General features: G+C 38.8%; 3 protein-coding genes and 2 long non-coding RNA genes across 9 annotated transcripts in view; 3 read left to right on the top strand and 2 right to left on the bottom strand.

Annotated features, from left to right (window-relative positions):
- The first annotated feature begins 40,655 nt into the window (after positions 1 to 40,655).
- LOC140630872 (caspase-1) lies at positions 40,656 to 57,436 on the top strand. 2 transcript variants are annotated; one of them, XM_072821780.1, is made up of 11 exons: positions 40,656 to 40,837; positions 41,427 to 41,693; positions 43,365 to 43,427; positions 45,124 to 45,378; positions 48,874 to 48,989; positions 49,827 to 50,000; positions 51,124 to 51,358; positions 52,164 to 52,307; positions 53,506 to 53,615; positions 55,506 to 55,633; positions 57,329 to 57,436. In XM_072821780.1, the coding sequence occupies exons 1-10, from the start codon at positions 40,831 to 40,833 to the stop codon at positions 55,602 to 55,604; spliced, it is 1,470 nt and encodes a 489-aa protein (XP_072677881.1). In that variant the 5' UTR covers positions 40,656 to 40,830; the 3' UTR covers positions 55,605 to 55,633; positions 57,329 to 57,436. The 2 variants fall into 2 exon arrangements, with proteins under 2 accessions (XP_072677881.1, XP_072677882.1); XM_072821781.1 differs by lacking the exon at positions 45,124 to 45,378 and having other exon boundaries at positions 40,659 to 40,837.
- LOC140630873 (uncharacterized) lies at positions 51,621 to 53,604 on the bottom strand. The gene is made up of 3 exons (XR_012028562.1): positions 53,488 to 53,604; positions 52,718 to 52,770; positions 51,621 to 52,366 (listed from the first exon to the last, which is right to left on the bottom strand). It is a non-coding gene; the product is annotated as an uncharacterized lncRNA (long non-coding RNA).
- A 10,537-nt stretch (positions 57,437 to 67,973) lies between the features above and the next one.
- Positions 67,974 to 124,243, bottom strand: LOC140630871 (uncharacterized). 4 transcript variants are annotated; one of them, XR_012028560.1, is made up of 4 exons: positions 124,083 to 124,243; positions 123,769 to 123,880; positions 110,934 to 111,032; positions 67,974 to 68,325 (listed from the first exon to the last, which is right to left on the bottom strand). It is a non-coding gene; the product is annotated as an uncharacterized lncRNA (long non-coding RNA). The 4 variants fall into 4 exon arrangements; XR_012028558.1 differs by lacking the exon at positions 67,974 to 68,325 and adding an exon at positions 83,997 to 84,167 and having other exon boundaries at positions 124,083 to 124,241; XR_012028559.1 differs by lacking the exon at positions 67,974 to 68,325 and adding an exon at positions 96,859 to 97,207 and having other exon boundaries at positions 124,083 to 124,242.
- LOC140630870 (caspase-12) lies at positions 68,843 to 85,329 on the top strand. Its single transcript, XM_072821779.1, has 12 exons — positions 68,843 to 69,149; positions 70,283 to 70,531; positions 71,838 to 71,885; positions 74,309 to 74,557; positions 75,865 to 75,912; positions 78,676 to 78,767; positions 79,043 to 79,216; positions 80,444 to 80,678; positions 81,094 to 81,240; positions 84,025 to 84,134; positions 84,509 to 84,628; positions 85,162 to 85,329. The coding sequence occupies exons 1-11, from the start codon at positions 69,143 to 69,145 to the stop codon at positions 84,605 to 84,607; spliced, it is 1,458 nt and encodes a 485-aa protein (XP_072677880.1). The 5' UTR covers positions 68,843 to 69,142; the 3' UTR covers positions 84,608 to 84,628; positions 85,162 to 85,329.
- Positions 124,244 to 143,124: 18,881 nt separating the features above from the next.
- The window catches only part of LOC140630869 (14-3-3 protein theta-like), a 1,654-nt gene continuing 599 nt past the window's right edge, over positions 143,125 to 144,179 (top strand). The window contains exons 1-2 of the mRNA XM_072821778.1: positions 143,125 to 143,499; positions 143,716 to 144,179. The exon at positions 143,716 to 144,179 is cut by the window's right edge and continues 599 nt beyond it. Of these exons, the coding sequence (XP_072677879.1) occupies positions 143,155 to 143,499; positions 143,716 to 144,105 (735 nt within the window). The 5' untranslated portion in view covers positions 143,125 to 143,154 and the 3' untranslated portion in view covers positions 144,106 to 144,179. The remainder of the gene's footprint in view (positions 143,500 to 143,715) is intronic.

Below are 144,179 nucleotides of genomic sequence, written 5' to 3'. Positions count from 1 at the left end.
TAAATAAGAGAAATTATGAAATGGAGCCAAAAGGAAATTCTGAAGCTGAAACATATGATAACTAATAGGATAAGAAAATAAGAGAGAATATAAATGAAACCAAAATTGGGTTCTTTGAAAAGATCAACAAAATTGACACTTCATCAAATGGACAAAGAAAGGAAAAAAGGAGTTTCAAATAACTAAAATCATAAGTCACAGTGGGGGCATTTCTTCTACCCTTACAGAGATAAAAAGGATTATAAGAGGGTACCATGATCAGTTGTACACCAACAAACAGAATAATACATAAAATAGACAAATTCTCAGAAACACACATCTGGTAAGACTGAATCATGAAGATAGATTCAGAATAAACCTACATTAGTAAGGAGAATGAATTAGCAATAAAAAAGCTGCACAACAAAGAAAAATCCTGGGCCAGAGGTCATCACAGGTGAATTCCACCAAACATTTAGAGAAGTAGTAACACCAATCCTTTTCAAACTCTTTAAAAAACGTAGAAGAGTAGGGGGCTAGAATTAAAAAGCTAGATAAAGATATTGTAACAAAAGAAATTTTAAACCAATATCACTTGTGAATACAGGTGCAAATATCTCTAACAAAATACTACTAAATCATGTCTAACAGCATATTAAAATGATTATTCACTTCAATCAGTGGGATTTATCACAAGAATATAAGGCTGTTTCAACATAAAAAAATCAATCAATGTAATATATCACTTTAAAAGAATAGAGAAAAAAACATATGATAATCTCATTTGATACAGAAAAGAACATATGATAAAAACCCAACACCCTTTCATAATAAAAACTCTCAGAAAAGTAAGAACAGAGGAAAAATTTCTCAATGCAATAAAGGGTATTCATAACAAACCCACAGCTAACATTTCAATGGCAAAAGACAGAAAATCTTTGCTCCGAGATAAGGGACAATAAAAGTATCCTTTCATTAATGCTATCCAACTTTATACCAGAAATTGTAGCCAGAGCTGTTAGATAAGAAAATTAAATAGAAGACATCGAAATTGTAAATAAAGAGTAAAATTATTTCCATTCACAGATGAAATCCCAAAAATTCACAAGAAATCTAATACATGTATTCAGCAACATTGCACGGTATGAGACTAATGCGCACACACATACATACAAACCAGTTTTGTTTTTGCACATCAGCAATGAACATCTGAAAAGAAAATTAAGAAAGCAAGTTCATTTATAATAGTATCCAAAAAAATTAGAAATTTAGGAATAAATCTATCCAAGGATATGAAAGACTTATATGCTGAAAACTATAAAACATCGCTAATGAAATTAAGGAAGATCTAGATAAACAGAACTATAGTTCATTTCCATGAATAGGAAGACAATATTGTTAAGTTGCTGATACTACACAGAGTCATCCACAGCTGTAACGCAACTGCTATCAGAATTCCAAGAGTCTTTTGTATTTATTTATTTTGCAGAAATGGAAAAGCTGATTCTCAAAATTATATGAAATTACAGGAGTCCCTGCATAAACAAAGCAATCTTGAGGGGAAAAAAATAAAAAGAATAAGTTAGAGGACTCATACTTCCCAACTTTGAAGTGTACTGCCAAGCTACAGAAATTAAAACAATATGCTTGTTTGGCACAAGGACAGATGTATAGATCAATGGACTAGAATAAAGCACCCAGAAATAAACCTCTGTATGTATTATTAATGGATTTTCAATATAAGTACTGAGATTATTTAAATGAAGGACAATTTTTTGGTAAGTGGTACTAAGAAAACTGGATATCCACATGCAAATGAATAAAGTTGCATCCTTACCGTATACCATATACAAAACTAACTCCAAATGAATCAAAGATATAAATTTGAGAGCTGAAACTATAAAACTCTTGGAAAAGAAAACATTAGAGAAATCTCCATGACATTGGGTTTGAAAACAAACCATATGTCTGGATATGTCACCAAGACAACAGGCAATAAAAGAAAGAAAAACAAACTGGACTTTGTTAAACTTACAAATGTTTGTGCCTCACACAGACTACAATCAAGAAATGAAAGGTAATCTACAGAATGAGAGAAGATATTTACAAACCTTATACCTCATGAGGGAATAATATCCAGAATACATAAGGAACTTCTAAAACTCAATAACAACAACAAAATAAACAATCCAATTTAAAAGTGGGTAAAGAATTTGGATAGTCATTTCTCCAAAGAAGATATACAAATGGTGAATAAGCCCATGAAAAGATGCTCAGCATCATTAGTCCATAAGGAAGTGCAGATTAGAAGAATGAGATGCCATATCATACCATTTAGGGGGCTTTTAAAACACACATAAAGACACACAAACACACACTCAAAATAAGATATTGGTGAAAACATGGAGAAACTGGAAATCTGAGCACTCCTGATGGGAATGTAAAATTATGCAGCCACTGTGTAGAATAGTTTTGTGGTTTCTCAGATGTTATACTACCATGTGATTCCTGACTTCCACCCATAAGTGTATACCCAAAAGAACTAAAAGCAGTGATATCTGTACACCAATATTCATAGCAGCATTATTCCCAGTAGCTAAAAGTAGAAATAATCTAAATGTCCCAAACTGAGTGAATTGTATAAGGAAACTCTAGTATATATATAAAATGGAATATTCTTCAGCCACAAAAAGGAATGAAATTTTGATATATGCTATATAGGATGAATGAATCTTGAAAACACACTTAATGAAATAGGCCAGGCACAAAAGGATGAGTACTATGTGATTCTAATCACAGCATGTACCTAGAATAAACAGGTTCCTAGAGCAAGAAAGTAAAACAGAGGTCACCAGGGGCCAGGAGAACAGGATAAGCAGTTACTGTTTAGCGGGTACAGAGTTTTTGTTGGGAATAATGAAAGTTCGGGATATAGATAGTTATGATGGCTATACAACTCTGAGAATGTATTTAATGCTGCCGAATTGTACACTTATAAGCAGTTAATGTGACAAATACTGTGCCAGGCGCTTTACATTTATTCTTTCTATTGCTCAAAGCACAGCTGGTAGAAAGGGTAGGTACTATGATCTGATGTTTAAAGATTTACTTTCAGGTGATTGGTTTGGTGCTAAGGACAAGAGCACAAGTCCTCACATAGCACATTCTTGGTGGTCATACTTCATTGAGTCCTAGTTAGAGTCTAGAGGACTAGGCAGAGTAATAAAAAACCGGATGTGCTACTTTATGACACCATCTTCCATATTTTCAACAATCACAACTGTTCCCACTGAAGGATAAACTCAAGGTCACCATCACCCAGGTCTGCAGAGGTTGCCAGTTCAGATGGAGTCTGGAGCTCAGGGAGATATGTGTTATGCAGGCTGAGGGCAGTATTATGGTTTACATCTAGTGAAAATGACCCTACAGCTCACTTTAGTGCAATTGTACCAAATAGATGTCTTTGGAAAGGGTATTCAGAGGGTGAAAAAACAGAAACTTGTATCCATCTTAAACACAGACGTCATCCACTTTCAATAAACCATGATGATGATAGCGTTAACTGTTAATTATTTTTATGTAGAAAAATTAAAATTGTGGCATGAAATGGCTTTAATTTCAACCATTTCTTTTTTTAAAAAAATATTTTATTTATTTATTCATGAGAGACACAGAGAGGGGCAGAGACATTGGCAGAAGGAGAGGCATGCTCCCCAGTGAGCAGGGAGCCCAATTTAAGATTCTCTCCCTGGACCCCGGGATCACAACCTGAGCCAAAGGCAGACATTCAACCCCCGAGCCACCCAGGTGCTCCTAATTTCAACAATTCCTAATTAAAATGTGATGATCCCTGACCTGAGAAGTATTTCACATGATAATCAGAGATAAACATCTAATTCAAAGTTAAGTAAGTAAAAAAAATCCAGACCCAAAAGTCTACATATCATAGGACTCCATTTATATGGCATTAGAAAAATGGCAAGAGTAAAGGGACAAAACCAGGTCCATGATGGTCCAAGGATGGAGGATGGAAGGGTCATTGTACACCTTGATTGCAGTGGTGGTTATATGACTCTATGTAGATATTTTTCAAAAAGTAAACTGCATGTACAGAGGGTGAATTTTACTGCATGTACCTTACACTTCAGTAAACCAAATCGTTATGACCTTGCTTTCTCCCACAAATATTTTACTTCAAACTGTAATTGTATGGTTTCAGAATCTTGTGCCTCCTGTTGAATGAAGCACATACTCCCTTCCCTGGCTTTGCACTGTTGTTAGTTTACTATCATTAAACTGGAAATTGTTTCCTTTACGTAGGAATAGCCCATGGTAGTTTTTGGCATCATTACTGCCCCTGACAGATGGGTGCCTTCCAGGTACAGTGGCTGCTGTTCAGTGATAGCCTGTTAGATGTGAGGAAAGCTGCATTAGGGTTTTACTGTGTGTGTGTGTGTGTGTGTATGTGTGTGTGTGTGTGTGTATCCAATGAATTAGAACACTTTCATGAAGGGGCATCGGATTTCTTCAATTGTCGGAGATTACTAAGGTGGCTTTAGCAGTGAGTAGCAGGATCCCTCAGCACACAATGGAGAGCTGTGGGTCAGTGAACACCCAGCAGCCAAAGCACACCACTCTGCACAGTCTCCAGAGGACTTGAGGGATGACGGAGTCCACAGATTTACGTGGAAAAAGATTTCGCTGCTTTCTGCTCCTCTTTCATCTGTAGGCAAGGATTTGTGGGACTGAGCCCTGCTTGCCTATGTGATTTGGCTCATTATCCCAGGAAAGCACATAGGCTGAGTGTCGTGGAAGGGCACTTTTAAAGGAAGGGAGGGCCCTTCCAGATTCCTGTAGCCTTCTTTTCTAGCTCCTCTCTGGATGCCCACTGGGCCCTGCTGCTCTGTCCCCCACACCCACACACCAGCCTGCCACATCCTCTGAGTACAGGATCACTGAACAGAGGAGTATGGGCTTAGTGGGGTACTCTGCACAACGACATTGCTTCTGCTGCTCCAGAGAGATCTTTTTTTTTTTAAGAGGAAATGACTTCATTTTCAGAAAGTGCATTTTCTGGTTTGGAAAATAAATCTAGCTATGAAATATTGGTAAAAAAATGTTATCAAATAATTAGTAGCATCCGGCAAATTGAGATTACAAACTAGAAGGAGGAAAGAGTTTTAGGGGACTAATTCTAAAAAAAAAAAACTATCATAAAGAGACCTAATTTTTTTCAAAGATAGTATAATATTCTTCGGGTGAATACACAGTAGCATGATTACTGAATCATACGGTAGCTCTATTTTTAATTTGTTAAGGAAACTTTATACTGTTTTCTACAGTGACTGCGCCAGTTTGCATTCCCACTAACCACAAAAAAAAAGAGTGTAATCTTGACATTTGTAATGACTTGGATGGAGCTAGAGTATAATGCCATGTGAAATAACTGAAGGAAAGACAAACACCACATGATTTCACTCATCTGTGGAATTTAAGAAACAAATAAGCAAAGAAAAAAGAGACAAAACAAGAAATAGGCTCTTAATTACAGAGGATACGATGATGTTACCAGAGGGGAAGTTAATGGGGGATAGGTGGAGTAAGTGATGGGAGTTAAGGAGCACACTTGTGATGAGCAGTGAGTGGTGTATGGAAGTGCTGAATCACTGTATTGTACACCTGAAACTAATATAATACTGTACACTAACTATATTGGAATTAAAATAAAACTAAAAAATAAATAAAAACAACTATTAGTTGAGCCCTCAAAAAAAAAAAAAAAAAAAAAAGATAGTATAATAGAGAGAACTCCCAAGCCTGGAAAAAGGCAGGCAGAATTTCTAAAATGTTTATTCTTACCTAATACATGTCATTTTATTTTATGCCCATACATATATATGTATGCATGCATTTGTATATATGGATATAAATAAATGTTACACACGTAAGTAAACATTATATACATAAATATATATAAGTGAATCTCTACCACATCTCTATTAGATAAACACTGTTATCTCACTCATGCATAAAAAGGAATGAAAGCTCATAGAAGTCATAAATTGGTGGAATATACACTGGTGATATTTGGCTAGATATTAATTCAAGTCTGTTTGACTCCGAAGTTTAGGCTATTTTACCTAACCCAACACAAGCAGTAGACAGGCTATATACTTAGAACATTGGACTTTCCAAAGTCAGAAACATGCAGGCTTTGTTCCCAGGAATGGGCTACTAAACACCCAGGACATAACAGCCTTAGCAAAAGCAATGTCTGTCCTTGACTGATGTAGGAAATGGACCAAATCATGACAACGCAGAAAGAGTGCTTTGAAGGTTGCAGGATGGCTGGCCTGGTGTCTGCAGAGGGCGTTAGTGGTGTGATATTACAGCGTCCTCTGAGACAGACAGATGTGGCTTCCATAACCAATCCATCAGTCTGTAGCTATTCCACCCCTAGAAAATTTTCAAGACTGAGAAAATATTTGCTAGAAAATATTATCTATAGTATCAATGGAAATATATCAGTTTTAGAAGCACCTGGATGGCTCAGTCAGTTGAGCAGCTGATTATTGATTTTGGTTTAGGTTGTGATCTCAGGGTAATGAGATAGAGCACTGTGTGGGATTCTCTCTCTCTCCCTCTGTGCCTCCTCCACCCCTCTCTCTCCTCTCCCCCTCCAAAAAAAAAAAAAAAATACATATCAGTTTTATACTTTGAACCTCTGAATTATGATTCTAGAAGCATATCCCTTCATTTGTGATGCTATAAACCCTTATGCGATACATTTTATGGTTCAATCTAAGTTCATCATGTTACTTTGCATATAAAGCCAGGCATAGAAATCTAAGTCTTTATTTTTCCTATCTGTATAAGTCTGTCTAGAGAGAAATACAATATATGATTTTTTTAAAGGAAGAAGGCTGTAACTCAAAATGTATCATTTCCTTTACACACAGAAAACTTTTCTTGGAGAAGTGCAAGTGGCTCCATCATCATCATCATCACACAACCCATAAATTATGTTCAAAAGTATTCTTGGTGTCACCTGACAGAAATATTTGTGATGGTAAATTTTTACCTATTACACTGTTTATTCCTATAAGTCAAAGTCAATTTATATGATAACCCACTTGTATATTTTACACAAATGATAGGGAATTATTCACACTGTCACATCTTGCTTTTTAATTATGTGCAAAGTACTAAGTTCTGGTAGGCAAAGACAGTTAACACATGCTAAACTTTTGTATTCAAAATATTTTAAAACTTGAGACATAAGAAAGAATAATATAGAATACAGAGTATTATCAAGAAAATTAAATCTATGAAGGTCACATGTGGTATAGAATAATATTTCCTTAACTATTCAGATTGTCAAAAAAATTTTGGTATAAAACTGCATTTTTTGATAAATATTTATTTCCTTTACAAACAAGAATGAGGGCTACCTGATACAGACAGAATAATAAAAGAGATCAGACACAGCCTTTTCTTGCTCAGCTACTATTCTAGTAGGAGATATAAATAGCTTTAAAAGACTTTATTAAAAATATGCCATTTCTGATTTCTATGGAAAACAATAAGAGGCTTCTCTGAGGGGGAATACAAGAAAAGTTTCATATTAAATATGGCCATCTGTAAAGTAGAAGTTGGGTGAAATAACCCATCAATATGTTAATATTTCTAGAAAAGGGCAAAAAACAGTTACTGTAGCAGTATGCCATATGTTCAAACAGTTAAGCAGAGTCACAGAAGATATTAAAAGACCTAAATTATAGTTCGAGATATGAAAGCTAGAATATGTGAGGTGGAAAATACCCTTCATGGCATGAAGAGCTGATCTGATGTTTTAGAAGAAAAATGAGTGAACTTAGGGAAACTACCCAAGGTAAAACACCGAGAAACAACAACAAAGAAAGAAAGAAAGAAAGAAAGAAAGAAAGAAAGAAAGAAAGAAAGAAAGAAAGAAAGAAAGAAAGAAATAGAAATGCAGTGTCACTGAGCTCCAGGGCACACTTGAAAGGCCCCAGATATGTGGAAATGGTGTCATGAAGAGGAAGGAGCAAAATAATATTTGAGGAAATATTGGCCAAAATATTTTCAAATGTAATAAAACTATAAACATAAGTTTAAAAAGGGTGATAAGCCTGAAATATTAAAAAAAAAAAAAGAAAAGAAAAAAATACAGCAAGGCCAAACATCAAATTTCAATAAACCACCAGTAAAAAGATAGTCCTAAAAGAGAAGGGGGGAAAAAACATAAATAGAAAAGGAATCATGCTATGTACAGAGAAACAGAGTTAAGGAACAGAAGCAGATTAATTATCGAAAGAATCCACACTAGAAAACAGTAGTGAAAGACCAAAAAAAAAAAAAAAAAAAGTCATCCAAAAATTTTAAATTCAGAAAAGTGTAAAAATATTCTTCAAAATCAAAGCTGAAATAAAAACTTTCATCTATACCAAAGCTGAAATATTCCATCATGGGAAGACTCGAATTATTAGAAATGTTAATGTCAGTCATTCAGACAAAAAGGAATGATGCAACATGGAAAGATAGGTTTGTAAAAATGAATGAAAGTACCAGAAATGATGACTACATGGGAAAAATATGCATATATAAGATTCAAATTATAAAAAGATATATATAAATATACTAAATATTTATTAAATATATGTCATATATTTAATTACATTATTAATAGAATAAATATGACATTTAATACTATATGTTATTTTAAAACATTCTTTAAAGTAAAATTGATGGCTAAACTAAAATAACATTTGTGAAACTATAAGTTAAATTTGTACTTTATAACCACAGAGTTAACCCCTAAAAGAACAAAATAAAAAAATTATACATAATAGGCAACAAAAGACAGAAAATAAATCATAAAAACACTCAATCCAAGAGAAAGTAGAAAAACTATAAAGAAGAAAAAAAGAATACATAATACAAGTTTTACGAAGTAGTAAAATAGGGGCCCCTGGCTGGCTCAGTTGGTAGAGCATGTGACCCTTGATCTAGGGGTCATAAGTTTGAGGCCCATGTTGGGTGTAGAGTCTCCTTAAAAAATAAACAAATAGATAAAAATAAAAAGTAGCAAGATAGATTTAAACCTTAACATTATAAATAATTCCATTTATTGTAAGTAGTATAAACACACCAATTAAATGTTAGATGTTATGAGATTGCATTAAAATATATATATATATATATAATGAAACAAATAGGTTAAAAATAAAATGATAGAAAAAGTATATCATGGTAACACTAGTAAACAAAATAGATTAGATTTAGATAAAGTAAATTTCTTATCAGAGAATATTACCAGGAATAAAAATGTGTATGCCAGAAGGATGATAGGATAAATCCAAAGGGAAAACATAAAAATTCTAAACATTCAGACAGTTAACAGCAGTTTTAATATATAAGAACTCAAAATGGATAGAACTGCAAAAAGAAATAGACAAATATACACAGCTAAAGTCAGCAATTTCATTGACCTTCCTTCAATAATCGATCAAAAAAGGGCACAAACAAATCAAAGGAGACAGACAAAATATAAACAACATAATTAAACAACTTGATCCAATTGGCATATAAAGCAGCCTGGTCAAAACATGTCTATATAGTTTTAAAGTAATTCCAATCATACAGAATATGTTCTCTAGCCAAAATGGAATAAAATTAGAAGTCAATAATAGGAAGGTCTGTAGAAAATATCCAAATATTTGATATTAAATAGTATACTCTAAAGAGCACATGGATCAAAAGAGAAAATAAAATGGAAATTATAAATCAATTTTAATTGAATGTAAAAATTAAAACACAAGATACTAAAACACTAGCTGTGGGATGCTAGTGAAGATGCATTTATGAAGAATGTTAAGCCCTGTACGATCAAATGAGTAAACAAGCAATCTCTCCAAACAATGACTTCATCTTCCACCTTAAGAACTAGTTAACTCTTTGAGGAACCTCCACACAGTTTTCCAGAGTGGCTGCACCAGTTCACATTCCCACCAACAGTGTAAGAGGGTTCCCTTTTCTCCGCATCCTCTCCAACATTTGTGGTTTCCTGCCTTGTTAATTTTCCCCATTCTCACTGGTGTGAGGTGGTATCTCATTGTGGTTTTGATTTGTATTTCCCTGATGGCAAGTGATGCAGAGCATTTTCTCATGTGCGTGTTGGCCATGTCTATGTCTTCCTCTGTGAGATTTCTCTTCATGTCTTTTGCCCATTTCATGATTGGATTGTTTGTTTCTTTGCTGTTGAGTTTAATAAGTTCTTTATAGATCTTGGAAACTAGCCCTTTATCTGATACGTCATTTGCAAATATCTTCTCCCATTCTGTAGGTTGTCTTTGAGTTTTGTTGACTGTATCCTTTGCTGTGCAAAAGCTTCTTATCTTGATGAAGTCCCAATAGTTCATTTTTGCTTTTGTTTCTTTTGCCTTCATGGATGTATCTTGCGAGAAGTTACTGTGGCCGAGTTCAAAAAGGGTGTTGCCTGTGTTCTCCTCTAGGATTTTGATGGAATCTTGTCTCACATTTAGATCTTTCATCCATTTTGAGTTTATCTTTGTGTCTGGTGCAAGAGAGTGGTCTAGTTTCATTCTTCTGCATGTGGATGTCCAATTTTCCCAGCACCATTTATTGAAGAGACTGTCTTTCTTCCAGTGGATAGTCCTTCCTCCTTTATCGAATATTAGTTGACCATAAAGTTGAGGGTCCACTTCTGGATTCTCTATTCTGTTCCATTGATCTATGTGTCTGTTTTTGTGCCAGTACCAAGAGTTAAAAATATACCTGCCCTACCACCCAGCAATTGCACTCTTGGGGATTTACCCAAAGATACAGATGCAATGAAACACCGGGACACCTGCACCCCAATGTTTCTAGCAGCAATGTCCACAATAGCCAAACTGTGGAAGGAGCCTCCGTGTCCATCAAAAGATGAATGGATGAAGAAGATGTGGTTTGTGTATACAATGGAATATTACTTAGCCATTAGAAATGACAAATACCCACCATTTGCTTCAAAGTGGATGGAACTGGAGGGTATTATGCTGAGTGAAATTAGTCAATCGGGGAAGGACAAACATTATATCTTCTCATTTATTTGGGGAATATAAATAATAGTGAAAGGGAATAGAAGGGAAGGGAGAAGAAATGGGTAGGAAATATCAGAAAGGGAGACAGAACATAAAGACTCCTAACTCTGGGAAATGAACTAGGGGTGGTGGAAGGGGAGGAGGGCGGGGGGTGAGGGTGAAAGGGTGATGGGCACTGAGGGGGGCACTTGACGGGATGAGCACTGGGTGTTATTCTGTATGTGGGCAAATTGAACACCAATAAAAAATAAATTCATTGTTAAAAAAATAAAAATAAAAGCAATTACATAAAAAAAAGAACTGAAGAAGAGTAAATGAAAAGAAAATTTAGAACAAGAGGAGATACCAGAGATTGGGTTGGAGATTCATCAACTGGAAAACAGAAAAGGAACAGAGAAAGCACATGGAATCAAAAGATGGTTCCCTTGGAAGATTAACAAACCAGATAAAACTCCAAGCAGACTGAATAGGAAAACAGAGAGACACAAAAAATATTATCAGGAAGGAAAAGCTGACATGGCTATGATTCTACAGATGGTAAAAGGATAACAAGGGACTATAATTAACAAGACTATGCAAATGATTACTACAACTTCTATGAAATGGATAAATTCCTCGAAATACTCAGGCCATTAAAACTCAATGAAGAGGAAATAAATAACCAAAAGAGCCCGATATAAATTGCACAAATTAACTTTGTGCTTAAAAAGATTTCCACAAAGAAAACTCCAGGCCCAAATGGCTTCAGTTTTGAATTATACCAAACATTTCAGAAAGATGTAATAGAAATTTTGTCTACACTTGTCCAGATCATTAAAAACTAAGAAATACATCAGAATGCATTTTATGGGACCAGCATTTCATGCTAACAATACTGGATAATGATATTATAAGAATGGCAAAATACAGACAAATATTCCTCATGAATGTAGATGTGAAATTCCCAACCAAAATTTAGCAAGCAGCTCCAACAGTATTTTAAAAAAGCAAATATCTCATGACCCTGGAGGGTTTATCCCCAGAATGCAAGGAAGGATGGAAACCTATGTGGCCATTTCAAGACACAGAGCAACCATTTGACAAAATCCAACAACCCTTTCTTATAAAAGACCCTCAGCAACCTAGGAAGAGAACTTTCTTACAGTGAGGGAGAAGGCCTATGAAAACTCTGCAACTAATATATCTAATGGCAAAAGACGGAGTACTTATCTCTGAGATCAGAAATGAGACATCTGGACACTTGAGTCTCTTCTGTAAAAATGGAAATAACAACAGCACCCATCTGGTGGGCTTGAGGCATGAATTTGATGAGAAGTTCCATACAAATCCCCCTGCACAGGTCCTGGCATAAAGCAAGTGTTCATGGAATGAAGGCTGTTGTCAGCTGGCACAATGGTGAGGAGAATAAGTTACACACACATGTATACACGCTCACAGTCCTTGGAGAAAGAAACATAAATAAAGCAAATACAGAAAAGTGTTAACAACTGGAGGTGAACATAATGTTTATTTTAATTTTTTTCTTTGTCTTTCAAATTTTCTGTATGATTGAAGTAAACCTCATAATAAATGTTTTGGGGGAAAATATTGGAATCCAGACTTAAACATATAAGGGCAACTGGTTTTTGGCAACATTAGGAATGTAAACCAGTATAGAAGAGAGTGCTTTCCACGAGTAGTGCAAGGAAAATTGGATGTCCATATGTAAATAATAAACTCCTGTTCTCTGTGGGACCATACATAAAAATTAATCCCAAATGTAACTGAGACCTAAATATAAAACCTATAATTATAAACATTCTGAAGGAAAAGTGAGGAGAGAATTCTTTGTGACCTTTGTTTATGCAATTATTAGCCATGACATCAAAAGCACAATCTCTTAAAAATGATATATTTAACTTTATCAAACATAAGGTTATTTCCTCATCTAAAGACATATGTAGGAGAAGAGACAACTCTAGATTGGGAGAAAAGTTTTAATTTTTTCATAATATAAAAAGAACTTCTATTTATAACATGTAAAACTTTTATTCGCAATATATGAAAATCAAAGAACACTCAATATTTAAAAAAAAAAAACAAAACCCTAAACTAAACAAAAACAACCACAAAACTTTGAACAGACAGTTCATTGACACAGAGTGCAAACCAAAAAAGCTTGTGGCAAATCAGTATGTGTAAAGGTTTACAAAAGTCATAAGGAAAAAGCAAATTAAAACTGAAATGAGGGACAGCAGGGTGGCTCAGCAGTTGGGCGGCTGCCTTCAGCTCAGGTCGAAATCCTGGGATCTGGATCGTGTCCCACATCAGGCTCCTGTGAAGAGCCTGCTTCTCCCTCTGCCTATGTCTTTGCCTCTTTCTCTCTCTGTGTCTCTCATGAATAAATAAATAAATCTTTAACAAAAACTGAAATGATTAATAATGAACACCTTTTAGAATGGAAAAGATATGGACACTTGGCACTCAGTCAACCAAACAACTGGTTTCACCACTGTTAATCCTCTCTTCTGAATGAAGGTCATCTCTAGGAACCGATGCCCTATGCATGTGTTTGCCTGGGTTGGTACCTGTGAGTTAATTCCTATTTGAAATTTGGTATACTATTTATATCCTTGCCTCAGTTTATTTTGAATTAACTTTATTTTTTTTATGAATTTTTTTTATTGGTGTTCAATTTACTAACATACAGAATTAACTTTACTGTGGTATAATTTCACATAATAAAATGCATCCTATTTTAGTTGTAAAGCTCAGGGTACTTTGCTGAAAGTACACACTATCAAAGTGTAGTTGCATAATTTCCTTTATCTTAACAAGTCCAATTGCAGTCAATTGCATCAACCTGAGTTCCAGGAAACTCCTGATCTCATTTCTGTAACCATACATCAGCTTTGCTAGTTCCTTCTTTTCATGTAAATGGAATCAGATGGCATTACTGTAAGCGTGTTGATCAACAAAATATTTTTAAGAGTTTTCTACTTCGATGCATATAGAAGTAGGTAGTTCATGTTTTTAGGATATGAACATTATTCAACATTATGCTGTATCAACATGGATCAGTTTATCCATTCACATGGTGGTGGATATTTGGCAACTTGCAGATTTTAACTACTGTAATATTGTATCGTGGCTTCAATTTATATATTCCCAATAATTTAAATTGTGGAACATCATGTACATGGCCGTCTGTGTATCTTTGCTAGTGTCCACATCATCCCCCCACTTTTTTTACTGAGTAGTTTTCCTTACTGAGTTGTAAATATTCCTTAAATATTCTTGCTACAAAATCATAGCCAGATAGATGTACTATAAATACTTTCTTTCAAGCTATTGCTTGCTTTTTAATTTTCTGAATGGTATCTTGAGGAGCAAAGGTTTATAAAGTTATGATGAGTAAATCTTTTTTTTTTTTTTTTACATTCTTATGTGGGCTGTGATTTTGGTGTCCTGTGCCATGAGGTTGAGCTGTGTCTCACTTTCTGCTCTTAGACTGTATCATACTATAATCTTACATCTACAGTGTGTTTACTGTGTTTACTTTAAGCACCAAAGAATTGTGCTTTATTTTTTATAAAACCAGTCTAACAGTCTGTGTCTTTTATTCAGAAAGTACAGGTAAATTATAATTAATCATTTAAGTTACAAATTTAAATTATATTTAATATGGTTCAGTTCAAAACTGACATCTTGCTGGTTGTTTTCTACACGTCTTCTCTGTTCTTATTCTTTTTTTTAAGATTTTATTTATTTATTCATGAGAGACAGAGAGAGAGAGAAGCAGAGACACAGGCAGAGGGAGAAGCAGGCTCCATGCAGGGAGCCCAACGTGGGACTCAATCCCGGGTCTCCAGGACCACACCCTGGGCCGAAGCAGGTGCTAAACTGCTGAGCCACCCAGGGATCCCCTCTGTTCTTATTCTTGCTTCCTTTTGATTGTTTCTGTTTAGTATCTATTTTGCTTCTTACCAGCTATACCAGTATTTTTTAGAAATTGCTATAGACTTCACAATATGCACCTTTAGTTTATTACATTTTACTTTCAAATATTACTCTTATGTACATACAGTTTAAGTAGCTTACAAAGATATATTTATATAAGCACAAGCTTGGGGACCAGAAACCAGTATAAACACCTTGTACTCCTTACCTTTCCTGGACTAATACAGACATATCTGGAACTAACAGAGACATATTTGGGACATGACAATGCCAAAGCTATTCTTCATTATGGGAATTATGCCTGAGCAGCTAGGGCCACACCTAGCCACCTCTCCACTCTGCAGAAAATCACAGCAGAGTAGTCCTCATGTATCTATATCCTGGAGGGAATGTACCTGTCTAGCGTGATTCTTAAAATCATTTTGTATTCCAATAATTCTTGTTATTAAATTAACTGAGTATCTACTGCGTTATTTATTGTGAAAACCAGTTTCCCATAGGACTAGGATTAGGGTGGTCTGGAGAGCACAGGGGAAAAAGAGGAGCTGATGAATCTAGTTGAATAAACTGCAGTGCACTTATGCCACTATAGAGGTTCATCTGCTCCAAAGTCAGTAGCCTGGAGTTCTTCTAAGACATGCTACCATAGGTGTCATTCATTTCCTCCTCTAAACTCTAGATTCCCATTAGTTGCTTTCTTGTGGCTTTAATCTCAAGTAGCAGTCATGGCATGACTCATCTATAGGATAGTCCTGATCTAGTAGCCTTACCACATGCCCAACATTGAACAGTTTTTGAGAAACTACCCCCATTTTTAAGAATAAGCTTACAATTATCATTATGCAGCCCAGAGAATGGAATGAATAGTTTGTGTTATCTTAGTATAGAAAGTGTAAAATAATTTGCAAGTTAATCTTTGTGTAGTGATTTGTAATGACCTGGTCCCTTTGCCCTGGAGGATATCTCTTGGGACTCGCCCTTTGTGTTATACTCTCTTTTGTTCCAGGGAACATTCAACATGGAGAATTTGTTCCCATATTTTATTGCTCCCATATTGCTATACATATAGCAATAAAATATATCTATAGCAATAAAATATTTTATTGCTCTCTCTTTCTCTCTCTTTCTCTATATATATATATGTAGTTCCTTTTCTCAAAACCTATTATGCTAAATCAGCATTCTGTTTAGAATTGGAGAAAACATCTTTAGATATTTGTAGGAAAAAAAGAAGAAAAGGTGTTGCTAATGGTGTGTGTGTGTGTGTGTGTGTGTGTGTATAAGAGAGAGAAAGAGCAAAAATACAAAAACAAGATAAAATTAAGGAAATAAGGGGGTAAAGAAAAGAGGAATGACAAAATTAATAAGAAAGGACATAAAGGCTTATTTCCTATGGTTATAATCATCTGTGAGAAAACATATATGTATGAAGAACTCACAGTCACTAACTTCCTAACTCAGCAGTCTCTGGCTGTAGCCTTCCTAATCAGTCTAGATCCTGCTCATAAGCTCTAACACTAATTTTTGTCTGCCACTCACTATATTATGTAGTAATTATGCACCATTGTGTAACAAATTGCCCCCAAAATGCAGTGGCTAGACATAACGAGGAATTGTTATCTCACTATTTACATGTGATAGGAATCCGGGCAATATGTAGCAAATAAGATGTCACCCAAGGCTTTTATCTCATCTGAAGTTCAATAAGAGGGTCAGACCTGCTTCCAGACTCATGTGCATGGTGAGCTGAATCTTGCTCACCAACTGGCAGGGTTCAGTTCAGCACTGGTTGTTGGCCAGAAGCTCTGCTCAGTTCCATAGCATGTGAGTTTCTCCACAGGGCAGCTCACAATACGGCAGCCAGCTTCCATCACAGTGATTTAAGTGAGAATGAAGAGAAACGGGCACGATGGAAACCAGTCTTTTGGTCGCCTAATTTTGCAAAACACACCTCATCACATTTACTTTGCTCTGTTTATTAGACTCAAAATACTAGGTTCCGCCTACCCTCAAGGAGAAGGTATTACACAAGGGCACAACGCTGGGAAGTGTGCCATATTAGTGGCGGCCAGCTACATACAGCAATAAATCATTTCCTAGTTAAACCAGCTAAAGTAAAAAATAAATAAATAAATAAATGAAATAAACCAGCTAAAGTGGTTTCTGTTGTATGCAAATGAGCCATAACGAGAGCACTCACAAGCATCCTGAGGTTATATTCTGCACACTCCGTGACACCATAGAAGCCAGTTCCAGAATTCTTCATTCACAATTTCATGAGAAGAGAGGCACAAATGGACTTCTTACCATCCTATTCATAATCTGGATTAGACCAGCCTGGAAGATTTTTGAAAAATAGATCTCTGTCCTTTTCTTTTCTTTTTTCTTTTTTTAATCCTCTTCAAAGTGGGAACAATAATGTGCATCTCACAGGGGTGTTGTAAAGCATTGGCCTTCTTTGTGTTCATCACGCTTGAAGAAAGTTGCCTTCTCTAGCTGTGGGTCTGTATATTTCAGAACTCCAATATTCTGCACTCTGACATGATGCAGGAAACTTCTCTTTAGAAATCATCTCTTCCGGGCAGCCCAGGTGGCTCAGTGGTTTAGTGCTGCCTTCAGCCCAGGGTGTGGTCCTGGAGACCTGGGATCAAGTCCCACATCAGGCTCCTGTACGGAATGGAGCCTGCTTCTCCCTCTGCCTGTGTCTTTGCCTCTCTCTCTCTCTCTCTCTCTCTCTCTCTTTCTGTCTCTAATGAATAAATAAATTAAATCCTTTAAAAAAATCATCTCTTCTGGATGAGAGGTGATGAATTTTGGCCTCTACGATTTTTCACACCTTTGCATAACAATTGTGCATAAGTAATGTTACATAGCTATGAGTCTCAGTGGCTATAGTAACAGTGACTTAATAGTGACTGATGAATTGACTATAGGAAGACCATCCTGGATTATCTGACTGGGCCTAATGTAATCATATGAGTCCTTGACAGCAGAGAATTCTCTCTGGCTGGAAGCATAAGAGATATAGCAGAAGAAGCCAGAAAGATTCCAAGTTTCATAAGGTTTTGAAACACTATTGCTGTTTTTAGGCAGAGGACCATGCATGTGGGCCAGCGAGAGATCACAGGGAGCTAGGAGTATCTCCTAACCAACAGCCAGAAAGGACACACAATCTCAGTCCTACAACACAAGGAACTGCATTTACTAACAACCTGAATGAGCTTGGTGGTAGATTATTTCCATATATTGCAGTAAGAAACCCAGCCCTGCTGACAGCCTCGTTTTAGGCTAGTAAAACTTGTGTTAGAAATTTAAACCTATAGAACTGTGAAATAAATGTGTGTGTGTATGTGTATGTGTGTGTTAAAGATTTATTTATTCATGAGAGACACAGAGAGGCAGAGACATAGGCAGAGGGAGAAGCAGGCTCCCTGTGGGGAGCCAAATATGGGACTCAACCTCAGGACCTCGGGATCATGACCTGAGCCAAAAGTAGATACTCAACCACTGAGCCACTCAAGTGCCCTAAATGTGTGTTGTTTTAAGCCACTATGTCTGTAGTGATTTGTCATGGCAGCAACAGGCTACTGACATTGCTAATATACTAGGCTTTGTTATTCTAACCTACCTATCTCTTACTCTCTCCAGGAGTTTCCACCTCCTCATTTCTATTGCTGGATTCTGCAGAGCTTATATGCATTTATCTCACTGTTCAACAATCCATCATCAACTGTGTGTGTGTTTATGGATCTCACTCTTTCACCATTCTCTACATTAGTCATCTGTAGTTTTTATCTGAATATCCCAACATCTGGACTCCTTCTGACTCTAAATTCCTGATTTCTTGTTTCAGCTGACTTCCATTCATAGGACTTCTTTTCTAGAGTTGTTTCCCACCCTACTCCCCTGGTTCTCTGACTCTATGTTCTTAGACAAGAAGCTTTCGTTTCCCCATTGACAAAGCTGCCTGCACATGTCATGTTCCTGGTAGTGCTGGGCAGGTAAGAACAGAACAAATCCTTAGACCTACTTCTCCACCCTCCCTCAGTAATATTTAGATACCTACCTGCCTACAGGTTCTGGCAGCATGTCCTACCACCTATGTGAAAGCTTCCTGTCTGCTCCAGACTACATTCAATGCCACCTTCTCTGAGATCTTATTGCACTCTCAGCCTGCGTTCTTCTGTATTGCCATACAACAGTTCCCTGTGCTTATGCCTATCATCCTCAAATTATTTTGAGCTCCTTAAGAGTGTAGTCTGAGTTCTATGCTACCTGCAGATGTTTTCCATGTTTCCTACCAAGTGCTAGGCTGGGGAGCAAGTCACACATCACATAGGGGGCCCCTTCTGCTGAGCAAGTCTCTGAACCACTGAAACTTAGAATTCTTCCTCATAAAACAGAGATAGATTTATTTAACATAGAGAGGCATGTTAAAAAGAAAACATGGGAAGCCTGGGTGGCTCAGCAGTTGAGTGTCTGCCGTCGGTTCAGGCTGTGATACTGGGATCCGGGATTGAGTCCCATATTGGGCTCCTTGCGGGAAGCCTGCTTCTCCCTCTGCCTGTGTCTCTGCCTCTCTCTCTGTGTCTCTCATGAATAAATAAAATAAATAAAATAAAATAAAATAAAATAAAATAAAATAAAATAAAATAAAATAAAATAAAATAAAAAAGATTAAAAAGAAAGAAAGCATAATAAGGGATATGAGGACTTGTTAAGTACTTTATATGAATAAATACCTTCTTGCAAGACTATCACCGGTCTGATAGCAATCTCTTTCATTTGTAGCCAGCCAATGATTTTATAGATATTCTACTGAACTCCCAAACACAGATAAAGGAAATGATACAGATGAGGTAACTATATAGATAAGGCAACCGAGTCTTTGATGACTTACCTAACTCATTCAGTATCATACAACTGTAAAGTGTACTTGAAACAAGGATGATTTGACTCCAAATCTGGGGAAAGGGGACAAATTCTAGAAAAGAAAAAGTCTTATATTTGATTGATGCTCTGACTAAGATGTGTTCACTAGATCTAGCCTAGAAGGTCAATACCTAAGAATAGACAGAGGAATGACGGATGAAAGACTGGGTCTCTCCAAGAGTTATGGATGATTCAGATAGGTCTAGGGACCTTCTGTCTGCCCTAGAACAGCCGTTCCCTGCTCCCATACAAATCTGATCACAAATCTGAACTGTCAGCAGCAAATCAAACCCCAGAAATAGGATGTGGGCCTAGATTTAAATTTTCAGGTCATTCATTACCTGTCATTTAAAACACTGCTTATTGTTTACTCCATCATTCACTTATTGTATGATCATTACATCTGAATCCAAATTATACTCTGAATCCAAGTCTGTATCTAAACAGCGGTGGGTAATTCCAGTATCAGCCATTTACAGGAGCCCTGTCCTCTTCTTGTATAGTCTCACTGGACTTATTTATACATTCTTGAGTGGTCTCCAGAAAAATGAGGAAAAAAGATTCAAACATTATCATCATGGACATTTTTACTTGTAAAGCCAGGAATGGACTTTCATATCTAGTAGCACCCTACTAAGCTTTCAAAAAACTGAGAACCATGCCTGACTTTGGCAATCCTGGTGCCTATGGTTTTGCTTCCTGTTTAAGTACGATCTGACCACTGCGATGTAAGGACATCACCTGTGCTTCCAGTGTGGTGTGTTTTCCCAGCTGGATGGGACAAACTCATACACCTCTGACTCTTCTCCCAGTCTATGAGAAACTCTATTATTATGACAATATTATTCTTTTATGTTTTCCACAGTGCCATTCCGAGTATGCACATGCTCCTGTACCTTATCTTTCTCTGGATGCCAGTGTCTTCCTGGACATTACTAAATTCTGCTTTGCCACAGTATTCCCTATGACAAGAAGACACAGAGACTCCTACAAGTTTAGTTGAGGAAGTGGGAAGGGAAGAAAAAAATACTTTAAGAAAACCATCCATTAAAGGTCCCCAATTTTCTACTACACATTGCTGAGACAGAAGATCCTATTCCCAAAGAAAGCAAATGCCATTCTTTGCCAAGAGCACAAAAGACAAATGTGAACCACACACAAGCTTTTTTTCATCTGCATAGTGTTTTAAAACAACAGCAAACCAGCTGGATTTTTTAAATAACATATAGAATACACACAAATGTAAGATATAGTAAACTGGATTTTAATTCTCCTGGGAAAAATCAGTTGGGTCTAAGGAGTCTGGGCTCTTCAGAGAGGACAAGCCTCCTTAGGTGGACACAGACCTCCCCTCACCAATCTTTCCCACGTCAGGTGAGTACACTCCTCAGCTCACAGGCTGTGATCTGTGGCCCCTGGTACAGATTATAAGTACACATCAAATTATGTCATACATATAAGCTATTAGTGAAAAATGTAATTCCTTAAATCTTCTGAGATTCTTTTCCCTTTAACTGTTAAAACATCTATTAAGTGTTGGGAACTATCTGTATTAGCATCTAGATTGCACTCCAGCTTTCAACAAATATATTGATGAAACATATGACCACCCTGTGTTTATTTTTGAGATTCTTAATTAAAAGTGTAATAAAGGGATCCCTGGATGGCTCAGCAGTTTAGCGCCTGCCTTCAGCCCAGGGCGTGATCCTGGAGACCGGGGATCGAGTCCCACATCGGGCTCCCTGCATGGAGCCTGCTTCTCCCTCTGCCTGTGTCTCTGCCTCTCTCTGTCTCTCTCTCTGTCTCTCATGAATAAATAAATAAAATCTTAAAAATAAATAAATAAACGTGTAATAAAGATCACTGACTTTCTCCTTGCCACTTTCTCTGGTCTCTCAATACATCACCCAATCTCCCCAACATTCCCTACCTCCGTTTATTTTCTCCTCCTTACATGTAGCACTCTTAACACAGAGTATTTTGTGTGTGCTCAATGAGTATATTTGTCTCTCTCGTTAAAATGTACATTCTGTTGCAGCAGGATTTTTTGTCTGTTTTGGTCACTACTCTATCCTTAGCATTTATGATAGTGTCTGGCACATAAATTTGTCCTCAGTATATATGTCGGATTAATTAGTGAGATGAATAAGGGCTGTTACATGGACACACACAATATTTATCCAATGCTTCCTCTAAGCTAGGTACTATGTTAGTGACTTTTAAAATACTCATTAAATACAGAAACACTACAATATAGGAATTATCATGAAACCCATCTGTCAGATGGGGAAAGCAAACCACAGTTAAGTTCCTTGCCTATGATGAGCAGTGAAAATGTTATTTCAACCATTCTGGCTTCAGAACCCATGTTCTCAGTCTCTGCTATACAGTGTCCCTTAAAATGGAGCCCATCTGAAGAGCAAGAGCCTTAGATAAAAAGAAAAACCCATTTTCATTCCTAGAAGCCAAACAGCTTCTGAGGGACACACAGCCGGAGGTGGCCCTGAGCTTGAGTGAAGCACAGTACAAAGGAGTCATGATGTCTCTTCCACTTCACACAGGTTAATATGGGTGCAATCAAAACAAACAAAACCCCAGAAAACAGCGGGCCCTAGTGACAATGTGAGAAATAGGCAGGTGCTCTGCATCATTGGCAGAAATCTAAATGGTACAGCCACTATGGAAAATGGCAGTACAGTTCCTCAAAAAACTAAAAATACAATTACCCTATGATCTATGCAGCCACATGACACCAAAGCAGAATTTTCTTTTTTTTTTTTTTTTTTTCAAAGCAGAATTTTCAAGAGAAATTTGCACACCTGTGTTCATGGCAGCTTATTCACAATAGCGAAAGGTAGAAACAGCCCAAGTGCCCACTGATGGATACACGGATGAGCAAAATGCATTTGCGTACACACAGTATTACTCAAACTTAAAAGGGAAGGAGCTTCTACAACATGGGTGAGCCTGAACGGCATTATCCTGGGTGAAATGTCACTCACTAAAGGACAAATACTGTATTATTCCACTTAGCCGAGCTAGCTAGAGAGGTGGAATTCAGAGACAGAAGGGAAGCAGCTGCGAGTTGCCAGCAGCTGGTAGAAGGCAGACATGGGGAGTTGGTGTTTAGTGGCAGCTAACTTCAATTTTCTAGGATAGAAAGAATTCAAGAGGTGTGGTGGGGATGGTTACACAACACGTGGATGCACACACTCAATGCCACTGAAATTAACTGAGCATCCGGAGACGGTTAAGATGGAAAATTTTATGATTTAGTGTATTTTACCACAATTAAAGAGAGAGAGAGAGAGAAGTCCTAGTACTGGATTTAAGTGACAAAAATTCCAGACACTTTAGTTAACTGTCTAGTTAAACCTCAGTGACATGAAGATCCTTTAGTGCATATATTTAAGTGTGTGTGTGCCTTCTTATTTTTGTTCTCATTTCCTTGCAATGGTGAAGCAAATGTCTATGGGAACAATTCCTGCTACAATATAAAAGGTTCAGTGACCTGAAAACATCTTGGGAAGTGAGAATAATTTAAAACTTCTTAGTACATAATAATCATTAACACAGATATGTAGGTGTCATAGTTATTTCTCAGTCTGTGCTCATGCCCCACCTGAAAACATAGTGCCACCTTGATGCCATTTCAACCCCATGCCCAAGATGAGGGTGAGATGTCATGGCTGGCGAGTCTTGTTCAGCTTGGGAATGGGCTGCTGTCCTCATCAAGCTTGGTGAAGACTTATATAGGTGACCTTGGAGTGGAGGGGGAATAGAAGGAGGAAGGAAAAGAGCTCAGAGGGCCTTTTACAGTGTTTTTGAGATACACAGTATAGATCAAGAAGATTCTGAAGCTCCAGTGGTGTCCTGCTATTATTTTTCTAGTCCTACTTGAACTTGAAGCTATAAATCACCTGCAGATGAGAATAGGCACAGGAGGGTACCAGCAGCTTTGTTCCCAAAGGAAGCAGCCTGTCCAACCCTCCAGAATCCAGGAGACTGGGGTGTGTCAAAGAAGAGAAGAGTGGCCTGTGACCTTCAGGAGGCTATCGGAAAAATCAGGACGTGCAGCCTCCCGGTTCACCCAGTGAGCATACGCAGGTGATGCAAAGACCAGGAAGAATTATGGGCAGATGATGCCTCCACACCTTGCCTGCCAGAGTCCAAAGTAGTAGACCATTCCTCAAGACTGCTGACCCCACGGACATGAAAGTTTGGCTAAAAATGGTTAGAATGACTGCTCCCCTGTTGGCGAAATGAGAGGGAAGCTGAGCTGTGTTTAGTACTTGAAGTGTCTTCGTGCTTCCAACAGACAAGGTCCTGAGTAAGAGGGGGAGGTGAGAGCCCAGGAAATGCCCTGCTGCCCTGATGACCTAGTAGTGGATGGATGGATTTGCCAGGAAGAGGTGGATCAAGGGAGAGAGGAAAATGCCAGAGTCATGTCATGGATAAGGCTTGAGACTCCAGTGGTGCTGTGAGAGGAAAAGCATGCCATCTCTGCCGGAAACTCACCACACATGTCTGTGAAGCCCCTGATCATGCACAGGCCATGTGGCTGCCCTCAGGGAAGGTCCAAAGGCTTAGATCAGGGTTCTGGTCATCTCACCTTCAGACTCCATTATTTTATTATTACTTTTTAAAGATTTATGTATTTATATGTGTGTATGTGTGTGTGTGGTGAGAGAGAGAGAGAGAGAGAGAGAGAGAGAGAGAGAGAATAAGCAGAAGGTGCCACAACAGAGGGAGAAGGAGAGAGAATCTCAAGCAGACTCTGTGCTGAGTGCAGAGCCCAACCTGGGGCTTGAACCCATGACCCTGAGGTCACAACCTGAGCTGCAACCAAGAACTGGATGCTTAACTAACTGTGCCACCCAGGCACCCTTCACCCCATTCTTCTATGTGTGGCCCTAGTGTGTTCTCTTATCTCTACACTTCTGTGCCCTTATGCCTTTTCAGGGCTCCCAGGGCTGATCACAATTCACCAAGATAGCAGCTTGTCTCCTATAGTTCATTCACACAGTCTAGATGTCTTCATCCAGAAGCATTGATGCAGTGTATGACAACTGTCCTCCCTGAGCTCTAGGAACTCATGCATTTCCTAGAAGGGAAGATTTTGTACTCTTCTTCTGCCCACCTCCTGGCCTATAGCCGGTCTCCCTATTCATGTGCTTTTCAGAATATATAGTGACAGTGGAATTGTCAAAGAACAAGCCAAGTATGTACATAAAACTAAATATGAATAAACTAATTACATGTGCATTAAATCACACATGGTTTCTGTTTTCTAATCAACTCTTGCTTTTTATTTTGTGAAACATTGCCCACCAGCATAGAGCCAGTCTGTGGGTAGTTCTCTGAGGCCTACCACCTTTCCCTCTGATCCTCCTAAGAGCCCCAGTCTAGGTTCTGGTGTTTGAGCTGGCCCACATTGGTGGACTTTCTGCAGTTTTCCAAACCACTTCAAAGAAAGAAGGCATTAATGTAGGAGAAAAACAATCTGCTTCTGTGAAGCTGACAAATGTTTCCAGTGGTCATCTGCTTTGAATAAATCTCTCACTCTGGTAAGATGCTTGCTTCTCATCCTCCTGTCCCCCATCTAACTCCAACAACAACAGCGATGGCTCTGGATGACTGCATTCTCATTGAGAAAACTGCTCCCCCTTCTCTTTGCTCATTGTTCTGTTCTCTTTTAATCCAGCAGACATGCAAACAGCCTACTTTGTTGCTTTTAGCTCCTGTTTTAATGGGAAACAAAGTCTTCAGTCGGCCTTCAACAGCATCATCTCTTGGTAATACACTCACCTGTTTTGCTAGTTTTTCAGAGCCAAGTTTATGACAATTACCCAAGGTAATAAATATCACTTCCTTGCTAGGAGAGGACCAGAGAAAACCCATGGACAGGTACTCCATTGCCAGAAAGAAAGCTTCCTCAAACATGTTCATCAAAGTACTGATAATAAATATGTCTCTCAGGACCAAATGTGCAGGGTGGAACAAGATGTGGCTTGCTGCCTGAGGAATGAAGATTTGTAGAATCACCCCAGTGTGATGGCACGTCATGGCTCTGCACGCTTCAGAGCAGGGAAATGGTCACTAATTCCAAGCACGCAGCATTTTCCTTGTGCATATAGTAATAAATAATGAAGTATGGTCTTCCAGAAACCTTGGGAGGGTTTCTATTTTGTTATCTCATGCCACTAACTAAAATTTCTGACAAAGATTGTAGCAAAGGATGAAAGACCAGGAATTAGGACAAAAACATTTATTGAATTTTCCAGGTTTGTACACTTTTGAACTTTTGATGAGTTTCTTATAAAGCTAAACTAAAACTTCATGTGGTTCTTTTACTTCTAGAATTTGTTGGTCATAATTGCTGGGGAAAAAATATACTCTGGGTGGATGCCACATACAGCAGGTGAAGATTTAAATTGTCTCCTTCCCCTGAGGAGTATATGCCACTGATGGAAAGTGTGTATTTGTGAGACACCAGAGAGTGGGGTTAGGGTTCGTAAGTCCTATTTTCATATGTAATCAGAACCCATACCTTAATAAGTCCAAAAATGAAAGGAGTAGGAGGAGGCTTAACAATACACAGACCTTAGTGAAGACATTTAGGTAGCTGAAATGAGTGTATTGGTTTTTCCAGTGATTTTTGCATGTGTTTTATGTATTCCTCTTTCTACCATCTCAGCTACCACAGAACTTATCCATAGCAACCAAACCCGTGTATCCCTGCCACGTGCAGTTTACCTACCATTGATTGATCTCTGCAAAGAGCAGTGGAAAAATCAGAGAGAAAAATGTAGAGATTCCCTAGACAAACACAAAAGGAAACTCAAGCAACAAAAAGCTTGTAGTCTGCCTAGGAGAACAAGACAAAGACTTCAGGGATTATTCAGCAGCATGGTTTGCCTAAAGTTAGTGAATGAATATTGCAGACAGCTGTTGGGAGTAAGTGTGATAGGATGTATTAGTAACATAGTTCCAAGCTTTAAAAGCCAAAGCAAGAAGTTTGTACTAACCTAATCTGGATATGTATTCAAACCCACCTTTGTTTTCAAATGTGTGACTGCATAGTCCATTAATCTTGGCTATAAATTTTCACTGCTAATCCCACAGTGCAGTCGGGTTCCATGAGATGATTTACTAGGAAATGAAGCACAGCCCTTCCACACAGTAAATGCTCCACAAAGATGAGGATGAGGAGATTGACAACTGGGATGGGGACCCCAACGGTCTCAACTAAGATGCTCCTGAAAGCAGAGGTGGAGTCTGGGACTTGCATGCACACCTGGCTTATTTAGAAGAGGTTCCCAGGAAGCAGTAGGGGAGAAGGAAAATGCAAGGGAGAAAATTACCCAAGAAAAGTCTCATTAATGAATTTATTCTTATTCTGAGTAACCAGATTTCAATCCTCTTGAATTGCATAGAATCTACCTTAGCAGAAGGTGGGAAATTGGGAGACACTTATCAATAGCACCCAAATATCTGGGTACATGTACTCACAGCTGAGCAGCCCTTACCTTTCTGCTAACAGTCTCTAGGAAGCAGAGCAGAAAGAACCAGAGGCATGGAAACTTGCGGTGGGACACTGACTAGGTGCCAGGCTCTGCATTTCAGAGGTGCTCTGGCCACATGGGCTCCAGTTCTGAGTGTGTGATAGTGATTTTCTCAGATTCATTGCCCAAATCTGCTCCGCATACCACACTGCTTATGAGGCCTGTATTGTATTATGGATATCTTAAATTTCTTTTCTTTCTTAATCAACATAACCTCCATGCCACCTTCCCTCCACCCTTGAAGTGGCTATAATTGCTCAATCTTTGGAACTCCTTGCGGAAATACACTGTTTCTCTCTTATGAGAACTTTTCTCTTAAGACACTTGATATTCTACTAGCCTTCTAGATACTTGAAGAGTTATATGAAAGTAATAATTAACATTACTGGACACTTGCTGTTCAATAGGTGATATTGATTTTCACAAATTAAATTTAATACAACAACTTCTCCAAGGCAGGTAGTTTTCATGAAGGGAAATTGACACTTGAGTTGGATAATTATCCTGTCAATTGTGGCACCAGTTAAGAATGGCTCAGTCCAAAGTATGGCCTTTAATCTCCTCAGCAGAGGCCATAAATGCAAACACCCCACAGGCTTGGCAAGAGATATAAACTACATTCATCAAGTTATGTGGGGACAGACAAACTGAGAGAACATCTGAATATGAGAATGTAGCATATGGACTCAGTTCCAGGTACTTACTGTGCTGTGGAAATTCAGGCAAGGGAAGCCTGTAATCCAAGATTTTATTTAAAATCTCGTAATTTTTAACTTCTGATAAATAATCAACACCAAAAGAAACCAAATCTGTGAGGATCACAGAAAACACATTCATACTCACGATGGGAGTCTGGGGGTCACCGACATTTACCTTCTGTTCTAACTTGCAGTCTCAGCTCTGCTATTAAAGTACAGACCCTGGGGGCTGTGCCTGCTTCTCATCCACTCTCCCAAGGAGCGCATTGCTCTGAGGCTGTTTGCATAAACTTCATCTGTCAGTACAGTTCTTCTTTAGGTAGAAGATCTGGAGGCTGAACCTGGAAAAGAATTCCTTCTGCTTCTGCTTGAACACACCAGATGGAAGACCTTATTCATCCCTCCTCAAGGACTTGGCCACAAAGTTATTTTAAGGTCAGCCTTTCTACCTTATGGAGGTCCCATGTCAATATTTTAATAATGCTGTTGGTATACAGATCTGAAACATGGAGGACACACCTCTCCTGACTGTCTGCCAGCCCAGACAAGCTCATTGCTGCTCCACTCTGACTCACAACCTCTGCAGCTTCTTTTCTCAACCAATCCCAACTCCCATGTACTTCCATTTCATCTCTGGATGTCAAAGCCTTGGCCACTCAGGGGCTTGCTCCTGGTTCTTATGGGACCAGCAATGCCTCTAAGGACATGCCCTACTGAATCCCCATTGTTATGGTATGTGGGAGTCTCAGACAGCTTCTGCTTCCTCCTGACACTTTTTCGGACAGTCAGTAGGATCTTTAATAGAGAATATACATCACAAACACTTGGGATTATCTTTATGTATGTATAAACCTAAGCCTCGCCTTTGGAGATTCTCATTCAATAATCTGGAGTAAGCATAAATATCAATATTTTCAAAAGTTTCCACTAGCAGAACCAATGTAGATCAAGTGCAGTCATATCTCAGAGATATTGTAGGTTCAGCTCCAGACCACCACAATTAAGTGAACATCACAGTAAAGTGAGTTGAATGAATTTTCTGATTTCCTAGTGAATGTAAAAGAAGGGAGGGTAGGGTGAAGAAATTATTAGCAGAAGAAAAGAAAGGATTGTTCTAGGTTAGGTCATCTTCCCTCAGGGAGAAGGGAAGGGAGTCTAGGTAGATTACCTCAACTTCCTTTGGAGGAAGGAGAGGGAGTTTGTGACAGATTGCCTCATTGATGCTGATCAGAATATTCCTGACTGACCTGTTAAGAGAACATTTCTGGGGAAGGCTAGAACTGCAATCCAGTTAAGTATTAAACTCCAGTTTGGTGACTTGTCCTAAGTAATGCCATTGTGGGCTGGTAGTTTTTCTTTGTAACAATTTCCCCCCTTTTTTGAACATTTCATTTATTTGAGAGAGAGAGAACATAGCAGTGGCAGAAGCGGGTTCCCCACTGAGCAGGGAGCCTGATGTGGAGCTCAATCCCAGGACCTGGGATCATGAGCCAAAGGCAGATGCTTCACTGACTGAGCCACCCACAGCACCCCAAATCTCCCACTTTTGGTCAGATTCTCTGTTTAACTGAGGAGGGTGATTAACAATTTAAGGCATTAGCACCACTTTCAGCTACTGCTCTGAAATTCTTGAAATGTTTGCTGTTCCTTCAGGGTGGCATCTATAGGTCATTCCATTTTTGCTTAACCCCTGTAATATAGGGATGTCTAGGTGGCTCATCGGTTGGGCGTCTGCCTTTGGCTCAAGGCGTGATCTTGGGATCCAGGATCAAGTCCCACATTGGGCTCCCTGTATGGAGCCTACTTCTCGCTCTGCCTGTGTCTCTGCCTCTCTCTGTGTGTGTCTCTGATGAATAAATAAATAAAATCTTAAAAAAAAAAAAAACCTGTGATATATACAGGTCACAGTAGTCAGTCATTCTCTTTGCTTCTCCTCCAATATTCCAGTCTTAAGGAGATCATTGGTTTGGTAGTTAGTGGCCATAAACATGTACTAGAAGCTTTTAAGAGGACACAATGCAACAAGGAGAGCTTTATGATAACTATAAGCGGATATTTCCCAATGTTTATTGTACACTTCAGAGACATGGTCCCTAGGAGCCAAACCAGTTAAAGAAAGAGCCCATTGAAAGAGTCACTCTTTTAAGCCAAGTGATTTGCTCAGTGATCTTATATAAGAGAATTTCAATTTCGCCAGAAGTATTGATCTTAGTATAGAAGGTAGTGTTGGTCAAGCACAGATACCTCTTTGCTTATCTAAAGGATATCCTATTTTCAAGAACTTGGCCAGAGATATGAAGGATTTTTAATGGGCAACTATTGCTTTAGCAGTGGATTCTGAAATCACAGGAATTTAGAAGATCCTGATCATTGATTGACTCATTTACATCCATCCCTAATCAGGGAAGTAGGGACCTACCAAAAGAGTGAATCCTGGATCATGAGAGCCTCTTTGGTAGGTCTTCTCTAACTGGACAAGGCAAGGTCAGAGGAGTTGACCAATAAGATGTCTTACTTTGCTTTTGAAAGATGGGGGGACACAGATTGTTCCCTAGCCTGAAATCTAAATTCCAAGTGCCACTTCCTTAGCAGTAGTTTGAGATATAGATGAAGGTGTTATCTTTCCAGAACAATGCCAGAGTAAAGGAGATAAAAAGGAGAAGGGTTTAATGATCAGTTAAAGTATGAAGTCTTGAGCAGAGGCAGTTTACCTGGTTATCAGCTACTTCCCTTCCTCCACAATTTGATTCTGATGTCTGCAGCATCTTGTAGTTTTTAGCAGCATCAGTGGCCAGGAGCACTTGGTAAGGTCCTTTCTAATGGGACTTGAGAGCTGTCTTCCTCTCTCATCATCTCATTCCTGACATTTCCAGAATACTCAGTTCACCCGGCTCTAGACTGGGACCAACAAGGTCCTTTGAATTGAGATCTGGGAAAACTTCTTTAGCCTGTTGATGAAACACTTGAGTGTAAGGCATTAGAGATTTACAGGAGCTGGTCATTATCGCAAAAGACAACAGGGATCAGCAGAAAGTTGTATACCATTAGATACTGGTCTACAGGTGCCTATCTCATTGTGGAATGAGTTTGTGTTTCCCAATAGGGGACTGTGAACAGTCAGCAAGATCAAAGGCAATGCCCTAGACCAGGGAAGCCCAGTAGTTTTGGCAAGTTTAAAAATTTTAAGTTGGAAGATCCCATAAGTCCTCTCAACCTTGTCTGATGATGGAAGTGATTGGTATCGTGGTAATTCTAAGAAGCTGGTGGGGTTTTCATCATATTCATATCATTTGCCCAGTGAAGTGGGTACTTCGATCATTGGAGATGATGGAAAACAAGCCCGAAGTGGGAAACAGATTTTCTAACAGTTTCTCTGCCACATAAGCACAGCAGCCTCACAGAAGGGGAAAGCTTCAGTCTGTCCAGAAAACACATACACAATGAGAACATACTGAAAACTCATCCTGAGTGGCAGCCAGATGAAGTCTAGTGGCAGGTGTTCAAAGGGTCCAGAGAGGTAGGAGATGTGAATGACAGACAAAACAGATCAGATATTGCTGGTTATCAGTTTTCACAACTTTACAGAAGTCTCCTCACCCACATTTGTACACAATATGAGTCATCTTAAATGTACTACACATTTAATGCGAAGGATTACAAAAAAAAAAAAAAAAAAAAGGAGGTCTGCCAAAAAGCCAGGAAGAATCAAGTGGCCATCCCAGTTTTCCCACAGCCCTGTCTGTTTAATTTATAGGCCTTTCTGTCCACTTTAATTTCTCTGGTGCAGAAGCAGACTGTTACCATGTTGCAAGAATATCAGAATAGCAAAAGCCTGGTACTTAGGGACTGCTTTTTGCAGAAGCAGAATGGATTTCATCCACATATGCCACAATCTTTATAAACTCTGCACAAAAGTCAGCAGGAGCATTCCTTAAGACTCAGGTTCAGTCCTTTCACTGTGAGCCTCAATTTTGATGACAGCAGTTTGAGAAGGTAAGGGCATAATTACAAATCATTACACTATACCAGGACATATCAAATTTCCAGGAATTTCACAGAATTTCTAGAACACTTATAGACCTGTGCAAATACAACATAAAGAGGATCTACTATCAGTTCTTATTTTTCAAAACCTCCCATGTAATTTAACATATCCAAGAAGCCTAGTTAGTTTAACAAATCCTTTGAAATGTCCCAAGGACACTCTGGAAAAAAATCAGGTCAAATGATGTAATTTAGATTTTGGTTTGATAAGTGCATCAAAAATACCAAAAAATTAAAAAAAAAAAAGAAAGAAAGAAAGAACGAACACTTAGTCAAAAACGATCATAGGTCACTGAAACAATAAGTTATCTACTTAACCATAGTGACAGTTAAAGATTTTTCAGGCAAATACAGGAAGTTAAATAGGTGAAAAAGCAAACAAAAAACATAAAACCTGCACTTTTCTTAACAGATTTCAACTTTCTTAAAGAGCCAAAGACCTGGTAAAAACATGAAAAATCAACTTGACAAAATCCAGAAATTTTGTTTTCAAGGCATATTATTAAAAAGAAAACAACAAACAAAAAATGTTTGCAATCTCTTATCAAAAGCAGGCCAAGAGTCCAAGAAAACTTTGTCCTCCTGGAAAGGAAACCAAGTATTAATTTTGTAGCAACCTACATTTGATATTTAAATTTATTTTAATCTTAGCTTGCTTGACTACACATTAAAATTCCTTTTCAAAAAATCCTTTCCCACCAACCTTCTACAGCTTTCACTTTGCACTCAGATTTTCCCCTTTAATACAGTAACTACTATTTCATTATTTTATCTTATTTGGAAGTGATCTAAATATTCAATAAATTTCCATCTTTAATTCACAAGGCTCTAAAGTTCTTTACCAAAAGTTTTGGAAAGCCGTATATAAGCACATGTATGAAAAAATTAAATTGTTGCTAAAAAGTTTATCTTTATACTTTTACTCCACTCATAGCCAAATCATTTGCTCTCAGAAATATGTTTAGATTACCCAGGAAAACTTCACGAGACATCAGACAAAATCAGCCATTGTTCTAGTATTTTTGCTGGTAAATTATAACAGGAAACATGAATGTAACTAGTAAATTCAGGTAGAATAAAACTTGTTTAACTGCAATATATTCAATGTTGATAACTCTAAAGACATGACTATTTTAATTAAACCAACAAATGAAATTGACTTTAATTTACCTAAGATTATCCCAGGACGTGTGAACTTGGAAAACATTTGGGTTAGTTTCTGTGATATCTTTGAGAAAATTTATAAATACTGATTTATATAAGTGCCTTTGTGTTTAAGACCATTAAAGAGAGCCCTTTTACAAGATGTTGGCAATACTGTCTGGAGGTAGAAAACACCACACATCTATAACACATATTTATAGGAACATATGAACATACAGATAAATAGAAATCGAGATCTCATAGCTTCTGTTTTAAAGTCACTGCCATGAACAAAACTCACTCATTATAAAATTTGGATCTAAATGTGTTTTTCCAGTAGATAGAAAAAGTTATAATTACCTGCCTAGATGGCTAAACTTTTTTCTACTAATATTTGTGGAGAAGACACAAGATCTGCTAAAACCAGATAGATCATTTACATTTCAAAGGCACAGGAGAAAAATAGGAGCCCTTCCTAGAAGGACCTGTGTTCCAGTAAGGCCAGAGTTTTTACAAGGCTTGCAAGCCTTGTGAGATTGCATAGGGAAGCTTGGGATTGGTAAAAAATTATTGGTGGACTTTGAATTGTTTCTGGGGCCACACCCCTGGTGCTGCAAAGATGGGAATTGTAAAATAGCAGTCTTACGGTATTTGTATTTTTTCTCTCTTAAGTTTTTCATTAGACTTTTGCAATAAATATTTCAATGAAAGTATTTTGGAATTATGAAGCCTTTGGAGCCATCTACGTGCCAATTTAAATAAGTATCCCATTCTACCTGCTTGGGAACCCTTGTTTTCAAGGGCATTTCTTAAAGGACCTTATTTAATTTGAGTGTTCTCCGCAACTGGCCTTTGTAATTCTAGGTTACCTTTGGTAAAATTTTTCCATCTTGCTGGATGTTGGCAACTTTCTAGACGATAGTTCTTATGCATAAATAAGCAGGTGTGCGACAAGGATATAAATCACTGCATTATCTTCTCATTGGGGCTTTGGGTTTCTCAGAGCCAAACTAAGACCTAAGAGGGCCATGTCATTAGGGCTGGGGACAGGGTATTTTACAGGGTACCTCTTTGGTCTCAAGAAAACCGAGGTTTTCTTGATTGGCAGGTAACTTAGTGCTGGTCTAACCCGTTCCATGACCAACTCGTCCTATCACAATACTCTTGAGATGGCGAGTGCTCTAACCGCCTTTAAATGCTGACCTGGTCCAATCAGTGTTTGTGGCTTTATTTTTGGCTTCCAGGATTCCCTTTAGCAGCAAGTGGCCTTTATATAAAATAATACCAGAGGCCTCGCACCGGCCCCAGTCTGGCTAAAATCAAACCCAGTCTGATCCCAGGCCACAGAGAGTTCTGAGGTAAGACCCAGACCAGTTCTTACTTCTGACCCCATCCAGTCTTCTGGTAACTATGAGCAATTCTCAGTGTGGACTAAACCAGCAGACTTCAGGAAATGCAGACCACAGACTAAGACTGAGGACAGGACCAAGCCAGGAAACCCTTGTTCAAGGAGACAGAATACAAGTGCAGAAGGTTCCAAGGCGGCACCATGGACCGAACTAAGGGCTGAGGGCTGGCGCTCCGCTAGAGCCTCCTGCTACTCTACCCTGCCCTGGTAACCCTGGGCTACAAAGCCAATTCAAGCTGGAGCTCAGGTACAAAAAGACTAGAGCTCAAACTGACAGGAACTCAGCAATGGCCCTTGGAAATGGCAAAAAAGACCGTGAACTTGAAACTTGTTTGTAGGCCACCGTGTCTGTTTCTCACTGTACCCAAAAGCTGACAGGGGTTGGCTTTGGATCCTAACACCGCCACCAAATCTGTTAAAGAAAAAAGTTCAATTGAGTGAATCTGAGGATCTAACTACCTTTATTAAGCAATTCATGAAGCAGATAGTATCCCATCTGGCCAGTGGAGGGGAGCTCTGAGGAGGTGCACAAAATGGAAGGTATTTATGGGAGGAAGCTCAAGACAGTCATCAGCAAAAGAAAAGAAAGAATTGCTCAAGGCAAGGTCACCTTCCCTAAAGGGGAAGGCCAGGGATCTTCTCAGGTGGACTACCTCAGCTCCCTTTGCGGGGATGGAGAGGGTCCATGTGACAGATCACATCATTGAAGCAGCAAGTTCTTTGCTGACCAGTTAAGACAATATTTCTGAACTTGGTTTAAACTGCAATTAGGTTAGGGGTGAAACCTTAGTTTATTGGCATGTCCTACATGACACTATGTTGGGCCTGTGATTTTCTTTTTAGCAGTTCACAATTTGGCTAACTATGTGGTCAAGAGGCTTAGCTCTCAACCTGTCTTGGCTTTTGACAGGCTTCTTCTCTGAGCTTAATCATCTCTAGCTTCTAGTTGAAAGTGAGAGAACTGTCACTTGAACTGTCAGAGGTCACTGAGGGTTATGCTGATTGGTTATGAGGTTGGGCTGATTTCAATATTGCTATCTCTCAGAGAAGAGGCTGGGGGCCAGAGAGACAGGGGCATAGCTGGCTGTTGGAGCAGTGAAAACACACACAGCATTTACTGATTCACATTGTGGTCTGTTATGAGCATAGTTTGTGGTGCCCAAAACTATTATAATAGTAACATTAAAAATCACTCATTACAGATCACCATGACAAATATAATGAATAATAATAAAAAAAATCTGAAATATTGTGAGAATTAACAAAATGTGACAGAGACACAAAGTGAAAATGGGGAAAATGGTGCCCATGGACTTGCTTGATGCAGGGTTGCCACAGACCCTCAGTCTGCAGAAAACATAGTATCTGTAAAGGTAACCAGACAAGATATGCCTCTACTCATCCCAGGGCCTAGTTCTTGTTAAGCACTCAACAAAAAAATAGCTATTTTGGAGCCATGTTCATATGACTCTTCTACTCAGGAAACCACATTGGTTCCCCATTACCTGTCACATCAATTTATATTTTAAATTCTTCACTGAGGCTCACTGTTGTACATCCCCACAATCTAGACCTAATCGGTGCCTCAAAACTCACCTCCTCCTGATCCCAAACACCCTTTAATTCAGGCAATTGTGTTTTTCCCTCCTTCTTATGATTCTGGCCTCAGCATTTTGTTTATATTATTCTCCTCATTGGGTGGTTATGGTTGCACATTTTTACTTTTTGTAGATGATAGATAGATAGATAGATAGATAGATAGATAGATAGATAGATGATAGATGACAGACAGTAGACTTTAGAGTAAAGCAATCCACTGACACCATGGACTCATGGGCTCTGCGATTGAGAAGACTTGTCCACTCTGAGCCTCACTGTTTTGATCTTTAAAATTAAGCTACTAGTAATAATTTAGCATTCTGAGTGGGTGAAAGAACCTAGTTCAGTACCTAGAACACAGAACTGTGTCTTCTCCTTCCTCCATTGCCAATCCCCAAACCATCCCTCCTGTAGCTATAGGGTATGTCCTGTCAGCCTCTGCAGACTTCTTTAATTATTCCAGGTCATATTTAATTGCCTTTCTCCTGCTGGCTTGCAGCACTTCTATCTATGCGTTCAATTATTGCTATTTTAGTTCTTCTCAATGCTTACGATTTATCTCTTCAAATGATCTACAGAGACCAATCCTTCTACTCCCCAGAGCAGAGAGGCTGGGAGTAACATGCCACCTGAGCAGGTAAAATGGGAGGAGATCTGTCTTCCCATTCAAGCTCCATGGTGCTTGCTGAGTCTCTGAACCAACTGTTTACTTTGGTCTTATCATTCATAAAATGGAATCCATGCTTATGGAACTTGTCTACTGTACACAATTGCTGTGACAGGCCATGAGATTAAAAAAATAATAGAAGCATTTTCCAAAACAGTTATTTTGACATGACCTACCTTCTGGGATATAGTTCATGATTACTGTTAGATGGGAGGCACTGGGGTCTGATCTGTACTCATGCCATTCCCTCCTGGAAAGTAAGAAAAAAAGCCTTCTCTCCCCATGCAGGTAAGAAAACGGAAGCTTAGAGATGTTAAATAAGTTTTCCAAGGTCTACAGCTGGAAGTTAATCCCAGGGCTATTGGACCTCAAAGTCCATGATGATAGGATGCAGAAAAGGAAAGGTTTTAGATAAAGAGAAAATAACATTTTATATTTGTTCCGCACTCTTACTGAGATGTATTAATCCTGATGTCCCAACAGCTCTAAAAATATAAAGAACACATGATGGATAAACTGAGGGAGAAGTGGCTAGTGTTGAAAATGGCATGGACGGTATATAAGCACAGGGATCCTCTGCCTTCTGTGTAGGAGCTTTCCACATGTACTATTCTTAGAAATGGTAGTGTTATGGTCTGTACATATCTAATGGTAGGTACATATCTGTACATATCTGTACATATCTAATGGTAGGTACATATCTTGGTCTTCAAACTAATCATCTCTATAAATTATCTCCATTCTGTCTACAAACCCACATTCAACTGTGGGTGACTCTGCTTTGGTCACTAATGGAACCTCTTTTCTTACCACTTTTGATGACTTTGTGAAGGCTTGAGTGCATCCAGATAAAAGGGAAGAAAATCCTTTCCAAACCAAGCTATTGTCATAGCCACTGATTTTAGTTTTTAAAAATCAATGCTGTCATGGTATAATTTACAGGAAATAGAATGTATCCCTTTTAAAGGTACAATTTAGTCATTAATGATAAAGGTGTGTTGTAGTATAAAATCATCCCACTCGGGATGCAGAACACTTCTGTCATGCCAGAAGGTACCCTTGTGCCCTTGACGTCCTCTTCGGGCCATTAATAATCTGATTTCCAACTCACTAGATTAGGTTTTCCTATTCTATGACTTTATATAAGTGAAATTGTAAGGTAATCATTCTACCACACATGGCTTCTTTGAAATGCAATGGAAACATAATGTTTTCATCTGTGTTACTGGGTGTGTCAGTAATTTGCTCCTTGTTTACTGCTGAATAGTATTCCAGTGTATGCATGTAGCATGCTTTGTTTACTCATGCATGCATCTATAATGGATATTTGGGATGTTTCCAGTGTTTGATCTCTTCATTTCTGAGGAAACAATGGGCCCTTGCTGTGGAATGGCTCTCTACTCAGGTTCTGGGGATGGATGATTCCAGTTCTACATCCCTAGGTGTATCGCTGAGCCTCCTTCCTGTGGTCTGGATACCACCCTAGCAGGCTTACACTCAGTGGTATGTAGCACTGGCTGGTGGAGAGACTCTTACACAAAATCCTCAAGGTGTTTCAAAATTAAATAAATATAAAAGTAGAAGGGAAGCAAGGCACATTTCTGCTTTCTTCCCTGCAATGTCTCTCTGTGTGGCAAGGAGCAAAAGATGATGCTGCAAAATGTGTGGGGTAAGTAGCTGTGTAAAATCAAATCACCCTGAGAAAAATCTCAGGTTGGAATCTACAGAGTGCATTTTATTCTAATTAATAGAAATTTAACACTTATCCTAGAAAACAAGAAGCTAAACTGCCTGACTCACATGTCAAAAGGCAAGTTTGTTTTTTATTGTACGGGGTTTTAGAACAACAGTAGTACAGCTATGAATAGTTAACATATGTGCACATAGCCACACACCCACACATGCACAGGATACTTTAATAGCTCTGGGTCCTTATTCTCTTAAGAGAATAAGGCAATAATCCCAGGAGTGTTTTTAGGATATAAAGAAGTATGAAGGATTAATATCTGCATTTTTTGTTAGTCTCATTATTAGCCCACCTTCCACCAACTATAGCTATAAGATAAATTGGCTAGATTGAGTTTGTTTCTGGGACAAGCAATTGAATATGTGCTTATAAAAAGCAGTGGCATCTCTGGGTCTTCTTCCCAGGCTCCTTATTTTGAAGAGTCCTCCATTATTTTACAATCCACTTCTCCAATAAACTTTTGCTGGCACTCCCCACACTCTGACATTCTGAATATCCTGGTTACAGGTTGTTTTTCACATTTGTTTCCTTCTCTAGGATCTGAGACCATGGGAGCGAGGGACCATCCTCTGGTTCACCTGAAGCCCTGGCATCTAGAAACAGTGTCAGATGGAGTAGGTCATCCATGTATATTTTGTAAATGAGTGGAGGAGATGCAAGAGGAGTCCCACCAAAAGTACATGTAGCTCAACAGGAGGAATAGGCACTGCATGGGGAATATGGTCAGTGGTGCTGAGGTAGCGCTGTGTGGGGATAGACAGCAGGACACTTGTCGACAGCACAGAGTGATGTGTAGAGACATGGAGTCACTGTATTGTGCACCTGAAACTAACAATGGTGTCATCTATATGCAGATAAAAAAAGTTAAAAAGATAAGCTCAACTGGCTAAGCTGACAATAATTAACCTTCTCTATTTTTCTAGTGTCAAACATCTCTATTTAAAACAATAATACTGCTTATTGTATGCTTACAACATGCCAGGCAGTGTTCTCCACAGTGTCTACATTTTCACTGACTTAATGCTCAGAACTCTTATGGAATTATTTTACAGGTAGAAGGACTAAAGCTTGAGAAAGTTCAATGTCTTGCCTGAGAATCAATGGTTAAAATGCCATATCAGATATTCTGAATCTGAGCCTGCCTTTTAGTCTTTATGGGGTCCCTAAAAACAGAGCCACCTGACATGGGAGAGCAATAGAAAACTTTTGATGCAGGTGCAAAATGTTCCCATTCCTAAAAGCAACACAGCTTCACAAGAGCTCAGAGCTGTGGCATGGGATACAGGACGCAGGCCTTCAGCTTCTGAAATGCTGTAGACCTACATCTGTTTCCCCCCAGAATCTGGGTGCCAGAAACCTGTTGCCCAAGGGGAAAGCAGTAGGGGGTGAGGTCTTTGGAAGCTGATTAGATCCAAGGGCAGAACCGAATGAGAGTCTCACCCTTAGAAAAGAGGCTCCAGGCAGACTCTTTGCCTTCTCCACGATGTGAGGACACAATGGACACAGTGATCTGTCAGCAGCCTGCAATCCAGGGAGGGGCCCACACCACAGCCCCACCAGAGCTGTGATGAGTAGGCCCCTCTCCTTCACAAGCATCGGTCTGGGGTATTTTGTTTTAATGGCCAGAACAAAGATGCCAAAGCAGGAGTGACTTTTCCAGATGACACTTCCTAATTGCTCATGAACGGGAGAGTCAACATGGTGTAAGTTGGACCCTATGTGGACATTCCCACTTCTCACATATTCTCCAATCTTTCCTCACTTCCTACTCTGATGTCACTCAAGTGCCAATAAAGGCAACTTTGGAAAATACATTCCCAGCGCAGACTAGGCTTCAGAGAACTGAGTATTTCTTGGTTGGTGTTGGGGAACAGGATGTGTAGGCACCAACTGTGGGTATTTCTCAATCAGTGTACACGCCCTGCTGAAAAGGAAGGTGGAATATGCTTTCGGTTTCATAGCACACATCAAGGCTGACAGAGACAAATCATGGCCGGTGAGTTCTTGCTGACTATAAGGGAATGTCTTGGGGAAAAGCTGGTTCTGGTTGGCCTTGAGTTATGTGACTGTTCAGGGGAGCAGACATGAGGGCTAGGGCTGAGGAACAGGCAGGGGGGCAGGGGAAAGGAGAGGGCTTGGGAGATTTCCACAGCCTGCAGAAAGATGAGGCTGGACCAGGAGGGAATGGGCTTTGCTTGTCAATGTTTTGCAATCCTAATTCAATTTGAAAGGCCCTGGTCTGACAGGGGATGCCTAACTGGCACAGGACAGGTACCAACAGTTCATGTCCCCAAAGGAAATTGGACATAACTGCACAACTCTCTGATGCAGAATTGAACACCCGTGGGGCTGTAGGGCTGGTCGGCGTGACCCCTGGTTTCCACATGCAAATGGCAGGAGTGCACATGGTCCTCAGGCTGCGGGGCCAGAGCTGCAGGAACAGAGTGACAGTAGGGTCTCAGGACTCCTGTGCCACCTGCAGAGGGTTGGCCTCCTGACTGCATGTAAAGCAGGTGACTCCTTGTTGCTGACCTGAGAGGGAAAGAGGCTGTTTTCATGACTTGAGGAATCCTTATCTTCACCAGACAAGGTCCTGAAGGACAAGAGAAGGCTGTTTGTCCGGTCAGTAGACATGGGGACCATCAATGGTTTGCTGGATGAACTCTTTGAGAAAAGAGTGCTGAACCACGAGGAGATGGAGCGAGTGCGGTATGCACACTCTACAGTTATGGATCAGGCCCGAGTTCTGATTGACTCCGTCCTTCGGAAAGGGCCAAATGCATGCCAGATTTTTATTTCTAATATTTGCAATGAGGACATTCACCTGGCACAGACGCTGGGGCTCTCCTCAGGTAAGGATCAGGGGGTCTAACTGCAGTCCAGGGAGAACCATGTCCTTGTGCCCAATGCTGGATTTCCTCCTTGGTTGGTTTAGTTTGCAGACACCTACCTTGTTCCTGGCTCCAGGGCCCCATTTCTGTACCCCAGCTCTACTGAATGGTTCCTGTTTCTTTCTTCTACTTTCTGGTCCTTTGGCCTCAGGAGCCTCTTTTGATTAAAGTTCATTCTCCATCCTGAATATGTGGTGGCTCCTTTGTAGAAGTTCATGAGGACAGTCTGAAAATCTTCATACTATGCTCTCCACTCATCCTAGCAAAGCCCTCACTCAGTGTCTCTCTTTTTTCATTTATCATATCCCCCCCCCAAATTAAAGACAATCAATAGCCAAAGACCACATCTTTGCCCCATTCCTCTCCAAGCACAATCCTGGAGCTCTGGAGGCACTTGTACAACCCACTGAGAAACCCTCAAGCTGTCACATGATGCTCTTTGTCAGGGCTGTCATGGCTTTGTCTCTCCCTCTTCCATCTGCCAATTTTTATATGTCCATAGATTATGACAATGAGATGTAGTATCTGGATGCACTTGAAGGGGAGAGACCTTCCTAAAAGAAAGTTCTTGGTCAGAAGAAGACCTATTGCAGATGCCATAGATAGGTCTCCTCCAGAAAATGTTCTTGAATTCACTGCTGGTTAATTTATTGCAGCAGTCTTGATGGAAATGATGGGCCAAACAGTGGTATGCTGCCTTTGGCTTGAAGCTTTGACTCCCCTCCATGTAGAAAAGGGAAATGGACCATATTTTGTCTATGGATATCCTGTCTTCAATAAGTACTGTGAAATGAAGATTCGGGAGTATTTCTCATTTGTTAGCTTATGCCAATTCCAGAGGCTTCCAGAATAAGCTTCTTGGGTTTTGTCATACTGAGATCCTCATAAAACAAGAAACAAATTGATTCCATTTTTGTCTTTAAAACTGACAATCATAAAAGTGAGCCAGGAGGATCTATTAAAAGGTTTGAGTAACTCTATGCAACTAAACACTGTAACTGTGGCTTCCCATTGTTTTTCTCTTCTGTGTGAGGCTTCTTCCACCTAGTAGGGCAAGAGTGATGGTCAGGGGTCTTGGCACATGTGTAATGAGACCAGGCCGTTTGTAGGATGGAGGCGTAACATACTGATTAGGAGCCCATGGATGATTGTGGGGACAGTTTGCATTTGTATCTTGGCTTGACCACCTTCCTGTCCCATGACACTTGGGAAACTGACTTATCACTGCTGAGGGTGGACCAGGTGGGCCACCTCACCCTCATTCTCTGCTGTCATAAGTCTTAGCAGAGCTTAAGTGCACATGTGGCACACACCTGTTAGGCAGTAGTGTTCATCCCAGGAGCCACCTTGAAACATGAGAATTAAGAGGCTTTTTGGTTCCATGTCTGATGCTGTCTCAATTCCCCTTCATCATAGAAAGCAGAAATAAGGAGACTTCCAGATACTCCTTTGCTTTGCCTCCAGTGTGAAAGTTCAATTACTCAGGCATAGTCACTTTGGCTTCCCTGTGATGGCTGTAATGCTAAGCCTTGAACAGGCCTGCAGGTGTGTTCAGGAGGGTTGTCCAATACAGCAGGTGAGAGTCTTCAGAGATGATAAGTGACTATTTTAATGTCCTGAATCTTTCCTCAGGTTCACCATCTGGAAATGATCATACCAAACTAGACTCTCAAGTAGAAGTTCCTTCTTTACCAGGTAATGGTATTTTCCAAATAAGAACATTTTTTTGAACTTCATCTTTTTTGACATTAATTCTAGGTTCATGGGATGACCCCAGGGTGAGAGGGCAATGGGTTATTCTCATGGATTGATCCTGTCTTTTTCTGTTAATCTATGTGTTATAGCAGAGGCCATCCCTGCAGCTTTACTACCATGTTCATACTCACAAATCTAAATGTGCCCCAAACCTGACTACCCACTTTAACACCACACTTCACTATTCTAGTGCCTTCTAAACATATGCACTCATGTCTCCTTTAGAGAGTTTTATCTCTATGTACCAGAGAGCTGAGCTTGTCATCCTTCCCCTACCTTGCTTCTTCTCCATTTTTCCCCGTCCTCGTTAATGTCCACTATTACCCAGTTATTCAAACCAGAAATCTGGATTATCTTGGGGTTTCTTTTCCTTACTTCCAACATTCAAGCAGTGGCCAAGTTTACTGATTGATTCCTCTTTCAGATCCAGATCCTTCTTTCCACTTCTATTTTTTGCTACCATATTTCAGAATCCCTACTCTTACAGTGGCCTATGATTCTTCCAGCCATAACTCTTACTATACTTTTCTTGTCATTAAAAAAATAAATAAATCTATCCTTTTCCCCCACTGGACTTTAATCTTTATGGGGAAATGAGACATGTCTGAATTATTCATAGGTAAGTTCCCATCACAGTGGTTGTTGACTCAGTATGCATGCAATAAATGTTTGTTAAAATACTATTTAACTGAATAATTTCATTAAAATTGCTAATATCTAGGCCATGTGAAAAATATTTGACACATACCAATTGTGTTATAGATCTTGCTCTATGGACTGTTCAGAGATTAATGGACAAACAAGGTTCCTGCCTTTATTCATCTTATAAAGATACACAAATATGAAAGATTAGGTATTTAAGAATTTCCACCATCAAATTAAAGCTAGCCAAAAATTTGGGGGTAGAAATGACACTTATATAACCATATCTGCTAAGATGATATGGAATGCTATCCCAGATAGTAGTAAATTAACCAAGTGTCAAGTTAATCTACCTTACTGAAAGAACTCTAGATGTACTAATTCATGTATTCATTAGTTTATGCATTCAACAAATATGTAAGTGTTTGTAAGTATTTTAAGCACAAAGATATGGGAATGAGATGTGGGTACAAAGATATGAATTCAAAGACATCATGCTTTTACCAAGAAAATTAAATACAGGCAAAAGAAAAGATCCTCACAGTCTAGTGGGAAAAATGTACAGTTCTAGGCAACAGCATGGACTTTCTTTGGAACATATATTAAAAATAGGACCATCATCATCACTATGAGAAAGAGAAATAGGGAAGCAGTAGGTGGCCAGGAAGTTAGCATTAGGCCTAGTGTCACAGAAAGAAAGATGAGAAGCTCCTCCCAAAAATTGTAAGTGGGGATGAATCATTAAACACAGCCAAAAAAACAAAACAAAAAAAAAAAAAAACAAAAAAACAAACAAACAAACAAAAAAAAACACAGCCCAGTATGAACAGGATGGGCCAAGAGAACTCCATGAGTACGAGAGAGGACATATTTTACAGGGCAGATGATGAAAGAGAAGGTGTTTTTAGGGGTATTTCCCATAATGAGGAAATTGCTAGAGACGGCAAAACTTACGTAGTACCCATAGTTGAAGGAGTCTTTGTATTTCTGACAGAAGACAAACACGACAAAAATCCATTTAAGATTTTGGAAACTGTGGGCAAAGAACTCATTACTGGTGTTTTGCATGGCTTGTTGGAAAAAGATATCCTGAAATTGGAGGATGCAGAAAAGAAAACATTTTATGATGCCAAACCTGAAGACAAGCCCTGGGTCATTCTGAACTCTGTGCGACAGAAACGCCAGGAGGCAGGTCAAGCCCTTGTCCATACTTTCATTAATACGGACAAATATTCCACCAGTGTAGAAGGTAAACTGAAAGGACTTACAATGGGTGTCTCAAATTTTCCAGAAATTACTTAACTCCAAGGTCCCTCTAGGATCCTCCATAATCCCACCATCCTTCCAGTACTAAAGTGTAATTTTCACTAACTCTGTCATCATCGTTTGAGAGTCCACCTTGTCTTTTATAGAAGGAGATCCAATTTCCAATTAGCTAAGAAGCTGAGTCCTCGTGCTTAGATTGCTCACAGAAAGAGCTGACTGTGTGAACTGTGCAGTAAGGCATACGCACATGTGAGTCCAGGTTCTATCACTGTGGATGCTCTATGATTTCATTCTAGCTTCCTAACCTCCCTGAGCATCAGTTTCAGCATCTGTGATATGGTCACAATTTTGGTAACTTCTTCACAGGGTAGGTACATCGTGGCAGGCACAGGCTAACAACCTCTAAGACAGTAGGAGCTCTTACCCAGAATTCTCCTCTGGGCTCCAGATACACTTAGCACCAGAGGCACATTCAACATTTTTGCCCCAATACTCCACTGACATCACAAAACTACATCTACAGAGTTAAACGCTTAATTCCTCCCATCAGATTTGTTCCGCTTCTAATCTCTTTCTATCATATTAGGCAGGACTACATGCCACCAAGCTTCTTCATCCAGAGCACAAGTGTTCTCTTCATGAGTGAATAGTAGCTCTCAGCACAGTGCCCGCCACCACAGGCATGTAATAAATATAGGATAAATACGACAGTGGAAGGACAGGCATGCAGTAAATATTAGTTATCATAATTATTATGATAAACCTTTCTAGGGCTTATGTATTTCTGTAAGTTACGAAATATGGTCAGGGGCACACCTGTAAAGTGTCCAATCTATTGAAACATTTTAAAACTTCTGACCTAGATTAAATTCTAAGTATTACTAAGGCATAAATATATACACTCTTGCCCAAGTTCATCAGTGACAGACTTAATTCATCGTAGAAGTTAACCTCAAAACCCAGCCCTGAGATCTCAGGGTTTATTAATAAGAACAATGGCAATAATAAACAAAAGGCAACTGTAGGGACCTCACTATAGCATATATGCTTTTTCAAAAAGTTCTGCATGGAGAAGGGACACTCTGCCCAGCCGGGCATACATACTAATCTGATGGGTGTTCAGTACCGTGGCCTAAGCTGTGTTCTCCTTAATATTTAAGTTTGTCCTTAAGCAGTTTTATTACTTTCTCTTAAATCTGAGGTAGAATGGAAACAATTTGGATTAAAAAATTTTCAGAGATAATTCAGCAAATGGGAATCAAAACTGAAGTCATGGGAGCTTCAAAATAATTTCAGCAACCCCAGGAATCACGATGAGCATCAAACTGAGATAACAGCGGGCCATTGACAGAGTCTCGCAGTCAGAAGGCAGGTGGAGGTCCTCTCATCATGTGTCCAGTGGCTCCCTGGGCTCTCTCTGCACACAAGACCTCTGGGGGAATCCCAGGGCACCCGCAGGCAGGGAAGCTGGGTGAGCTGGGCTACTGGTGAACGTAAAGACCTGGCCTTCTGGACATGGATATGATTCTGATTTATTTCATTTAACAAACTCCTATATGTGCATGCTATGTGACAGTCACTTAGTCTGAGGAGTAACTACTCAGATTCCTACCTGCCAAGGAAGACGGCTTGGTCTTACCATGTACAAGTCTCTTCCTTTTCGTGTCAGTTTAAGGGGCTTCCTGCGTATTTCATTAAGTAACAGATAAGACAAACGTTAACATTTCTATCTAAACTCCTAATTCTCTCATTTATTTCTGTGTGCTGCCAGATGAACAGAACCCTCTTTGGGCAGCAAGCTGCCCTGTAATATTTATTATGTTGTAATGAAAGGATTCATTTTCATGCTTACTATTAAATGTGAGATAGAAATCCTATCTAACCCCCAATTTTATCTGCAAACATGGTATCTGTACACAGATAGAAAATGGTCATTAGGAGCTGATGTTTATTAAGTTGGAGGGTTCACCAAACCTGGACACAACCTGGAAACAGAGACTTTTGAAGCGAAAACATATCTTCTGATCAGAGACTAGCCCAGGACCCTGGATGTCCTCACATTGGTAAAATGTTCTGGAATAAAAAGAAAGAGCATGGGTCTCTTTTTAAGAAATGTCTGGAAAACTTGGTTTCCTTCATCTCCAGAAGTCAGGTTTTTAGCATTCAGTTTAGAAAGACATTTTAAAAAAATGTTATTTAAAAATGAATGGTAACAAATGAGTAAAATAGGGAAAAAATATAAAATACAAAAACTGAAAAGTTTATACAGGATAACATTGCTTTTCTCACTTAGATAAAAGAAAACCAGAGCAGTCTTGGTTGGTTTGTGTCACTGAACACAAAGGTTAATTCCTTTCATGAACAAAATCCTTGTTATATTAGCTCTTGGCAAACTGCTAAATTCTGTTTATGAATTCCTCTTCCTCATTTCTCCAAGGGCAGGCTCAGAGCTTTCCAAGCTTCTTACGCAATCTCAGTTAAGTGAGAGCATGAAGGGTCGGAGAGTTCTCCATTTCTCTAGGGATTAGGTCAGGGTGAGTTAGACAAACTTCTCCAAGTTGGGAGAGGTATTTCTTCATATTTGAAAACGTGGGTTGAAAACTTAGTACCAATTGTTTCACACTTTGGGGAAAGGAGACCCGGGGCATGTGAAAATCCCTGACAGACAACTGTCCCTTTGACCTTGGACGCAGGATATCATTTCTCCTTTAAGTTGCAACTCTGTTAGGAGCCACTGCGGCCTATCTCCTCTGCAAAGGTCAAGTGTACCAGCTGAGAAATACCTGGATGGTACACAATTCAAATTTTTGTGATGTGTCTGGTATGTGCGTGTGTGTCTATATGCACTATATGAAATAGGAGTGGACTCAGGATTGTACAATGTCCTACAGGGTAGCTGTTGGCCACACCGGGCTACTCAGAGCTTGAGTTGTGATTAGAATACATGTTGAGAGGATGCGATTTCAGATATATCATGCAAAAATATATTAGTAATATTAACTAATTTCACCTGCTTCCTTTTAGTTTTTTAACAAGGACATTTTGAATTGCATATGTGGATCAATTATATTTCTAAGGGATAGCAATTCAATAACATTAACCTAGGATGTTCGTGCTCAGAGACAATGGAAAGTCCACATGGATGAGTGAGGACTCAAGAGTAAAACCATTGGAAAAATCTAACTTTTTGCTGAAAATGTAAAAGCTAAATTTGACCCCAAATCATCAAGGTGTTTTCCTAAAAATTATCAGAAATCTACTCTTGCATTTTCGGGTATATCTGCTTTGTCTACTAACGGTCTCCCCCTTCTTTCCTACTCAAAATACATTTCCTCACATTACAGGTTAAATACAATTATAACCCCTACATGTTGAAAAATCTTCTTCCCATGACTTCCCTTTTCTGTCAATATTCTTAAGAGATAATTGGGTCACAAAGGCAGATATCCTAATTTCTATACCACAATATATCCCACAGCCTTCGTGGAAAACATGCCTGGGCCAACCATTCCTGACTCAGAAGAATCTACAGATACTCTCAAGCTTTGTCCTCCTGAAACATTTGTGAAAATGTATAAAGAGAAGGCTGAAGAGGTGCTGTGCTCCATCCATGAAATTGAGAATAAGAGAGAAACAACTGCTTTCACTATCTACATGATTTCCTAAAGCACTAATTGCAGAGTTGGGGAGCAAAGACAGTGGTAACCTTGCCCTGAGCAAGGAAGAAATCATGTGGCCTCACACAGACTTTGATTCTCTTTCAACCCCATGATAAATACAGATCTCTCATTTTGATTTATTTGTTGTTGAATCTATTTGTGATTTATGGCAATTTTAGTTGTAGTCCTAGAAGAAAAATATTTATAAGAGACTATGACTGAGTAATAATTGTTTGCATTCTAGTTGAAAAGCCTAGATGTAAAGTGTATTTTTAAAATACAATTAAAGCCTGCATAGCATTGTATGTTGATATGTTTTCAAAAAAAAAAAAAAAAAAACAGTGCCAAAATAATAATGTCACCAAAGAAAAAGGATCATTGATGTATTTATTTTTGGCTGGAGCCAGTGGCAAGTGTCTTCTGGCTTTTACGAAATTGGATTTGAATCTTGAATGCTAAGAAAGATTTGACCAGGTAGAGAAGAGAGAGGAGGAGACAGTAGGAAACATTCTAGTCTCCTTAAGATTCTTAAGTAACCATTCCAGTGACATACTGGGTCCTGTTCTAGGCTCTTAAGAGATAACTTACTTCCAATTTGTACTTCTTGCTACTGCCAACTCAATCCATCATCAAGAGTTAGAGGGGGCAATGTCTTCTGGTACAGGACAGGGCAGCTAAACGAGTCCTTAGCACAGTAACAATGACTGGTAGATGAGGGTTTAAAAGGAGATTTAGGTAAATCCAACTCACTGTCTATATCCATTTCCTGTAGATCTACCCAATAAAGGAGAGAAAGGATCGTACTCGTCTGGCTCTCATCATATGCAATATAGAGTTTGATCATCTTTCTACCAGGGATGGAGCTGAACTTGACATTGCAGGAATGGAGAGTCTGCTGGAGGGCCTGGGCTACAGTGTAGTTGTGAAACGGAAACTCACTGCTAAGGTAGGAGACCCTCATGTGCCCCAAACATGTATATATGCAACACGCATCCTACTACTAACATGTTAGCTTTAGCATATTAGGCAAATACTTTGATATTTGGCCGTGTGTGTGTGTGTGTGTGTGTGTGTGTGTATGTGTGTTTAAGAAATGAAAGTAAGAGACAGGGAAAATCTGTGTCTCTTTTGAGCCTTAATATCCTCAGTTCCATAACTAGACAAAGTGATTGGCATGTGTATTTAGATAATCCTTAGTTCCAAAGTGGGATGATAAGAACTCAGCCCCAACATTCTCCAGAAAACTCTAGAGTAATGTTTATTTAGTAGGAGTGTACTCATCACGTAAGGACTGAGTCCCCGCTTTGTCCCAGGCCTCTTCCTAGTGTTGGGCATAGGTCTGTACACACAATGGGAAGCACCCAGTTGCAGTGCCATAGGCTTGTTTGGTGCAGGATAATTGTACCATACGCCAAGCAGAAAATTTCACAGACTCGGTGTGTCTCTGTAAGAGTAGAAAGAACATTTAAAGTAAGTGAAAAGAGAAAGGAAAAATGAAATATGAGAGTGAACTAGTGAGTGGGGAGCAATGATGTTAGATGGGATGGTCAAAAGAGACTTGTTTTGGGAGTTAACACAGGAGCAGGCACATGACTATAGGGAGCAAGACAGCTCTGGAAAGTTGTGGATGAACTACATTCCAGGCAGGAGGACCAGAAGGGGGAAATCTGAATGGAATGGGAAACCTGAGCAGGGTGACCAGAGCCCAGGGGAGGATGAGACAGGGTGAGAGAGAAATATTCGTACATCAGAAGTTTAACTTTATTCTAAGCACACTGGGAAGAATTTTACAAGGCTAGTGGCAGGAAGTATTTATGACCCAAGGCTTTTGTCAAGAAATGAAAGGAAAGACAGAAATGAAGAGGAAAAATGGACAGTTTATATACTGTCACCTAGAGCAGAAAGTTCAACCCACTGCTCCATTATAGAAAGAAAAATCAAAAGACATTAGGGAGCAAACACTGCATGAAGGCATAGCAAGTGCAATCTTAAACTGCTGGTGATAAGCAGGAGGTGAGACCAACTGAAATGCTTGTCATATCAAACTAAGACCTGGTGGTCTTTTGCAGGGTATGGAATCAGTGTTACGGGAATTTGCCGCCCGCCCAGAGCATAAGTCCTCAGACAGCACATTCTTGGTGTTAATGTCTCACGGCATCCTGAATGGAATCTGTGGGACCGCACACAGCGTGGAAAATCCAGATGTACTAGCTTATGACACCATCTTCCAGATTTTCAACAACCGTCACTGCCTCAACCTCAAGGACAAACCGAAGGTCATCATCATCCAGGCCTGCAGAGGTGGTGAGTTCTGAGATAGAAACCCCAAAGGCCATGAAGGTGTCTGCAGAGAACTGCGCTGAGTGCTTTGTTTCTAGAGATGATCTTAGAGTCCATTCAGTGCAAATAAACTGGACTGAATTCAGGAAACACTAGTGCCTAGCGGGCTGGTATCACAAGCATTTGTCCTGTCAGCTAACACATTTCTGTTCAACTTAATCCAGGGTAAGTGGTGAAGAAGACTACCAGAATCCCTAAATCAAAGTGAAACACAAATATTCAGATCTTAGAGCAAAATGACTTTAATGATGGTTTTCCTTATTCATGCTTTACAGTCATTTTGACAATCTCTGGCTTGAGAATAATTTTCTTTGAAAGTGAGCATATTATGTAAGAGCACCATGCTTTTCTCTCAGGCATGTTGAATGGGAAATGAGTAGGAAAGTGAGGGAACTTGGGATGGCAGTCAAAAACAATTCTTTTATCCTGACTTTCAATTGTCCTTGAGCTTTGTTGGAGCAATGTTTGGGGGAGAAGGAAACAAAAACAATTTAGCTAAAAAATTTAAGTGTGCTCCCTGAGATGAAGCTAATAAGCCTTTAACTTCTATGCTCTTCCTAGCAAATGGCTTCTTCTTGTTTTATGATGTTATCATTGTTAATCAACACATGGCTGTAGGGACCCCAGAGAAAGGCAGAGTGCTGTGTGTGTGTGTGTGTGTGTGTGTGTGTGTGAAACTGGTGAGAATAAATTCTTAAAAACAAAGAAGGGGGCAATTCTACTAGTCATACTGAGAGATACAGTGTATAGAAAATTGATATCTCCATAGAAAATCCTGGGGAACTGTGGGTCAGCGACTCTCCAAAAGCCTCGACAGACAGCTGGACACATCAACCTCTGATGCTCAAGAGCGATGCCATTCACAAGGTCCACGTGGAGAAGGACTTCATTGCTTTCTGCTCCTCAACCCCACGTATGTGTCTCTCCATTGCATACAGGGATTTGTGGGCCTGGGGACACCGCTGAATGATTCTAGAAAATCAAGATAGCCTCTGTGCAGCCAGGATCCTAAGTGAATTTTAAGTGTTGTCAATCTATTTTAAATCTTATCTAGTCTGTTCTGTGGAGACAAATATTCTTTTTTTCCCTTAATTTCTAAAACTGTGCTTTTATTATAAGTGTTGTGCTTTACAGTAAAAGGTACACCAAACATGAAAACAATCTAATGCAAGGAACCCCCTTTACAATATACCATTTTAAAACAGGTGATTGATTCTTTTCTATTAAATCATTCAACATTTTGAGAAGAGTTCTTACGGATCCTGGGACTGGCTGCCCTCTCTCAAATGATCAAGTGCAAGCTTTTTGCTCCATACTACCCACCTGATGTTGTCTGGAGTGTTGCCATTGGATGCCTTAGCAGGAAGTAGACGCCCCTTTAACAGAAGTAGAAAAGGATCCTAAGGGGCTTATTAAAACTACTAAGAGTATAGCAGTGTTTAGTTCTTGATTTCCATATAATCATCTGAAGAAGTCTTACATTTGGGTATTTATAATTTGCGAATTTTTATCTTTAGTCTTTTTAAACCACTCTATGCAATTAGGATTGACTTACAAAATGCTATGCATATTTACCGTGTATGAATTGATGAGTTTGGAGATGAGTATATATCTGTGGAACTATCACCACAATCCATGCCATAAACATATCCATCTCCCCCAAAAGTTTTCTTTGGGTCTGTTCATCTATTTTGTTTATTATATCATGAAAGACAGCACCGCACACAATTTGTAAATGGCCACCTGTGTAAACATGGGGACATTCTTGAATCCTTCTGAACTTCTAGTTTTTCCTCTGTAAAACGGGATAATTCCAGTTATCTCTCAGCCTCTTTGAAAGCCAAGAAGATGAACATAGGGCACAGAGTAAAAAGTCAGTCAGTGCTAAGTAGACAGTGCAATTGCTATGCCATCTTCTGAAGCTTTGATGAGCTGCCCCGTTACTTGGACCTCTGTTACTTTCTTTGTTTCCTCTCTGTGGAAAATGAGTTAATGTAAGGTTATAAGTGCGTTTCCTAAACACATTCAGATAATTACTAAGCTATGCTTTAGAAAAAAATGTAAATAAAATAAGGCCACAGCCCCAAGCTTACCACTTCCTGTCTTCACAGATAATGTGTCCTGGAGACATATCACAAAGGGATCTCTTTTCATTGCACAACTCATCACATGCTTCCAAAAATATTCCTGGTGCTGTCACCTAGAAGGAGTATTCCGGAAGGTAAGCTTGTCTTTCCTTTTCTAATCATTTGTTTGTTCAGGAAGGCTTTGCCAGGTGACAATGGCAGACTGTGTAAGGCAAACACAAGTAGAGTGGGACCTGGTTTCTGTCATCTAGGTATTTAAAACCTGATGTAGAAAAAAAATGTCAATGCACTGTAGCAGGAGATAAAAATATTATCAAAAAATATATAAAATATAAGCTGTGTGTCATGGGGTGTAAGTTCTTAAATTTCAAAGAGTGGGAGGTTTTTGCATTAGTTTTCGTTGTTTGCTTTATTAAGTAAATATAGACGAGGTGGTAAGTTGTGGGCTCTCTCCCGGTGACAAAGGGGTGAATGAGATACATAAGACTACATAGCACATACATGTTTATGAGACAGATGGTCACTGAACAAGTAGGCCAACAAACAATGTGTGATTACAGATTATGATAGGGTCTGTAAAGAAAGAGACTGACCACATGTGGAAGTGAAGACAGGAGAAGACATTCTGTGTCCAGCTCTGAACACTCCTTAGTCCCTCCTCCTTCCTAGTTTTCTTTCCTCTGCGGATCTCTCCTCCATGCACTAAGTATATGTATTTATATGTTCATTTTTCATCTGTATTTACTCACTCAAATATGAATTTACGAAGGCAGGAATTTGCTAAATATCTCAACGTTCAAGCACATAGGAATTATTATTCATTGAATAAATACATAGATATGCCCCCTTTTTTCATGGAGCAAGGGATTGGTATTAAGAATGTGAAAAAAAAAAAAGAATGTGGAAAAATATGGTTGTGTTTTTATTCAAAAACACAGAGAGAGGCAGCCCGGGTGGCTCAGAGGTTTAGCACCGCCTTCAGCCCAGGGCCTGATCCTGGAGCCCCAGGATCGAGTCCCACATTGGGCTCCCTGCATGGAGCCTGCTTCTCCTTCTGCCTGTGTCTCTGCCTCTGTGTGTGTGTGTCTCTCATGAATAAATAAATAAAATCTTAAAAAAAAAAAACACACAGAGAACAGTTGCACTTTTCTGGAAAAAGAAGGCTATACCACTAGTAAATTAGAGAAGACAGCAGAGTGACATGTGTTGGGGTCTCTGTGAATAGGAACTCAGGAAGATAAGTCCTGTTGAATGAATAGGATTTTGACATTGCACTTGGAAAGGATTTCCAGGAAAGGCTAGAAATAATTGATCTAGGTTAAGTAGGATCTCATTGATCAGTCTGTGGCAAAAGACTTCAGGTAAGCTGGTGGTGGGGACGTGAAAGTTGGTCAGTGTTATGTATTTAAGAACAAAATCCCAGAATTTGAGTCTCTTTGAATTGGAGACTTAGCACTGGTGGACATAGAAAGTTGAGAATTCTCAAGATCCAGTTCTCATGAACAGACCTGTTCATGGAACAGGGGAACATGGAACAAGGGAAAATTGATCATCAAATCTATAGATCAGAAACAAAACAGGAAATGGAGTTTGAAAGGGTTTGGATTAGACATAAAGGGTTTGAGATAAAGAGCATATTCTGACATGGGCATCACTTTTTTTAAAGATTTTTTTTTATTTATTCATGAGAGACACACAGAGAGAGAGAGAGAGAGAGGCAGAGACACAGGCAGAGAGAGAAGCAGGCTCCATGCAGGGAGCCCAACGTGGGACTCGATCCCAGATTTCCAGGATTACACCCTAGGCCAAAGTCAGCACTAAACCGCTGAGCCACCAGGGCTGCCCATGGGGCATCACTTTTAAGAAATAGGACAGCAGTGGCAGAGAGTTTGAGTGTCCATTGGGCTGGCTCCATCAACCTTAGAAGCACTCTGCATTCCCAGAATTTTCTGGCTCATAGTGGAAAATATTTTCTGAGAATTCATAAGAGGCATGTCTCATCTAGCCCATCTTTTTGTTTTTAGGTACAACAATCATTTGAAAAACCAGATGTGAAAGCCCAGATGCCGACCATTGAACGAGTATCCATGACAAGATATTTCTATCTCTTCCCTGGCAATTGAAAAGAATAAGTATCAAGAGCTGTTAGCAGGTGAAGTAAACGGGAAAGTAACATTGGTGGTGAGGCCCAATGACCAAATGGCAGCTGACAGCTTAGGTGGTCACATTAGTGTTTCTTGTTGATATAGTTTAGCAATTAGCTGCTATTTTCACTCTGCTTATGTGCATCCGGATCCTATATTCGCCTCCACAATCAACCCTTCAGTGAGGTAAATGAAACCAAGAGAGAAGTAATAAAGTGTGAAGGACACAGGGTAACAATTATTAAAACAGAAATGTCCTCATCCCTCCATTATTACTTATATTCACCTCTCGCATTCTCTCCCGGCCTGCTCTCCCACATGCCAAGTTACCACATATTACCTCTGATCCCCAAAACACAGAAAACAGAGGGGTTGATCATGGAGAAGGAAGGACATTGGTCCTCTAAGTACATGCACTACATCATGTCTGTGAGCTACCATCACCAGACAGCATAAAACCTACCTTGTACAGGGGCAGACTCTGGTTCTGCACTGTTCTCACAGTGTGGATCTCAGAACACTCAGAGTGTGTGTTCACATTTGCACATACTGCTCAGAAACTCCTTTAGTATCCATCTTAACACTTATTATTGTTATTATTATTTTTGGTCAAAATATTTTAGAATGAGTATATCAAGGTTAGATCCCACAACTATTTTACTCACTCAGAGCAGCTTTATATCATTCTAAATCACTCATAAGCAATTATGAATCTCCCTCTTAGAAACATAATTTAAATTCTATTTAATAGTGAGGTTTATCTCAGTATTTTAAATATGTGCCCATGCCATCTCCTACCCTGGGTTTCTAACACATAGATTGCATAATTGCTCAGATATTTCAGTATAACAGCTTTTAAGGCCAAATTAGTCCAATAGAACAACACTTGGGGATTGAATCACTTATGGGACAAGCACATCAAGCACATACTATGTTCTAGGTTCTTTTCTAGGTACCGGTACCAGGGAACAAAATAAGTGGAGTCCTTGCTCTGAGAAAGCCCACACACGAGTGAGGGGAGATAGACACTAACCACACAAGGAAATCTATCCTGGGTCAGAAAGGGACAAGAGCTGCAAAAAATAAAGGAGAAAAAGAATAAAAAATAAGAGGCTAAAGAGACACACAAAGTGGATATTGTTGTGCCACAGATAGATTATTCAGGCAAAATTTCCTCCAAGTGATAAAATGGTGAAGTCAAAACAAAGAGTGGACATACTGGTGGGGGGCGGGAGTGAATCTTGTGGTACCTGTGAGGGGAAAGGTGTCCCAGCTCAGGGAATAGTAAATACAATCACCCTGAGGCAGAGACATGTCTCATGTGTTTACAGAAGTGCAAAAAGGGTGTAGCCTGGAGGAGAATGAAATTGGGAAAAATGGCAGACAAAATCAGAAAAGTGGTAGGAAACCTGATCACATGGACCTTAGTGGTCACATGGTAAAGACTTTAAATTTTTTATCCCCAGTGAGACAGAATCTTTTAAGTGCTTTTGCACAGAGAAATGATATAATCTAGTAACTGAAGTTTTGCAAAGATCCCCTGGAGTATTTTTCGGCAAACAGACTATAAAGGTCACAAATATAAACCAAAGGAAATGGCAAAATGCACCTGGAGAAGGATGGCAAAGGAATCATGACAAGGGATGGACTGAAGGCTTCCAGGGATTACTATCTTGACATTCTGCTCTCTTTCTCTCCGTCAGGCAATCATGGGCAGTCCAGCTCTTCTTGACCAACTTCAAAAAATACCTTTGCTACCATAGCACACTCATGTAACCTTTCGTATTTCAATAAAAACAAAAGCAAATGAACTGTGTCCTTTACGTCCTTTAACAGAGAATATTATTTCAGCTAAAATGTGACAGAATGGAAATGGCATGGAAGAAGCTAGCCGGACTTTCCAGCTTTGTGACTCATACAGCGTCAGCACTTCTGGCTGAACATAACAGGCCATGACTTGCCCTCAGCAAAGGGTGACAGGAGAATGTCCCTATCTGGAGACAAGAACTGTAAACTGGTTAGATCCTCATTTATATACTTATCAAACCCTGGACCTATAGGATGATCTAGAGAAGTCTTCTAATTGATTATTTAACCAACATTATAGGTTGACCTCATTTTTTTCCTTCAGTAAACTATGATTTCAGCAAATTAATATACCTGTCCAAACACAGTTAGCAGGTGATTGCTCTGGACTTGCTCTGGATTATGAGCTATTAACCACTGTGCTGTGTTACCTCTTCAAAGCAAGAAAGGACTAAAATTGTAGGGATTCTGAATTGTAGGAATTAACAGAATTTTTAACTGCTAGGGTTAACTCACACTACAAAGATTCATGACAGTTTTATTTCTGGACTTTGCCTTCCCATGTAGACATATAAGTCACATCACAAAGATCCAAAAATACATAGCACAGATGCCTTATTCTCTGACTACTGAGTGGTAATATTAGAAAGCCAATAACAGAAAGACTACCTTGCAACTGCATGTAGTTCAAAATGGGGATACAGGGGCAGCCTGGGTGGCTCGGCGGTTTGGCACTGCCTTCAGTCTAGGGCAGGATCCTGGAGAGCCGGCATCGAATCCCACATCGGGCTCCCTGAATGGAGACTGCTTCTCCCTCTGCCTGTGTCTCTGCCTCTCTCTCTCTCTCTCCCTCTCTCTCTCTTTCTCTTTCTCTTTCATAAATAAATAAAATATTTTTTACAAAATGGAGATACACACATACAAGCACATACATATTCTATATACACATGTACATATACACACATACAAAAACAAGAAAGAAAAAAACAAATGAACTAAGCATTCAACTTAAGGAGTCAGAAATATACTAAACCAATACATAAAGAGAAGTAAGTAGATAATACAAATGAATAAGAATGCATGAATGAAATGGTAATGAAACAAAGGACTGAGCAGGTTACTGAAGCAAATGCTGGCCCTTTAAAAGAACTAATGAAATCGCAGGCATTCAGCAAGACAGAATGTGAGAAAACAGAATTAGCACAAAAACAATATCTGAGATTAAAAGGTACAGTGAATATAGTTAAGAATAAATACAGGGGAGAAAAGTTAGAGAATATCATACATAATACAGAGGAAATATACAGAAAATTTTCTAGAAAAGGCAAATTAATAAAATTTAAACACGATAAAATAAAAAGCTGAATGGATCCATAGACATTAAACAAATTAATTTTTCTTTTCATATTTATCTGCAAAAAAATTCGTAGACCCAAATGGTTGGAAAGGCATGTATTTCAAAACTTCTAAGAAACTGATGAGCTCTACTTTCAATAAACACTTCCCCATAAAAAAGAGAAGCAGGCTTTTTAAATTCTTTAACAGGGCTTATACAAAACTGAAACAAAATTAGAGAAGGAAGAGTTAGAAAAATACTGGCTGATTTCTCACAAACACTCATGTAAAGATTCTAAAAAACATGTTAGCAAAGCAAATCTAGCCATATCTGAAATAATATATTTATTAATTAGTATGTAAAGATACTAGTGTTTAAAAATGTGGTTACGGTTGATTAACTGACATGTTTATGACAGCTTTCTTCAAAATAAAAGATTAAAAAGTAGGAGTGCTTGAACACAATTCAATAGGAGTGCATTGAACACAATCTAAAGTTTATCAGTCTGTTAAGCATCTGCTTTGGGCTCAGTTCATGATGCCAGGGTAGTGGGATGGAGTCCCATATCCAGCTCCCTGCTCAAGGGAAGTGTGCCTCTCCTACTCCTCCTAGCTGATGCTCACTGTCACTATCTCTGTCTCCCTCTTTCTCAAATAAATAAATAAAATCTTTAAACAGAAAAGATTAAAAAGTAGATGTAAAAATTTAAGAGGTTTATAAAGGCATTCAATAGTATTGAGGGTTCATTTACAGTTAAAAATAATTAAAACCCTAGAAAATCAAGGTGAAAAGCAATTCCTTAATCTAATGCATGTATTTAATTTTTTTTAAAATTTATTTATGATAGTCACAGAGAGAGAGAGAGGCAGAGACATAGGCAGAGGGAGAAGCAGGCTCCATGCACCGGGAGCCCGACGTGGGACTCGATTCTGGGTCTCCACGATCACACCCTGGGCCAAAGGGAGGCGCTAAACCGCTGCACCACCCAGGCATCCCTAATGCATGTATTTAATAAAGAGCATATCAACAAAATAGAAATAGCGGGGAAACACTTAACATGAGAAAATCTATAGCCTTCTTATGCAGAAATATTTGCATATTGCCTTTAAATAATATATAAGTAAAAATATTTCTATTTAATTTTGCAATGGATTTCCAATAAAGCCAAAAGTAAAAAGTATGGAACACAAGAAATAAAATCATCACTGTTCTTGAAAAATGGGATTTTACTCACTAAAAATCTCTTCAAATTAATAAGTTTCCTGGATTTGCAAGAATTCAGATCAATATACAAAATTTAACAGCATTCTTATATTTAAAAGATGATAGGAAGTGTTTGCTTTTTAAAGCCTCTTCTTGCAATAGCAAAGAACATCATAAGATATTTGAAGGTAATTGCAAACCAATTTTGCAAGTTATATATGGAAAAATATTTTTAAAAAAATCATTGAGTAACATAAAGGAAAGATTTAACTACTGTGAAGGATATCACCATCATTGACCAAAAGTCAAATGTAAACGTTTCAGTTTCCCACCCAAATTAATATATACCTAACAGAATAACAAAGAAAACAAAGAAAACCTAACATGGTATTTTCTTGACCTTAATAGCTTGTTTATACACTTTGTTTAGAAGGAAAAGTACTAAGAATAGCTAAGAAAACAGCCTATGGAATGGGAGAAGATATTTTCAAATGACATATTTGATAAAGGGTTAGTATCCAAAATCTATAAAGAACTTTTCAAACTCAACACCAAAAAAACAAATAATCTAGTTAAGAAATGGGCAGAAGACATGAATAGATACTTTTCCAAAGAAGACATACAGATGGCCAACAGATGCATAAAAATATGCTATCACTTATTATCAGGAAAATACAAATCATAACCACAATGAGAGATGCCTGGGTGGCTCAGCATTTGAGAGTCTGCCTTCTGCTCAGGGAGTGATCCTGGGGTCCCAGGGTTGAGTCCCACATCGGGCTCCCTGCATGGAGCCTGCTTCTCCCTCTGCCTATGTCTCTGTCTCTCTATCTCTCTGTGTCTCTCATGAATAAATAAATTTAAAAAAACACAATGAGATAGCACCTCACACCTGTCAGAATGGCTAAAATTAACAAGTCAGTAAACAACAGATGTTGGCAAAGAAGCAGAGAAGAGAGGGAGCTCTCTTACACTGTAGGTGGGAATGCAAGCTGACACTGCCATTCTGGAAAACAGTATGGAGGTTCCTCAAAAAATTGAAATAGACTTATCCTATGGTTCAGCATTTACACTATGAGGTATTTACCTAAAAGATACAAAAACACTTATTTGAAGGGGCATATGAACCCCAATGTTTATAGCAGCATTATCAACAATAGCTAAATTATGGAAAGAGCACAAATGTCCATGGACTGATGAATGGATAAAGAAGATGTGACAATGGAACATCATTCAGCCATAAAAAAGAATGAAATCTTGCCATTTGCATTGATGTGGAGGGAGCTAAAGTGTATTTTGCCAAGTGAAATAAGTCAGTCAGAGAAAGATATACCATATGATTTTACTCATATGTGGAATTTAAGGACAAAAACAGACTAACATACAAAAAAAAGGGGAAAAAAGAGAGGCAAACCACAAGAGACTCTTAACTATGGAGAACAATCTGAGAGTTGATGAAGGGAGGTGGATGGGGATGAGCTAATTGTGTGATGCATATTAAGAAGGGTACTTGTTATGATGAACACTGGGTGTTATTTGTAAGTGATAAATCGCTAAATTCTACTCCCGAAAGCAATATTACACCATATGTTAAGTAGAATTTAATAAATTTTAGAATAGAATTTAAGTAGAATTTAAGTAGAATTTAATAAAAATTCTAAGTAGAATTTAATAAGTAGAATTTAATAAAAATTAGGGAAAAAAGCTCTATCAGTTGGCATATGTAACAAAACAGAGACATAGAAGAGAATATAAAGGATAAAAATGAGCAATATAGGCTATGTCATGTTGCAGAGGTAAAATAAAAATAAGACAAGAAATCAGTTTGCAGAAAAGTACATAATCTCACATACATAATTATTCTACCTCAAGCCTACACAAAAGAGTACATACCTCAGGAAGTAAAGATCTCAATATGAAAACCAAAACTTTTAAGTTATTAGGAGGAGAAAAATAGAGGATAATATCTTCATGAAATTTAAATATTAGGAAATTTCCAAGATTCAGAAAGTATGTCACATAAAGGAAAAGAGTAATAAATTAATACAATAAAATTTAAGAACACTATATACAATGCTACACCTTCATTGTAGTGGTGGTATCCTGGTGGATATGTGTGTCTAAACTCATCAAAATGTCTACGTTAAACAAATGCAGTGTTTTGTATATAAATTATATTTCAACAGAGCTGAAAAAAAAATGAAAATAAAAGTGAATTACAGATGATAAAAAGGTGTAGAAACCATAAGAAATACTTTTTAAAATGCACAAAATCCATAAAATATCCATTCACTCAGTAAACCTATAAATAATGAATAATGACTATGTCAAGCATTAGGCATTAAATAGAAAATCCTCATGGATCTTGCAATTTATTTTTTTTAATATTTTATTTATTTCTTCATGAGAATACACAGAGTGGAGAGAGAGAGAGAGAGAGAGAGAGAGAGGCAGAGGTAGAAGCAGGCTCCATGCAGGGAGCCAGATGCAGGACTCAATCCTGGGTCTCCAGGATCACAACCCAGGCTGAAGGCAGCGCTAAACCTCTGAGCCACCCGGGATGCCCGGATCTTGCAATTTAGTGAGGAAAAGAGAGAAATAGAAGCTAAATAAATACATAATTTATCAGCAGAATAAGACCTGATAAAAGAGAGGAAGCCAGATGTGAGAAAGAAGGAAGAGCATTCCAGACAGAGGGAAAAGCAAAGAGAAATGGCCGAGACAGGAATGTAGTTGGTGTGTTTGAGGAGGAGCAAGGAGGTTTGTGTGGCTGGAATCCACAGACAAAGAGACTAGGACATGAGATCATGGAATTGCCCAAGGTCCAGATAGTATAGGTGTCATGGCTATAAAAGACCTTATAGTTTACTGTGAGATAGTAAACTATTAGAGAATTTGGAGCAGATAAATGAATCGAGTTACCCGAATTACATTTTATCAAGATCACTCTAGCTACTGGGTGGAGATGACAATGAGAAGGATGGGGCCAAGGAAGACCCAGAAAGAGGGTTCAGAAGACTACTGCAGAAATTCAGAGTTGATGGTAGTCTGGATCTGTATGAAATATGTAAAGACAGGGAGCAATCTTCACGTTTGGAGGGTAAAGCCAACAGAAGTGGAGAAAATTATATAAAGGACATAATAATTAAGTGTTCTACTCTGAAAAACCAGAGAATAACATGGAAAACACCCTAACACGTGGTAGATTTGGGGGGACTGAAATGTCTACCAGGCATTCAAATAGATGTCCATTTGATACGGGCTATATGAGTGTGACATTCAGGGGACGGGCATAGGCTGGAGGATAAAATTTTGTGCTGCCTTCCTATATATCAACAGTTTTTGAAACCAAGATACTGACTGGATCACACTGCCAACTAAGTGAGGACACATGGAACAGTGGCCTTGTGATATGAATTAACCAGCAAAGCTCACCAAGAGAAGCAGCCAGTGAAGTAACAGGAGACATAAGACAAGGTTGTGATATGGAAGGCAGATGAATGAAGTGTTTCCAGAAGAGGTGCAAATATCACTATGAAATGCTTCTAACTGGTCAAAACAGTGATTGAGGATTAATAATTTAATTTGTCAATGTGAATGACACTAATTACATTAATAAGAATTGTTTTGATACAAGGATACAGACAAAAGAGTGATTGGAACTGGTTTGAGAGAGTAAAAGGAGCTTGGAGAGCTTTTGAGGAGTTGTGGGGAAGAGAGAGGTCTACGTGTGTGTGTTTAATAGGTTCATTATAATGTGTTTTATGGTTATAGCAATGATATCATTCAGTGGGAAAATGATACAGGAGAGCAATGGGACTATTATCAAACACTGTCCTCAAAAGGTGAGAGTGAAGGAGTCAAGTGTGAAGGCATGCCTTAGACTTGAGCAAGAGACAAGTCTAAGGCATCTCTTAGCAAGTACAACCAGGTAATAACAAAGTGATAGATCTTGAGGCTGGAAATATTCTTTGAATGTACAATTACAGGAGGCATCAGCTCCAAAGAGAAGGAAATGTAGTTCCAACACAGCACTTGGCCAGAGAGTATATACATAACCAGTATATTTATAACCAGTATGAATGATTTTCATTGTTTTTTAACATTTACAGTTATTGTATTAACAAAGCATGGAACATTTGGTTATGGATGCAGAAGTCAATGAAAATCTTTGGATATTTACACAATGAAAATAAAAATACAGGTTAAAAATAATAGTTTAGGGGCACCTGAGTTGCTCAGTGGCTAAGCATCTGCCTTCAACTCAGGTCATGATCCTGGAATCCTGGGATCAAGCCCCAGGTTGTGTGTGTGTGTGTGTGGGGGGGGCGGGGCTGGTCAGTGGAGAGTCTGCTTCTCCCTCTTTCTTGCTCACTTTCTCTCTCTCAAATAAATAAAATATTTAAAAAATAAAAATAAACATTAAAATAATAGTTTAATTGTGGATGGAGGAGATTGTACAGGCATGACTATTATCAACTTCTATACAGAGAATTACATAGGGAGAATTAAGTACTGAGCAACATTTATGATAGGGATTGCATTAAATGTGTCAATTGCTTTGGATGGTATAGAAAGTTTAACAATGTTTGTTCTTCCAATCCATTAACATTAAATACTTTTCCATTTCTCTGTGTCCTCTTTAATATCTTTCATACGTGTTCTATAGTTTTCAAAGTACAGATCCTTTACTTCTTTGATTAGATTTATTTCCAGGTATCTAATGATTTTTGGTGCAATTTTAAGTGGGATAAATTCCTTGATTTCTCTTTCTGCTGCTCCATTATTGGTATATAGAAATGCAACAGATTTATGCATGTTGATGTTATAGCCTGTGACTTTGTTGAATTCTTGTATCAGTTTTATTAATTTTTCAATGCAATATTTATATTTTCTACAGAGTATCTTGTCTGTGAAGAGTGAAAGTTTGACTCCTTGCCAATTTGGAAGACTTTCATTTCTTTTTTTAACTAATTTCTGAGACTAGGACTTCTTCCAGCACCATGTTAAATAAGAGTTATGAGACTGGACTTCCCTGTCTTGCTCCTGACCATGGAAGAAAAGCTCTCAGTTTTTCCCCACTGAAGATGATATTACCTATAGGTTTTTCGTAAATGGACTTTATCATGTTGAGCTATGTTCTTACTAACCCTACTTTGTTGAGGGTATTTATTAAGAATGGATTCTGTACTTCGTATAACGCTTTTTCTGCATCTATTGATAGAATCATATGATTCTTATCCTTTCTTATATTAATATAGTGTATTATATTGATTGATTTGTGACTACCAATCCACCCCTGCAGACCAGGAATAAATCCCACATGATCATGGTGAAATAATTATTTTAATGCTATGTTGGATTTGATTTTCAAGTATCTTCTTGAGAACTTTTGCATCCATGTTCATCAGGAACATCGGTCTGTAATTCTCCATTTTAGTGAGGTCTTTGTCTGCTTTGTCATCAAGGTAATTCTGGCCTTGTAGAATGAATTTGGAAGTTTTCCTTCCATTTCTATATTTTGTAACAGTTTCAGAAGAATAGGCATTCTCTCCTACTTAAAAGTCTGGTAGAATTCCCCTGAGAGTTCATTTGGGAAGGCATTTATTTGGCCCTGGACTTTTATTTGCTGGGAGATTTTAGATTAGTAATTCAGTTTCTTTGCTACTTATGGGTATGTTCAAATTTTCTATTTCTTCCTGATTCAGTTTTGGTAGTTTATGTTTCTAGGAATATATCTATTTCTTCTAGATTGCCCAAATTGTTGGCATATTAATTTTCATAATATTCTCTTATAATCGTTCACATTTCTGGTGTTGGCTATGCTCTCTCCTCTTTCATTTCTGATTTTATTTATTTGTATTTCTCTCTCTCTGTCTTTTTTTTTTAATAATCCTGGCTATAGGTTTATCAATTTTGTTATTCTTTCAAAGACTTAGCTCTTAGTTTTGTTGATCTGTTCTATCTTTTTCATTTGTTTTTATATCATATATTTCTCTGTTCTTAATTATTCTTCTTCTGCTGCTGGTCTTAGGCTTTATTTGATGTTCTTTTTCCAGCTCTTTTAGGTGTAAGGTCAGGTTGTATATGTGAGACTTTTCTGGTTTCTTGAGGAAGGCTATATTGCTATACACTTCCATCTTATGGCTGCCTTTGCTGCATCCCAAAAATTTTGGACCATCATGTTTTCATTTTCATCAACTTACATGTATATATTTTATTTCTTCTTTAATTTACTGATTAACCCATTCATTCTTTAGTAATATGTTCTTTAACTTCCATGCATTTGTGTCCTTTCCTTTATTTTTTTTCTTGTGCTTGATAATAAGTTTCATAGCATTGTTCTTTGAAAGTATGCATGGTACGATCTCTCTTTTTGTACTTGTTGAAACCTGATTTGTGAGAGTATTGAATCTTTTCTGGACAATGTTCCATGTGTACTTGAAAAGAATATACATTCTGCTGCTTTAGGATGAGATGTTCTGTATATGTCAGTTAGGTCCACATGGTCCAGTGTGTCATTCAAAGTCATTGTTTCTTTGTGGCTTTTCTGCTTAGTTGTTCTGTCTATTGCTGTAAGTGTAGTGTTGAAGTCCCCTACTACTATTGTATTATTATCAATGAGTTACTTTATGTTTGCTATTAATTGACTTCAATATTTGGCTCCTCCCAAACAGTAGCATAAATATTTACAATTGTTAGATTTCCTTGTTAGATAGACCCCTTATTGATTATATAGTGCCCTTCTTCATCTCTTATTACAGTTTTTCATTTAAAATCTAGTTTGTCTGATAAAAGTATGGGTACTCCAGCTTTCTTTTGACATCCATTAGCATGATAGATGGTTCTCCATTCTCTCACTTTCAATCTGCAGGTCTTTAGATCTAAAATGAGTCTCTTATAGGCAGCATATAGATGGGTCTTGTCTTTTTTATCCATTCTGATACCCCATGGCTTTTAATTGGAGTATTTAGTCCATTTACATTCAGAGTGCTTTTTTAAAAAAAATATATATTTGAGAGAGAGAGAGAGAGAGAGGAGAAACAGAGAGAGAGGGAGAGCCTCAAGTAGACCCCATGCTAAGCATGGAGTCCCACACAGGGCTCAATCTCACGACCTCAAGATCATGACCTGAGCCAAAACCAAGAGTCAGATGCTTAAGTACTGAACTACCCAGGTACCCCCATTCAGAGTGATTACTGAGAGATATGATTTCAATATCATTGTATTACTTGTAAAGTTGGTGTTTCTGGAGAATTTCTCTGATCCCTTCTAGTCTTCACTGCTTTTGGTTTTCTTTCCCACTCAAAGAAATGCCTGTAATATTTCTCTCAGGGCTATTTAAGTTGCCTTTAGTTTTTGTTTGTCTAGGAAACTCTATATCTCCTATTCTGAATGACATCCTTGAAGAATAAAGTATTCTTGGCTGCAGATTTTCCCATTCAGCACATTGAATATATCATGGCACTTTCTTCTGCCCTGCCAAATTTCTGCAGAGAGATCTACTGTCAGCCTTATTTGTCTTCCTTTGTAGGTAAGGATTTTTTTTCCCCCTTTGCTGCTTTCAGGATTATTTCTTTATTTGTGCATTTTGCAAATTTTTAAATATATTACTTAATACTTTAAAATTAATCAAGAAAAGAATTGAAAATCATGATGTCTTTAAATATTAGGTAGCACAGGGAGCAGAGCAGTGTTAGTGAACTAGATCTTATTTTTCATATGAAGTAGCCAATAGTATTGTTTGTATTTGGTTTATCAAAAAATCAAAGGATAAAATAGGGATATTATTGAGAGTTCTGAAAATTAGCACAAGAAAATAAAAAAATAATAATTTAGGGAAATTGTATGTAGAATGTTGGACTGAATATAGGAGAGCTGTATTGGAGAATATGGTTTTTATTAACCTCTTTTCTGTACAACTGGATCAGATACCTTCTGCATTAATTGGTACAACATTTAAAAATTATAATTTATCAACATTGCTAATACTAAATGGTCATCAAAAAATGAGATAGTTCCTAATGTTTTTACTCTTATAAATGTCTGCCATACATTGCAAAGTTATGCAAAGCAAATTGTAGGTGTTTCTTGGTGAGTAACAAACTATCCCCAAAACACAATGGTTTAAAACAATAAGCCTTCACTAATGATCACAAATTGATCAGTCAACTGTGTGGTTCTTCTTATCTCCATGTGTCTGAGTTCACCTGCACACAGGGTAGCCATCTCCACATATCTCTTATCCTCCAGCAATCTAGCTCAGGCTTGTTCACATGGAAGGTCAGGGGTCCAAGAGGGAGAAGTAGACCATGCATCTGCATAGCTGGCACAGTACTGCATAGGATCCATTTCCTGCATCATGATGGCAAAACCAAGTCAGAAGTGAAGTGAGTTTATAGTCAGAGCAAAGGATACAAAGAGACTCTTGATGGTGGCCAGCAGTAACAGTATTGTTCTCAGTTCTTTTTAAAAACATAAGACAGAAATTCTCAATGGTGAGCATATAACTCTGGTTAGTTTGTAATATGAGATTAAAGAAGTAAATGATCTTACTTCATCTCATAACATTTTATTATGTATTGATTATTTAATTTGATAGAAAACATCTGTTGTTTAAAAAAAATAATTTTAAGTAAGAGAGTCAACAAACAGAAATATATACATTTTCCCAGAACTGACAAGTACACAGATGAGGAAAGAGAGAAGAAAAGAGATCACGTATTTGGGTTTTTAAAAACAGTGACAGAAGTATCAGTTTGTCTGGTTCCAGTTGACTTCCTGCTCCCCTTAAGCCTTGCAAGATCATGCCTCGCTTCATGGGTGGAGTAGGCATCCCTGTAGTGAGGTGTCCCTTCTATTTTGCGGCTTAGGGGTGGCACAGAAACAAATGAGGGTCAATTTGACTTATTAACGGTGTCAAAATAGACTGCAAAACAGAACACAGAAACTGTGTGGCAGTAAAGAGAAAAGACAGATTTTACTTCTTGTTACCAAAGGAACTAAGGTACATATCAGAAGAAGAGTCAAATTCTGTCTCTGCAAAGACAAGAGAATTTGAAAGGCTATGGTTTCCCATTTAGGCAATACTAGCATGCCAATCCTCTGAGAGCAAAGGAAGAAGGTTGCTTTCATTTTCACTACTATTCCTGCCCAGAGAGCCCAAGCAGTGATGGCTGGTGAGTGCCTCCGGTTTTCTGTCCTTCATGCCTGTGTTTTGAGGGAGTTACAGCTCAGGAGGAAGGAGTCGGGGACTTGAGGAGCCACAAAGGGGGCTCTAACAAGACAGAACTGTTTTACTGTGAGAATGGGAGGGCTGGGAGCTCAGGGCAAGTAGCAAGTGTGCTAACAGACAAAGTATTTCAGTTGAGAAGTTACAGCTTCTTGGGGGGAAAAAGGGAAATGTAAAAATCTGGACCTACATTCTTAGAACCTTCTGGTGATTTTGATCTTTTCTTTGAATTCATACTGACTGAGAATTCTAACCATTTTTAAGCATTCTTATCAGGGTGAGGGGCCATCAGTTGAGTATATTTCATTTCCTCCATATTTCAGCTCTCTATATGACCTTCGTTTACAGCAGTGAGCAAGCCAGCTACAATGTGTGCTCTCAATCTCTGAATACAGAGCCACCATGGCACCTCTGCCCAGGGAACAAACATGCATTCTTTCCTAAGTGGCAATACTTACTTATGCTTTACTGCTACACATCTTAACTATAGTATATTTTTAAATAAGGTATGATGAAAATGACAGGAAGTGAAGAGATAACAGGTGATACCAAGCTGAATGTGGTCATCACTAAGGTACTTAAGAAGCTGCTATCCTTCCCTGAGTGTCAATTTCTCTACCTGTAAAAATAGCATAGGATTGGGGAAGACTGGTGCTACTCTAGTGTGGTCCTCAGAATACTAGCTTTGACATAACGTGAGATATTGGTAGAACTAAAGATTCATTCACTCCACCCTAACCTACTTCTCAGATTTCTGGGAATGGGTTATACCTGGGTGCTTCAGGGATTGAGCGTTTGCCTTTGGTTTAGGTCATGATCCTGGGATCCTGAGGTCCCGGGAACAAATCCCGCATGAAGCTCCCCACATGGAGCCTGCTTGCCCTTCCACCTTTATCTCTGCCTCTTTCTGTCCGTCATGAATAAATAAATAAAATCTTAAAAAAAATTTTTGGGGAATGGGTACAGGAAGTTCTGCTTGCCAAATTCTCTGATACTTTTCTATGTTAAATATGAGAACCATGGGCCTAGAATCAGAGATCTCAAGTCCTGTCCATCCCTCAAATCCTATCGTTCTCACAGGCAAGAGACAATCACAAGATCCTGTCAACGCAATAAAGGTGGTTGCCAGCACCATGCTTAATAGCTTTTTGGAAGACTTGAAGGAAAAGAATGTGTTAAATAAGCAAGAGTTACAAACAATGGGGCAAACAGTGAATGTCATCACAAAGAAGACTGAAAACCTGGTTGGTGATCTCACTGAGAAAACTCAGGTAGTAGGCAAAATATTTAAGGACCATTTCCTCAATTCCGGGAGCCTGCTGAGTTTAAGTGAGTATCTCTGGCCAAAGGACTAGTGATTTATTCTTTATCTGTTCTGCTTATGCAATCTCTGTCTTCTTATTTCTATTTGCAAGTGGAGAATAAACCATCCACATCTCCAGTACCTCCTTGCCTGAAGGCCCCGGACCTCCAAGGCCCTGGGTCAGCATCTGTAATCACTTTATACTACTGCACATCTTCTTTATTCATCAGCAACTGTCATCTTCCATCATCCCATAACACTCTTTATTCACTGTGTTATATCTCCCCCTTGCTAAAATGGAAATTCCATGAGGTATGGAGCTGTGTCTACTGTGTTCATTAATATAGCCCCAAATCATGGAAATAACACCTGATATATAATAGGTGCTGAGTAAATACTTGTGAAATGCATAAATGGTGCTGGAGCTCTACTAAACTCAGGGACAGTCTTAGCTAATCTGTGCTATTCTGGCCACATGCTATAGACAAAAGAGTCATTCCCACGTGTACAAAGCACTATGGAAAAAAAATCCACTATCTTCTGCTTTGCTGTGGCTTGGCCCAAGAGATAAATCCCTGAGAACCTGATTGTCTTTGTTAAGGGAGTACCTAGGGAATTTGAGGGTTACCGGAACTAAGTATGCCTTTCTCTCTGAAGCATGGGCTGGCACACTCTCTTTGAAGGGTCAAGATAGTCAATGGTTTAAGTTGTTTTTTTTTTTTTTTAATTTTTAATTTCTTAAAATTTTTTAAGTTTTTTTTTGACTAAACGTTCTCTGTCCCAGTGACTCAAATCTGATGTTGTGGCATAAAATTAGTAATAAGTACAAAATGATTGTGGATGTGTTCCCAATAAAACTTTACTGACAAATAGTGGTATTGAACTGACCTTGACCTGTAGGCCAAATTTGCTGACTCCTACTGTCAAGTACCATATATACATGAGTATAATACCACTTCCTGGAACATCCTTCTGGGATTATTTTGTTGTTGCTGAAAGACTACCTAACCTTATAGAGATGTGTACTTTCTTTCCTCAGAATGAAAAATGCTATCGCAGAGAAGCCTTGATTAAATATTTTGATTACTCCTTGAATCATATAAACAAGAACATAACAAGTTCTTTGTTCCATGGAAACTCTGCCTCCTCCTTCACTTGGCAGAAAGTCATTGTCCTTTAAGACAAACCTGGAGCTTAGAAAATGGGCCAAACTTCCAGCCTTTATAGGGTAACCCCATGCCAAACATAGTCACTTCCTTGTGAGTGTAAGGGAGTTTTAGATGTGGAGGTTCTGGAAACTTAACAGCAAATCTCCTTTTCCTATTCTTTCAGAATCCCATGCTGAAAATGAGGATGAGTGTAGTGAGTCATCTTCTGCAGGTGAGTGCCTTCAAATCCCACATCACAAATGAAAACTCTCAGACTTCTAGTGTTGTCAGAATGCACTGTAGTAAAGACCTAGTAAAGACTAAAAGTGTGTTTTTAGTCCATTTCCCATCTCTGGAAATAATCTTCAGAGTAGAATATTGATCCTAAACCTTTGTTCATTCCACCTCAGAATCTGAAGATGAAAGTGAAGAAATTGAAGAAGATGAAAAATGTTGAGTCATCCCAGGCACTGGCTCTTCCTCTAGCAAGTGCCACCAAACCCAGTGGCTCATGTAGGCCCTCGTACCTCACTCAGGGTAAGGCCCTAATAGCAGGGGCCCTAAGTTACAGTAGAAAGACCACTGACATGGGTTCAGAAACCCTGGGTTATTTCTTCCTTTCTACACCTAACCAAGTCAAAGTAAGGTCAATATTTATGCTCCTACTTTCCCATCTTCTAAGAATCTGGAAGTGAAAGTGAAGATCACTAAATTGGGGAGAAGGCTGGAGGCCACAGGCATGGCTTCTCTCTATGAGAGGCAGTGTCATGGACCCCTGGTGACATTCTGTGAGCTAAGGTAGACAGAGGCTTATGGTATAGTGGAAAGAAAACTGGCATAAAACCCAAGCAATCTCTATACTGAGCTCATCACTGCCACTGTGTGATCATGCTCTCTGGTATAAATAACCCAACCTTTCTGAGACTCATAGCTCTCAATGAGATTAACAACATCTTTAAAAGATTCATAAAACATCAGAGTTAAGCAACTGTAGAAACAGAACAAGGATGTGGTTAAGGAGAGTACCTCAAAAAATAAAACACAACAGGATGAGTCACACATACTGTTGATCACTAAAGAAACGGATGACTTATTGAACCACATTAAAGAATCACAGTGTCTAGAAAGGATTAGTGGTAGTGCTGTGTTCTGAATACCATATTTTCAAAAGTTCTGGACAAGCTTACAAAGGCATAAACACTTTGTAATCTTTACTCACTGTTACATCCATTCATATATATTTATGAATATACATGAAGTGATATATATATGTATATATATATACATATATATATAAATTGAAAACCTATTATAAAGATCCTGCTTTCATAGAGTTAACAGAGTAGTGAAGATACATATATGATAAACATGAAGGAAATAACCAGTACAACTCAGGCAACAGATAAAAGGAAAGAGGTGAGTCACATGGGCCAGGGTGAACAATTATGAGAAGTGAGTTGGGGTCATATTTCAGTACATATCTGACCAACAGAGAGGGGGTTGTGCCACACTCTGAAGTGAAAGCAACCCATGGAGGAGAACCAAGCCCAAGGGCACTGAGTAAGAAATGGACTTGCCACAACACAAGGCCAATCTGATGGGAAACTAGGAAATTAGGAGGGACATAGTGAGACGAGATGTTATGGACTCAGGCTGGAGCTACCATACTGTTTGCAGCCTTTTAGAAATTGAGAAAGACTTTGAATTTTATTTGCAATCTAAAGTCTGGGATTTTGTGCAGCCCTGGTGGCCCAGAGGTTTAGCGCCGCCTTCAGCCCAGGGTGTGATCCTGGAGGCCCCGGTTCAAGTCCCACATCGGACTCCCTGCATGGAGCCTGCTTCTCCCTATGCCTGTTCTCTCTCTCTCTCTCTCTCTCTCTCTCTCTCTCCCCCCTTCTCTCTCTCATGAATAAATTTAAAAAGTCTTTTTTTATAAATTTATTTTTTATTGGTGTTCAATTAGCCAACATATGGAATAACACCCAGTGCTCATCCCATCAAGTGCCCCCCTCAGTGCTCGTCACCCAGTCACCCCCACCCCGCACCCACCTCCCTTTCTACCACCCCTAGTTCGTTTCCTGGAGTTAGGAGTCTCTCATGTTCTGTCTCCCTTTCTGATAATTCCCACTCATTTTTTCTCCTTTCATATTTATTCCCTTTCACTATTTTTTATATTTCCCAAATGAATGAGGCCATATAATGTTTGTCCTTCTCGCAAGATACATCCATGAAGGCAAGAGAAACAAAAGCAAAAATGAACTATTGGGACTTCATCAAGATAAAAAATCTTTAAATTAAAAAAAAAAAAAAAAGCCTGGAAGTTTTAAGTGGAACAATGATAAAAGTGCATGGCACCAGAAAGTCCAAGGGTGTTCAAATATTTCATTTAAGAGATTATTGCTTTTAGGTTTGAGGTGTAGTAATGGAGACAATTGATTATATCTGGACCTCTTTTGGAGGTAGAGTCAACAAAAGTTATTAAAAATAAAAATAATACACTACATCCAAACCTATCAAATCAGATTTCTCGAATGGGTGCGGGAAGTTCTGCTTGCCAAATTCTCTGATACTTTTCTATGTTAAATATGAGAACCATGGGCCTAGAATCAGAGATCTCAAGTCCTGTCCATCCCTCAAATCCTATCGTTCTCACAGGCAAGAGACAATCACAAGATCCTGTCAACGCAATAAAGGTGGTTGCCAGCACCATGCTTAATAGCTTTTTGGAAGACTTGAAGGAAAAGAATGTGTTAAATAAGCAAGAGTTACAAACAATGGGGCAAACAGTGAATGTCATCACAAAGAAGACTGAAAACCTGGTTGGTGATCTCACTGAGAAAACTCAGGTAGTAGGCAAAATATTTAAGGACCATTTCCTCAATTCCGGGAGCCTGCTGAGTTTAAGTGAGTATCTCTGGCCAAAGGACTAGTGATTTATTCTTTATCTGTTCTGCTTATGCAATCTCTGTCTTCTTATTTCTATTTGCAAGTGGAGAATAAACCATCCACATCTCCAGTACCTCCTTGCCTGAAGGCTCCGGACCTCCAAGGCCCTGGGTTAGCATCTGTAATCACTTTATACTACTGCACATCTTCTTTATTCATCAGCAACTGTCATCTTCCATCATCCCATAACACTCTTTATTCACTGTGTTATATCTCCCCCTTGCTAAAATGGAAATTCCATGAGGCACGGAGCTGTGTCTACTGTGTTCATTAATATAGCCCCAAATCATGGAAATAACACCTGATATATAATAGGTGCTGAGTAAATACTTGTGAAATGCATAAATGGTGCTGGAGCTCTAGTAAACTCAGGGACAGTCTTAGCTAATCCGTGCTATTCTGGCCACATGCTACAGACAAAAGAGTCATTCCCACGTGTACAAAGCACTATAGAAAAAAAAATCCACTATCTTCTGCTTTGCTGTGGCTTGGCCCAAGAGATAAATCCCTGAGAACCTGATTGTCTTTGTTAAGGGAGTACCTAGGGAGTTTGAGGGTTACCGGAACTAAGTATGCCTTTCTCTCTGAAGCATGGGCTGGCACACTCTCTTTGAAGGGTCAAGATAGTCAATGGTTTAAGTTGTTTTTTTTTTTTTTTAATTTTTAATTTCTTAAAATTTTTTAAGTTTTTTTTTGACTAAACGTTCTCTGTCCCAGTGACTCAAATCTGATGTTGTGGCATAAAATTAGTAATAAGTACAAAATGATTGTGGATGTGTTCCCAATAAAACTTTACTGACAAATAGTGGTATTGAACTGACCTTGACCTGTAGGCCAAATTTGCTGACTCCTACTGTCAAGTACCATATATACATGAGTATAATACCACTTCCTGGAACATCCTTCTGGGATTATTTTGTTGTTGCTGAAAGACTACCTAACCTTATAGAGATGTGTACTTTCTTTCCTCAGAATGAAAAATGCTATCGCAGAGAAGCCTTGATTAAATATTTTGATTACTCCTTGAATCATATAAACAAGAACATAACAAGTTCTTTGTTCCATGGAAACTCTGCCTCCTCCTTCACTTGGCAGAAAGTCATTGTCCTTTAAGACAAACCTGGAGCTTAGAAAATGGGCCAAACTTCCAGCCTTTATAGGGTAACCCCATGCCAAACATAGTCACTTCCTTGTGAGTGTAAGGGAGTTTTAGATGTGGAGGTTCTGGAAACTTAACAGCAAATCTCCTTTTCCTATTCTTTCAGAATCCCATGCTGAAAATGAGGATGAGTGTAGTGAGTCATCTTCTGCAGGTGAGTGCCTTCAAATCCCACATCACAAATGAAAACTCTCAGACTTCTAGTGTTGTCAGAATGCACTGTAGTAAAGACCTAGTAAAGACTAAAAGTGTGTTTTTAGTCCATTTCCCATCTCTGGAAATAATCTTCAGAGTAGAATATTGATCCTAAACCTTTGTTCATTCCACCTCAGAATCTGAAGATGAAAGTGAAGAAATTGAAGAAGATGAAAAATGTTGAGTCATCCCAGGCACTGGCTCTTCCTCTAGCAAGTGCCACCAAACCCAGTGGCTCATGTAGACCCTCGTACCTCACTCAGGGTAAGGCCCTAATAGCAGGGGCCCTAAGTTACAGTAGAAAGACCACTGACATGGGTTCAGAAACCCTGGGTTATTTCTTCCTTTCTACACCTAACCAAGTCAAAGTAAGGTCAATATTTATGCTCCTACTTTCCCATCTTCTAAGAATCTGGAAGTGAAAGTGAAGATCACTAAATTGGGGAGAAGGCTGGAGGCCACAGGCATGGCTTCTCTCTATGAGAGGCAGTGTCATGGACCCCTGGTGACATTCTGTGAGCTAAGGTAGACAGAGGCTTATGGTATAGTGGAAAGAAAACTGGCATAAAACCCAAGCAATCTCTATACTGAGCTCATCACTGCCACTGTGTGATCATGCTCTCTGGTATAAATAACCCAACCTTTCTGAGACTCATAGCTCTCAATGAGATTAACAACATCTTTAAAAGATTCATAAAACATCAGAGTTAAGCAACTGTAGAAACAGAACAAGGATGTGGTTAAGGAGAGTACCTCAAAAAATAAAACACAACAGGATGAGTCACACATACTGTTGATCACTAAAGAAACGGATGACTTATTGAACCACATTAAAGAATCACAGTGTCTAGAAAGGATTAGTGGTAGTGCTGTGTTCTGAATGCCATATTTTCAAAAGTTCTGGACAAGCTTACAAAGGCATAAACACTTTGTAATCTTTACTCACTGTTACATCCATTCATATATATTTATGAATATACATGAAGTTTTATATATATATATATGTATATATAGAAAACCTATTATAAAGATCCTGCTTTCATAGAGTTAATAGAGTAGTGAAGATACGTATATGATCAACATGAAGGAAATAACCAGTACAACTCATGAGTTTGAGGTGTAGTAATGGAGAGGGTGATAAGTGATTATATCTGGACCTCTTTTGGAGGTAGAGTCAACAAACCTATGAATGGATAGATGGCTGTGGGTTAATGTAGGAGGAAGAGGAATCAGGTTTAATCTAGGTTTTCGTTGGCAACTAGGTAAGATTCCACTAACTAAGGTAGAAGAAAACTTCTAGTTGAGGGAAAACTTAGAAGAAACAGATGTATGGGAGTGGACAAATATTAAGTCCTTCTCTGTGCCTGTTTACTTTGGTATATGTATCGTATCCTAAGAATGTTGAATACACAGGTGGATCTGAGTTGTTTTTGGAAGAACTAGGCATGAGGAAGCAGTCTCAGGATGCAGGAACACATCGATGGTGTGTAAGATGATGTGCTTAGAGAGGCAGCCTGGGGAGAGAGGCTCACAGAGGATAGCAGAGGGTCTGATATAGAAAGATGAAACTTTTACAGGTGTGGCAGGAAAGCAAGATCCAGCAAAGGGCAACCAGCCTGGGGAAGAAGCATAGAGAACACTGTTCAAGGAAGAGGGAGACACATATGAGACAGGGCCAAATCAAGGTCTGAGCCAGGTTCTTTTTGGCCAGAGGAAGTGGAGCTCAGGGCACAGGGACAGTCAGTGCCCTTCGACAGGAGGAAGAGTATTTCTTCTTTTGATTAGGAGAGGAAGGACAGTAAGATGGGGAAAGAGACATGCAAATTAACAGATTGGTGGGTTAAAAAGATGTAATCATTCTTACGCAAAAGTTTTGGATGGAGCAGAAGGCATGATTCCCTATGGGAATACAAAAGGTGGCGGAGGGAGGATACTTGATAGCTGTTTTCAAGTATTTGAGGTAATGATTCACCAACAAGCAGTGATAGACTTTTCATCTGTGCCAGATGATCATTCCAGATGCTGGAAATACAAAAATTAAACATACCTTCCCTGTCCCAATTAAGTTTACCATACAGTAAATACAATTAGGATAAAATATAATCATTGTTTTTATAAGGCATTTACATAAAATAATTGAAACACCAGGTAATTACATATTGAAGCCATAGAAGTATTCATGAACTTTCACAGGAAAGGAATTAGATATTTTTCTGGATGGTCCCAATAGAGGAAATACATACCAATGCTTACGAGGTTTGGACTTTGTGATCCTCAGAACTGTTCAGAACACTGTAGAACGCTGAAAGTTCTCCGTTAGTGGAGACGTTTCACTAGTGATAATAACACAGTAGGGATGTTGGGAGTGGAGTTCAGGTATCGGAATAATGATTTGCCCCAGCCAGAGGAGCATGAGGCCTCCTTCCAAATCTTAGGTACTGTGTTTATGTGAGTCTAACTGGTTGGGTCTGAAAGATTAGTCAGTGTCTTGACCACTGATAAAAACAGAAAGACAGTGAGGTCAGCAAGAAGCAGAAAGAAAGAGGAGGTACCCAAGATTTTAGTTTTTGTCATTTTTTTATATAAAATGGTTTTCTTATTACAGTAAGCTTTTTGAAGGAATGGCAGTAAGTGTCCCCGAAAAGTGAGATTCCACTGAAAAGATCTCCATGGCCACAAGGCAGGGGGTGCTACTCCCTAAGGGTTATTTTTTCTCTCATAGTTCTTCAGGAAATCCAGGCCTCCCAAGTCAAAGTGCGGAAGCTTTGTCCCTGTGACCATTCTCATGAACCAAAGATAACAAACGTGCACGAGGTAACTAACATGCCTTGGAATAGGAGCACAGGAGACTGGCCACTCTGATGACACACTGGGAGCTCACTGGGAACTTTTGTTCTTGTTGGGGAAGCCTTGGATCAGCTCGAAAGATGTGGGATGATATTTAGCCATGTCATCTAATTAAGTGGCCCCCACATCAGGTTTTCTATCTGTTTCAGCCCATCCCTCCCACACACATGCAACTCCTCCCCACCCCTGCCAGGCAAACATGGGGAACCGGGTGCAACTCGCTCTGTGTCTGTTATTTGCAGATATATCCAGTGATGGAGAAGGAGGGCCGAACACGCCTGGCCCTCATAATTTGCAACAGTGAATTTGATTATCTTTCTAAGCGACAAGGCTCTGAAATTGACATTTTGGGGATGCAAGACCTGCTGGAAAACCTGGGATATTCAGTGGTTGTAAAGGAAAATCTCTCAGCTCTGGTAATAGCCCAGGATAGTGAGACAAGCTTCTTTTCTTCTCTTTCCTTCCTGGATTTCTTCTTTCACAGTGGGAAGAACATAATGTAGGTTTCTCCAGAATACGCATTCCTGGATTTCAGCCTCTTCCAACAATGCACATTTTTATAGCAAAGATTTATAGATTAGTGTTTCACTAAAAATGTTGGATATTTCTACTGCTTTCAAGTTGGGAGGCACTAATGATTTGAATGTCTAAGCGTGACACAACTGCAAGGACTTTATAATTTCAATATTATGTGTCTAAATGTAAAGCCAAGAATGTACTTAAAAAAAAAAGTTGTGCACACACACACATAGAAAATGTTGTGATCCTGGCTCTGCCAAAAAATACTGCAGATGACTTTGGATAAGCCATCTTAAACTTATAAAGGAATTTCTTAAATGTCTTACTTCATGTCACTAGAAAACAGTCCGTCAGTCTCTGTCTCACTTTTTTTTTAAGATTTTATTTATTATTCATGAGAGACTCAGAGAGAGAGACAGACAGACAGACACAGGCAAAGGGAGAAGCAGGATCTTCACAGGGAGCTCCATGTGGGACTTGATCCTGGGTCCCCAGGATCACGCCCTGGGCTGAAGGTGGCACTAAACCGCTGAGCCACCTGGGCTGCCCTCAATGTCTCACTGTTTTTTAATGAAAACTTAGGGGAACTTCAACATGTAGCACATATGAAAGCAGAGCCTTCAGGTGGGAGACCTGTCACCTCACATGTCCCTCCTTATCCTCCACCTCCCAACACCTCCTGCAACCTAAGGTTCTACTGAAAACCACCTGGCTACACAGTATATGAAAAATCCACTAGGTGCAGTGAGTTGACCATACAACTCTTGCTTTCAGTTCAGGTCATGATCTTAGCATCCTGAAAACGAGCCCAGTGTTGGGCTCTGTGCTAAGTGGGGAATCTGCTTGAGATTCCCTCTTCCTCCCCTTCTGTCCCTCCCCCTCACACACACACTCTCTCTCTTTCTCTCTGTCTCTCAAATAAAGAAATATATCTTTAAAAAAAAAACCTCTGCTAACCTTTACATTTTATATGTCTAATTTTCTGGTTTTATGTCAAAATGAAATTTCTCTTACAATTCTCTTCTGTCCAAATCATCTGATTTCTTAATGCCTACCCCATCTATTACTTGAGTACAAACTATATATGAAGAGATCGTAGGTAGTAACTCTGGAGACTCTTTCAGGAAATGAAAACAGAGTTGAAGAACTTTGCAGCCCGCCAAGAGCATAAATTCTCAGACAGCACGTTTCTGGTGTTCATGTCACATGGCACCCTGGATGGAATCTGTGGCACAAAGCACAGAAATGAAGAGCCAGATATTCTTCATGATGACACCATCTTCCAGATTTTCAACAACCGTAACTGCCGGAGTCTTAAAGACAAACCCAAGGTCATCATCATGCAGGCCTGCAGAGGCAGTGAGTCAGGGTTGGGGGACCCAGGGAGGGGCCATACACCTTTTTCTATTCTTCTGGCATCTACCCTTCATTTTTCCGGGGATGAGTAAGAGAGACATTTTAGAACTGCATTCAGGTCCAATCCAGAAAGAAATTAAGTCTGTATCATCTTTTAAGAAGTGTGAAGAACTAGGATAATCACAAATGTCCCAATCCTTTGAGACTAGGTCATTCTAAATATAAGTGGGCTTTGTATGATTCCTAGTCAGTGAGGCAGTTGCTCTAGTAGGGAGGTAGTTTCTCTAGTTGTAAGGTACTTGCATTTTTAATAAATTCCATATTGAAATGTACTGAAGTAAGGGTATAATGGTAAAGAGATTTTGTATGTGTGTCTGTGTGTGAAACATCTTTCATAAGACAAGGGTGTCTCTCCAAGGAGGTGACGGGGCCGTCTGGGTGACTGATGTGGGAGAAGCGTCTGCATGGACATGTGACCAGCCCTTGCAGTGCTACATCTTCAACGATGCTATAGAAAAGACCCATGTGGAGAAAGATTTCATTGCTTTCAAATCTTCGACTCCACGTAAGTGACTTCAGAGAGAATTCTCTCAATCTCCTATCAGTTTCCAGATTACAGGCTTGGCTATGAGTCTACATCATCACTAATATAAAAACATTTCTTCTCTACTGATATATTTTATGTAGAGAAGAGGTTTAAAATATTGAGTTTTTTATATCTAGAAATATATAATTCTTGATTTTGGAGGAAACCCTCAAAATAAAGCAGATTTTCATGAAGATCCCAATATAAATAAGTGAAGAATTGTTTTTGTTAGTTAAATTTGTTTAATGTAGCAATGGCATAGAAGTGTATTTTAGTCTTATGGTTTGGTCCATCCAATGATCTACTAGCAATTGAACTAGACAATCAGTAACACTATAACACTTGTGTCACACATTTTAGAACCTCTTGGTTGGTTATTTGAATTTAGTCTTTAAAAAATTAGTTAACATTAAAATGCCTGACTTCAGTATAATGTAGCCAACGACTGATTATCCTTCTTTGGCAGGAAAGACATAGCAGAAAATAGAAAGAGAAGATATGCTGAGTCACTCACAGTCAAACCCACAGGAAATCTATTTAGCAGTCGTCCATGATGTTGTTTTATTAGTAATTTACAGAACTAGGGCAATTTCCAGAATCTAGTTGACACAAATCACTGTTCTAAGTGCTCTGGTGTAGTGATTACAAACATTGATGTGCACAGAATGTCACCATGTAGAGTTCTGATTCCTAGGTCTGGGGGGTGGGCCTGAGATTCTGCTGGCTCGTGGCCACATGCAAGGAGCAAGGGACTGAAGGATACTCTGAATCTAGTGTGGGGAAACAGGGAACAGGCTGTGCAGGGAACACCCATTCCATACCTGCAACAGTGCTGAGACGGAGCTGGCGTACCAAGGGGGAAGTGGGAGGGGTAGGTAGGGGCCGTATAATTTGAGGGCTCATTTGAGGAAGGATTTGGCCTTTTATGCTAACATACTTTATTACTAATATTACTTTATACTAATAGTAATAGGAGATTTTGGTGAAACACAAGCCATGAAATGGTAAGATTGACCTTTTTAGATAACCGCTCTGGGGATTTTGTGGGGAATGGATTATGATACAGCAAGACATACAGGAAGGCAGGTTGAAATGTTACTGCAGTATTATAGGCTACAGGTGATAATGACAGTCTCAGGAAGACATAGCTGTTGAATCCAGAAATAAGTACCCTATAATATTTGTGTGACCTGATATTTAGTGGATATGGCAAGTGAATAAGAAGGAATGACACAGGTGACTCGACGTTGCAAGGGATGATTATGATGCCTTCATTAAGATGTGAATCCTGCAAGATAGCGTGAGGTGCCTTCAGCATATTTCAAGAGGAAAGGAAGAGAGTTACAAAGCTGTATTTTTCAGAAGAGATTGGCATTAGGATTTGAGGAGATGCTTGCCTAAGAATTATCTTTAATGTTCTAAAAATGGATGAAATTATCTGGGAACAGAGAACAGGCTGAGAAGGCATCCCAAAGTGGAGGCTTGGAGAACTGTAGAGACAGAAGCTTTAGTCAGCAAAGTGGACACAGAAAGTATGGTTGGAGGATAAGAAAGACAAGTAGGAGTATGTGTTGTCAGAGTTACCAGGAAAGCATCAGACCAGTGTCTGATTTAAATGGGTGATCAGGGGATCCCTGGGTGGCGCAGCGGTTTAGCGCCTGCCTTTGGCTCAGGACGCGATCCTGGAGACCCGGGATCGAATCCCACGTCAGGCTCCCGGTGTATGGAGCCTGCTTCTCCCTCTGCCTATGTCTCTGCCTCTCTCGCTCTCTCTGTGTGTGACTACCATAAATAAATAAAAATTAAAAATAAATAAATAAATAAATGGGTGATCAGGGGATCCCTGGGTGGCACAGCGGTTTGGCGCCTGCCTTTGGCCCAGGGCGTGATCCTGGAGACCCGGGATCGAATCCCACATCGGGCTCCGGGTGCATGGAGCCTGCTTCTCCCTCTGCCTGTGTCTCTGCCTCTCTCTCTCTCTCTCTCTCTCTGTGACTATCATAAATAAAAAAAAAAAAGTAAAAAAAAATAAAAAATAAATAAATAAATGGGTGATCAGGTAAAGGTAAGGCCCAGTAAAGTAAGTGTGAGATCTCATGTCAGGGATGACAGCGGGAGAGCCCATTGGTGAAGTTGGTGTGGTAGGGACACACCACACCAGATGGGCAAGCTAGGAGAATGGGAACATGGTGAGGAAGACAAGCCTGAGAGACATAACTACAAAAAGGAAGATGAAAGAGGAAGTAGCTGCAAGTAAAGGGACAGGTAGGAGACTGTTGACTTTGTGATGATGGGACAGATCTGATCTCATTGCAACAGTAATAAGAGGCAGTCGCTCAAAAGATGTTTGCAATAAAAAAGTAAGGGTAAGATATTACAGTAGGAAACAGTACAGATGAAGAGGAGGTCCAGACTCAAGGATTGTCAAGATCTAGATTTTTTTTTTGGGGGGGGGGGGGATTATGTAGTAAGTAGCTAAAGGAATTATGTTAGTGGAAAAAGAACATAATTCCCCCAGAGCCATGGGGAACAACTGTGGGTCTGCCTACGAACATGCAGGGGCGCTTATGATTGACAGCCCAGGACAGTTTTCTCCAGGCTTGCTATGGAAACCCGAGGTCCCAGCTTTATCCAAATTTGCCTTTCTCTCTCCTCCAAAGCATCAAAATCAAACCACGTCCAAGAGATATGGCTCTAAGAGTCTTCCACACTTACACAAAGGCCACATCTCCCAATATTTTAATATCTCCCTTTTATTTGCAGATAATGTTTCTTGGAGGTTGAACACAGATGGCTCTCTCTTCATTTCCCACCTTATCCACTATTTCAGAGAGTTTTCTTGTTGTCATCATTTGGAGGAGATTTTCCGAAAGGTAGGGGTCTTCTTGTCTTTTCACTGTTCTGTCCTGGAAAACCATGCAACCATTTTCAAACCTTTATTTGAGAACCCTGAAATCTGGTGACACTCTTCCCCACACTGCAGGTTTACTTAAAGAGGAGGGTTTTTTGAAGTGCTGCAGAAACCAGTGTGAGTTTTTCTGATTCTGATAGCCTTGCTTATTCAGAAAATGCTTTCGAGGATGCTATTTTATTCATGTATTCACTATAGCCAAAGGAAAAACGAAAAATTTCTTGTGTTTACTACCTGGCCACAGCCTTAATAGACTCCATAAATTTTCTTACTTCTAAGGGAGAAGTCCAGATTTCCCTCTTAGGAAATCTCTAAAGATTTTCTTTACTACCTTAGGTTCAAAATTCATTTGAGACGCCGAATACAATGATCCAGATGCCCACGATTGAAAGAGTATCCATGACACGCTATTTCTACCTCTTCCCTGGGAATTAAAACTCGTATGAAGCATCTCAGGTAAATGTCTCCAAGAAACAGACTTGGGTGCTCCCGGCTCATAGTCTTACATAGGGTGGAAAGCAGGGATGGAGAACAGATGTCCACTAGTCAGAGCCTCCTCTGCATTTTCTTAACGGCCCTGGTTTCATTTGAAATTGTAAAGAATTATAAGTCTAATGGTAGCCAGCTAGAAAATCCTTCAGTCTTCATTTCTCTCAAGGACCTAAGGGGATGGAAAATATTTAGTTCTGATGCATGCACAAAACAAAATAATTGGCCATGCATAGACAGCTGCATGTGGCTTCCTCCTCAAGAAGTCACTTTAGCTGAGTTTCATTCCTTCTCTGTTTGTGATGTTTGTGCCTGGACCACAGTCATCTGATGGCTGCTGGGTCCATGCTGAGGCAAAGAGGCCCCGTGCAGATCCTCCCATTTAGGGATGATAGGCCCATAGGCCTTACGTGAAGGCCCACCTCATAGCAGAGATTAATTCTATTTGTATCTTACCTTCAATAACACCTTAACTCGTTTTTTCTCTCTAATTTTTCCAGGAAAATTGAGCCATTTTGTTCTCTGTGAACCTACTATTTTAAAAGGTGAATGTTTGGTCATGAATATTTTTATACTAAACTTCCCAGTTGCCCACCCTCAACCAACACCAAGCTAAAATCTGTGTCATATTGCTGCTGAGTTAGTGCTGAATAAATTTTTTAATTACATTTGTTTTCTCATTTTATCTTAAAAGTAAATCATTTTCACTACAAAACAAAGTTTAAGTATAGAAAAACAAAAAACTGCTTAATGAATAAATAATATTATTACATTAATAGGTGTCCTGATATTAAGCAATGATTATATTCTTGGGATGAAATCTTTGTCATAGAGGATCATTCATTTCTTCTCCATTTGAAATAATATTCCTAATATCTGACTTAGAACTCCCAATTTATATTTATAGATTGAGTTATCATTTATTTTGATTTATTTCTAACTTGGCCATCAGGTATTTTTAATGAACTAAAAGTAGTATTTTTTGTGAACCCTAGAAAGTCAAAAATCTTTTATCCCCGAGTTCACTTATAACCTAAAAACACATATAAAGATCAGTGTGAATTTATTCCTTAGTAGTAATTTTTAAAAACTATCAAAATGTTGATTTTTAAAAAAAAATTACCAATATATATCTGCATCTGTATGTTCATTATTTTAACATTCAAACTGCAAATGAAGGCCAATTTGTAAAGCACACACAAAAAAGCTTTACTTTGTTTTAATCTTGAGAACAAAAGATTATGTAAAAATATCCCTTTAGAATTGAAAGTTATAAAGAGGGAAGTGAAAATCCTTTGTTTAGCGAAATGATTTGTGTTCTCTCTCCTCCATCCTGTTGTCTTTCTCTCCGTATATACAAACTCACAGATGCATTTAGAAACATAACTGTATAAAATACTCTATGACCTGCACTTTCCTTTTTTCAAAATAACTGCTGAGGATCATGGTGAGTAACACAAACAGCCAGCCTGTGGAGTAAACCATCTAGGGCTGAGTTGGGGGTGGGGAGTCTCTGAGGTGTCCTCAGACTGTCCCTTCTGTCCTCTTCACTGAGCACTTTAGATCCTGGAGGTCAGGTCTTGGTTAGAGATTGGCTGTGGGAGCCGCAGCTCTTACTGGCACCAGGAACACAGCCCTCCAGCCACCAAGAAAGAGGAAGAGACAAGACACAGGCCCCTCCCTTTCAGGGAGCCTTCTCTTCCATCATGAGTCACAAAGTAACTCAAGGCAGCCCAGGAGCTAAGTGAAGCCTTTGTTCCATGTGGCCAAATGTCTAGCTAAAAACACTGGTGTTCCTATTAGGAAAGGGAGAAAAAACAGATTCTCAAGTCTCTTCCATGGTCTCTGCAAGAGACGACCTCCACATTTGATGGCTGCCTGGTATTCTGTTTAATGGCTGTATCAGAATGCATTTTACAAAGTTATGAGGTTTCCAAATTTGTTATTACTTACACAGTTTTATAATAAAAATGTCCTCATAGACATATCTTTAAATCTCTCTCTGTTAATATTACTGGAATATACTCTCAAAACTAAAATGACAAGGGCAAAAACATTAAAATTAAAATTTTCTAAGTAGGTAGTACTTGAAAAATTATCCAAAAATTATCCAAAAATTATCCAAATTATCCACTCCCCTTGAACTGAATGTAATATGGCCCATTTTTCTATATCTTCACTAGCATGATGCATCATCTATTCTGTTAATTTATCAGGAAGAGGACCTTTCCTCTTACCTGAATGACATGTTCTTACTTGAGAATTTGCTAACCCCTTTGCCTGAACCAATCACCCCCCTCATCCCTGTAACTACATGACTTGCTGCTACCCTACTTGGAGTATTCTCTGGATTAACACACCTTATGAGCAACCTTACTGCTCTACATGAAGTAGCAGGCCTTCTCCTGCTTCTGATACTCTGTACATCCTTGATTATTTTTCCACAGTACTGATAACTTATGACACACCACACAATTTCTTTACTCTTTATATGTTTATCTCATCCCATGAGAATATAAGCACCACAAGGGCAGTGAATTTGTTCCTTTTCTTATGGGATTCACAGAATTTAGAGCAGTGCCTGGCAGAGAGCAGACACTCAAACTTTGACTAGATGAATGAATCCATCTACAAAATATTATGTTGTGGAGGTACAGAAATAAAATTTATATTTTTGCAAGTGCCTTTGCAAAACAAACTATTTTATTGGCAGTAAAAAATTTAGGGCTTTTTTGTGATTTTGTTTTATGTTTCTCTTTTGTTTGTTTTTTAGTTAGGGATTTTTTTTCCCTCCTATTTTATCAAATCTTCTTATTTCTTTATAGATTCTCCTTTTGGGGGGATCCCTGGGCGGCGCAGTGGTTTAGCGCCTGCCTTTGGCCCAGGGCGCGATCCTGGAGACTCGGGATCGAATCCCACGTCGGGCTCCCGGAGCATGGAGCCTGTTTCTCCCTCTGCCTGTGTCTCTGCCTCTCTCTCTCTCTCCCTCTGTGACTATCATAAATAAATAAAAATACCTTAAAAAAAAAAAAAAAGATTCTCCTTTTGGAACATCTATTATTTCTGTGCTAAAATTTTATAATACATTTTTTTCTTCACATAATCTTTTGCATAAACACTGTTCCTATGATTGTTCTCTGCCTGATGTAATACCTGTCAGGCAGGAAACAGTGAACAAGACAGGTATGTTTGCTACATCTACAGAGCTTGCTTAATATCTATATCTAAAACATGCTGCTAATGTCTGAATGCTTGTGTCCCCACAATATTCGTATGTTGAAATCTTAATGAACAGTGGGATGGTATTAGAAGGTCTCTGCAGGGGCGGGGGCACCTGAGTGGCTGAGTGGTTGAGTGTCTTCCTTCAGTTCAGAGCATGATCCTGGGGTTCTGGGATCGAGTTCCACATCGGGCTCCCTGCAGGGAGCCTGCTTCTCCCTCTGCCTATGTCTCTGTCTCTTTCTGTGTGTCTCTCATGAATAAATAAATAAAATCTTAAAAAAAAAAAAAAAAGGTCTCTGGGGTTTCCTGGAAGTCATGGGATGGGGCCCTCATGATTGGGATTAGTATCTTTTAAAAGAGGCTCCAGAAAGATCTCTGACCCCTCCCCCCATGTGATATTCAAGGAGATGTCTATAAGGGCCTTCACCTGACTGTGCCGCCACCTTGATCTCAGAGTTCCGGCCTCCAGAACTGTGAGCAGTACACTTCTCCTGTTTACAAGCCACCCCATCTATAGCATTTTGCAGCCCAGACGGACTCAGACACATGTCAGATTTTAGAGTGAACTAAAAATCTTAGTCCAGATCTGTCTTTCTAGAACCATTGCGTTGATGGCTGGCACTTCCATGTGCACTCTTGTCCTTGCTGGAAACCTTGCTTTACAAATGAATTTCTTATTTTTCTCCTTTTACATCAAATCTATCACCAACACTGCTAATTCTACTTCCTGATTTCCAAATCAATTCCGTCCTCCCCATACCCACTTTCGCCGTTTCATGTCAAACAGCCTTTACCTTCATCAGAAACAGTGCATAGACTCTTCCCTGGTCAACTGCAACCCACCTGTGTCTGCTTTGGAAATGTGACTGGACTTCCATTAGAGAGACTGCTCAGTAAGGAATGTCAGCCATCAGTTTACTCGTTCCCTGTCCTTCTCAGAACGAATGCAAACCTATTCTCACAATTCACAAACTCTGTTGCGTCCTTAGTTCCTTCAGCTCTTCCTCTTCCATCTGGAAGCCCATCTACACTGAAGGACTTGCCCTGTGCTATGCTTACCTGCATCTCCATGTTCTATGGGCCCTTTTATGTACTCATTTCATGTTCTGGAATGATCACATTCCCCATTTCCAAAACCCTTTCAGCTGTCTAATCCCTGATTATTCCTCATAATAGTAGGGTTAATAATAACCAAAAATTTCAGTAACAATGATAATATGTACAAATGGGAAAAAATTCATCTTGAATGTTTTTATTTGTGCTAGGAACTTGGTAAAACATCCTATAAACATTTCCTCACTGAATTCAGGTCAGATACTGGCTTCTCAAAGAAATTTTCTTTGATAGTTTTCTTCCATATATTCAGAATTCCTCCAACGTTTTTTCATGTGGTTTAAGAGACAGTATTTACCAGACAGGGTCCATGCAAGACAAGAGACATCAATCCGTATAGATAAAGAGAGTAAACTTAATATTGAGATTTTGCAGTCTGGGGTTCAAACACTGACAACAAGAAAAGAGAATACAGAGGAAACGCTAAGCTGTATCTGAAGCCCAAGGAAGCATCTAACAGCCGATTCTAAGGTGGTAGAGTAGTAAAAGAAGGAGCTGAAGTCATCAAAGCCAAAATGTTGCAAAATTGGGATGCGGACCTCTGAGGCAGGGGCTTGGCGGAGGAGCTGTTGGTGTTCTATAGCCTGGACATGGAAGTGCCAGTTCCTCAGGGGGTGGGGCGAGGTAGGCTCTAGGAGTGATGGGATCAGCTGGATCTGAAACTAACCACTGCTTCTGGGGGGAAGGGCCACTGCTGACAGGAATGGAGAAATGAGTAATTTCTCCTCTTGCCCCTAAGTTTTCTTATACCCTTCTTTGCTCCTTAATGGCAGAACATAATGAGAGGTAGGCTGACCATAGTAAAGTGGAGTTTCTAGAATTCCAGTCCCAGTACATAGAGAAGAGAACCATGCCTGGCATTGTCCTCTATAGCTTGTCAAGTTCATTCTGCTCTTTTCTTGATGCTACAGTAGCATTGCGGCCCCACCACCACCACAACAACAAAATAATAAAGAGAAAAGTTGTCCATACCTGTATCACTCAGGATTCAATCAAAAGACAGAAGCATTTGGAAGTTGGTAAAATGGTCTATGTGAGGTTGATGCTTCTTAATTTATGGCTGGAGCCAGAGCTCCACTGAGAAGTAAGAGGTGACTGAAGATGGATTTAAAGTGAAGGGAGCAGGATGAGCTAAAACCTCTAAGGATCAGATAGAAACCAAGGTAACAGTCATCAGCCTCTCATTGTTTCCAAGCCTCCAACTTAGAAATGGATGTGTCTCTTGCAGGAGAGACTCACACTAAACTCATACCTGGAGTTAAATATTCATCTGAACCAAGAGTTGCAAAACCTAAAGAAGAAACTCTGGCTGGACCCAGAGCAGTTAGTGCCTGGCTATTTTTCCAAGCCACACATGTGAGTGGTACTGCACCTGAGCTCTAAGGAGGCTTGTGTCCTTCACTGACATTCTACATTTAAAAAGCACATGGTTGCTGCTTCCAAATCTTCCAGATTTCATGAAAAATCTGGAAAAAAATACATTATGTGCATACATTATGTGCATTAAACTAAACTTTCATTTTCATGAAAGGAAATTTTAAGAAACCCAGTTCTAACTTAGCTATAGTTAGTTTTATATTGCATCAGTATAAAACTAAAAATATGACCTGCATATCGTGCACTACAAATATGTATGCATATATGCTTATAATATCAATTCCTTGAATTTCTCTTCCCTTCTACATTCTTTTCCTAGATGATATCCCATTCAATTTCATGGTATTTAGTATCATCTATATGTAGAAATATTCTCACTGCATATACTCGACAGATTTGTCTTCTGAGTTTCACAGTAATATTTAACTAATTACCAACTCAGCATCTCCCTTGGAGCATAATTCCAAAATTGAATTTGCATATATTACAGACAGACTTAGGAGACATTGTGGGTTCAGTTCCAGACCATTGCAATAAAGCAAGTATCGCAATAAAGTGAATCAAATGATTTTTTTGGTCTCCTAATGCAGACAAAAGTTATGTTTAACACTATATTGCAGTCTATCAAGTGTGCAGAAGCATTATGTCTAAAAAATGTGCATACTTCAGTTTAAAAATGCTTTATTGTGACAAAATACCTTCTGAGCCTTCAGTGAGTCATAATCACTGATCACAGATCACAGTAGCAAAAATTATATTGGAAAAGTTTGAAATATTGCAAGAATTACCAAAATGTGACACAGAGACAGAAGTGAGCAAATGCTCTTGTAAAAATGGTGCTGAAATATTTTCTCAATGCAGAATGGCCACAAGCCTCCCTCAATTTACTCCTAGTTTTCATACATGCTTCTAGTAAATGATACATATATAGGTACAGAAAGTGGAGAGTTGACTTTGATATCTTTGTCTCCTTGCAAACTCCACTTAATTCTTGTTACTTAGATCTGTTGACTCCCTCTTAATTTCATCCGTCTCTCAACATCCTGTACTTTCAGCCCAAGCTGAGACACCATCATGTCTCACCTGAACTACCACAGCATCTCTTAATGTTCTTAAAATTAGCAAATTCACTTTTTTTGTTAGAGGAAATAGTGGGGAAAAGAAAGAATAGATTTTGTGATTGTGACACTAATCAAATTAGATGGTTCAGCTAATGGCATTCAGTAATGGGCATTTTCTGTACTGTTGATAATTCAATTCTGCTATAGAAGATAGAAAAACAAATAGGATGGATGGAATTCATAAGAAATATTAAGCACATATGTAATATGCTAGAAAGTAAACATATGGGTTGTAGGTAAAACTCATAGGAGGGATTTAGTATATATAATGAGTAAGAAGTAACTTGTGAGACATAGAAGTCATCTGATATAGTAATTACAGATATTAAGTTAGTAATATGTGAGACATGCCAAAGGGAGAAAACAATAGAAGATGCATTAGAGCAAACATAGGCTGCTTCAAGATACAAAGGGATGGAAAGACCCACACCATGATCATGCCACCTTCAGACAAGAACTTTTTCACTCGAAATTGGCCACCGTTTGTTGACACCCATATGCTTCCATTTTGATCCTACATATGTTCTACTCAAGAAACAAAAATAAGATGAGAGGCTGTTCAACAAGCCAACTGGCAGCTACTCTTGAATCAAGTACACTTCCCCTGCAACTCTCAGGCAGGTAGGTATGTGTCAGTAGATGAAGGCTTTTTCTTCAGCCGCTGTCCCTTGTTCTGACTACAAGTCTGGTCCTCATAGTCAAGCCATCTGTCATGAAGGGTGACACAGCAAGAGGGAAGCAGGATTCATGAATAATGTCAACATGAAGACTCAAGGAGTGCAGCCCTTTTACCCTTCTTGCACTAAGTGTATTAACTTACCTCTTTTCATTCTTGCTTCTTGCTCAGTATTTTAATTAATCTAATAAGCTATGTTATTTGGCCATTTTAATTTGGTCTAAAAGCCTTTTTGTTCTATGGCCTCTGGGACAGCTTGGTGGTTAGTGTACTTGACAGCTACCACTGCATTAAGATAACACCACAAAACTAAGCCTCAGCTAATTCAGTGGCCTTTTGTCTTGGAAGGAGACATGGGAAGGAGGCAAATGCTTTTCTGCACAATAATGACAAGGCTGTTATCTTTAAAGTCAGGTCAAAGTCAAATTAATAAAATACATTTATAATTCATAATGAAAGTAAACTGTGTATTCTTTAGAGAAAATTTAATACATTTGGAACTAGTATATTTGCCCTCATGTAACTGGAAAGGAAACCTATCTTTAACATTTACCATTGGATGGTAGGAGGAAGATTCCCCCACCTTAAGAGAGTGGAGCCCCCAGTTCTTATCGGAGTTAGCAAAGCCCAGACAGAAGAAAGCCTCCACTGGCCTCAGCCCAATGTGTGAGACACCTGACTTTGGAAGATCCAAGGATGAAAAAGAAGCCTGGAACTCACAGGGGACTTTAAGTTTTTGAAGAAAGGCAAGTGGAAAAAAATACCTATTACAAGTGGGCTTTGGAAAGGAGATATGGATTTTGAAGATAAGAAGAAATCAAAAAAAAAAAAAAAGAAATCATATCAGTACCCAACACTTAACATAGAGTACAGGTGGGAATTCCTAAGCTAGTGCACCCAAGTGTGCACACATGCATTTGCACACACACACACACACACACACACACACACGCCCTGAGGTGAAAGAGCAGGAAGGCAAGCCTCTCTCACTTCCACTCTGACATGCTTACATGGACTGCTGGTTCCACAAATATTTAATGCTTTCCTGGAACTCAGTGTAATTTTGGTCTGATATGACGATTTTCAGGAAAAACACACCCTTGTTTTCTAATAACTTTAGAACTGGAAAAAGAGGGTTTGACTTCTTCCCTATCTGAAGAAAAATATCAAAGAGAAGATATCCCCTGAGCATAAGGAAACTGGAAACTCATTTTTCATAAGGTGACAGGTGATATTCTCATCAGCCACCCAGTGACAGGAAGGAGAGGCTACCCCACTGAACTCCTACTAGATGTTCCTTCTCTTGCTTGCATTTGATCCCTGATCATGCCCCTGCCACTAATTAGTTCTTCAAACAACAGCTGGAGGGATCTAGGATCAAATACAAAATCTGCAACAGGCCCTCCTGACCTCTTTAACTTCATTTTATACCACTTGTGCTCTCTGAACCACACTCAGCCAAGCAATTTCTCATCTCAGGGCTCCACACACTAACATGTAGTTCCCTCTGCTTAATATTATATTCCTATCACTGTCCATGGGGCAAGCTCATGTGCCCTTCTTCAACCGCCATCTTAATGAATACTTCTGCACAGAGGCTTCTCTGACCCCTAATATAAACTAGATGCCTTGTTATCGACTTGTGTTAAAATTGGTGATTTCTTTCGTCTCCAGTGCACTTATCACAATCTGTAATGACACATTTTCCAATGTTTGGAATAAGCTCCTTTAGAATCAGTACCATGCCTACCTTATTCCCATGGGCACAGCTCCTACATGAGTATGTGAAACAGAGCTGGTGCTCAGAAATATTTACAAGATGAGAAAAATCCTCAACTAATATATATGTTCCCCCAAATTATGTGGATTCACCAATGCCAAATAGACTGGAGATTATTCTAGATGGGAAGGAAATAAAATTATGTGTAGATAAGAATCTGAATATACTTTTTGACTCAAGTTCAAAATGTTTTCTTTACACCAAGATATGAGAAGCCCATCATTAGATACATGTCCTTCATGATTCTTTTAAGAGTGTTAGATACTGATAAGGACTCCCAGAACAATAAAAGAGCTGTGATTTGAAAGATTCATTCATTCCACTTCTATTCAATTCTATTTGAACAAAAGAAAATCTTCTGAACAAAGAGATTTGTCCCTTTCAGAATGGATTTCCAAACATAATGCTTGAAATATTCATTTCCATTCAGATCAGCCCTCGTTGGAAGAGGAGATGCTGATAACACAGAGAAACTTTCCCGATGTGTGACTTACACAGTGATGGGTTCTAGGTTATGCTTACCAATGAGGGCATCATCTTGGCCATGGCAGGTATAATGTTACCTCATGAAAAATTCAGAAATATTGTCCAGTTATTATTTCTAAGAGTATAATATAGCTAGTTGTGATGGTCTCAACTTTATTATGTTGCTCTTGGCTTCTGAAATGCAAATCAGCCCATGACCCCAGATCATGATCCATTATGCTCAAGACATAAACACATCTTATGCACAAAGTAGGGATTATTTGTATCCTTTATTAATTTTTCAGTTGTTGTTGCTATTGTTTTTAAATCCAAAACTAATATAAAGTGATATTATGTTATGTGTACTTAAGGTTTTTAGTTGTTGGTCTGCTGTGATCTATGTAAGGGATAAACTTAGGTAAAGCATACTGACTACTGTTGGGATTTGAGAATGATAGCTAATTATATTCTTCTACCTTCCACTGAATTCTGGACCAACTAAGAAGCACACACTCTATTCAGAGAGATAGAAATAAAAATAGCTGCTTTGTTACTCATAAAACTGGTGTCTTCATTGGATTTTGAACACCTCTACCCTGAAAGCTAAGTAGTGAGTGTCCCATCCCAGCAGCCTCCTTCCTGAGGCTTGCATAGACCCTGCTGTGGTAAACTCACTTCATGTGAGAAAAAAGAATGAGTATTTTCTAAGAATGCACCCCTCAAAAATCGGCAGGGAAGAGATCAGACGGTACATGCCACTTCACCTTCCAATCCCACAGATTAGATAGATCGCTTTGCTTCCCACAGTAAGAGGAGAACAGAAAGAGCAAAGTTCCTTCTCAGTGTTCTTTCTTCCAGGTTTGCAGAACACACCCCTTGTAGGTCAAGAGAGAAATCGAGGAAGAAAGAGACCATGGTTCTAGGTAACAACTTTCCTAGTTCTCTAGCTTAATTTAAACACCTCTTTCTTTCTTTTTCTTTCTTTCTTTCTTTCTTTCTTTCTTTCTTTCTTTCTTTCTTTCTTTCTTTCAAGATTTATTTATTTATTTATGATAGACAGAGAGAGAGAGAGGCAGAGACACAGGAGGAGGGAGAAGCAGGCTCCATGCCGGCAGCCTGACGCGGGACTCGGTAAAAAGCAATGCAAGCAATGTTTGTTACAAAGAAGAAAGTTAAAAAAAAAAAAAAATAGCCCAAGTTTACCTGCCTACAGTGGATACTGAGAAGCAAATTAGTATTCTATCCCTTTTCCAACTATATGGCCCATAGTTAAAATAATTCTTGTTTTCCCAGTTATTAATGGTTTGAAAGTAGCTATCTGTGGGTCTGAACCAGTGCCAAATTCCTTCTTTGGATTTGTATCTGCATTTGCGTCTTAGGCAGGCAGGTGTCCAGTCAAAGGATTAAGCTGTGATAGAAAACAGATAAGAGCAATGACTGATTCACAAATTCACATGAAGACTGATAGATGTAAGTATGGTTATGGTAAAACCTGAAATAGCCACATCTTGACTGAGAAAGAAGTGAGGGAGGAGTCAGGGCCTGGTGGCCATAGGACCCTACACTTCTTGACTTCTGCAGGTGCTAATTTCCTCCCCAGGTACATGGCCCCCGCAAGACTCAAGTGATTGTCTTTTATTAGTCAAATTCTGTTATAAAACAACCAAAGAAGACTCATTCTCACTGATGAAGATATAATGCAGAAATTAAATTCAAAATTTTCTGTTCTATTTTCTCTCCCACTTTAGTCACATTTAATGGACATTTGTTAGCAGAAACTAGATGTGTGGTATTGTGCCAGGTGCTGGAGCTACAAAGAAGGGTAAAATGTGGTCCCTGACCTCAAGCACAGACTGTCTAGTGGGGAGGCATCTCGTGGACAGGCATTTAACCTTCAAGGTGTGCCCCTGGAACCAATGGGTACACAGAGCATACACAGGCAGAACAGCTAACCAGGATGTGGGCTAGCAAGAATGGCTCTGGAAGAGGAGTATTGCATAATGTATAAGTGCTGGACCAGAAAGGATGGAGAGGATAATTTCAGATTAAAAAAAAAAAGTCTCAATATAAGTATAAACACAGACAAAAGGTGACAAGTGGTGTTAATGGGGGATCATATTTCTTTTGAGTTGTTGGTTCCTAAAATGTATGCTCTAATCATTTCTGTTTGCCTGGGACTCAGTCAGTATCTTTGGTGAAAAGGAAGGATAGTTTTCATAGCTGGGATCTTAGGTACTGTACACAGATTATTGCCTAGGTTTGTTCCTTCATTTTATTTTTTTAAAGATTTGTTTACTTATTGACAGAGCGAGCACAAGTGGGGAAAAGCACAGAGGGAAAGACTCTCCAGCTGACTCCTCCTAAGCATGTGGCCCCATGCAGGGGTCTATCTCACAAGCCATGAGATCAGGACCTGAGCCGAAACCAAGAATCAGAGGCTTAATGGACCGAGCTACCCAGGCACCCTGCTCCTTTATTTTTTTTTCAATATACAATATGCTTGAATCTCTCACCCTCTGCATTCCCCTCCTCCAGCCCCCAACTCTACCTGTTGACTGGTGGTTGTGCCCATGAACTTCTCCATCCTGTCCCTTTCTTTACCACAGTGAAGTTCCCACTCTCCTGCTACCTTTATTTACCTAGTCTCATGGGTACATGAATCCCTTCCTGGGCTGTCACATTGCTCCTCTATGACAATTCTGCCTTTATGAATCTCTACGGAGTTGAACTCCTGGTCCAAACTCTTCCTTTGGGCTCCACTTTTGACTGCCAAGGATGCAAGTGATCTGTAACTGCAGAAAAAAAACATCAGATTGTAACTAAAGTGTATAACCTCAGGTCAGAAATGGCTTGAAAAAATGTAGAAGAAAAAGCACCGGACCAAATAGGCAAAATGGAATTTACTCCAGACTCTTACAGTAGGGGACAGAGACTCATCTCTTCACTGGGGCACTGGGAGGAAGCACTTTTAGGCACTGAGGGAAGCTAGATCCTGGAAGATATCGGTGGAGAGGCTGCACAGTGCTTGAGGCCCTCTGTGTTTGCTGATTGGAGCCTATAGAAGTCAGATTCCTGCCTCCTCACAGAGACCAGAGAACAGGGGCTCTATCTTTCTTGATCACTTTATTTTAAAGATACAGCTCTCGGGATCCCTGGGTGGCACAGGGGTTTGGTGCCTGCCTTTGGCCCAGGGCGCGATCCTGAAGACCCGGGATCGAATCCCACGTCGGGCTCCTGGTGCATGGAGCCTGCTTTCCCCTCTGCCTGTGTTTCTGCCTCTCTCTCTTTCTCTCTCTGTGACTATCATAAATAAATAAACATTTAAAAAATTTTTTTAAATAAAAAAAAAAAAGATACAGCTCTTTTTGAACAAAGACACCTCCCCTCCATGGTAAAACTGACAAAAGATTAGAAAATTTACATCTCAAGGATCAGGGAGGGAATTTACAATTTCAAGTCTTCTAAATTAAATGCTCAAAGGAAAGAGAGACTGGGGCCTGGAGTCAGAAAGAAGTCTGCTTAAAATTCAGTCAAGCCACGGGGAATGTCAAGTCTGTCTTGGTCAGATACCAAGTTCATTACGTGCAGTCCCAAGTCCTTAATTCTAAGCACTGAACTGATTTCTTTAAAGGCCATGTTTGCTCAAAATATTCATGGTAGGCTCAAGATCATATTGGCTATTGCCTCTATATTTTAGAAAATAAGAGAAGCCTCTAACAGAGCTTCCCAACAAACTGATTAATTACCATTGAATCTTAAAGTCTTACCATGCATCTATCTTCAAACAGATTTATACCAATGCAATTTCAAATCCTTACATCATGATTACTCTTGGCAGGGGGCAACTGGGTGAAAGGCACGTAGGATCTCTGTACATTTTCCCCCTCCTGTTTTATATCCCTTTATTCGGTGAGCCCTTGTTTAGAATCTGATGTGGGAACCTAGTGTCCAATAGCTTGGATGAGACTTCCGTGTGGTAGGTAAGGACAGAAATGAAATAACCACATTCATCAATGCCAAACAAGCAAAGGTCGGGTGAAGGGGCTTTGTCTGCTGCTACAGACTCAGGGAAAGATCTTGGGGACCTCAGTGCTCCTATCACCCCAGAATACAGTTGAAGAGTCATGGTCTGAACAGCTTGCACTTCTACCCATGGCCCAGAGCCACTTTGGTGTGTATGTGTGCAAGCATGCATAAGTCATAAAATTCACATAAAATGAAATTCATTCTTTTAACCATTTTTAAGTGTACAACTTGAAAGATTTCAGTATATCCATAGTGTTTGGCACCTTTCATCCGTACCTAATATCAGAATATTTTCCTCACCCTAAAAGGAAACTCTATGTCCATGAAAGAGTCACCCCCCCCAGCCATATAATTTCTCCATTTCTATGGAGTTCTTTATTCTACACATCTTCAAGGTTTATCCATGTTATAGTATGTATCAGTCCTTCTTTTTTTTTTTTTAATTTATTGAGCAAGAGACAGAGCACAAGCAGGGGGAGCTGCAGAGGCAGAGAGAGAAGCCAACTCCCCACTGAGCAGGGAGCCCCACATGGGGCTCAATTCCAGGACACCAAGATCACAACCTGAGACAAAAGTGGATGCTCAACCGACTGAGCCAACCAGACCCCTTCTTCTTCTTTTTTTTTTTTTTTAAATGACAAAATAATATTTCATTGTGTGGATATACCACTTTTGTCTGTCCATCAGTCAGATCATGGGCATCTGGGTTGCTTCCACTGTTTGCATATTATTAATAATGCTGTTATAAATATTCATGAACAGGTGTTTTGTTTAACATATGTTTTCAGATCTTTTCAGAATACTCAGGAGTGGAAAAGCTGGGTAATTCTACGTTCAACTTTTTGATTAGACTATTGCTTACTCCAACTATTATCCACTGCTCCAAGCAGTAGCAAGGAATACATATTCCTTTAAATGATTTCAACAAATATTACTGGGTCAGATAGGCTCCTTAGCCCTAGGAGGGTTCTGAGTTAGGCAAAATAGAGACAAGCCCTGTGGGCCAAGCCTTGGGGAGCTACCACAAGGGGCAGAGTAAGCAACCATAATTCTTTGAAGGTAAGGTCCATTCTACTCCCTCTGATATCACACACTTGTAACCAGAATGCAGACTAGTGTTTTCAAGACCACTAACAAATCAGGGATCAGAGGACTAAGTGAAAATGCTATGAAGTTCTCTTATTGATATTCAGCTGCTTTGTTCTTTTTTAATTAAGCATTCCTCTTGTTGCTGTAAGCTTTTGAGTAATATCCAGAATTTCAAGAAATTTAATTCTGATACTTTTTGCCAGTTGATTCACTGCTACTGTTAGTGAGACAGACTTTTGGAGTTTCCTACTATGCCATTTTCATTAATGTCTACTCTGTGTACACATTTTTGCAACTCCCTATGAATCGATAAGTATTTCAAAATAAAAGTAAAAATAAAACCCTATATTTTCCACATATATTTGATGAATTAAAAAATGAACAAAGGGTAATAAGAAATAAAATACTAATAGCTGAGAAATCAAGTCTTATTTGAAGTGTATTTATTTAACACATTCAAAATGGATTAAAAACCTAAATGTGAGACCTGCAAGCATAAAATCCTAGAAAACACAGGAAGTAACCTCTTTGACATTAGCTATAGAACCTTTTTTTCTAGATATGTCTTCTGAGGCAAAGGAAACAAAAGCAAAAATAAACTACTGGAACTACATCAAAATAAAAGGCTTCTGCACAGTAAAAGAAACAATCAACAAAACTAAAAGGCAGCCTACTGCATGGGAGAAGATATTTGTAAAGAAGTGTCTGATAAAGGGTTAATATCCAAATATAAAAATAATTTATAAAACACAACACCCAAAAAATAAATAATCCAATTATAAATGGGCAGGAAACAAGAATAGACATTTCTCCAAAGAAAATGACTAACACAGTTGAAAAGATGCTCAACATCAATCATTATCAGGGATATATATATATATATATATATATATATATATATACAGGATATCATATATATCAAGGATATATATATACACACAAGGATATAATATATATCAAAGATATATATATATATATACACAATATATCAGGGATATATATATACACACACACACACACACACACATATATATATATATATATACACATATATTACCTCACAGCTGTGAGAATGGCTAAAATCAACAACAAAAGAAACAACAGGTGTTGGTGAGACCAGAGAGAAAGGGGAACCCTTGTGCACTGTTGGTGGGAATGGAAACTGCCACTCTACAAAACAGTATGGAATTTTCTCAAAAACTTAAAAAAAAAAACTATCCAATATAGAGGTTTCTCAAAAAGTTAAAAATAGAACTATCCAACAATCTAGCAATCACACTACTGTGTATTTATCTAAAGAATACAAAAATATTAATTCAAAAGGGTACATGCTTCTCCAAGTTTATAGCACATTATCTACATTAGCCAAATTATGGAAAGAGCCTAGATGTCCATCAACCAATAAAAGGATAAAGAAGATGTGGTATTTATAGACAATGGAATATTATTCAGCCCTCAAAGGAATGAAATCTTGCCATTTGCAAAGACATGGAAGGAGCTAGAGAGTATGATGCTAAGGGAAATGTCAGTCATAGAAAGATAATTATCACATGATTTCACTCATATGTGAAATTTAAAAAACAACAAACGAGTAAAGGGGTGAAAAAAAAGAAACAAAGAGACAAACCAAGAAAACAGACTCTGAACTACAGAGAAGATACTGATGGTCACCAGAGGGGAGGTCATGAGGGGATAGGGGAAATACATGATGAGAATGAAGGAGGGCACCTATTGTGGTTAGCAACAGGATGTATGGAAGTGTTGATTCACTGTAGTGTACACCTGAAACAATATTACACTGTATGTTAACTAACTGGAATTTAAATAAAAACTTTAGGGATGCCTGGGTGGCTCAGCAGTTGAGCCTTTGGCTCGTGGGCATGGTCCCAGAGTCCTGGGATCGAGTCCCATATCAGGCTCCCTACATGGAGCCTACTTCTCCCTCTGCCTATGTCTCTGCTTCTCTCCCTGTGTCTCTCATGAATGAATAAATAAAATATTAAAAATAAATAAATAAAAACTTTAAAAATATAAAAAACAGTCAAAATGTTAAAATATATATATATAGTCCAATTTGTTAAAAAAATTGGTAGAGAATTTATGAGAACAAATACATTAATTATGTTAAATTATTGCTAATTTAATGTGGATTTCTACTCTTTCCCCAATATTATGAGACATTAAGTATCTGTTACTATCTTCGATGAAGCATTGCTATTGAACCATGGCCTCAATCCAGAAAGCAAAATATACGTATTTTTCCATCTCTGGAGATAAGAATAGAAAAGTAGGGCATATGCTTTTTAATGTGAAAACAGACAAGATAACTTGAATGCAGCAATTACCTCAGCTGCCAATCAGCATGTTTTTATTTTATTTCCTTTTGAAGCAGTGTTGTTTTCTATATTTGTATAAGAAATATTTAAATTGTAGTTTCTCTAAAGAGGCATTTATTTCAAGTGTATGGTAAGTGCTGATTCTGCAATTATTGCTAATTGGAGAATTTCCAACTCGCTTGCTGTGTTGAGAGCCTCATGATTTTGCCATATCCCTTTCTCCTTTATACTTCAAATTTGTGGAATGAAAAATATACCAAACTAAAATTACACTTTCAAATACATCATACTATAACTAAACTACTTTCTATGCCTTACAGATGGCACAAGCTCGAAAGTGACAAGTCCTGCATACCAATGACTCCTCTGTGCCAGTGAGTCAGAATCATGTAAAGGTAATTTGTGATACAAAATTTTACTCTATTCAAATAATAAAAAAATATTGTTTAATTTTCAGTATGAATCTACAACATATGTTTGAAAATGAAACCACAATACAATTTTTATTTATTTTTACTTTTAATAAATATGTATATATTTAAGGTGTACAACATGTTCTGTTATACATATAGTGAAATGATTACTACATTCAAGCAAATTAACATATTTATCTCATCACATAACTATCAGTTTTTGAATGTGTGGGGAGAGCACCTGAAATCTACTTTCTTAGCAAATTTTTGGTATAAATATAGTATATTTAACTATAGTCATCATAATCTACATTAGATCTCTAGAGTTATCCATCCTACATAGTTGCAACTTTTTACCTGTTAACCAACATCTCCCTACCCTTGCAACTACCATTCTTTTTTTTTTAAGATTTTATTTATTTAAAAAAAAGATTTTATTTATTTATTCATGAGAGACAGACAGAGAGGCAGAGACATAGGCAGAGGAGAAGCAGACTCCCTGTGGGGAGCCCGATGGGGGACTCAATCCCAGGACTCCGGGATCACAACCTGAGCCGAAGGCAGATGCTCAACCACTGAGCCACCCAGGTACCCCTTGAATTACCATTCTAATCTACACTTCCACATATACAACTTTCTCAGATTTCACATATAACTGAGACCATTCAATATTTTCTTTCTGTGTCTGGCTTATTTCACTTAGCATAATGTCTTCCAGTTTCATCCATGTTGTCATTAATGCAGAATCATTTTATTTTATTTTATTTTATTTTATTTTATTTTATTTATTTTATTTATTCATCTGAGAATGAGAGAGAGAGAGAGCAGAGAGAGAGCATGCACACAAGTGGGGAGGGGCACAGGAAGAGGAGAAAAGAATCCGGAGCAGACTCCAAACTGAGGACAGAGCCCCACTCTGGGCTCAATCCCACAATGGGAAGATCATGACCCAAGCCAAAGCCAAGAGTTGGACACTTAATCAGCTGAGCCACCCATGTACCCTATAAGGATGATCTTCCTTTTTAAGGCTGAAATATATATATATATATATATATATATATATATACACACACACACACACACTTAAAGTTTCTATATCAATTCATTCATTGACAGAAATTAGGTTATTTTCATATCTTGGCTCTTGTGAACACAGTTCCCAATGAACATGGGAATGCATATATCTCTTACAGATATTGACTTCATTTCCTTTGGGTATATACCAAGAAGACCAATTACTAAATCATGTGGTAGTTTTATTTTTAAAATTTTCGAGAAGTTCTATACTGTTTTCAATTATGGCTGTACCAGTTTGCATTCCCACCAACAGTGTACAAGCCTTGCATTCCACAGGCTCACCAGTCCTTACTATCTCTTGTCATTTTGATACTAGCCATTCTAACAAATGTGAGGTGATATGTCATTGTGATTGTGATTTGAATTTCCCTGATGATTAGTATTATTAAGTACCTTTTCATATAGCTGTCTTTCATGTGGATATCTTTGGGAAACTGTTGATTCAGTTCCTCTGCCCATTTTTAATTGACTTCTTTTTTTTTCTCTCTCTTTTTTGTTTTTTGTTTTTGTTTTTGTTTTTTCTTTGGCTATTGAGTTGAATGAGCTCTTTATATATTTTGGATACTAACCCCTTTAATTCATATGGAACCACAAAAGACTCTGAATAGAGTCTCAAGAAATCTTGAGAAAGAAGAACAATGCTGGAGGCTTCACATTTTCTGAGAAGAATATGTATTCTGTTGTTTGTTGGATGGCATATGTTATAAATGTCTATGAAATCCACCCGGTATAATGTGTAGTTTAAGTCCAATGTCCCCTTATTTATCTTTTGTATGGATGATCTAGTCATTGCTGAAAATGGTTTAGTGAAGTCTCTACTGTTATTATATTGCTATGTATTCCTCTCTTCAAGTCTGTTAATATTTGTTTTGTATGTTTGCATGCTTCTATGGTGGGTGCATGCATGTTTACAAATGTTACATCTTCTTGCTAAATTGGCACCTTTATCATTGTATACTGATCTCCTTTGTCTCTTATTACAGTCTTTACTTAAAGTCTCATATGTATACATATACATACAAATATCTTCCTTGTTTTCTTTTGGTTTCCATTTGCATGGAATATTTTTTTTATACATCCTGTCACTTCTAGTCTTAAGGCTCACTTAAGTATGAGTCCTTAAGGTGAAGTGAACCTTTTGTAGTCAATATATAGTTTACTCTTTTATAAAAATATTTATTTATTTATTTATTTATTTATTTATTTATTTATTTATTTATGAGAGAGGCGGGGGAGAGAGAGTGAGCGATTGAGGGGACAGATGGGGAGAGAGAAGAGAAGGAGAAGAATCCCAAGCATACTCCCCACTGAGTGTGGAGCTTGACTTGGAGCTCCAAATCATGAGCCTGAGATCATGATCAAGAGTTGGATGTTTAACCAACTGATCCACCCAGGTGTCTACTCATAACTCTTGTTTTTTAATCCATTCGACTACTACTCTACGGCTTCTGACTGGAGAATTTATTTCATTTACATTTAAAGTAATTATCAATAAATATGGCCTTACTATTGCTATTTTATTGTTTACTGGCTGTTTTGTCATTCCTTTGTTCCTTTCTTCTCTTACTATCTTCCTTTATGATTTGATGATTTTCCGTAGTGGTGTACTTAGATTTCTTTCCTCTTACCTTTTGTGTATCTACTCTAACTTTTCACTTGGTCATTACGATGAGACCTACACAAAACACCTTATTTTTATAGCAGTCTGTTCTGAACCAGTAACAATGTAAGTTCAAATGAATATTAAAGCTCTACATTTTTACTCTCCCCTTCAATGTTTTAGGTTTTTTTTTTCTTTTTTTTTAAATTTTTTATTTATTTATGATAGTCACACAGAGAGAGAGAGAGAGGCAGAGACACAGGCAGAGGGAGAAGCAGGCTCCATGCACCCGGAGCCCGACGTGGGATTCGATCCCGGGTCTCCAGGATCGCGTCCTGGGCCAAAGGCAGGCGCCAAACCGCTGCGCCACCCAGGGATCCCTGTTTTAGGTTTTGATGTCACAATTTACATCTCTTTGCCTTATGGATTAACAAACTATTATAGTTACTGTTATTTTTAATACTTTGCTTTCTGAACTCTTTATCAGGTAAGTCACTTATTGTTATTTCATTAAGATCTGTTTCTGGAGTGGAACGCCTGGGTGGCTCAGTGGTTGAGTGTCTGCCTTTGGCTCAGAGCATGATCCCAGAGTCCCAGGATGGAGTCCAACATCAGGCTCCCCGCAGGGAGCCTGCTTCTCCCTCTGCCTGTGTCTCTGCCTCTCTCTCTGTGTCTCCCATGAATAAATAAATAAAATCTTATAAAAAAAATGTTTCTGGAGTTTTCTTATCTTCTTTTTGAGGGGAACATCTTCTTTTTCTTCATTTTCCTTGATTCTCTGTGTTGGTTTCTATGCCTTAGGTGTTAACAGCCATCTCTCCCACTCTTGACAGACCAGTTTCATTCACCCTGGCCCAAGCTCTTGATTCATTTTCAAACCTTTGTGATTGCCCAAACTACCTTCTTTGTTCTTAGTGGCTCCTAGTAGTTGAGGGAATGCCAAGGCCTATCAGTGTTCCATTCCAGCAGGGAAAATCCTAGTTAGTAACTTGATTCAAGTTAATTAGAAGCCATATACTCAGGCGGTGGCTTTTAAAGTATGCAAACAGGCTTCTTCCAAGGAAAAACTGGAAGACAGACACTTTTTTTGTCAGTTCCCTCTGTGCTGAGCTCTGGGAGATAGTGGAGATAGCTGGTTAAGAACTCTCTTGGTCTGCTATAGTCCTGTGGGATCAGAGAATGGAAGCTTTGCTGTCAATCCAGAGGTGCTTCCCCTGGGTGGCGACCACAAAAGCTGGAGCACCAGACATGTGCACAAACTCTTTCAAGGGATATTCTAGCCACATGGAGGAAACCAGAGGAAGAACAAGGGGACTGCACTCATAAGCCTCTCAGGTGTCTGGAGAGGATCATGTTCATCTTGACCTTTAGGCAGCAGCTTTTAAATTATGGAAATAGGCCTCTTCCAAACCGAGATTGGGAGATTAGTTTCTGTCAGTTCTGTTCATGCTGAGCCCTGGGAAGAACTGTTAACTTGGCTTACTATAGTCTTGTCATTCTCATGGATGCAAGTTCCATTGCTTTTTAAGCTATCCTTTTTTGAGGGCTATCCTTCAGGGGGAAGTGTTAAAAGGTAGGTGCTAGATATTAGGTCTAAATCTTCTGCTCCTTAGGTTGCAGCTGGGAATTGTGAGGTCCCTCTGGATGGTATGTCACTGTGCCAGGGGTGAAGTTTATGGCAAGAGAGCATCTTTCCTAACCAGTTCAGTGTGGATGGTGTGAGTATTTTCTATTGTTGTCTGCTTGATGTGTAGGAGTTGCTTGTTTCATTTCTGGTTTCTTCCAGAAGAAATTCCTCTGTGCCTAGTGTAGATTCAGTAGGTCTGGATCCTCTGAATGAGGTGAGTTCATGATCCTCCCATGTAGCCATTTTAAACTAGAACCTCTTGTTGTTGTTGTCGCTGTTGTTTTTCATATTTTATTTCTTTCTATATCTCCAGTGTTTCATATCTAATAGGCACTCAATATCTGTTTGTTTAATGAATGAGGTACGAGGGAGGGAAGAGCTAATTGTGTGCATTTTGATTTCTAAAAGACTATCAGATAAAGGTCTAATTTCTCTTTCGTTTTATATGATGAGATTTCAGCCCCTCCACCCCACCCCCTGGCCAAAAAAAAAAAAAAAAAAAGAGAAGGCTGGTCAGTAATAAGGGGAAACATACTCCTATATTCATAAATAAGAACAAAAAGAATCAGAGAGGATGAATGCAATGTGACTTGTTTTGGACACAATGGAAAGCCATAAGAGTTTCTGAACATAAAGTGGTATCCTGCATTTTTCCGTGTCTTCTACTTAGACTCACATGGTCCTACTATAATTCTTAACATATGCATCCTGTATTAAAGGCAGCTTTCCTCTTCTGTGGATATCTTCTGACTGTGGTTGCATTTATTTCAACTTAAAAATCTAAAATCCCTGAACAACAGTACCATTCAATAGCTTTTTGCTATTGACATTTCTTACTTTTTTCAAGATTTTGCATTTCTAAAGCTTCTGCAGTCTGACTCCTTTAACAACTATTTCTCAGAAAATACTCTTGCCAGGGTCATCAATTATTTCTAAACTCAAAGTAAAAATTTTTAATTACTTGATTTCGCTCTAGCAAATGTCATGGCTGATTTCTAACCTCCTATACTCTTTGGATTCTACGGCATTTCTCTCTTGCTTTTCTTGAAAGCAGGCTCTTCTTTTATAGCTGATATTATTTTTGATATTCTCATTTTTTTTCATTTCTAGTTCTTGTTTTACATGTTTTACCTAGAAAATCATATTTACTTCTAAGGATTCAATGGTCATATATATAGACATGGCCCTAAAATCTATATTTCCTGAGCTCTAGATCCATAAATTCAACCCTTCATTCAATCTCTCCAGTGGATATGTTTCAAAAACAACTGTTCAGGGGCACCTGGCTGGCTTGGTCAGAAAAGCATGTGACCTTTGATCTGAGTCATGAGTTTGAGCCTCATGTATGGGGTAGAGATTACTTAAATAAATAAAACTTTAAAAAATTAAACAAAAACATGAAATTCCAATATGATGTCATCCTATCCCTGCATAACTAACATGCTCTACATCTTAATTTCTCTGTTGAGGTTAATGGTACCAGTTACAAAACCAGAAAGAAGGCACCCTCCTTGTCTTCTTCCTGTCTCTCCATCCACATCAATTCAATCTAAATCCTATGTCTCTCAAAGCCACCCATTATTTCCATTTCCCTTGCCAAAGTTTTCATTAAGACCAATATTATCTCTCATATGGATAATTTTTTCATAACTCCTTACTGGACTCCTTGCTTCTATGATATTTTTACATGTATTTCCTATCCACAAGACCTAAACAAGTACACTATTCAAGGGAATGCATATTCCCATCCAATTATGATTCACACACAATATTATATCAATCAAGGAATCACTACAGAAAAGCAAGTGTGAGGATGAGCATGGTATTGATCATGGAAGCTACCATTTAGAAATGGTATATATATTGGTATATATACCATATATACCAATATATATAAATGGTATATATTGCCATTATATATACCAATATAAATGGTATATATTGCATATACTGCAATACACAAAGGCCAGTCTGAAGAATGATGATAGGTCCTTTTGAAGGTTTAGCAGAGGTGCCACTTTGGATATCATGCTCTCTAAAAAATGTCACACCAATCTCCGGGATGCAAGATATACCACCAAATCAATACTATTTATGGTGCAATGTGCCCAGTAGATAAAATACAGGAGTCCTGGAACTACAGGTGGAAGTAAAAAGTGGCTCCATTCCCTGATGCTCTTAATAGCTCAGTAAGTAGAGTTTGTGCTCCTTTGTCTTACAACACAGAGACCTGCTTCTAGAAGCCTCCAAAGGGCATATATTTCTCTCAGAGCACCCATTTATAGTTTAGCTATGACTACTGCCTCATCATTTTGGGCTTCTTGTGCCAAGAGATGAACAGACAAGGAATCGAGTCAACTTCCAGGTATGAGCAAATGACCCTGATCTTCCCAAGATAGGGTTGAATCTATACATTGAGAGTGGGGGACACAGCAAGCACACTTGGCATCCAGGTGCTCACTGGGGGCATGTCATGGTACTCCCCTCCTTAACTGAGATGATACAGAGAAATATAGTAACCAGAAACTTAGAAAGATATTGGTTGAACTGGATCTTGGCTCACTTAGTGATGTGGGTCTGGGCTATGTCAGCAGATAATACTCCAAAACTAGCTGAAGCTAGCTGAGTGTGAAGGAAAAATAGAAAGGAGAGAAGGCAGAGATGATAAATTTCAAGTGTAGCCCTGGGAGCAGCTGCTGCAGCTGGAGCTATCTTTCCTCCCAGTCTATCTAAGTTTCCTTACAAAAAACCCCACATCATTTGAAATCCTGAAGGAGCTGTTCCTAGAAGGGATAAATGTATTTTTATAAAGCAAGTGTATCTGAAAGGCTTAATGGGATGCTCTTTTATGCACCTCGGATCCCCCTCCATGACTAAAGCACTCTCCCCCAAATGCAAAGAATGCTGGTTGCCGAGGACTCCCCTCTAAGCCTATCCCCAAGAATTAACCTATGTTGTCTTCATCAAACCAAGTGCATGTCTTTTCCCTGGTGGAGGCCACATTTATTTGCTAATTGGAGTCAAGTACAAAGGTACAAGCCCATTATACTACATATCCCTAAAGTTTTATTCCAGCTCAGGTATGTGTCCCATGAGACTGGCTGAGAGGCCTCAAGTGAAAATGCATTGCACTTCACCTCCCTAAGTCCAGTCCTGTTTTCTTCATTTTTACAAATCTTGTTTCAGGAGAATATTCACTGGCAAACTTCCTCCATGTCAATCTTCATATGAGAATATGTCTTCCAGATGCTTCAGCATATGTGAGGCTAAAAGTATATATATACTATAAGGTAGCAAGCATATCATTAATGAAAAAAATGAGCCACAAAATATTTTTTGTAGTAACATGGAGAATGCTTGGATTTTAAGTATTTTGCTGTACATAAGGGAGATAAAACATAATGTAACTTTAGGAAAGATCACCCAGTACCTTTTTTTTAATTTTATTTATTTATTCATGAGAGATATAGATGGAGAAGCAGAGACACAGGCACAGGGAGAAGCAGGCTCCCTGTGGAGAGTTGGATGCAGGACTCAATCCCAGGACTCGGGGATCATGCCTTGAGCCAAAGGCAGATGCTCAACCACTGAGCCACCCAGGCATCCTCGTCCAGTACTTTTCATAGTGAGAGTGAAAAGCAAAGACAAGAACAAAACAAATCCCAGATGAACCAACATAGATTGACTAAAACCCACAGGGCCAAGAATGACCACTTTAAAGGCAGATTCTATGGGAATAGTAGAGATGAATATGAGAAGATTGACTCATAAATTTAAGTAGGCAGCATTATCTTTTTTTTTTTTCTTTAATTTCAGCCATTTCACAAATTACTCTTTGGAACATAGTATCTGCATATGTCACACTTTAAAAGACTTTAAAGTCTTTAAACTATATTGTAAACTTACTGCAGTGAAGATTAAAAATCCAAGATCCAAGATATTTCAAATCAGATGGGACTAGACACTCAGTTAACATAAATATTTTAATAATTCCAAATTTAAAGACACCTTAAATCATTAATATTTAGTATCCATCATCTAAGTCAAAGGAATTGGCCAATAGGATTTTTGGAGGGGAGAAGTGCTGGTTTCTAACAGCAGATCCATTAAAGCTAGTAAATTGCTTTATGAATATGGAAAAATGATTTTTGAGTTTTTTTTTTAATTTTTTTATTTATTTATGATAGTCACACAGAGAGAGAGAGAGAGAGAGAAGCAGGCTCCATGCACCGGGAGCCTGACGTGGGATTCGATCCTGGATCTCCAGGATCGCGCCCTGGGCCAAAGGCAGACGCCAAACCGCTGCGCCACCCAGGGATCCCAGATTTTTGAGTTTATTATTTTCCTTACCTTCTTCCATTCCTTCCATTCTAGCAAGGAGGCAGACATCTTGTTCCATATATGCTTAAGAAGTTAGTAGCAGGATTTCTTGGATTTATTTTCCAAAATCTGGAGAAAATGTATGAAGGAAGAGGGATATGTAATATTCAAATACTATTACTGGAAGTAGGAGAAAAGAGATGAAGGTCTGGGGACCCGTGAGCTGCAGAGGGTTTGAGTTGCAGGCTCTAAGACAATCACCAAGGAATCAGCAGTGTGGTGTGCCAGGACTCCTGGTTGCAGGCCTGGGACTCCCAGCCTCATCAGAGAGCCTTGTGTCTCCACATACTAGAAGTAGAACAGTGCCAGCTTGGATGTTTCTAAATGGACCAGGACAATGGGATTCCTAGCAACAATCAGTGTCAACAGAGACTAATCGCAAAACAAGCTAAACAACTTGGCTCCAAGTAAGACCTCCAAGTTAAGCAGACCTCAAAAGCTGGGAAAGGGAGTACAATCCAAAGAGTATGAACTACAGTTGAATTCCCATCCAATTCTGGGGGCTGTGCTCAGAGTAGAAATTAAGGAAGTTCACAGAAAAAGAAAAAAGTGGAAATACATGTTCACCTGGGTTCATAGAACAAGACTCACATCTGCTGCAGGCACATGAAAATAACTGAGTAATGAGTGATGCATTCCCATTTCTAAACCAAAGAGATTAAATATTAAAGTCACTTTTAAATTTCATGTTTTATATTTCAAACTGCATTTTATAGCATTTTTATAGGATTCACACAATGGAAACTCTTCTCAAAATGAAAGAAATTCCTCTAGTTACATCAATTACAAGTACTATTCAATGCATATATTCCCACTCTGTGATGGCACTTATTTTCTGCAGCTGAGCTTTAAGTTAATTAAATATGAAGCCCCAGTCCCTATTCATAAAATCTGCTCTCTTACATATAAATTATTTTCCCAGATAAGATCTTAATGCATAAAATGTCATTCTTGATCTTGAACTAAAAATGTAGAGATGACTTTATCTGTTTAAATTAAAAGCAGAAAAAAAAAATAAATAAATAAATAAATAAATTAAAAGCAGAATAACTGCAAATGAAAAAAAAAATCTTCTTTCCCGCTTAGGTTGATATAATGCTTTATTTAGGATTATTACTTAGATGTAACATGCTGATATGATGCTTAGTGAAGCCTTGGATCTTAAATGCTGAGTTTTCAATTTCTTTAATTTTTTTTATTTCTTGAAATAATAAAACCACCAATCCTCAAAGAAAAAATGTTTATGTGTTACATCATTCATATGATAGTGAAGTTCTAACACTGTCAACTGATTATAACATAGTCTAGTATCGCTAGGTTAGGCCGATATTCCTAAGTAATTCTGATGGTCCTTTTGAAGAGTTAGCTTCATATTGTTTTTATCTTATTTTATTTTATTTTATTTTATTTTATTTTATTTTATTTGAGCAGGGTGGAGGGAGGGGCAGAGGAAAAGAGAATTTCAAGCAGACTTCCTGCTGGGCTCAGAAGCCAAGTTGGGGTTTGATCTCAGGTCCTGAGATCATGACCTGAGCTGAAATCAAGAGTCGGACACTTAACCAACTGAGCCAGCAGGTGCCCCTTCATATCGTTTTTTGAAAGGAAAAAAAGAAGGAAGGAAGGAAGGAAGGAAGGAAGGAAGGAAGGAAGGAAGGAAGGAAAGAAAGAAAGAAAGAAAGAAAGAAAGAAAGAAAGAAAGAAAGAAAGAAAGAAAGAAAAGAAAGAAGAAAGAAAGAAAAGAAAGAAAGAAAGAAAGAAAAAGAAAGAAAAGGAAGAAAGAAAGAAAGAAGAAAGAAAGAGAAAGAAAGAAAGAAAGAAAGAAAGAAAGAAAGAAAGAAAGAAAGAAAGAAGAAAGATAAGCTTTTTGTATATAAATAGGTCAGTGGGACCTCTTTGAAATCAACTCAGAATTCAATTCTAAAGCAGGGTAGTGTCTGCGTTCAGTTCAGAGTAACCCGTTCATTTGTCTGGAGTTCTCTTTCACTTGTAGACTTTCTTAAGCAAACATTCTGTCTTTCTGTTACAAGTCACTGACTCCTCATTTCCTGAACAGAGACCACTGACCAAGGTGGTGTCTGCTTATACACTAATGCTTGCTAGCTTTCAGCCAGGTCAGATTTTGAGGCATCCTGTTCTCTCTGCCATTTTAAGAGAGATCCGAAATTGCCTGAACTTGCTGAATATTTCAGCTCCATAGAGTTTTTCTTTAACAATAGCCAATTTTTCTGGATAAGGACAGAAAGCATGAATCTTTGAAATTGAAGAGATGACATGCATACTTTAATAGTGTTTTGGTAAAACACTCTAACTCATTTTCATTGTGTCTACGTGACAGGCTTACCTTGAAAAGAAGTTCACAGACTTACATTTTGCTCTGCTTGTCCACTAAAATTTAATAAAATCTTGGAATAAAGTTGGTTTTTCTTTTCTTTAAAGACAAATCCATATCTAAAGCAGTGATCCCTAATGAAGGCATTACCTCATATCTAACCAGATTTCCTTTGAGGTAGTTTGTCCATTTTTTTTTTTTTGGTCTAGTTCATACTTATTCTATTGTGATCTGACCCCCAAATCCCATCATCAAACAAGAAGTGACTTCCCTCCCCTACATGCTCAAATCTTCCATACAGACTTCTCAGAGTGATTTCTTGTCTTTGTTTATATGCTTTTCTCACTAAACTTGGAATTGCAGAAAGAAGAAAAGAAATCATTTTCTATTTATTTTTGTTTTCATGGTCTCCATCATATTTTTGTTGAATCAGTGGTTTAAATAATACTTATTTTATGCTAGCATATACAATGGCCACTTAGTTCTGTAGCTTTGGACTACGTATTTATATTAAAGCTCAGCTTCCTCATTGTAAATGAAGACAATAATTCCTCCTTAGCATACCTCAAAGAATTTGAGGGTTAACTGAAATGAAACAAGGGGAGATGCCTTGTAAATTGTAAAATACTATATAAATGTGAGTAATATAAGAAATTAATCGTCATGCGAACAGATCCAAATTACCTATCTTGCTATTTATTTTTCTTTGCCAGAGTATATTTTTTCCACTAAAGCACTAAAATTAAAAACAAAAACTTTGAGATCTACTAAAACATGGCTTAAAAATTTTGGTTAGAGGGCACCTGGGTGACTCAGTGGTTGAGCATCTGCCTTTGGCTCAAATCATGATCCCAGGGTCCTAGGATGGAATCTCACACCAGGCTCCCCACAGGGACCGTGCTTTTCCTCTGCCTGTGTCTCTGTCTCTCTTTGTGTGTCTCTCATGAATAGATAAATAAAATCTTTTAAAAAATTAGGTTAGAGACTTAAAAGTAGGGAGATGGATTTTGATCCTACTTATATTAAATCTTGTCCACTTAGAGGAACATATAGAAAGATGTTCAAAAAGTGTCAGTGTGTTTTCAGGTGGGTTTTGCATTAATTTTTAAACATTTTATGGATTATGTATTTTTGATAGGGCCTGTTTATAATTTTTATAGTTACAGAATAAGGGTCAAAAGACAAAATGTCAGGAAAAGATTGTCTCCCTTTACGGCTTTCCTTTTTCATATTCATTCCTCAGAACTCTGCCCTGTACTTAATGAAAATACACTTGGAGAGATACCAGTGATCACTCAGTTGCCAAGTGCAATACTCTTCAACTCCTTCAACTTACAAGACAGCCCTGGAGCTGTGTGGATACTCCCTCATTCCCCAAACCTTTTCCTCCCTTGATCTCAGGAACATCTTATTCTGCATGTCCTTTTGCTTCTCTGAATAATCATTCAATTGCCCTCTTTTCAGCTGACTTTTCTTCTGGTCTTTTAAAAAATATAATTTTCAGTAAAGGATAAGATTATGACTTTAAAGCCCATATAAAAATGAACATATTTTAAAGATCTACTAATTTAGTGAGGGATTCAAACAAATGTTATAACTGGTTCAAAAAATAATTTAAAAACGGGCACATTTATAGATCAAGAGTATGGAAATAGATATGTAAATGGTGGCAGGACTGGTTTTTCCACAGGGTAGAAGTGAAGATAATTAAACCTCTACCAGACAAGACATAATTTGCATGTATATCAGTGACCCACAATTTACAAAGAGTTGTAAAATAGACCAAAGTCAATGAAAGGTTAGAAATTAATAATTCCTAGAAGTCTGTGCTATATGTAGACAGTTCACAGCATTTTGTGAAACTTATTCTATTGAAAGTTATTGAAACTTACTTTTTTTATACCTCCTCCTATTAATATCCTATTAATATCATTGTTTTTCTATACCCTGATTCTTTCTTTTCCCATTCTACACATTCCTTCTGCTTCCATACTAAATTTAGGTATATGGACAAAGAGCACGGGTGGTTTTTTTTTTTTTCCTCCATAAGCATGTAGGTACTTGTTTAGTGATCACTTAACGACTTATGTTAATTTTAATCATAATAAATCCCAGTTGATCATGGTGCATGATCTTTTTAATGTATTGTTGAACTTGATTGGCTGATAATACATTAAGAATTCTCGCATCTATACTCAGGAGGGATACTAGCCTGAAGTTCTCGTTTCTTGTCGTTTCCTTGCCTGGCTTTGGTAACATTGGCCTTGTGAAGTAAGTTTGAAACTACTCCCTCCTCTACTTTTTGGTACAGTCTAAGAAAGATTAGAATTCTTCTTTAAGTGTTTGGTAAAATTCACCAGTGAAACCTTCTGGTTCTCGACTTATTTTCATTACGAGGATTTTGACTACTGACTCAATCTCTCTCCTCTGTCCTGTTCAGATTTTTTATTTCTTCCTGATTTCAAACTTCAGTATGTTTCTAAGAATTTATCCACTTATAGGTTGTTCAACTTATTGGCATAAAATTATTCATAGTAACCTCTAATTATCCTTCGTATTTCTGCAGTGTCAGTTTTAGCATCTCTTCCATTTATACTGTTATTTGTTGGAGGCCTCTCTCCTTCTTGATGATTCCAGTTAAAGATTGGTGCATTTTGCTTATCTTCTCCAAAAGCCAACTCTTAGTTTCATTGATCATTGATACTGTTTTTTTAGTCTCCAGTTCATTTATTCTCATTCTGATCTTTGTTATTTCCTTCCTTCTAGTAACTGTGAGCTTAATTTAGTCTTCTCTTTCTTGTTCCTTGAGGCATAAAGTTAGATTGCTTACCTGAGATCTTTGTTTCTTTTTAATGTACTTATGACTATGAATTTCCATCTTAGATATGCTTTTGACATATCTCATAGTTTTTGATCTGCTGTATTTCCATTTTCATTTGTCTCAAGATATTTTTTAATTGATTTTTTGAGTTCCTCTTTGACTCACTGGTTGTTCAGAAGCACATTGTTTAATCTCCACAATATTTGTGAATTTTCCGGTTTTCTTCTTGTAATTAATTTCCAGTTTCATATGATTGGGGTCAGGAAAGATATATGATATGATTTCAATCTCCTTAAATTTAATAAGACTTATTTAATGGCCTAATATGTGATCTATCCTGGAGAATGTCCTATGTGCTCAAGAAGAATGTGCATACTACTGCTATTTATTGGGATGTTCTGTATATGTCTCTTAGGTCATCTGGTCTAACAGAGCCTAATTCCAGTGTTTCTGTATTCATTTTCTGCCTCGATAATCTATGCATTGTTGAAAGTGGGATATCAAAATTCCCTATTATTACTCTATTGCTATCTATGTTTTCCTTTCATGTGTGTTAATATTTCCTTTATGTATTTAAGTGCTCTTATGTTGGGCCAAAAGTATTTACAAATATTATATTCTCTTGATAAATTGACTTTTTTATCACTAGATGATGGATTTTTTCACCTCTTGTTACAATCTTTGGTATAAAATCCATTTTGTCAAAGGATATTTATTGCAGAGATGCAAGAATGGTTTAACAGCCCCACATCAATCAGTATGATATACTATATTAACAGAATGAAGGATAAAAATCATAAGATCACTTCAACAAATGCAGAAAAAAACTTTAAAAATATTTAACATACTCTTATTATAAAAAGTCTCAACAAACTGGGTATAAAAGGAATGTATCTCTACATAGTAAAAGCCAGAGATGACAAACCCACAGCTAACATCATACTCAATAATAAAAAGCTGAAAACTTTGCTTTTTTTTATAATAAATTTATTTTTTATTGGTGTTCAATTTGCCAACATACAGAATAACACCCAGTGCTCATCCTGTCAAGTGCCTCCCTCAGTGCCCGTCACCCATTCACTCCCACCCCCCGCCCTCCTCCCCTTCTACCACCCCTAGTTCATTTCCTAGAGTTAGGAGTCTTTATGTTCTGTCTCCCTTTCTGATATTTCCCACTTATTTTTCCTCCTTTCCCCTTTATTCCCTTTCACTATTATTTATATTCCCCAAATGAATGAGACCATATAATGTTTGTCCTTCTCCGATTGACTTATTTCACTCAGCATAATACCCTCCAGTTCCATCCATGTCGAAGCAAATGGTGGGTATTTGTTGTTTCTAATGGCTGAGGAATATTCCATTGTATACATAAACCACATCTTCTTTATCCATTCATCTTTCGATGGACACTGAGGCTCCTTCCACAGTTTGGCTATTGTGGACATTGCTGCTAGAAACATCCGGGTGCAGGTGTCTCAGCGTTTCATTGCATCTGAATCTTTGGGGTAAATCCCCAATAGTGCAATTGCTGGGTCATAGGGCAGGTCTATTTTTAACTCTTTGAGGAACCTCCACACAGTTTTCCAGAGTGGCTGCACCAGTTCACATTCCCACCAACAGTGCAAGAGGGTTCCCCTTTCTCCACATCCTTTCCAACATTTGTGGCTTTGGCTTCCTGCCTTGTTAATTTTCCCCATTCTCACTGGTGTGAGGTGGTATCTCATTGTGGTTTTGATTTGTATTTCCCTGATGGCAAGTGATGCAGAGCATTTTCTCATGTGCATGTTGGCCATGTCTATGTCTTCCTCTAAAACTTTGCTTTTAAGATCAGGGATAAGATAAGGATACCTACTATTGCCATTTTGATACCAAATAATACTGAAAGTCCTAATTAACTAGGCAAGAAATTAAAAAAAAAAAAAAAGAAAGAAAGAAAGGCATTTGAATTGGAAAGGAAGAAGTAAACTTGCCTCTTTTTGCAGAAAAATGATATTAGATATTTTTAAAAAGAACCTGAAGATGCCACCAAAGGCTTATTAGAACTAGTAAACAAATTTGGTAAAGTTACAGGATACAAATCTCTACAAAAGTCAGTTGTCTTTCTATACACCAATGACAAACTATCAGAAAGAGAAATAAAGAAAATAATCCCTTTAAAATCACATCAAAAGGAATAAAATATAAAGGAATAAATTTAACCTATGGGATAAAAGACCTGTATGCTAGAAACTAGAAGACAATGATAAAAGAAAGTGAAGAATACACAAATAAATGAAATAGTATCTTGTGTTCATGGATTGCAAGAATTAATATTATCAAAATGTCCATTCTACTCAAAGCAATCTATAGATTCAATTCAATCTCTATTAAGGTTCCAATGGCAGTTTTTACAGATGTAGAAAATAACAATCATAAAATTTACATGGAACCACAAAACTCCCTGAATAGCCAAAGCCATCTTCTTTAGAAAGAAGAACAAAGCTTAAGGCATCATACTTCCTGATTTCAAACTACACTGTAAAGCAATAATAACAAAACAGTGTGATATTGGCATGAGAATAGACACATAGATCAATAGATCAGAAGAGAGAACCCAGAAATAAATGCATGAATATATGCTCAATTAATTTACCACAAAGGATCCAAGAATATACAATGGGAGAAAGGATAGTCTCTGATAAACGCTTTTGGAAAATTAAATAGCCACGTTAAGAATCATGAAAGCGGACTCCTATCTTTTCCATACACAAAAATCAACCAAAATGGATCAAAGAATTGACTGTAAGACCTGAAACTAAAACTTCTAGAAGAAAACAGAAGGGGTAAACTTTTTGACACTGGTCTAGTAAATATTTTTTTTTTTTAGATTTGACCCCAAAATCAAATGCAACTAAAGCCAAATTAAAGTGGGACTATTTCAAACTATAAAAGTTTCTGCACAGCAAAGGAAACCATTAACAAAGTGAAAAGGCAACCTATAGAATGGGAGAAAACACTTGCAAATCATAAATCTATACGACATCAATGTCCTAAATATATAATGATATCACACCCCTCACAGCAAAAAACAAAACAAAACAAAACAAAAAAACCTATGAATAATCTGATTAAAAATGGGCAAATGATCTGAATAGACATTTTTCCAAAATAAAGACACACAAATGGCTCACCAGTACATGAAAAAAGGACTTGACATCACTAATCATCAGGAAAATGCAAATCAAAGCCACAATGAGTTATCACCTTACACCCGTTAAGATGTCTGTTAGCAAAATACAAGAGATGAATGATGCTGGTAGGAATATAGGAAAAAGAGAACCTGCACTGTTGGTGAGAATGTTAAATGATATAGCCATAATGGAAAACAGTCTGGAGTGTCCTCAAATAATTAAAAATGGGACTTCCTCATGATCTAGCAGTATCAGGTTTGGGTATATATCCCAAGCAAATAAAACCATTATTTCAAAGAGATATATGTATTCCCATATTCATTGCAGCATTATTTAAAATAGCCAAGGTATGGAAATAACCTAAATATCTACCTACAGATAAAAGGATAAAAAAAGGATAAAGAAAATGTGGCATATATTATATAGAATATTATTTAGCCTTAAAAAGAGAAGAACATACTATCATATGAATGGAATAACCCGGAGAACAAAATGCTATGTGAAAAAGCCAGACAGGGAAAAAAAGACAAATACTATAGTATATCACTTAAGTGTGGAACAAAAGAAGAAGAAAAAGAAGAAGACGGAGCAGGAGGAGGAGGAGGAGGAAGAGGAGGAGAAAGAGAAGGAGAAAGAATAGGTCAGGAGGAGGAGGAGGAGGAGGAGAAGAAGAAGAAGAAGAAGAAGAAGAAGAAGAAGAAGAAGAAGAAGAAGGAGGAGGAGGAGGAGGAGGAGAGGAATTAGATAAATTGAATTCATAGACACAGAGAATAGAAATATGGTTATGAATGCCTAAGGTATGGGGGAAATAGGGAAAGATTGGTGCAGGGCACAAACTTTCATTTGTAAGATTTATAAGGTCTGATAATCTAATGTAAAACATAGTCACTAGAGTTATTAGCACTGTATTGTATACTTGAAATTTGCTAACAAAGTAGAAGTTAAATGTTCTCAACATAAAGAAAAAAAGATAAAAATACCAAGTGATGGGTGATTAATTCTATTTTTTCATAGTGTGTATGTGTATACATTGTACACTTTATTTTTTTAAGATTTTATTTATTTATTCATGAGAGACACAGAGAAAGAGAGAGAGGGGCAGAGACACAGGAAGAAGGAGAAGCAGGCTCCATGCAAGCCTGATGTGGGACTCCATCCTGGGTCTCCAGGATCACGTCCTGGGCCAAAGGCAGGCACTAAACCGCTGAGCCACACCCAGGGATCCCACATTCTACACTTTAAATATCTTACAATTTTATCAATTATACCTCAGTAAAGAAATTTAAACACCTAATAGAAATTAGCACTACTGAACTATATCCTTTAAAATGATTAAGGTAGGTGCACCAGGGGGTTCAGATGGTTGGTTAAGTGGCTGCCGTCTGTTCAGGTCATGATCCTGAGGACTTGGGATGGAGCCCCATATCAGGCTCCTTGCCCAATGGAGAGCCTGCTTCTCCCTCTGTCGCTCCGTCTCATTTGTTTTTTCTCTTTCTTTTTCTCTCTCTCTCGTGTGCGCATGTGCGTGAGCCCAAATAAATAAAATCTCTAAAAAAATAAATGAAGTTATTAAGATGGTAAAAAAAATAGATCTATGGAGTAAAGCATTTAAAAATTTTAAGTTACCATAAGACTTTACATTTGTATGGCATTTTCTGCATTTTGAAACCCTATGACATCCCTTATCTCAATTAATGTTTGTGTAAACCCGCAACCCCATAAGAATGCATTATTTTGCATTAAGGGAACCTGTTTTACAGGTGACTATGTGTGCTCAGGAGATTGACTCACCTAATGTATTAGTGACTGGAATATTGAGGTCTAAAAGTCTGATCTTATTTCTCTTTGTGTATTTTGTTTTCTAATATTTCAGGAAGAGAAAGTTAAGTGGAATTGGGCTTTCCAGATTATTCTAATGTGGTTGGCAGCTCTGACTGAGAGCTACTTTTCATAAAGTCTTGAGAATTGAGAGCTCCTGTGGAGTGAGCTATTTCCTAACAATCTGAAATTCATACTAGGCTTTTGCAGCATTGCACAGAGACCTAGAAAGACACACTGTCACTCACAAGAAAGAAAACTTTGTGGTTGTCTCACTGGGAAACATTCACTTTATGTCATAGCCAATGCCTGCTCTATCATCTCATTTAAATCTCTACAAGGACATCAGTATTTCCTGTTTTCAAGAGTCTATGCCCTTGCACTTGAGGAAGAGAAAAGAAACAACCTTATTTTGCATCTGCGATTTATAACAATGCAATGTAGTTTTATTTGTGTTTTTTTTTAAGAAGTATGTGTGTGGGTCTGCCTTTCCTATCTGTATTCTTCAAGGCAGCACAAAGCTATATGCATATGAAAACGATACTGCTTATGAATCATCTATATTCTTAATCACTTCTGTTAATGCATTTGTGTACAGATGGTAGTCATTAGCCCTACATATGATTTATATAAACAGTATTTAAACAAGAAAAATCAATACCAGAAAAAGAAACCTTTCTACATGTGTAATGAAAAAAAAACAAAAAAACAAGAAAACAAAACCCAGTAATCTTCCATTTGGTGTCCCATCTCTCCTGATATCTCTCTACAAGATACGTATGCTTTCCTTCATCATTTCAACTGTTTAACATATTACATATTAATCTTGAAAATTCCATTACCATCCTTTATTACAAATTAAAGGGATCTTTCAAATACTACTTGAATATACATGAGTAAGAGACATGACCTTTGTCCAGCTGCTATTAGCGTGCTACATACACATTTTGTTTTATTTTTTGGCAGTATAAAAATACACTATATTCAATATTAAAACAATCATAAGTCTCCCCTTTTCCACTTTGTAGGCATGTAAAGCCATACTCTCTTTTTTTTCTACAACAGTGGTATCAAAATGTGACATCTTTTCTCTGAGAAGACATGGGAGCCAAAAATAGCGTGAACACAGTTTAGAAAAATACCATGCCACAGAAAGCCTCTCGTTCTAGCATCCAAACTATATAACAGGATGCTGCCTGTTTACCTCAGGCCAAAATTGTCATTTGCACCAAACTGGGCCTCCACATTTCCTCCGGCTAGTAGTCTATCATACATGTACTAGGGGCTTCTCTGAGCACTAGTGTTCATATTTACTCTACACTGAATTGGATTTTTGCCATCTATTAGGGGATTAGATGCACTACATCTCCTTACTTTTGTCTTTGTTGCCCATTCTAATCTGAACTGAAATAACTCAGCACTGGCATGTGTGGAGTTCACTTTGCAATTAGATACAAATATTGATATGAGAAATTTAATGCCAGGTCACAAATTAATAAATTCAAAGGAATTCAAGGTCAATAAGAGATTCATATCTACATTAACTGCATTGTCCTTTGGAACTAAAGCAGCTTCACATTTATTTTTGCTGCTAAAACTGTACCTATAGGCTTGCTGATCACACGGTGGCTGGAGAAAGTTGGACGAGGCAGCATGCACTTGGCAAAGTGGAGCCTTCCAGGCCCTCACCCTCAACTTCCTTTAGCAGACACGCTCAGGGTAAGTACTGGGGATGACACACAGCAGCCAGGCCATGGCTAAGACCAGAATTCCCATTCCAGACTCTCTTCTTCAAAAGGAAAGGGTTTAATTGAGTCCAAATGAAGACCATTTCTTCAAGTGTAAAATGTGAATTCAAATTCAAAGAACTTGCTCACCTTTAGAGTCTGTTTTTATGATTATCTCCAGAATGATTAAAAGTAAATTGTGGTGGATTATAATTAATCAATAGCCATCTACAACTCTTAATCGTCCTCTTTAACAGGGCTGAGTGACTCGTGCAAAGGCATTTGTTTTCCAGGAGAAGGAAGAGTGGAAGAATTTGAAAACTCCTCCGTCTCCCCACCAGGTATAGTTTCTCAAACCTGACTTATAAACCGAGATACAGGATGAGATTTCACGTGGGGCTAATTAAGGTCTTTGGTAGGACATGGGCTAACTACTATTTCTGAGATTTTATTTTATTTTATTTTTTAAAATATTTTATTTATTTATTCATGAGAGACACAGAGAGAGAGAAAGAGAGAGGCAGAGACAGATGGAGAAGCAGGCTCCATGCAGGGAGGCCGACGTGGGACTCGATCCCTGATCTCCAGGATCAGGGCTGAAGGTGGCGCTAAACCGCTGAGCCACCCAGGCTGCCCTATTCCTGAGATTTTAATAAAGTAAGAGACCTACCTAAATGCTGGACTTATTGACATTTAAAAACCAAATGACTAGAAGGTGATTTTTCCTGGGGAGGTAAACGCTACTATTGAATGAATGTGGATACAGACAGGCCCCTGTTCTAAATGTTCTATTGGGATTAACTCATTGATCTCCAAAACAATCTAGTAAGATGGATGCTATTATTGGTCTCATTTTTCATATGTTAGAAGTGTGGCCCAGAAAGGTAAATTCCCCAAAATTTCATAATGAGGGAGCCGGGCATTACCTACAGGTTCATACCTTGAGTGGAACCCTAGCATCTCAAAGGCAGCCTGATGTCCTTTCTAGGGCCCAGCATCTGGTGGAAAGTGCAGATCACTTCAGTGAATGCAGTTTTATTCCTCGCTGCTGCCTGTAGTATAGAACAGAAAGAAACTTGCCTGGAGGCTTTCTTCCAGAGACAGTAGAAGTTTCTCACCCGTAAAGAGTCACTTGTAAACTACTGGCTGTGAGGATGAGAAAACATGAATTTTAGCTTCTGCCACGAACCATAAAGGATAATCCAAGAGCCAAAGTTGTGAGAAAAATGACCTTGAGCATCAGCAGTAACCAACCTTTATCTTCATTCTGGAACGTGTCAAGCTGTTTGTCTAATTGTCCTTCACACTTTCTACTACTTTCCTCCTCCTCAGTGGGAGCTCAACTGTCTGTGTTCTCTGGAGGGAAAAATCAAACTGTAAGAGCAGCCAGGACAGCAGCCCCCAGACCTGCCCATGGACTTCCTGGAAGCGCTGACTCATTTAGAGTGCACTCCCAGACACGCAGCAGGGTCACCGCTTCACGGGTCCTGGCAGCAGCTGACTTCCTCCTCTTTTTTTTAATTTCTTTTTTGACTTCCTCTTCTTAACTCATCTCAAGTGCCCACCATCTGAATCATACCCGAGGATCCACAATGAAGTTCTACTCTGTTGGAAAGTATACTTATCGGGCACTAACTGAGAGAGATACAGATGTGAATAAGTAAAAACAGGTCCTTGATAAACATATAGCATGGGGTCTTACCTGCAGCCTGCCACGGGAGCTGTGCCCTACTACTCAGAGGCCATGACACCAGCAACTACAACCATATCATAGCACCTGCTAACTATTAAGTGTTCTCTGTATACCTGACATTATGATAAACACTTTGCCAACTTGATCTTAATGAATCTTTGTAATTGCCTAATAAAAAAAAGCTGCATTAATCTTATTTTATTAATGAAGAAACTTGGAAACACAAAACTTGGTAATTTTGCCAAGATCACACAGCCCAAACTCCTAGCCACTAAGGACAATGAAGACAAGGACGGGGAAGGGGAGATCTTTCTTTAATCTTATAATAACCTGGAAATCACAACTGTGTTCTTAAACTAGTTCTTGCTCTGGGAATTACAAAGGGTTGGTGTAGAGGAGTAGGGGTTCTTGAGCCTTGACAATTGGAGCAGGAGTGAACCACACAGCACAATGAAAATGTGTCTGCAAGCCCAAGTGGAATGAATACCCTCTCTAACTCTCTGGACACTTAGAAGCATGAGAGGAGCCAAGGATGGAGATATTCTTTCTGGGGTAGCTAACATGTTAGCTCCTTTGGAATGCCTTCAGTTATGTTTTTGTACTAGAAGACTTTTTGTGATTATTTTTAAAATTTAGGTCATAAAGCAAATTTGCAGTGAACTGCCCTATGACCTCTGCCTGTTGCTTCTTTCTTTAGCATCCTTGAGTTTGCTGGGGTTTTGAGTGGGATGGTTGTTGAGCCCATGGTCTCACCATGCAGCCTGGATCAGCATATATGCAGGGAAAAAAAATGTTCAGCTCTGCTAAGCAGTGGCGTAGTTTGGGCTGTGTTTATCTTCTTATGCAGGAATCAGGTGAGTCTGTACTTACCTACGAGGATGGGAATCACTCTTGGAAATTTGAGATAAATGGCATCGTGGCCTTGACTTGCCTTCAGTGGCACCTCGGCAGCTACCTAATGTCTTCATCCCACTCCTTGCTCTTCAGGCTCCTAATGAGGCCTAATTTTATCAAGGTTCCATGTGCTCTTCTTCATATAACATACATGGAAAATAGTTGTTCATTCTTCAAGCAAATTAATTAATCAAGTTTTGAGAAGATGGAATTCAGAAAGCAACATGACTATCATATGGAAGCAGTCATGTGGTTCATTAGGAAATGAGGGAATCATGTCACTTTACTGAATCTTTTTTTTTTTTTTTGGTGTTCCCATTATGTCACTGTAATACAGTGAAAAACCAAACATCACCTTAAAAAACTAATTTTTAAAATACGTATACACAGTTAGCTATTATTTTCTATCAACTGTGGCTCACAATTTCTCAAATTTCCCAGTATTCACTGGAAATGCAACTGTGGAATTTTAGTAGATTTACTAGATGAAGCATTTTATTAGTTAAAAATGTTTTCTAGAATCCAGGGCAGATGTAATTTTAGGTTTGAAATGAGAATGATGCTGAAGACAGCATTCTTCCTCCTTGACCTTCTTCTCAAAACACATTGCTTCAGGGCTTTGCAGAAGAAAATGTGAAAGAAAAAATGATGTGTCAATTTCCACAAGACAAGCAAGGATATTAAATGTAGCCTGATTTGACTGATAAATCATTCTTGTACTCTTATCAAAATGCATCTTGCTTATTATAATTCTTAGACTTTTCTCTAAGCCATTTCCTAAGCCTACTTCTTAAAATGTATGATCTGAAATGTTGAAATCTCCAACCAGACCATCAAAAACATACATTTATAATAAATAAGTTGGGGCATCCCAGGTGGCTCAGCGGTTTAGCTCTGCCTTCAGTCCAGGGTGTGATCCTGGAGTCCTGGGATGGAGTCCCACGTCAGGCTTCCTGTGTGGAGCCTGTTTCTCCCTCTGCCTGTGTCTCTGCCTCTCTCTCTCTCTCTCTCTGTCTTTCATGAATAAATAAATAAAATATAAAATATAAAATAAAATAAAATAAAATAGTCTAAAGCATTAAATTAAGACATTAGTACCCCATGGTATGTTAAACTATTCCTTAGATCTTCACATTGTTTTTGGTGAAAGGTCACATACAGAACTTGATTATGGTGACAGATAAGCATTGGAACAACACAATGAAAAGCGGTGAGATGAACAGTTAAGACATCCTGTATTTGCATGTCTATATAAACAGACTGTAAATTTGCTAAATCGCAGAAATGACCTCAAGTTGAGGTCAGAGAATATTATATTCTAACACCATGATACACAGGAAAACATTATTAGAAACTGCCAAGATTAAACTTTTTAAATTGTATTATCTATAGTTTTCCTGTGAACTAGAATTCAAAGGAATAGTGTTTCCAAATTGCCATTTTTAAGGACTTACTTTGTTGCCTAAACTTGTTATTTCTCAGATAGATTATTTGCAATAGAAATTCACTGTTAACCCAGAAAGGGACCATAAACACATACCTATAACACTGGACACAAGTAAGCCTGGCCAATGAGGTCATGATCACATCTCTCCTACTTGAGAATCAGCATCCTTAACTGTGGACTCTGTGTGTCAGCTTGTCTTCCTTCAAACCAGTGATGCCTCTACATTGATTTAAGCTGTAATTCATGCAAAATAATCACTTTCCTGACTTCTCAACTAATTTTTTCTTGATCTCCAAGATCCAGAAAAATAAAATACAAATTTCCTCAAACATACAGGCAAAGAAGTATATATGGAAACACTAGAAGTCAATTTAAAAAGATATAATATAAGATTATGGGTTTTGCTATTATTTAGTTTTTAATGGATATTACATCATCTTTTCAATAGTAATATTGAAATATCTCCATCCTTGGCTCCTCTTATGCTTCTAAGTGTCCAGAGAGTTAGAGAGGGTATTCATTCCACTTGGGCTTGCAGACACATTTTCATTGTGCTGTGTGGTTCACTCCTGCTCCAATTATCAAACAATCCTTCCAGCTACTGTTGTCCTTCACAAATAAAACCTATTTATCTTTTAAGAACTGTCTTAAAGTCCATGTTTGTGAAGATTTTATTTACTGCCTGCCCAAAGCTGTAGTGATTTTCTACTCTAAATCTATATTCTTTTGTGAATTTTATCCTTAAATGTTGAAAAAAAAAAAAGTCATTTGCATTGTGCCCACCATGACTTACCAAATAGTAGGAAGCTAAATTAATTTCTACTGTGTTTACAGCATTTACTACAGTATCTAATAAAAGTTTACCCTAATAGCTCAATAAAAATCGGTTGATAGAATTTGAGCCTCTGAGAGGCCATCGTTTTCTTTTTAATTCGCAGTCTTTTTAAAGATTTTACATAATTTTAACAAAAACAGGCAAAAATATGGATGTTGCTTATTGAATTAGAATCTCAAGATACGTGTTTGTCCATCCTCCTCATCATTTTCCTTCTAATATGTAAGTCATACCAAAGTTTTCTTAAATGTGCTCTTTTTCCCCAAAATCTGTATGCCTCCACATTTACACTGGATACTTTGAAAAAAGGCCCTCCATTCTCAGTTCTTATAATTTTGTAAAAATTTAAAAGTATCTGGGTTGTCTTTACATTAAAGTAAAATATAAATTTTATGATGTAGGGCCATTCAGAAATGACAGCCATTTAGTTGTTTGTAAGCTCTGTCAGTGTACAAGGAGCTGGCTCACACTGTATCTCAATGAGTTATGTAGGCTTCACTTTTATTATGTATGATTGACTGCGGAGCTTAATATTGAATAAAATAGCTGCCACAGCTGCTCAAAATGGGTATAAATCAAGAATTTCACTCTAGGTGGCATGTTGCAGTGTGAGAACCTAATTTACACTGGAAGGCAGTGTGTCCTTGTGGAGAAAGATCTGCCCCAGGTAAAAAGTGGAAACAACACAAATGGATCTATACAATAGCTCTTGCCATAAGCATTTTCCTCCCATCTTTAGCATCAAGGCCCATCAGAGTTTAAAATGAGTGAGTTGTCAATTTATGTTCCCTAAAATAATTACTCTTTCTCAAACACAATCACTAAAAAGAGAGAGAGAGAGAGAGAGCAAAAACAAAAAACACCCAAGGCCATAATGACCAGAGTTGTTTGTTTTGTTTTGCTTTAACAGCTTTAATGCAAATAATTTGCATATATAAAATTCACCTCTGGTGAGTGTACAACATAATTTTATAGGGAGAGCTAGAAGACCATTTGGTGGGAGAAAGATCTTGGAGCAAAAACTCAAGATAATGCCCTTCAAACGGCATCCCCAACAGATCTCCCTGAGCTGCTCACAGATGAAGCTTTCCACTGCATATTTGCTAAACCATACACCTTCATTCAGATTTTTAAAACTTTCACAGGCAGAGGGAGAAGCAGGCTTCTCGCAGGGAGCCCAATGTGGGACTCGATCCCAGGACCCCAGGATCACACGTTGGGCCGAAGGCAGATGCTCAACCGCTGAGCCACCTAGGTACCCCAATTTTTAAAACATTCTGTAACTAAATAGCTACTGGAGTAGTTACACTATTTTCTTCACATTGTTGTTAGAAACAAATCACTTAATCATATGGAGATTCTTTAAAGAATAGTGCCACCCAAACGTATCCTGATAACAAATAACACGTTTACATGTTTTCTGCAAGACAGCAGATAAACTAAAAACCTCTGCAAACACAGGAAATATAGCATCTCATGTAAAACTTTCAGAACCAGGTGAAGAGGAGATGGGAGGAGTGTATGCTTCTGAGAATGAAACAGGGCTACTAAGCAGGACAAGTTTCAATGCACAGGCTCAGATACATAAACTCTCTATGAAACACCTCAAAACAGCACTGTTCTCCATCTGTGAGCTCAGCCTGCCCTTCTCTCCAGCCAGGCAGCAGGGGCTCTCCTGGCTGACAGAAACACTCATTTCCGGAGGTTCATTGTTGGAAAGTTTGCTCCAAGTACAGCGGGATAGGGAGCTGTCACCAAATCTGTGATCCCCGTGGAGACATAGGGAGTCTACTCTGCACGTGGTGTTCAAAAGCCACCCCAATTCTGAGAAATTGAAACAGAAATTAAGAAGGCAGAGTTTAAGATTCAGTAATTTGAACTTCCCCTCTTGACTCCATCTAGTGAGTCCTACGGAAATGATTCAACATTTTCCAACTTACAAATACCTTCAGACATACCCATATGATTTTAAACATGAGCTTTCTGTCTTCAAAACAAATGAAAGAAAAATTTATCATCCTATATAAACTGACAATAACCTGTTTATAAATCTCACCACTGGAATACTTCAAGGAAGGGAAGAACAGGAATGTTTAAGGACCAAACAGCCAAGAGTCTGAGGAAACTACTTACTTAGTGAAAATTACTTGTATCTGCTGATAGCATGGCAAACAAAGCTGAGAAATCCTGAGGCCTCATCGTCTGGAAGTTGACTCCCACACGCTAAGTGGGAGACAGGCACACATGCATAAGCAAGCCTCCCTTTCCTTCAGTGATCTGTGAGATGAAGTCTTTTCTGATGTTCTTAAGCAAAGTTAAGTGGGTCTTCCTTTGTTGATTATGCCTTTGCTTGTACCCTTACAAAGGTTTTTTGCCACACTAAGATAATTAATAGATATTAACATCAAACCAAGATATCTATTTTATGATTTAACGTGCTAACAAATCTAGAGGCTTGCAAGGTGTCATAAGTGAAAATCTATATAGTTCCCATCAGAATTTCTGAAAGGAATCCCCAAATATATTCAGTTCTATAATACTGCTCATGCATGAAAACACAGTACTAATCAAAATAGGCCTACATCTACTGAATGGTAAAATTCAGGAACATTGTAACAGAAAATTCTACTAGGGATTAGGTAGAATGTCAAAGACTGATGAATCATTCATAAAGAGTGAGGAAAAACACATTAAAATACAGCTATATTTGAGTTTCATGCTCCTATGTTATGCTGTCCAAAATATGATCACTGGGACACTTGGGTGGCTCAGCGGTTGAGCATCTGCCTTCAGCTCAGGGCGTGATCCTGGAGTCCCAGGATCGAGTCCCACATCCGGCTCCCTGCATGGAGCCTGTTTCTCCCTCTGCCTGTCTCTCTCTCTCTCTTTCTCTCTTCTCTCTATCATGAATAAATAAATAAAATCTTTAAAAAAATTATGACCACCTTCAGCCTATAATTTAAAAATGATTGCTATCCAGTGTGTCTGTATAGTATTAGATAGCTGTAAGCCTTTGAAATCATGTGTTTTATAAGTTAGTGTTCTAGTTTCCCTAAGAACATGTATTTGAAAGTGTTAACTCATGGTTTCTTTCTTTTTGATTAATTTTTATTTTGAGAAACTGGTCTCTAAAGTAAAGAATTATTCACTGTACATTTTATTTATTTGTTTTTCTTTTGTGAGTGTTGGATATACAGGAAATAGGTTTCTTTCCAGGTCCTGGCTATGGACTCAAGAACTCTGGAGAGACATTTCAGAAATACTGTAATAGCTTAAAAGGATGCAGGATCATTGACCATCATCATTTCTGCATGGTAGACCTTTAAACATTTTAGTCTGACCTCAAGACACTACATAGAAACCATTTTTTATATAGTTTTAAGCAAGATTTAAATACAATCTTTTCTTTCTTGTTTTTAATAAGAAACACTATAAAATTTAAGAACAAAATAAAGCATTTCCTTCTTTTAAAATGTCTCAATAAAATATTTTTTTGTGATTATTAGGTGACATCTTATGCTAATACTATTCCATAGATATTACTGCCCAAACTCATAAAGGGTCATATGAGAGCACAAATTATTTGGAAAGAACTTAGCTCCATCTCTTGAATCACAAACTCTCCTTGGGATCACTGTTGGGTAGTTAATACAGTAATAACCTTTCTCTATAAAGATCTATGATAATTAGATAGTAGGCAGACTGCACTAAAATAACCATGGTAGCATTAAAGCACTACCAAGTTTCTCTAAAACAAATGAACTATTTTGTAGCTAACAAAATGATAATAGCCAGACATTTTTGCGTGCTATTTAAGTACTTTTCTAAGAGCTGTACATGTATCAAATCAATGAATATTCACAATGATTCCATTGTGGGACCCAGGAAATTTAACAAAAATCCCCTACCCCTGGACAAGCAGAGCAGGACTAACTCCATTTTGTGCTACACCTGCCACCTCCTGTATCACCCCCACGTGACCTGCTTCTTGCTTAAGGCGCTGCCCCACCCTAGTCAACCGCTGGGCACATCCGAATGGGAAATCGGCTCATAACAATGTAACCCTGCCTTGTGCCCACCAAAACTGCGGGCCAATTCTGACCAAAGTAATAGGCCAGCTCAAGTGGATACTATAGGGTAAGGTGTAATTCAATCGGCCACCTGCGTGTGGACCGACATGACTGTGCAACTTTCTGCGTATGTTGCAATCCCATTGGCCACTGGCCCCTAGAAAGCTGCCAAGCGTCTCAGCCCGGGCTCCCTCCGAGTTCCTGCTCTGCTGTGTGGGGTACACTTGGACCCACGCCCGGGCTTGGAAATAAACCCTCGTTTGCATCGGTGTAGGCTCGTTGGTGGTTTCTCGGATTCGCATGCAATCTTGGGCACAACACCATGAGATAAGTCGTAATGGTACCTACAATTTGTGGATGAAGAATTGAAGCACACAGGAATTATTAGCAGGTCTGAGTTTCCAAAGCTAGCATGAAAAAGTCCAGATTTGAATTTAGGCAGCATGACTCCAAGATTCCACTCTTAGCCACTCACTATGCCACCTGTAAAAAAATAAATCTCTTCGTGTTCTTCACTTAAACCACATCTTCAAATGAAAGTAATAGAAACATCACTATGGTGTGTGGCTCAGCACCACCTGTCTTAGGATGCAGAGACAATTCCAACTTTGAACATGAGACTTAAATAGGCAACCTGGTATATTCTTGTAGGGTTCTCAAAATGTATTTCAAAATGAAAGAGAATTAAGGCAAATTATTAAGAGAAACAAAGTAAATGAGGGAGTAAGATGAGTAAGCAACTTTCAAAAATTTCTTTCCTCAAAAGTTCTTGATTAAACCTGTACATCAGGGAAACCCAAATGAGGACAGTCACTACACCAACACAGTTCTGTGTAACTTCTTAAAATAAGCTTCAATTTTTATCATTCCTACCTTTTCCATTCCCGCTTCCATTGAACTGCTTCAAAAGTATTGTAAACTTAGAATTTACAATACTATGTAGTTATTTGAATTATGAATTTATGATAAATATGTAATTTGCATAACAAATGTCATCTCTCTCAAATCTAGATTAGAAAATGCCAAATGACTTTTAAAATACATAAAAATATTTAAAAATACATCTGAGTATATTGTAAAAGGGTTTTCATTGGTTCTTGATACAGCTAAGGTATATTCTATATACATTGACATGGTATAAAAAGATTTTCGGCATGTTATAAAACTAAGCATAAATGACTTCCACATCTAGCCAATGTGGAACAACAGGGATTGGATTTGCCCTTCTGTCCAAAACAACCAAAAATAAAAACCATGAAAAAATACAAAACAACGGTTTTCATATTACATAGCAGGTAATAAAGAACAGATGTTTCTGAGAGAGGAGAAACGGACTAGGTGAATCCTAGAAAGCCCCAATCTTCTTTCTTTGGGGAGTGAGCTCAGGCTAGAGTGCAATGTTGAAAAATCTGAGTGGTGAGTTTAGTGTTCACCCTGAGCCAAGGAGAAAAAGCCCTGTGAAACAGGGAGGAAAAAGGATCTGGACTTTGAGGGGAGAGGACCAGAGAGGAGGCAGCTACAGATAGAGAGGAGCAAAGGGCAGGTGAGATAGAGAGAAAGGGAGAGAAATCTGGAGATGTGCAGCTTAGTACTGATTAGTTCATACATGCAAGGTGACTACTAGAGACCAAGGGAAAAGCCTCCAAAAGAATTAGAGGGAGCAGTAAGGAGAACTCACACTGGCCCAGGAATGTAGTGCCTGTTCCAACAGCAAGAATGGAGACTCTTGTAATTCAAGAATGTACCTGGGTATACAGGTACAGAGTGAAATATGGGGATTACTCTGTAAATGCAATAAAATTAACTGAAGAGTAAAAGCAGAGCTCCTGCTTAAAAAATCTTTAAAAAGCAGTCCAAAAGGATCAAATAATTTTCATATGAATTAACTGTTCATGAATATATGGAGAAGTACCAAAATACCCAGCACCCAAGGAGATAAAAAAAAAAGTAGTTGCTGGCATCTAGTACAGAATTACCAGGCATGAAAAGAAATAAAAAATACATGATGACAGTCAATTGGAACTAGCCTTGAGAAAAATACAGATAATAGAATTAATAGATAAAGACATCACCATAATTATTAAAGTTTATTCCGTATGTGAAGCTAAATTGCACACGATAAGCAGAGAAGTGGAAAGAGCTGAAATTCATATTTGCAGAGCTGAAAGCAATGCCTCAGGTAAAAAATAAACTGGATGGTATTAACAGTACCTTAAACATTACAGAAGTAAAGATCAGGGATAGAGTAATAGAGACATCCAAAACAAGACACAGAACATTAACAAAGATTCCGTGAGCCACGGGACAATTTCTAAAAGTCTGATGTATGTGTAATCTGAGGGCCGTAAGAGGAGGAAACAGAGAGACAAAAGGTAAATTTTCAAAGAATGATGTCAACTTTTTCCCAAATATGATAAAAACTAGAAGCACAAAGATTTAAGAGTCTCAGTGAACCTCAAGCAGAAGGAAAAATTTTAAAAACGATATCAAGTCATATTATAACAACCGGCTTACCAAGGATGAGAAATTCTTAAAAACAGAGAGAAAGGCATAAGTACATTTAGAAGAAAAAAGACTAAAATGATACAGGACTTCTTGTTAGAAAACTGTGAGCCAGAGACAGAGGAGGAATCTCTTCAATGTAGTGAAACGAACAATTCAACCAAGCTAGAAAAGATCTCTGGCACAGGCAGGTGTAATCCTCCCTGCGCACACAGAAGCTCAAGCAAAGGTTCATGAGCACACCTGCAGGGGGAGACCTGGGGAGCATGGCCACAGGGCAAGGAGGGTAAGCACTGGCAAGTGGAAAAGACCGTCTTTATTACTAAAAACTTTAGGGGCGCCTTGGAGCTCCCTCATTAAGCGTGGGACTGGTTTCAGTTGAGGTCTTGCTCTCAGGTATTGGGATGCTCTCCCTCCCCTCCCCCCTCCCTGCCCCTGCATGCAGCCCGCCTCACTGCTCCCTCCCTACACGTCTGCAGGGCTTGGCCAGAGTCTGGGCCTCCTAACCTGAGGGCACACACGCTGCTAAAAGCCTTGCAAACCCAGCTAACTACTGGGCAGAAATAGTGCAGGAGAGTCAGGATGGAGGTTACACCTGCACATCCTGGGTCCTCGTGGGATGAGGGTGACCTGGGGCTGGGTGGCTGGGACTTGGAAGCAGCACCGGGAGTGCTGCAGGACTTCCGGGAACCCCAGTTCCCAGCAGGGCCCTCAGGGATCCGCACAGGTGATGGGGCTCAGTTCCACCAGGGTCCAGCACTCACCCCACGCAGTAGCGTGGAGGGGAGACCCTAGGGAGGAGGCCCTGAGCACCGATTCCTGGGGGTGGGGGTGGGGGTGGGGGCGGGAGGAGAGGCGGAATACATGGTGCTGAGGGTTCAAGGGTGCCTTCTGAGGGAAGCCTCTCTGCACACACAGGTTTTCCAAACCTGGAACAAGTGCAAGACCTGTAGGCACTGCTTCTACCTTTAAGAGGCTTTGCCAGGCTTGTTTCCAGAAAACGAAGTCCACCGATCAATAGATCAATGTATGGAGAGAGAAAAAGAAACGTTTTGAAGAACACAAGTCATGCAATGAACTGAGGTAGCCGGTCCCCCAGGGAGCGGTGGTGACAGCAGGTCCTCTGAGGGGAAGACCCTGCGCGATCCTGCCACCAGCCTGAAGGCCTCTGCCCTGTCAGCAACTGCCACCAACACCAAGTTTTCAGCTGCTGCCAGAGATACTGAGCGTAAGTTCACGGAGTGACTCCAGCCAGAAAGTGTCCACATGCTGCTGCCTCTGGGAATGCCCCAAAAGGCCAGGCGGTGCTGGGGACATCTAACCTAGAGACCAGCAAGGGGGGTGCCACTCCTGCTGTCACCCCAGTCAGATGGGTGGCCGAGGTAGCAGGACTCCAGCCTCCAGCAGGACACCAGGGTCTGACCTGTGCGCCCCACCCCCACCCCGCCCCCACCAGCTATGCCGGGAAAGCCAGAACAATGGGGTCAATCTAAAGAGGAGAATCGGGGGATCCCTGGGTGGCGCAGCGGTTTAGCGCCTGCCTTTGGCCCGGCCAGGGCGATCCTGGAGACCCGGGATCGAATCCCGCGTCGGGCTCCCTGCATGGAGCCTGCTCCTCCCTCTGCCTGTGTCTCTGCCTCTCTCTCTCTCTCTCTCTCTGTGACTATCAAAAAAAAAAAAAAAATTAAAGAGGAGAATCGGGTTGCCCCAGTGGTTCAGCGGTTTAGCGCCGCCTTCAGCCCAGGGCACGATCCTGGAGACCCCGGATCGAATCCCGCATCGGGCTCCCTGCATGGAGCCTGCTTCTCCCTCTGCCTGTGTCTCTGCCTCTCTCTGTGTGTCTCTCATGAATAAATAAATAAAATCTTTAAAATAAATAAATGAAGAGAAGAATCCTCTGAAGGAGCAAGTAAACAGAGTCAGCTTCCACAGGAGGACTTACAAACCACTTCTTCTCCAGACCAGGGGGGAGCAAAAACTAACAGAGAAGAAAGCAAAGGTTTGGGAGTTTCAAGAGGCCTCACTGTGGCTGAAGAGTAATGTTTTTAACATCCTGTGTTAGGTTTTTTCCAAAATGAACAGCGGAGAAATAAAAAATTAAAAACAAACAAACAAACAAACAAAAAAAAAACCAGCAGAGCCAGGCAGTAGGTTCGAGAGTACTTTAATGGGGGGTGCTCCCAGGTGAGGTTCCATGACCCGGAGAGGTGGCCCGAGTCAGGGAAGTCGCGCCGGGGTTGGGGGGTGTGGGGGGTTTTAGGCCTTATTGGTTCCAGGTCTGGATCCAGGTGGGTCCCTTGCCAAATTAGGCAAGGGAACCCCGTGTCCCTAGGTGAGGCTGGGGGTGGGGATAGTACAGACGATGGGGGGTGGTCCCTGGCTGGAAAGTCCTGCTGGATGGAAAGTTTTCGTTTCCCGACTAGGCTTTGATTTACTGGAGAAGATGTGGTGGCCACGGCTGCTTTGGGGGGAAGATCAGCTATTTTGGGTCCCCCTGTCTCTCAGTCAGCCCAACATCCTGTAAATTTACTTTATTTTGAACCCTTTCCTTTAGGGTAAATATTTTCCTACTGTCTTCTCCAGTTTAGTCTTAAGACCTTTTTCTGCTCTTTGTTCATGATCTATGTCATGTTGGTGGGTTCTTTACATACTGTATCTCTGAAAACACATTATTAACCTTAAAGCTCATAAATGATTTATGAAAATGATTTTGACCTAAGTCTCTGTACAATTCAGTTTTCTAATGAGACTCATCCTACAGATTTTTGATGTAGATTTTTTTAATATGAAGTTCCCTCTGCTGATGCTAACATGAACAGAACGGCAATCTTCTTACAGACAAAAACATTTACTGATGGTAGGTGGTTCTCCCACAAGCTGTAGTAGAACACAGGCCAATAACAAGCTATGAATAGGGCAAGGTGGGAAAAGCCGCCTTGCCCTCCTCTAGAGACTCGCACAGTCCTAATGAAACAGGGAGCCATATGGGTTGGTAATAGCATCAATAGTCCACCTATGTGAAGGGCTTTGTTCAGATCACTTGATATGATTGCCATCTGTCACTCAATGTACTCCTAAAAACTCTATAGCTCACACGAATGTTGGAGAGGATGTGGAGAAAAGGGAACCCTCTTGCACTGTTGGTGGGAATGTGAACTGGTGCAGCCACTCTGGAAAACTGTGTGGAGGTTCCTCAAACAGTTAAAAATAGACCTGCCCTATGACCCAGCAATTGCACTGTTGGGGATTTACCCCAAAGATACAGATGCAATGAAACGCTGAGACACCTGCACCCGGATGTTTATAGCAACAATGGCCACAATAGCCAAGCTGTGGAAGGAGCCTCGGTGTCCATCGAAAGATGAATGGATAAAGAAGATGTGGTCTATGTATACAATGGAATATTACTCAGCTATTAGAAATGACAACTACCCACCATTTGCTTCGACATGGATGGAACTGGAGGGTATTATGCTGAGTGAAGTAAGTCAATCGGAGAAGGACAAACATATGTTCTCATTCATTTGGGGAATATAAATAATAGTGAAAGGGAATAGAAGGGAAGGGAGAAGAAATGTGTGGGAAATATCAGAAAGGGAGACAGAACGTAAAGACTGCTAACTCTGGGAAACGAACTAGGGGTGGTAGAAGGGGAGGAGGGTGGGGGGTGGGAGTGAATGGGTGACGGGCACTGGGGGTTATTCTGTATGGTGGTAAATTGAACACCAATAAAAAATAAATTAAAAAAAAACTCTATAGCTCATTCTGCCCCTGCTTATTTCAAAACATGTAGGGCCATACTGAAATCTGAAGATCGCTGTTTCAATATGCTCTGCCAAATGTACATCTTACTCACTTTATGGAAGAGACTAGAGTTGCTTTAGCATCATAGTTATGTTTGTCATACCTGGAGCTTCTGAGCTTCATACTAAGATTTTCATAAATGTTTTCTCATGATGATGGAGTCTTTGTAAATAAACTGGCTTCCAGGATTGAGTTGACCAGCTTATTATTTTTTTTATTGAAGTTTGTTTTGCCAACATATAGTATAACACCCAAGTGCTCATCCCATCAAGTGCCCTACCATAGAGGAAATGTCTAATATCAGTTGAAGATAAAATATGATCAAGTAAAGATATATGGTATAAACATTAAATTGACAAGTACAATAACACCACAAGAAGTTATAGCTAATAAACCAACAAAGGCGATAAAAGAAAACATATAGAATAATCCAATAATCCAAAAGAAGGCAGAAGGAAAAAATAAACTTAAAAAACAGAACATACAGGAAAGAGACAGTAAGATAATATATTTAAATTCTATCATTAATATTTCTAAATATAAATTACTTAAATGCTCCAATTAAAAGGCAGGCAGGGATTGTAAATGCTTCACTGAGTAAGGCATTTTTAACTTAGTCTAAAAACAAAAATCAGTGGTTGTTAACTAAACAAAGTGTGTCTCTCTGGTGGGAGGTGCCATGCTTTGGCACTCTAGTAAGGCATGTCAGAGCATAAGTAGAGTGTTGATGGGTTGTGAAGCCCCAAAGTGAGGAGGGGAGTGCCGAAAGGGAGTTGAATATAGGATGTTAGAGTCCAAGTGGGGTCAGTAAAGTTTCCATATATGAGCGTGACAGTGGTGGGACAGCGTGGGGTGTCACAGGCTAAGCATGGTTAAGGGGGCACGGTGGGTGCCCTGATACGTGGTGTTGACATGCAGCCAAAATGAGGAAGGCAACCAAATGGAGAGCTGTGGCACCACATAGGGCATCTGCACTGGAGTAGGCTAAGGATTGTGTTGATATAGCAATAGGATTAGTTAATAACATCTGAACTGGTCAATTAAATAAATGTATTCAGGCTAATGAAGGGCAGATTTCACATTGTTGGAGAAGAAAGAGAAAATTATAGAAAGGGAAAAAAAGTAGCATGGATCCTATGGTGACTGAATTGAAGATTAGGTGAACATGTGGTTTTTAATGGATAAATGATATTGATAGATGGATATAGATATAGATGTAGCCCAGCTCTGTCATATAAGAGGTCTGGGAAAAACTACACCTTCATGGTAATAAGCAAATATAGTTTCCAGATTTTTTCCTTCTGAATGTCATTACTAAGTGAGCCAGAACTCTTTGGAGAAATGGCTGATCCTGGCCCTTGGAAAGAGAAAGCACAAATGATGAAACCTACACAATTTCTTATTCTAGACATCAAGGTGGTGTACAAAAGACCATAGAGACACTTTGCAGAAGGCTGGTCAATACCTTTATCAAGTGATCAAAGTTATTACCACAAGTAGTAAAACAAATTGAAATCATATGCCATCTTCTGTGCAATATAAAGATGAATATATACAGAACACATCAATAGTTTTGTGATATCCCTGCCAAAGATGACAACCTGATCATAGGAACTATTAGGGAAACCCAAATTGAGGAGCAGTCTACAGAATAAATGTCTTCCAATCCTCAAAAGTATTAAAAACCTAAGAGTCGAAGAAAGATTCAGGTAGTGTTCAGATTTTAGTTGAATAGAGAGAAGCTAACCAAATGCAGCGTGTGATTCGGGAGTGGAATTGTATGCGATAAAGGGCTTCAGTGGGACAACTGGTGAAAGTTATATGAAGTCTAAGAATTGCACGTATGAAGTATCAATGTTCTTTTGCTGACTTTGGTTGACACAAGGACACGTATCGCTGGTTGTATTGTGCATAAGGACATTAGAATAATACCCTTGCTTACAGGAAGTACTCTTGTGTTCAGTTCAAAGGAGACATCAGTTTAGCTGTTTATCTCAAATGCTTCAGCTCAAAAAATTATGTTTGTACTTTGTGTGCAACAATCTTGTATTTTTGAGAATTTTTTAAACAATGAAGGTTTAATAAAAAAAGATGTGCTAAGTTTTTACATATGTAAAAACAAAACTTTCTTGAGATTCTGAAAACTAAAAAGGTAAAAAATAAAATAGGGATCATTTGAGGAAAATATTAGTATGTCAGTAGGATTTATATAGGGTAATATAAACATAAGATTTAATATAAGCAAGGCAGTATAGTATGAGGCATTTGAGGCACTGGGGGTGTCAGAGTCAGGGCTGACAAGGTTTCAGAAATCAGGAAGTTTAGAGAGCACCAGATACCACACTCCATAATATCAGTTGTCTATAGAACTCAAGTGGGCAATTGGTACAAGGATGTTCATATGCCTTTGGTCATCCTGCCTACCTGTAGCCTGGTGGATGTGCCTATTACGATACTGCAGCAGAAGCAACAGTAGTTTTTCTTTCTGCTCCATCTCACAAATTTTGTGTGAATGTTTCACATTGCTATTTCAAACCCAATAACATGTTGTGAGGGATTCTGGGAAATACAGTTCCCAGGCTTTCAACCCCTGATACTCAGAGTCCGTAGAAGGGAGAAGATGACACCTCACTAGCAGTAAATAACAGAACACACAATAGCATTACTATAAAAATATCTCATTTAATTAATTAGCCAATTTTTAAAATACCTAATTTAATTAATTATTAATTAATTGAAATAAATAAACCTCCAGTTGAAATCTGGTTGTAAGATATAAACAGAAAAGCCAGAGGAAAAATATAAATTAATAAAAATCACAAATACCTAGGGAGTGCTCTTCACATTCATTAAGCAATTAAATTTATGTACAGCTTTTTTATTTGTTTCATATTTTTCCTTTATTTTCAAAATATATGCAGAGTTTATTGTTTCTCCCAAAAACAATGTGGGATTTTTAGAAATCTTACTATTTAATTTTTTCCTACATCATGCATATTTCATGCACATTATTTGAAATGGCTTTTTCAACATGCATAACATAATTCATGTAAAATGTTTTTCTAAGTAGGTTCTCAGAAAATTGGAGAATACAGAAAATGAAAGAATAAGCATACATTAAATAAATGATTAAGTGTTATCATTGCACACCATGTAGGAGAAATTCTTGAACAAAAATTAGAAAAGGGGGTTGTCCTTCCCCCGGCCCTAAATTACTTAATTTGTTCATTTTACTTATTTTTCCCCTTTCTTTTTTTTTTAATTTTTTTCAAAGTTTTATGTAAATTCCAATTAGTTAACATACAGTGTAACATTAGTTTCAGGAGTACAATATAGTGATTCAACAATTCCATAGATGACACAGTGCTCATCACAACACATGTGTGCAGCTTATATAAGGAAGGATATGGGGGAGTCTGGGGAGTTCAATCAATTAAGTGTCTGCTTTCAGCTCAAGTCCCGATCCCAGGGTCCTGGGATCGAGCCTCACATCAGCTCCCTGCTCAGTGGAGAGTCAGCTTCTCCCTCTCCCTCTGCCCTCTGCCCCTCTGCCATTCATATGCTCTCTCTCACTTTTCTGCTAATAAATAAACAAAATATTTTTTCTTAAAGGAAGGATGTTGTGACTTGGGCAATCTTGTATATAAATGATAGCAGTAACTACTATGAATAAATTTAAGATAAGGCATTTACAAAATGTATAAAGTGGCTTAAAATATACAGTCTGAAACAGTAATTGCATTTATTGGACAGCAATTGAATTATTGGATTACTTTGAAAATCTCCAAGTCACAAGGATTTATGAATGTAATACCTCTTCTTTATTAAAGAATTGTAATCAATATAAAAGTCTAATAATAGGGAAATTCTTACACAAATTATGATAAATCCCTAAGTTGGAACATTATGTAACCATTAAAAATCATGATAAATTTCATAACATTTGTTTTAAAAAATATGGCAAAGAATGGTATCATGACAAAATATGGTTATACAGAAGGAAAGACTGACAGACATTACTAATATTATATTTTCTCTCTTCTTTAGTCTATTTTGCAGGTATTCTACAATGGGTTTATCGCAAATAAAATTTTTAAAAATAATATAAATATATTTTTTAAAGATTTTATTTATTTATTCATGAGAGACAGAGAGAGAGAGAGAGGCAGAGACACAGGCAGAGGGAGAAGCAGCCTCCATGCAGGGAGCCCGACACAGGACTCGATCCCAGGTCTCCAGGATCAGGCCCTGGGCTGAAGGCAGCATTAAGCCACTGAGCCACCCGGGCTGCCCCTAATACAAATATTTTTATATAAAAAGTTACCATAGCCCTTTTGAGAAACTAAAGATTGGTCAGGGGAAGAGATTTAGAAGCTCAGTTGTGGCTGGCATGTGGGGACAGGCAAAGCTCTGGAAGTGCACAACGGAAAGAAGAGGTTGAATAAGAGACTTTTTTCTATTAAAGATTTATTTATTCATGAGAGACAGAGAGAGAAAGGCAGAGACATAGGCAGAGGGAGAAGCAGGCTCCATGTAGGAAGCCCAATGTGGGACTGAGCCAAAGGCAGACATTCAACTGCTGAGCTACCCAGGCGTCTTGAATAAGAGACTTGAGGAAGACACCACACTGTAGCTCTTGTCCTGTTGCAAATCTTCTCTGGATATCCTGATTTGAAACCAACGACAAAATACATATACTGCATATACTGACTGTTGCACCTCAACTCTGTAACCATTAATAATCAATCCAACTGTAATGTGTAAGTAGAATTTGTGTTTTACTATTTCATAACTTTTTTTTTTTCTAATTACCAAAGAGCACAATTTATTTCTATTTCAGTGACAAGGTCAAGGTCAATGAGCTAGGCCATCTGTCTACTGCCCTAGCAGTTAAATAAATGCCTGTACATAGATCATGAATGTCAAAAATTAGAGGAAAAAAACGTTGAATCCAGTATTGAGCCTTGGGAGGCTTTCCTTTGATCTGTACCAGCATTCTTGCTTGCGATTTGGCAATCAGAATGGTTTCATGAGACCCGCAGGCCGTCGGTGCTCGCCCTCGCTCTCCTCCCCGCGCCCCCATGGAGAAGACGGAGCTGATCCAGAAGGCGAAGCTGGCCGAGCAGGCCGAACGCTACGACGACAGGGCCACCTGCGTGATGGCCGGGCCGGAGCAGGGCGCCGAGCTGTCCAACGAGGAGCGCAGCCTGCTCTCCGTGGCCTACAAGAACGTGGTCGGGGGCCGCAGGTCCGCCTGGCGGGTCAGCTCGAGCATCGAGCAGAAAACCGACACCTCGGACAAGAAGTTGCAGCTGATTAAGGACTGTCGGGAGAAAGTGGAGTCCGAGCTGAGGTCCATCTGCACCACGACGCTGGAATTGTTGGATAAGTATTTGATAGCCAACGCAACTAATCCAGAGAGTAAGGTCTTCTTTTTTTTAAGATTTTATTTTTTTAATTTTTATTTGTTTATGATAGTCACAGAGAGAGAGAGAGAGACAGGCAGAGACACAGGCAGAGGGAGAAGCAGGCTCCATGCACCGGGAGCCCGATGTGGGATTCGATCCCGGGTCTCCAGGACCGCGCCCTGGGCCAAAGGCAGACGCCAAACCGCTGCGCCACCCAGGGATCCCGAGAGTAAGGTCTTCTATCTGAAAATGAAGGGAGATTATTTTCGGTACCTTGCTGAAGTTGCGAGGGGTGATGATCGAAAACAAACGATAGATAATTCCCAAGGAGCTTACCAAGAGGCTTTTGATATAAGCAAAAAAGAGATGCAACCCACACACCCCATCCGCCTGGGGCTGGCTCTTAACTTTTCTGTATTTTACTACGAGATCCTTAATAACCCAGAGCTTGTCTGCACTCTGGCCAAAACAGCTTTTGATGAGGCCATTGCAGAACTTGGTACACTGAATGAAGATTCATACAAAGACAGCACCCTCATCATGCAGTTGCTTAGAGACAACCTAACACGGACATCAGACAGTGCAGGAGAAGAATGTGATGCAGCAGAAGGGGCAGAAAACTAAATGCACACAGGGTGGCCATCCTTCTTCCTCTCGAGAAACCTTTTTACTCATCTCCATTCTTTATTCCATTTGGA

The sequence above is a fragment of the Canis lupus genome, chromosome 3 (genome assembly GCF_048164855.1).
Source record: "Canis lupus baileyi chromosome 3, mCanLup2.hap1, whole genome shotgun sequence".
Classification (NCBI taxonomy): Eukaryota; Metazoa; Chordata; class Mammalia; order Carnivora; family Canidae; genus Canis; species Canis lupus.
This window is presented reverse-complemented; position numbering and strand designations above follow the sequence as displayed.

Coding starts and splice junctions, on each gene's coding strand:
- LOC140630870 (XM_072821779.1), top strand. Junction 75,913..78,675: donor TAGTGAGTCATCTTCTGCAG/GTGAGTGCCTTC, acceptor TTTCTCTCATAG/TTCTTCAGGAAATCCAGGCC. Junction 81,241..84,024: donor TTTCAAATCTTCGACTCCAC/GTAAGTGACTTC, acceptor TTTTATTTGCAG/ATAATGTTTCTTGGAGGTTG.
- LOC140630872 (XM_072821780.1), top strand. Junction 48,990..49,826: donor ATAAAGAGAAGGCTGAAGAG/GTGCTGTGCTCC, acceptor CATTTCCTGTAG/ATCTACCCAATAAAGGAGAG. Junction 50,001..51,123: donor AACGGAAACTCACTGCTAAG/GTAGGAGACCCT, acceptor GGTCTTTTGCAG/GGTATGGAATCAGTGTTACG.